Source organism: Patagioenas fasciata, chromosome 2, assembly GCF_037038585.1.
Source record: "Patagioenas fasciata isolate bPatFas1 chromosome 2, bPatFas1.hap1, whole genome shotgun sequence".
In the NCBI taxonomy this organism is placed as follows: Eukaryota; Metazoa; Chordata; class Aves; order Columbiformes; family Columbidae; genus Patagioenas; species Patagioenas fasciata.
In genome coordinates, this window is record NC_092521.1 from 48,398,461 (window position 1) to 48,542,639 (window position 144,179).

The following is a 144,179-nucleotide window of genomic DNA, read 5'->3' on the forward strand; positions in this document are numbered from 1 at the left end:
AGGGCATTCAAATAAAAATAAATTCCACAAAAAAAAAATATTTCCACATATGTAATGAAGGATACAAGGAAAGAGGGTAAACTAATAAGCTTTTAGTATTCTTGCTTGGTACATTTATCCTTCTATCTGGTAAATACTTAGGCATACAAACGCTGGTGTGCCTGTGTGTGGTGTAACTCAGTTTGCTGAGATCACATGTATAAATGTTTGTCAGATCAAGGCCTAAACTGTCAGTAAAGTGCTTAATTTGCATCATTTGAATTGAGGAGAATAGTGGCAGTACCTGGCAGACTAAATGTAAAGACAGACCCACAAGGGAAAAGGCTTTTTTTTTTCCAAAATACTTGAAGCCATGAGCAATCTATAGTCTGTTCCAAATTGAAAACATTCTCTTTTTTACAGAATTTTTATGAACCCTAGGAATGAAAATTAATTTGGACAAGTTGAAAGAGAGAGTCAACTCCATGACTAACATGGGAATTACCCTAATCCTCTCTTCAACTTAATCATGGAATTTTAACAAGGTTTTTCTGGAAGCCCTTGAGATCTCCTAGGTTGAATATTACCTTATGCCCATTATTTTTATACTACTTAAAACACACAAATGCAAACCATGGCTGAGTTAAGAAATAAGCCCTTTCAGTTCTAAATCACTTGATCTTGGCCACCAATTGGTGGCTTTTGCATGATACACATAAAAGAGTTGATGATCTCCAGCTAGTATCAGTTCTAACCCTGAATCTCCAGCTATGCCTATTTAATGCTAGACTATTCCTGGGAGAAAAAAAAAAGGCTGTTATCTTTGGTTTATGCTACAGGTGAACAGCATAAGCCCTAAGAAGTCATCCATGTCTGGAAGCAATGCACAAGTTTCTACTCTGCCCTCTCAAACATATGCCTCTCATCCATAAAGAGATGTGGTGCAGAGACTATACCTGAAAAGGTATAACCCACCTTTGCTCTCGCTAGTTTCTCTTTATCAGAGTACCCAGAACAAGGAAACTCCATGAGCTGGAGGAAACTTTTTGTTACAACTGTGTAAATGAGGGAAGCCAACTGCTTGATAGAAACTTGTTCAAGGCTGAGAGATTCAGGAAAATGGTGGTGTTGAGAGCAATTTTTCTGCCAGTGTTACTGTTTCTGCTAACCAAATTCAGAGGTGGCAGCAGCAGAACCCTAAGAAGCATCAGCCAGAGCTCAGATCTAGTAACATTCAAGATACACTGCAGAGCCTTTCATTTTTTCAGACCTTTGGGGATGGATGGGTTCAAGGATATGAAGTGCCAGGCTCATTCAGATGATAAGTAATTACTCTAATTGGACAGTTGGCTTATGGAGTTGTTTATATTGTGTGCTTTGCATTTTGTAGAACACTTGTAAGAATGAATATATGCTCAAATACAGTCATTAGTAAATGTTAATATTATGTCTACCTACCTGAAAATACAAACAGAAATCTGTTACTCAGTGAAATTCACCGTTTCATAAGCAAATCCAAATGAAGATATTAGAATTGCTAAAGAGAGCTAACACATGCTCCGTCAGGTGCAAACCTTGGAAACTCTTCCTTGTAATAGGATATAAACATCAGCTGTGACCTTCTTGCTTCCTTTCCCCTCAGTCATAGACTAAATTTTAATGCAGAAACTCATTACCAGACGTTGTTTCCCTCATTTATCGTTCTTCACAACTGTTCGCTTCGGTAGGAGTTCATGGGCTACAACTTAAAAGAAGGGGGGAGCTGGGGGAGGAATCTGTTTTTCTAGGTAGGGCTGCCTCCCCTCGGCTGAGCCTCTTTTGGCTTTTAACGTTCGCAGGTGGCTCCTGGCTCGGCCTCTGCCCGGGCCCGGCCTGGCCCTACCCCGGGGGGGGGCGGCGGGCGGCACCGGCGTCTCCCCCGCTGCTGCTCCCGTTTTCTCCCTGTCCTCTGGCTTGAGTGAACAGCTGCATCTCAACTCGCAAGCGACCGGTATTTTCAATTTCGAAGCTAATGGAATCAGCATCGTACAAGCGTACTTACCCCGCCTTTCCCCGACAAAACGTAAAAGCAAAGCCGATGTTTCCTTTCAAAACATGAGTATGACCCTCTGGGTTCTTTTTCAAAGCAGATAAAAAAAAAAATTCTTGCAAGTTCAACTGCAAAATAAGATGCTTTAAAATAAATCATGTACCATTTTGAATCAACACTTCATCACTTCATGGGATTGTCTAGGGGCCAATGTCTACAAATCCTCCCCTTATTATGTCCCAGGATGGGAGCTCTGATGCATGGACACAAAACAACTTTGCTCAGTGACCTGTGGGCTGGAGAAAATCCTTGCCAGCTCTGCAAATGACCCAGCACTGATACTTGCTTTTCTGTAACTGTTCACTCAGCAACACTCCTCCCCAGTTCCGTTATGCACGCTGACGTTTTTGGACTCGCGGACCGCAGCCCTGTCCAAGCTTTTGAAAACAGTTGCTGATAAAATTCAGCAGGTAGTTCGGGGAAAAAAAAAAAAAAAAAGAGAGAAAAAGGAGTGAGAGGAGGAGGGTGGGGGGGTAAAAGACTGAAGAGGGGAAAAAAAGGGGGGAGGGAGGGAAGAAAAAGATAACCCGCAAAGCTGTAACAGTTAAGCAAAACTTGCCGCACCGCCAGCAGTGGCTGGCGGGCAGGGGCGTCCCAGCGCCCCCGCACTGGGCACAGCTGGCGCCCCCGCAGCTTCTGGCTGCATCCACTGTCCCCTACCCAGCACAGCGGGGACGGGTCCTTCCTTCCCCTGCAAGTTCTCCACTCGTCCCTCAAACAATTGCAGCACACCAGGTTAGTGGGCTGGGATTTATTCCTCCCCCCCGCCGCCTTGACTGCTGCCGACTGCCCCACTGCCCTAAACGCCGGCCCTCTGGGGACCGCGGAGGGGCAGCACTATTTGCAGGCGGCAGCGATCTTCGGAGCTTGCCGTGCCGTTCTGTTCCCATTGGCCGTGCGGCCGATAGGGAGCGACGGGAGGTGGGGGGGGAAGCTGCCAACAGCAGGCAGGCAGGCAGGCAGGCACCGGGCGAGCGCATACACACACGCACGGCAGGCAGAGGCTGCTGGGGTATTGTTATCATTGTGCTTCAGCGGAGGGTTTTGCGTGCAGGGGGAGGGGTGGAGGGAGGAGAAGAAAGAAGGAGAGAGAAAGTGCGGGGCGAGCATGCAGCAGGGCTGGGGCCGGCGCAGTGGCGGTGCTGGCGCGCCCGGGCTGAGGCGCTGAGAGGAGCCGCCTGCCCGAGCTCGCTGGGGGGCACCGGCGGGAGGAGCGAGGCGGGCACGATCCAGGCGTGGGGAAAGCAGCTAGCCGAGGGGAGCTTCCGCCGCACCGGCCTCGCAGCAGCGACTACTTCATTCTTATCTCCCAGCCTTTTGTTCGCCCATCCTCCTCCTCTTCCCTGCCCACCCTCTGCACCGCGGAGGGGGCTCGGCAGAGAGAAAAGCAGCCTGACCCAGAGCTGAGTTTCACCCATCCTCCGCCCCTCTCTTTCTCCGGTCTCTTTTCTTCCCCCGCTGCATCGCTGCCCATGAGCTAGAGCGGCAGCCAGCTCCGCGGCAGCCGGCTCCGGCAAGGGGGGCAGACGCCGTCCGCAGCCCCCGGCAGCTGCTGCTGCCCGACCCTCCCCGCTGCTCCCCTCGCCCCGCTCCGCGGGCTCCAGCCGCACTCCGGGACTGCTGGGGGCCGCCCTGCCGCCGCCCCTCCTCGCCTCCATGTGCCGGGTAGCGGGAGCGCCGCCGCGGATCCTGCCGCCGCTGGCGCTGATGCTGCTGGCGGCCCTGCAGCAGGTAAGCACCGCCGGCGGGGAGCGGGGCTGGGCTGCGTCTCTTTGTTCCCCTGCGGGCGGCGGTGCCCGGGGAAGGCGGGAGAACCTGGGCGGGGGGGGGGGGGGGTGGCTCCGCTACCGAGGTTTGGGTCTCGGAGGGGGGCAGTAGGAGAAGGCGGCGGGCGTTGCTGTCCCTACGGCCAGGGTGCCTTGGGGTGGCTTGTGGCCGCTCACGCGGAGCCACCTGCTTGGGGCTGCCCCGCTGCCGGGCGCTGGGTTCTGGGGAGAGGCGAGATGTGCCCGGGGCCAGCCGAGGGGGAGAGAGGGTTCCCCGGGACGTGAGGGGTGGCGGCGCCGTTGATGAGTGAGGCGCGGATTTCCCCCCTCGTTCCTGAGAGAGCAGGTGCCGGCGGACGGGATGTGCGGCGCGGCTGTCCGGGATCCGCTCGGCCAGTAGGACAAAGTACCGGAGTGGAGAGAGGGAGGGAGCGGACACTATCTCCTCCGCCCCGCGTGGGAGTGGGAGGCTGGTGCTGCCAGAGAGGTGCCGGGCACGGGGCATACCCCGCGCCCCTCCTCGAGCGGCGGCAGTAGCCCCTGCGGGCCGCGGCTCGGCCACCCCCGGTTCCCGTGCCCGCTAATCCTTTCCCGGGAAGAATTTAATCAGCCTCCGCCTGGGCGCCGGGCTTCCCCACCCCCTGCCGTTAACGGGAATTTCCACTGGGACGGGCTTGTGCTGCGAAGTGTTTAATTTATTATTATCAAAGTCCTGCCGCTGCCTCCCCCTGGCAGCCTCACCGGGGCGACCCGAGCGGCGGGGTCCCGAGTAGGCAGTCCCGGGCAGCGGGGCAGCGGCGGGCACAGCCGGTGGGAGTGCCCTGGGGAGGGTCTTCGTGGAGAAAGTAGGGGTCTGCGGGCCGGCGCCCCTGCGAGGGGGCGTGTGGGGCGAGATGGGACTAACGGGACGCTGGAGGGAGTGGGGGGGACGGGGACAAAAAAATGGATCCCGGTTGCGGCAGCGCGGGGAGTGTCTGCGGGGCGATGGTTGGGCTGGGCTCCCCTCTGGAGCCGGGGGCTGTCCGGAGCCGCGGGGACCCCGAGCGCCGACCGGGGACAGGTGGGGAGGGTGGTGTTGGGTTCACCCCTCGCTTTGTGCTCGCTGAGCTCGTATCCGGCGCGGCGGCGGCGGGGGTGGCGAGGGCGGTAAGTCTGAGGGGACAGATGGCGCAGATCATCGCCTCTTAATGGTATTTACGGTTGGGGCATTTCTGGCGGGCCGGGGGAGTGGGTTAAGGCGGGGATGGGGTGCCGGGGCGGCCGCGGCGCCCTCCCGCAGCGGCTGGCGCAGGGCAGGGGAGACGGCGGCCACTGTCCATGGTGCAGCGCACCCGCTGCCCCCGCCCGCCCCGCCGCCTCCGCCGCAACGGGGGCAGGAGGAGCCCGCTCGTCCTTCCGTCTCCTCTTCCTCTTGTCTGTGACACCTCCGTCCCCTCACGGGGTCCCCGGGCGGTTGAGCCCTTCCCCGCAGTTTCTAAGGCACTCTGGGGGGCTGATGACTTGCACCAGGAGAGCGAGGTGCTGAAACGCTGCTCCACGGCAGCCGGGGATTTTCACTGAGTCTTTAAGAGGACACGGGGCTGATTGGCGTGACACTGGAGTGTCCGGCTGGGCTTCAGCGTCTTCCATGTGAAAGCAGCCACCCTGTTCAGAAACTTGTGATACGCCACTTCTAGACTGTTACTGTGTGGGGTTGTGTTTTGAGTGTTTGTTGTTGTTGTCGTCGTCTTTTTACTGGTTAATTTTTGGTTGGGTTTGGTTTTTGCTTTTTTTTTTTTTTTTTGGTAAGTCCTTATGTACTCTTTATTCCATGTGCTTTCTGTTCTGTTTAGTCTTCCTGTCTCAATAAATCTTTGAAGCACAAATTCTGCAATAAGCTTTTATTTATTTATTTATTTATTTTTAAACCCAGGACAGGTTTGAAATTAAAGCGCAAGCTGTGAATTAAGGACAGGAACTAGCCATATCGCTTTTATGTATCACTCAGTGTCACTGGCATGTTACGGTTGGGGAATCCAATTTCCCCTTGTTTGGGTATCCATTAAATCAGGTTAGGGTTGATTTTTAATAGTGTGTAACAAAATTGGAACTTCGGTATGAAATCAGATTTATAGACCTGTGTCTGTACAACACTTTGATTTAAAAAGCTTTTTTTTTTTCCCCTGCTTCTTTCGTGCATAATGCAAAGAACCCTCACAAGCTAGATGCAGTGCCAACTTTTTTTTTTTCTCCTGTCATCATGCTCACTAGTTTTGGTTTATAGGTCATCTGTATCAGGTTCTTTTGAAATGCTGAACCTTTCCACTTAGTTTTTCCTCTCTGCAACACAAGAGCTCTCTGCCTTTATTTTCAGGAGTTATTGGTGACTTTGCTATTCATCAGTGGTATAGAAAAGCTGTCATTATGGAACTACTTGAAAGATCATAACTGGAAGCAGGTTTTAAGGCAGGTCTGTGGGTGCTGTTTATATTCAGGAAATAAGGCTTTACATTCTTGGCAATATGTAACATGTATGGGACCTAAGAGAATAAAAAGTGCACTTTATTTTTCTGGTTAACAGATCAGTATGAGCCTGGAAGTATTATATGAAAAAAACCTGTTAGAAGAGAGGAGAAAAGGAGCAAAGCTTCCTTTTCTGACCAACAGTTCCAGTTTTTGGAATTGGGATAACAGCAGCATTGAGGAAGGAATAGGAAAGCTAGCATGAATTTAGAGGAATGAAAGTACTTTTAGTTAGAAATGAACTGGAAAGGGGAGTAGAAATAAAGTGCTTCAAAAGGGAATAATTTTTTTTTTTAACATGTATAAGTTGGTTGGATCGCTCTATGGATGTTGTCCATTTCTAAATCAGGAACAAGTAAACAATAAAGCAGTTTTGGAGCTGTTCGTGCCTAGGTGACTGGTTTGAATTCAAGTTATGATGACAGAGGACGTAAGTTATTACTCTCTGCAGGCAGTTTTGGTCTTATTCCAGGTCTTAGTGAATGCATCCAGGTGATAAAGCTACTACCCTAAATGACACTCCTGTTAAGCTGCCTCTGCTGAGAATCTGGCGATGGCATTTCTTGCCAACTGCACCCCTCTCGTAATCACCCCCAGCAGCAGTCGCTGGCAGAACCGGGGGTGAGGCGAGGCATATTAATGTGGTTTTGTGCAGAAGTGGCTGTGAGATCTCCTGTTGTGGGTTCATCTTCTGTCTCTCATAATACACCTGTGTCTTAGATTATTAATTTTTTTAAAATCAGTCTATTTTTAGTAGTATAATAAAGAAGTGATTATATAAACACGAAACGAGTTTCCGAGTGTCTCTCTTTAAGAAATCAGACTCCAACATCATTGACTCCTTTCAAAGTGAATTGAATGTATTTTATAACACTTTTCATAAGCCCCAGCACAGGATAGGTATGTGAGTGGCTCAGCCTTTTTGGATGTGGATCTTTCTTCTTCTGGTTTTGCTTTGTCTTCAAAGAATCCATCTGAAAAGTTAAATGTGGCAGGATATTGCAGCAAAGAGATCTAATCCTTGTCTGTCTGGTCTAGGTGATAGTTATACCACTGACACATCCTCAAAATTCAGATAATTGCAGAACTGAAGGAAAAAAATACAAGTATCTCTTTGGATGTTAAGCTGGAGATATTTTAAAAATCATTTTATGAAAAGAGTTTTTTACAACTGCTTTTTACATCTATGATAGGACAGATAAAGTTGTGTAAGTCAACAATTTATGAAATTTTAAATAATTGGTTGACAAAACAGGAGACAGTTTTGCATTTTAAACAAGTTCTGACTATCTGAGCAGATACAATAGCAAGCTTAGAGATATATACGCTGCTGATGTAGCAGAAGGTATATGTTCTCTTGTATTGTCAAGTTGTATATTTTTAATAAATGTTACGTGTTTTCTAGAAAGCTTTCTGCTTGCTCTCCTCGTGGATGACGCTGCTACCTAGGCATGCAGTATAATGTGCTAGGAAGATGAATGTATAGTTTTTCTGATGTTGGTTTTGAAAACATTGTCCAAAATGATAATATTTTTGAACTACATCTAGTCAAGAGTGTGTAATTCAAAAGCTTCCCATCTATTGTTTTTCTTTCTGTTCCCAGAAATGTCACTGGAAGAGCCCGTCGTGTCCCATATTAATTTGTTTCAATGACACTTTTATGTCAATTTCATTTATTAGTGGTGTGGGATTTTTTTTGTGTTTTTTTTTTTTTAATAAGTGGACCCTGTAACAGATAAGAAAACTTAGCTGTGACAGAAGGGCATGTGTTTATTTAAAAATAGCTTGAGGAAGTTGTGGGTAAAGTTATTTTTACTCAATCCAGACAGTCTTGCGTAAGGGACTTTTTGTGATGTGGCAAGGAGCAGGAATTGTTGAATGGCTTTTCTTGACTAAGTAAGAGGATGATTTACCAGTTGTACTCTCTTTCTGTGTCTCACTGTTTTTGTAAATGCTTTTTTAGGTCAAAAAATTTGTTCAGAAAGCTTGCAATAGTTTCAGTAGTCCACCAGGCCTCCCATAAGGATGAGAATTTATTTTAAACAATGTACATGTACAAAATGTAAGTCTGGTCCTCAAAGGCTATGCAACCTCTAATGTTTCCAGGCATTTTTCTTTTAAATTGCTTTTTCTTACACAGCATAGGAGGAACCTGTAGTGTCCTCACTGAATATGCTGTATGCTTTCACTAACCCTGTGGCACTAGATGTGCATAAAATGCAACAAGACGTATCGGGGTGGAGGGCAATGAAAGTGGAAGGAATACTTCACGTTTTTTGCAATGGTAATTATAACAGCACTTCTCCTCACCTGTCACTAAACTGAGACTCACTGGTTGGCCAAGTTAATACTGGCATATGTAGAGGTGAGTCTTGAGAGGAAAAAAGGGTTGTATGTTATTGCAGGTTGAGTTTAAGAAGGATTTGTATTTTGCCAAAGCATGTTTGTAGTTTGTGAGTGATCTGAGAGAGACTTTTTTCTCCTGGCTGGTGGGCTGTGCTCCTGTTCACCTTGAGAGGTATATAACCAAATCTGTGTGATTCATCATTTGATATGATCCTGCAGTTCTCACTGAAAGATCATGGGAGCTCTGTCTGAATAAAGAGGGGAAATTAGGCTTTCTATTTTTAAGTGGCTCATGAAAACAGATATGGGATCAGCAGCTTTCAAGATGGAAGGTATATCGCTGCCAAATCTTTTCAACGTTTCACTTAAACTATTTGGTTTTAGTCTGTATTCGTGTATTTAATTAAATATCATGTTTCCAAAAGGCACGTTTATCCTCTCCTCTAGGCACTCCTTGACATATTTAAAAAATATATTTTTACCAACAGACTCCTCTAGGGACTCCTCCATTCCTTATAATTAGCATATAATTATCACCCAGCAGCTGAAGACATAGTTAAAATTTTGTGATCCCCCAAAAGAGTTCTTCCGGATAGGCCTTGCAAGGCCTCCCCTGAAGGCCAGGAAAATGCAGCATCCTCCTGTACGCCTGGGCGGAGATATACCATGTTAGCAATACAATGGTTATTATCAAACATAGGGCTGGATTTATATTTTTTTTAAGTGACTTAGACCTACAGAAATACCTTTTTTTTTTTTTTTTTTTTGGTTTTGTTTTGTTTTACAGTTGAGACTTGAAGACGTCCTTCTCTGGTAGGAACTGTGGCTTGTCTGGAAAACCATGTCTTGGAAGATGCAGCATTTTGTGTTCTCCTAGTTGAGAGAAAGGGAAAGTCCAAACTAGGTTGTGGGTGGCTTTGTGCGATGTCAGATATACCAAAAAACATCTCTCTGTTTAGTAAAGTACATTAACGGAGTCCCTGTTGTCTCAGCTGGGGTTGACAGAAGAGGCTATGAACACGGTTTGTGAGACTACCTAATTTGTAAAGCTACAGTAACCTGTGTTAACCAGTGGTGGTTTAAGGCAACTGAATTTAAACCAGATGGTAACATAAAAGTTGCAGATCCTGTTATTTTGGAAAGTGTTTAAGAGCTTTAAGTGTTGGTTTAAGAAGCTGGATTTTCTAATCTGAAGTCTCCTGGTTTATGAAATAGAGCGCTAATTAGAAGTGAAGATGCTATAATGAAAGCCATTTCTGGCGTAACTGAATGACCTCTGTGAGGACGTAGCCTGGCACCTCCTTTGGAAACTTTTGGCTTCCAGAACAATTTGAATGAAAAGCACTTTTTCTCCAGTTGCAATCTGTGGTTGGAAACAAATTGTACTTGACTTACATTTGCTGGAGTACTGGGTACTGTGAGGGTATGAACTGTTGCAGCTCTTCTTTACAACAAATCAGAGATTAAGGAGGAGTTCCTGGATGTTTTAAAGTTCAGCATCCAAAGCATTTCAGAGATGTGTCTGTCATCCTCCAGAGCATCTTTCTTATGCCTTATGGTAGTAAGTAGAAGCTTATAATAAAATAAGACCCACCTTGTACAGCATATCTCACTGTGTCTGATGATGCATATATGCGAAACTGAAAAGGGATCGAGTGATCCCTAGAGTTGCCTAAGTTGTTACTGAGTATTTGGGACCATCTTGGCCTTTAAATTAATGAGGAAACACCCAGTCTTTAAACACAGTCACAAATGTTTCAGTGATCTGTGTTTAAGTTCAATATTACTGTTGTAATTGCCAATTAATGTTGGTTATTAAGGAGGGAGAGCTCAGATACCGCGTGCCTGCTCTGTCATACATATAATTATGTCAGACGTTGTTTTGAGCTTTGCAAAATAATGCCCTGTGAATTGGCTGGACTTGGTGACTAGCAGCTGTACCATGTCCAATTATAACTGTATAGTATAATATTTTCTCTGCATATCCCTCCATTTCTCCTGATACTACCTAGGCCTATTTTTCCTATGGGAGTAGGCTATATAGAGCATGAAAAAAAGCAGTCTTTCAAAAACAACTTTCTTTGTGTTTTGGTACAATCAATAAGAAATATAATGTTGTAGTAAATGCAGATGCAAACAGTGGAGAAACAGAGACTTTGATATTTCACATTAATAGCTACTAGTGAACTCCAGTGGTGTGTAGTGTATGCAGAGAGAACAAGATCAGCCCTGTTTGAAAACTGTGTTTAAGAGCCAAATTCTGCAAATTTAGGATACGTGTTATGATACAGAATTGCTTCTACAGTCATGTGGTGAGCTTGCATTTTTAAATAGGTGTTTCTTTACAGAATTGGATTCTAAATGTCACTACTTTCTAGAAAGTATGGAAATTGGAAAGAAGTATTAGTCCATAACTGTCAACACTAAATCCTGTCTGGCTTTATTCTTGTTTTAACTTACAATCTTTTCACAGGTGTGAGGTCTGTGGTGTTGGAAGACTCTTACTGGTGGTGTTTAGAAAAAGACATAAACGCGAATACTTTAGAAACTTGAGGTTGAGATTGTCAACAGGTTATTGATTGATTGGTGGTTGTTTTTTAAGCTGAGCTGGAATACAACCTTAAAATTAAACCACACGTTTCTAGATAGCCAGATATCTAGATATGAAATGAAAGTAACTGAGGAGCAGGACATGAAAACTGCAGGCTTAATTGCCATGAGTTTATCAAAACAGCCAGTTCTTTTAATTGATTGAATAACTTTGACAGAGAACTTGTAATTTACACCATGTTGCTTCATAATTGCAGTTTGCCGATTGCATTTAATCTGAGATCTACAGTACTGAGTTTATGTGCATGATCTGACACCACATTTTACTAGGTGTTAGCACTTTAGCATCTGGAGATAGTAATGTTGTTACTCATTTTGCAGTTAAAAATGACTAAGTAAGCCATAAAGGATGAGGAAAGCAGAATAGTTTTTCAGTAGTAACCCTATTTTGCTTTCGCAAAGTCTGTTAGTACTTGAGAATTTTCCCAGTGCTGAGCTTGTTCAAAGCTTTCTAACCCCATTAAGTAGGTTTTATATGGGTACAAGCTAAGGTAATTGCTTTCCATCTCAAAATATAGTTTTTTTTTTTTTGTTTTAAGTACTGTCCTTCTGTAGATGAATGTACAAGTAATATTATCTTATGTTTGAAATAATCTTTGGAATTGTACTAATCACACAAAATCCTGTAAATTACAATAATGTTCCCCATAATCTTCACTAGCTTTCCCCTTTTGTCCCAGATAAGAGAATAGAAACATTTCAACATCCTCTTTTGCTTAGTGTTAAAATGGTTTGAGTCTTGCAGTACTCTTAGGCTGAACTTGATATGACCTAGTGTGTCTGAAGCTACAACTCCTACTTAATTCAAAGTGCTTAACATAGGGTGACTAAGAATTGCTTAAAATTTGAATTCTTCTTTCCCTTGTGTTTTTATTCTCAAACAATCTTTACAAAGGGCTGTTTTTGGAGAGCAGAGTACAATCTTTTGTTTCCAGATAAAATTGATGGCTGCAAATGAAAGAATAAAGAAGGCTCTCTATTCATGTCCCCCAGCCTTTGTTTCAGTGGACATTGTTTCAGTTTATAAGAGCTGTTTAGTACATATAGATTGCTGGAAAGGCTGGAAGATTCCCAGGCGCATCAGTGCAGACTTGTTAAAAATCCTGCTATCTCCTCAGCTGCCCACCCAGGACCTTTTTATTTCAAGGATACCGTGAAAGACATTTTTTTCCTTCTCCATCACATTTGCTTTGAGGTCACCTTTTGTACAGTAGTTTAAACAAGTTTTACTATTATTATTTTGAATTATGGAAACCCCATCCAAGTCTGTTCTTTGAGTTCTAAAGCTTAGGAAACTGGCAGTTGGAGTGGTAATTATTTTTGATCTACCATCCTTTTATCTTAAAAACTCAATGTGTGAATGGACTGTTTGGGCTTAGATACAGATCCAAGTTCCAGCTTTGCAGGTAACGTGGTCCTGCAGTAGCTTAAACTGTTGCTGCGTGTTTGTTTTCTGTTTAGGGTCCCAATATAAACTTTTTAAAGTACATAAGTAATTGTACACAGGTGAGATACCCATATAGTACTTAAGTCACAATTAAATCCACACCGCAGTTTAAGTTAACATGACGCTTGATAATTACAGGTTCTCTTACTGGGTATTTACCTGGATAGTGGATTAACTTGGGAATTAGATAGTAATTTTTTTTTTTTCTGATGGCAGTATTGAGCTGCTTAGTTAGGACTTAGTGTAAGTGCAACACAATGTGTTACAAATGCCTTCTTGTATTAGTGATAGAGTTATTCTAATAGGGGATAGCATGTTGAGCTTGGCTGTGTGTGTCAGTGGAGGGATGACACTTCTGCCTCATCCTTCTTCCCTGAGGAAACCCTTGTAGTTTTAGGTCCTCCTGTCCCATCTCTGCTCCAGTCCTCTCTGTCCCTGAGGTTGCTGTAGTAAATGGGTGTAACACCATCACCTCCTCCTTCTCCATCCTTTTTTAATTCTTTTTCTGTAGCGCTTTCTTTGCCAAGTGTATGCAGACATGCTCACATGGCCTTGAGTAGATCTACTTGATGGAAGCCCATCTGTGAAAGTAAAAAGGAAAATCTAATTTAAGTCTTGACCAGATTTAGGTAGAATATAGCAGCACAGTTGCTCATGCTGTCAAAGACCATATACTACATCTGGGCATGCACATGGGTAAGGCCTTCACTTGGCATGTAGGCGTGTTTGAGATTGTGCAAGGGCTCTTGCGATTTCTCGGGTATGTCTGAGCCCAGGCTGGCTTGGGAGCTGGTCTTGCTGCCTTGTGCGGTGTGAAAGGGGTTTTGCCACCTATGGCCGCTTAGCCACATGTAAGGTGGGCTGTTGTCTTGCGCAGCTCTAAAATGAGACAAAACCAGCCCACTGAAAATTAATCTTAGTTTTTTGCCACATAAAAGTCGATTTTTAGTTGTTTTTGTGTGTGTGTGTGTTTGGGGTTTTTTTTGTTTGTTTGTTTTTGTTTTGTTTTGTTTTGTTTTTTTCAACTAGGCAACTAACTGTCCTGGAAATGAGCTTAGCTGTCAGACGTATCTTCCGAACGAGGAACACCTCGGAACAAGCAAGTTTCCAAATGCTGTGTTATATTTCTTAATAAAAAGGCATTTATGAAACTTAAAGAATGTGATTTGAGAGGAAACTTTCTTAACAAGTGAGAGAACAAACAGTTTCAGTGGCTCTTCTCTTCCCTTGTTGTGCAAATTTAATAATGAGCTGCTCTCCTTTTAACTTAGCCTGCCTTTGAAATAGGAGGAGATTGAATTGGAAACATTTGGCTTTATATAGTATCTGTTTGAATGCTAACGCAAATATAAGTTCTGCTAAGTTACTGCAAATGTAGCATTTTATCTTAGTTTACTTGTTCTGGTTCAGCTTCACATAGAAATACTCTAAATAAAGGATTTTAAACCAGTGGTTGGAGTCATTCCTCTCAAGTAATCTGTCTATGAAAAAGTTGCCGATGGGTTTTGTGCAACATTTATTTCCAGAGAAAGGAATGCTTTTGTTCCCTCTATCATTCCCCTTCAGTCTCGATGGCTGGTTTAGTGGAAATGTTCGGTTGTCAGAAGAATCAAGATTGTGTATTATTTAGATCTTACCAGACAAGTGGGATTTGTTCCTTCCATTCCAGTTATCAGAAAGATTAACCCTTTGCCCTCACGGTCCTAATTGCAGTTGTTCAGAAACAAGGATGCTGCTTGTACAAGACAGCAGCAAAATGGAGTATGTGAATGAAGGTTGCGAGTATTACATAAATTTTGTCTTGCATTTCAGGCACCGATAAAAGCAACCTGTGAAGATATGTCATGCAAGACTGGATTTCCTGAAGATGTTCACAGTGCAGTGGTGTCAAGGAGTGTACACGGAGGACAGCCTCTCCTCAACGGTATGATTAGAAAAGATGTAGCATTGGGGCTTTTTATTTATTTTTTTTTTTTTTAAGTTTATTTCCTCTGTTTGTAACCATAAATCACTCTGAAACATTTTCATCCTTAAATAGGGCACAAACTCTTGCAGAAAAGAATGTCAGCTGCTCTGTTATTTATTTTTTATTGTCATAGGACTTGGAAAATCTGTTGGCATAAGTGGTAGCACATACACCTCTGACTGTAACTTGAAAATACTGAGTGTTGCGAACTGTCCTGTGATTGTCCACTAATTCACTTTCTCAGCACAGCACTGACACTGATGTTCCTTATTACCACTGATGATATGTATGCCATCAGTCTGTACTTAAAGCCCATGTCTGAATGATGAGGAGGTAAAGGAAACTTCCCTTCTGCTTTGCATCTCCCACAGAAGTACTGCACTTAGACTTGGTCTTAGAGTTCACATTAATGCAGAGATAGTTCCCTTAACTGCTTTTCCCTGGCGAGCAAGACCCGAAACAGGCAGGAACACCCTCGGTCAGCGATGGCAGCACTGGGGGCTCTGCGAGGAGCCATGCAGGGAAAGGCAGAATGGTGCCCGTGCTGTCTTGTGGACACCGTGCTGCTCTCTCATCTCACCCTGGCAGCGACCTCCATCTGAATGGCACAGTGCCCAGGCTGGCGATGGCCCCGCTCCCCAGCTCGCGGCATGCTCGGCAAGTACAAGCCCCGGCCTCCACTGGGGATGCACTTAGGTCACTACATCTGCCCACAGGTCATGCAGGTTGGGAATTCAGTTCCTTGCTCTCTTTGTGTCTTTATATTTCAGGGATATGAGTAGTCCTCTGTAGGACACAGAGGCACATGCTCTGAATCTTTCCTGGATTTTCCCAACCAGTTAAGTTTCAGTATATAAGTTTGTGGAAATAGAATATATTTTTTTAAAGTTTTCTGAACTACTAACATTTTTTTTCCATCTAACGTGGAAATTGTGGAACTAAGAATATCAGTTTTAGATGGCTTCAAATACATCTTAAATAAGGACTAATTTAATTTCTTGTTTCCTTTACAAATAAATATGGTTGCACAGATCAAGATATTTAAATGGAAAAAACCTGATGAATCTGCAAAACAAATGAAGCAAAAGCTGTAGTCTTGATTTTACATGGTGTATATAACGGTCTCTGGGTAATTATATTTTACAGACCTGTTTTGTGCCTTTTTAGGAGTATAATGAAAACTTGAATGCAGGGTGAATTGATTAATAACTCAAGTTTAAATACACAAAAGCTAAAGCTTTTTCTGTTCAGTTGCAAAGAAGTATCTTTTACCACCACAGACTTTCCTTTTATTAAAGAATAGCTTAGAAATTCATGTATCAAAGTAAATGTTCTGCCAATTGAGAAAATAAAAAAGGGGAAAGAGAATTTTCCTCACTTTCCTACAGAATGGGAGTCAATAGATGACTCTACTATGGACTCCTGCAGTAGCTGTGCACTCTTAGGACTCTTTTAGATGATGCACAAACTTGGAGAGAAAGACAGAGCACAGCAGGCAAATGCTTTCCAAAGGTTCTGCCTTCAGACCACCAGATGTTTGTTACTGGTAAATTATCATGCCGTCAGTTCATCTTAAAATTGAGATCACAGAGGTTTTGAGATGTACCCTGTCTTGTGAAAGTTCTCTTCGCTCTTCAGGGAATCAAAACCCTTTCTGTAATATCTCCCCCTTTATTACCCACATCAGCTAGAAATCGCAACAGGCTGCCCACTCATTCTCTGTTGGCATTGCTGATGTGAATCTGATGATAATGACAGACCCGCCTTAACTGGGTCTGAAGTACTAACATAGGATGGCAGCTTGGCTTCCTCTTTCGTTACTCATTGCATTCACACAGTCCCTTCCCTTGCTTCTCAGAAATGAGTAAAGCATGACTGTTGATTTGTCCTTGAATGGTATTAAAATGCGTAGCATTTTAGGTAAGTAGGAATTTGAAAAATTGTCTGAGGCATACAGTATGTATCACATCCTATCAGCTGTTTTAAAAATGACCTAGGGGAGGGTGTATTTTTTCCTTCCACTGTTTCCTCAGTTGAATTACTGCAATGGTTAATTCTTTTGAAAATTCAGACATGCTTAAAAGCATATAATTTGCTGGTTACACATAAACATACAGTCCATCATTGCATAGCTTTGACTTAAATTTAATTACACTGTCATTTTGAAATACTATTGTTGTCAAAAGCCTATTTTCTGGTTATTAAACTGGATTCAGATGACGCTGCAAGTTAAGTATAGTTGTGTGACATTTGCTTCTTGGGGATAACCATGGGCCTGATTCTCATATCAGTTGCCTCGCCTGTTTAACTGCTGCTTGTGCTGGTATGAATTCCAAAATGAGGCATACAACTGTAGGTTTTCTGTATGGTGCAGAAGTGAAAGCTTTAATTTTCTTTGGTTTCGTGCATTGATACCATAAGCACAGAGGCTTTATGGTCTTCTCAGCTAGCTGCAGAATAGTGTGAACCTGACTTGATGCTTTCTTGACAAGTTACTTCTTAAAATACTGACCAAGAAAATGACCATATGTTTATTATCTGTCTTGTTCATTTGCTTTTATCTTGCACAGTGGGGGACAAGCCTCTCTCGAGGTCTTCAGTTTCCATCTTACTACCAAAACTTAAATAAAAACAGAGGTATCATATGACTTATTGATCGGTTCCTTTCAGTTTTTACAGTAACATATCTGTTTTTAAAAAATATTATTATAATAAGTATTAGAGTATGGAGCAGGGTTCCACCATGCAGTACATGATAGTGTATTTTTTGTGGAGATATTTCTGTTTATTTCTGTATTCAGGTGGTGCTTGGTTTTGAGGGAAAGTCAGACTTGGTCCTATAGCATTAAAGAAAAAACAAAAGCTTTACAATTCATAATGGTTTTGTTCACTCATATAGCTAGCACAGTATATCAACATCTACTAATTTCTCCTGTGCATGAGGGCATGAGAGGCCACGACATGTTCAGTTGGTATCCATGTGTTGAGTGGTCACAGTATGTGAAAAGTTGGTGGGGCAATGTATTCAGGATAACATAAATTGGAAAAGGGGAAAACCTCCACATTTATTAATGTGTCTAGAGGGGAAGAAAGAGAAAGACAGCTGCCTTTGGTTTCGGGATGAGGAGACAGGGAATCCCCTGTAGGGAAAGGACGCAGTTACTTGGAAAGGCACAGCAAAAGAAGTTGGAAACTACTCCTTTAGTAGGTCATGAGTGAGCTGTGTAGGATGTAGCCTGCAGTAAAGGTTATGTCTTGTTGCCTCCTTCTGGCATGGTGTCACCCATGTCCCATGCTGCCCTCATACAGACTTCACTGGTCACAGCCCCAGAGACTCTTCATGTTGCTTCACTTGGTACCGGTAACTGCAGTGAAATTGGAGTGGTTTTTACCAAGGAACTATGTGAGCTCAGAACTATTACCTTCATTTCTGTAAACAGAGGAAGAAGAAAGCAATAATTTCTGAAACAAAATTAAAAGAAACTTCATGTACCTCTGAAGTGTCTTAACTGATAAAACCACGGATTTATTTTGGCCTCCAGTTCTTTTAGAATTTAATATGCTTTAAAGTATTTTAGGACTTCAATGTTCCAACATAAAAAAAAGAAAATAAATCATATGCAGATAACTCACCAGCTGTCACCTAGTAGAAGAAGTAGATATCTAACCCAAATTTACAGGCATGGTAGTTCAGACTTGTTTCTGTAAATAAAATTTGATTACTGTTTGGAGGACCATTCATAAGATGTAGTATTTGGAGAAGAGGTTAAGTTAAAGAAGGGAGTGTGTTTAATATATTAAATGCCCTTGCTTGTGCTGGGTTTATTGCAGTTTTGTAGTTCATCTAGGAAAAAATACTTGTGCCAGTTTGATATGTGTATCCAGCCTGTTTATTTGATCTTTGTTCTATATCCTGCAAATTTTAAGATACAAGTAATGCGTTTCTGCTAAAATCGTTCACCTGGGAAGGTTACTTGAATGGTTATTTGCAGAATTGTATCTTCAAGTTAGAGATTCTTATTCTGCTGATTTATTTTAGCAGTTTCTTATCTTTCAAAGATTTCATTTTAACGTTTTTCTGTTACTCAATACATGATTTTAGTTTTCTGCTAAGCAAATTAATTGTCTAGACAAGATTCTTAAATGTATCCTTCAAGTGTTGTTTAGCTGTAAAATATTTTGCAGCTCTTTGAGTTGCACAGTGATAAAGAAAAAATGTTTTGGTGTTGATCACTGTGGTAAGTGATGATTATGGATGAGTAATAGCGCAGTTTCATGAGCCATTTCGGCTGGAGGGAGCTGACAGTGTTGCCAAAAGAGGCTCGTTTGCGCCTTCCCGTCTTTGAGCCTGATATCAAGTGCTCATGAAACCATGAAATGAATGGGGTTGGCCACTTTATCTGGGGTAACCTCTCACTTGTACTCTTTTAGGTTTTTGCTGAAAGATCTTGTGTGCTTAAACAGAGCCGTGGTGTCCCTGCTGCCTTTTCTTTTTTCTTAGCAGTGAAATGCTCGCAAAACAATATTTGTTTTGATGCTTTCAAACTGAGTGACAAAACTTGATTTTGGCATTCCCACTGACTCATTTTTGTAGCTTACCATTGAAAACACCAGTCGATCTTGAAACAACCCAGAAACACATTGCTGGGGATGTAGCGCTCGGGCTTTGCCTGGCATTTGAAAGTAATGTTTCTTCTTGATGTCGCAGAGGTTTGGTGGGTCCTGTCTGTCCCAGGTGAGGCCACTCGGCTTTTTTGCTGCTAGTGGTGTTTTATCATTCTTTATATAAAAATGGCCATGATCAGCTAAGAATAAAATTCCTTTTTAAAAAACTCATCATGCTTAAAACTGAAGACAGCAGCACGTCTTTTGAGGCTTATGTCTTGTTCCTTTCTATAAACAAATCTTACAAAATTGTATTCTTACTATGGTAGCATGCACTGGTGGATTTGATATTCCAGTGCACATTAGCAGTAGAGCCAGGGAAAGTATTTTTAGCAGAATTATATTTTCCAAGAGGGAAATTAGTCTTTCCCCACCAAAAAAAAAAAAAAGACTCTTTTTTTTCCCTATATTAAAAAAAAAAAGATGAAAATAGTAACCACTTTGTTTGAAGTCTCCTTGCCTTAAGCAAAAAGACAAGTTGACAAGTTCCTTCCAGGCAGACAGCCAAAGAATCTCAGATGGATGGGGTCTCTCTCTGAGCTGCTGGCAGGCTGGGGAGAAAAAATGTTTCAGTTCTTCCCAAATGTATTGTTTTCTGAAATTCTCTCCCTATACCGTTGCCCCGCTTCTCCCTGCCCTCCCCTGCAAAGGACAGAAGAAGAATTTAAAAAAAAAATAAACCCACAACCATCCTTCTAGTTATTCTTTTAAACCCTAGTGGGAGTGAGAATTGTTTTTGCAGAAGCTTATGTTGGGAATATTGTTATATTATTTTCCCCAGTCCTCCCTAACGTTTAGTAGGTTTAGTTTTGCCCTCTTCCATGTGAGGCACAGTAAATTCTAATGCTGTTATTTGGTGATGCTCGGCCTTGTTGATTTATATTATTTTGTAGTTGCATTCCAGTTTTCAGTCTCTTGCCTTTTTAATCTTTTTCCTTTTATTTTCTCGAACAGTTTTCTTGTTTGTCCTCTTTCCATACCCCGCAGCATCCTAAATTCTCCTGTGTCAGTACTGAGCTTACTAGCCTGGATTGGCAGAGCTGCTTCTATTTGCTTTAACTCCACTAGCACAGTGCCCGTTCTATGATGCCTGTTGTCTATTCACGTTCCAGGCTCTTAATGTATTCTCAGATACTCTTCCCCTGAAAATCAGAGCTTTCTTTTGCTGAAGCAAGAGATTGCTTTTCTTGAGATGTTGTTTCCTTACTCCCTTTTCCCCACTCCTCAGTTAAACATAGAATGTATCCTAGAGCATACATAACAAAGTTCACCTTACTGAAATTAATTTGTGTAGAGTTATACATCTGATTTGTACTTGATACCAGATTTTACTCTTTAGTATTAGCTACTGATTAGTGTTTGCATTTTCTCATCGCAAGCTTGTATGTAGAACATTACATATATACATAAATAAAGAATAAATGTAAATAATGAAATTCAGCAATGTTTTGGATATGCATAAAGGACAAATGTTTCAGAAACATAGTTCCATTATCTTTTGGTGGATCCTAAAGCTGTTGTGGAATTGTAGTATTTGGATCAATTTGTGTATCCAGTATCAAAAAAGTTATCACTTGAGTTCTAGGTAAGTAATAATTCTAAAAGTAACTTATAAACAAGTGCTAAATACAATGTTTTCCTTTTATGGAGTATTTGGATAAGAGGTAAAAATATATTTTTGTAGTTAAAAAAATCCTTAATGCACTATACTGTCTACTTTTTTTGGAGAAGAAACTTGACTCATCCTTATTTTTGCAAAAGGAAGGCTGCTTCTATTTCCAGTGTGGACTTTAACAACTAAATTTTGATAAAGATAAAAAGACACTTATGGAGAAATTATAGAAATCTCGAAGGGTTGCAGCGTTCTGGGATGTGTAAATTACTATCTTAATGATTTCAACTCTGATAGTACTTTCTCTTTGTGGTGCATTTACTTGGAACGCACTGAATCAATTAGTACTTATTCCATTTTCCTATATTCAGGTGGTTACTTATGAGGATCTCAACTGTAGTAACCTTTCTATGTGCAGAAATACAAATTATGAGAGCTGAGTTGTCAGCTGCCCCAGAAAGCTTTGGGCACAGTTCAAGGAAGGGTGGCAAAGGAGGTGTTTGTTTCTGCCTCTGAAGCCAGGTCTAGCTCTATACTGTTTCTAAACACCATTTAGTGTAGCCTTAGCTCAGTTCTAAACTATGCCGTCTGGCCTTGATTCCCACGAGGCCGTTATTTCTGCTGGAATCGCTGTAGTTAGAGCCCTCTCCAAGGCTGACCTGTGCTCTGGGGGAGGCTGGGAGGAGTGATGGTTACAAAGCTGTGCAAAAAGCCTCCCCAGCAGACAAAGGTGCCCTTAGCTATGGGAAATCTATTTAGTGAGAGAAGAAAAGTTGCTGTTGTTTGCAACAGCTGCATTAAAAAAAAAAAAATCTTTATATGGATAGATCAGTATATATAGACCAAAAACTCAGGTAAGGCTATCTGTGAGGTGCATGGTATGTATAATTATGCATTCAAATTTTCGCTTACAGTACATCTTCCATTGACTTGTCATCTTCCTAACAGTTGGGAAGATGAATTTACTAGAGCGTCCTATTGAACCTATATTATAGGAAAATGCCCTTTATTACAGAACAAATTTGCATACTAAGTAGAAATAAATTCCGGTAGTATTTAAACACTTAATAACGACATTAAATCAAATATTACTGTGTTGAAGACTTGGATGTCAGTCAACAAATCCAAGTGCAGTCTGAGCTGCTCTGATTTTGGCTGAATGCAGTGAGGCAGATTAATTGCTTTTGGTTGAACTTGTGACACTCAACATGGGGGCATTTTTTTAATTTGGAAATGATAACTTTTGGAAGAGTTCACTTCCAAACTTCCATGGCATGTCCTAGGCATCGGAGACAGCCCTGCTGAACTGAGACGCAGGAGGGGCTCAAGGAAGGTTCAAGGGAACAGCGTCAGATTTTGGATGGAAGGCAAATGACTAGAGTTGCTATTATCTTCTAATTAGGCTCTAGAAGGAGTAATTGACCATTGATACCCTGTAAATCTTTCCAGTTTAACACAATGCAGATGGTTTTCCACTCTTCTCCATATACCCCAGCTGGGTGATCTGTCTTCCAGAGGTCAAGGAGAATAAAGCTGGGGACAAGTGGGTGAAACTCTGGAGTGGAGAATGGGGCTGAGGCTGGGAAAAGGATGGAAGCAGAAGAATCTAGAAGATGAAAGATGCTTGAATGGGTGGAGGAACAACTAGAGACCCTGGTGTAGTTCAAGGGGGAAAGGAAATCACAAGTCTTCCACAGCTCTAGAAAGAACAGAGAAGCTTGGCATTAGTTGAAAGAAGAGGGCAGAAGCAACCTAATGTACAAAAGTATCTTGGAATACCTCATCACATGCAGTTTGAGCTGGCTATGGGCATCTGATATCCACCGTAAGGGAAATGCCAGGGTCCAAGTGGAGCTCACCAAAGGAAATTAAGCGAGCAGATAGTGCTGAGAAGCGTTTCTAGGAGGAACTGCTTGGCCTTTTTCAGCATCAGAATGACAGTAGGGTGCCCACATCTCCCTTTTTGTTTTTTTTTTTTTTTAATTTGTACTGATATGAAGGAACTTACCTGAGTATTCAGCCAAGATCAGAGCATGCACAAGGAAGAGCCTTTTGAAGATAAATGGATCTTATAGACAGAATATGAGGTTCACTAAAGAAGTACCTATAGCTGCATATGATGGTTTGTCTGGTCTTCTGGAAGAAGTATTGGGTTTGAGCAGAGTCCATCGTGTCTATAGAGTGGTCTCAAAACTCACTGCTGCTTCTTGCTGCAGGTGAATTTTGGTACCAGTAGCATTTTTTTGTTGTTGTTTCTCACCTTGATCATAGATGTGCAATTTAAGTGCATGAGAAAATATCAGCCTTAAGTAAAGCTAGGAGATGGTATACCAAAAATGGAACTTTGTTCCCTTGAGTTATAAATACATCACAGTGATGTGGCTGCAGGATGAATGAGTTAGATCAGCAAGCTGATCTGACACAAAAATATCCCTGAGTTTTGTGGTGGGCCAGTTCTCCCTTGGGTCAGCTTGCTTTGTCAGTTTACTGGGACCTGCTGTGGAAAAGGAGATAAGTTAATGAGAAAAGAGGTCTGGTAGGGCTGATGAGGGGAAAAAGAGGTCACAGCTGAATGAAACTCCACTGTTAGGTTTTTGGTTTTGGCTTTTTTCCCCCCTTTCCTCCCTGCAGTGCAACCAGGAGCCTTCTTCCTGCTGTTTTAATTTATTCCAGGATTGGGCAGCTGAGGATCAGCTCCCTGCCTGCCCCTTGCTTCATCCCAGCCCCATCCAGGCGTAGCGGTGAATTGTTGCCGGGTTGCAGATGACAGCGAGCAATCCCATTAACCCGCCAGCCCGGCTGCGGATTATCCCAGAGAACCAGGGCACCCGGTGCCGCAGCCCCTGCCTGCTGGTGGGCACCGATGCTCTGGGCAGAGGAGCAGCTCAGCACAGCGCGGGTGCATCTCCTCCTCCTCCCAACTGCCTGCACAGCTTTGGAAACTGGCCCGTTTTGAATTTTTCCTCTTTCACTGTCTGCTGCGTTTTGGCAGACCTGTGAGCAGTGGCAAATATTACGATCTTGTCTGCTCGCCTGCAGGAGCAAGCTGTTTTTTTTGTGTGTGCACTGTGCTGCCTTTTAAGAAATAGGTTTTGTTTGGTTTTGAAAGTTAATGGCACATGCCTCTCAGGTTGTAGAGAAGAGGAATTATTTAAGACCCTCTGTGAGTTCCAGTTTAACATTCTCTTAAATAGGAAAGTTACAAATCCCTAAAAGCATAATTTGTAACATAAAAGCTATCAAAATAGCACTACAATCTGTTAAAGCGTTTAAAAATTTGATTCTCTGCAGTTGAAAATGTGAAATAAATGTACACTAATTGTTTTGAATGGAGATGAAGACGATGTTTGAAGCCAGTCTTTAAAGGAATTAGTGAGATAGCACTGCAGTTAATGGTGGAGCACTATTTTTCTGTAATGGGCTCAGCAATGTTCTCTAATTAGCTTGCAAATTGATATTCAAATACAAGTAAACTGGCAATCAAATACAAGCAAAACATCTATGTAAACAGACTTTGGTTTCTGCGTTCAGCATACCTATATCAAAATCATGTGTGGGTGGAGGGTTAGCTCTTAGTTGGTTTTCAGCATGAAGCTTATATTAATGGTGGCTCACTGGCTGTATTAGGTCAATATTTTGGTTCAAGCACGCGAAAAGAGGAAAAAAAAATCCCTTCTCTTCCATGAGTGAGTGGCTTTTAAACATTAGTAACATAATACTGAACATGTACGAGGGTTTATTTCTGTCTTCATTCCTTTCAGGTTTTGTCAGCTAGTCATGCACATAGAATTGGATGTATAGCCGAGTCAGTGGAAGATATTCTGTTGACTTTCCTGGATTTCTATCATGGTCGTTATAAAAATTGTTGCTGTTTGGTACAGCCATTTAACTTTGGTGTCTGTTGTGCAGGATCTTCTTTTATGCTAAAAGTTCTTTGGAATGTACTTTCCTGAATCAAATTCTTATCACTGTGCATTTGTTAAATCCAATTATTGTTTGCACAGATTTAGCCTTCAGTGCTGGTTATCATCTGAGTTCTTCAAGGAAAAAAACCCAAACAAAACTGAAAACCAAAATAGTTGTGTTAAGACTTTTCTGTAAAGCAGCTAGTAGGCTTTTTACATGATAGAAATAATACGTCGGTGAGTCTTTGGCTTTCTAATTTGATATGTGCTTTTCTGTTCAAATAACTGCAATTTTCCCTTTACAGCGCTTTAGTGCATATTTGTGCTTTTATAAAAAATTCATTAGTTTGGTTCTCGGGGGATGGCTAATGGGGGAGTGTGGGTCCCTTCGAGGTCACAGGTTCCGAGCCAGTCTGTCATCAGCATCCAGTACCTGCTAACTGATAGCAGCTTGCTAGATTATGCAAGAAAAGCCTTGGTTGCTTTGGTTTCTTCTGAAGATGTTTATGCTGGAAAGGGTAACCATTGCATAAGAGCAGAAATACTGCTGAAATTAGTGGAAACTGGGGCAGCACATGCGGGCAGGGAATATATGTGTGTATGGAGGTAGCTGGAGAAGGTCAGTATTGCAGTGTTTTCCAGGCGGGAGTAGGGGAGCAATGGAGTGGAACTGTAACCTCTTGGAGTGCATTTATGCAGAGCTGAGATGTATTAAGGCAGGAGCAAAAAGCATATCTAGCATTTCAGGTGTTGGAGGTATTTCTTTCTACCTGTAATTGATTCAACGTGTTTCCCAGAACCGGGATGAAGTCTGTATTTTGTTGAAACTTAAAAAAAAACAAGCAACAACAACAAACCCCTCTAATTCTTATGCTGCATGTCACTATCTGCACTTCTGATTTGGTCAAGTCTCATTTAATTAAAATCTTGTCATTATGGTTGTGTGCAAATGAGATATTTAAGAGTGATACTGTCATTATTTATAGAAATGGATCATTTTCTCTTCAAGAAGGTGATTTTTATCAATTGTTATAACTACAAGTGATCTGTTAGTTATTTCCTCCTCTCGATTTTTGCGGCAAAGGCTCTGTAATTTACAGATGCTGAACAGCGTGAAGAACTAAACAAAACCCCAAACTGAAGTATTCACTAATATGAAAGATTTTGTTAGCCTTCAGTGAGTTTGTTACTTAAAGGAAGCAAAGCCTGGTGAAATCACAGGTGTACCTGGCTTTGGGATCCAGAGAGAAATCTCTGTTTTGATCCCGCAAAGCTTCGCATGGGTTCTCTGGTCTGCCAGGGCAGGTTATAGTACAAGGGTGAAGCCCATCTTAAGGTGGCCACCACCTCTGAATGTGTGATTCAATAACTTCGCTTTTCGTTTGCAGTCATAATAATATTGAGTTGTGTGTTGCCTCTGGGGAAAAAAAATACAGAAAGATGATTCTTGGTTTTTGATGCCAGTTTTATCACGTAGGACATCAACAGTAGACTGAAAGATTGTTCCTGTAGGTGACCATCAACTTTGTGGTACTTAAACTTTTTGTAGGGTAACCATGTAAGATCCTCGAAAAAGCTGTTTTTGAAGACTGCCTGCTGTCTGCTCAGAGGTGGCTGTGTCACTTCCCTTGCATACAATAGCCAAACGCTTTGTCCGGGCCTGACCGGAGAGGAAAACGTGTTGTGTTACTTGTCTCGTTGAGCGATGCCCAGCTGGGCACCACACGGGGCTTCGCTGGAGCCAATCGATGGATGCGGCCCCTTCGTTCAGCGGATCAATACGCTGTAATGAACTCAGTGCCTCAGTTCCCTATGAGGATCACTGTGGGGGATAGGATAGGAAGGTGCCTGTTTTTCTGGAATGAGTCAAAATGAAAATTATGTTTGAAGATTTTTATTTTGTTTTCCCTCACATAGGGATTGAATAAACTCTATCTTTTTTCCCCCCACACACTGAAAATCCTATAATATGAACTAAGTTATCTACAAACTGGATGCTACATGTTTTTCGTGGTGACTTCTTTTTGAAAATACTGTGATATAAATTGATAACCACTTTAGTGTTTAAAAAGAAAGCAAGCTAAAAGAGCTTTGGAATACTTAGTTGTGGATTTGTTTCCTGATATTTGTTGTTGGAGGTGGTCTGTGTTTGTTCTTCTGGGTCAGAGTTGATGTTTGTAATTTGCAAACAATTAAACTGTTATGGATGTGAGCCTAGCACATGAGCAGAGTCTGGTAAGGGTTTTATATAGGTCCCTACATGTATTTTTTTTTTTTTTTAATTGCAATACCTTCTTAGAAAACATAGTTTTGTAGAAGGTCTTGACATAGATAAATTATTTGATAAGCTCTTACACAGATGTTTTAATAATGTCTGTCAGCCACCTGTATTTATGATGCAGAGAATTTTCCAGACTATACATAGTGTCAAAATGTCACTGAAGGTCAAAAAAAGAGTTTGTTTGCTTAGAGGTCTTTGTTTTTATTTGGTACTAGGCTTCTCAAGTCTCTGTTTTTATTATTGCTTTAGTAAGAATCTTGCTGTCTTTCACTTTAAATTTTTTTTGCTAGACATGCACTGATCTGCCACAGGATAAATTGAATTCTGAGACTACTGTGCCATAAACTAAGAGAGGAAAAAGGTCACCTTGGTGGAGTAAATGCTAACTGCATTGATACCATTATTCATTTTATATCACATACTTTGTTGCTGGTAAAACTAGCAAAGTTAACAAAGGGTAAAATGTTTTCATAAAGAAATACTAGTTCTAGACAAGTCTTTAGAAAGAGCTGGAGATGCCCAGAGGACAGTCAGTTCTGGCAAGTGGTTTTGGTTTGTTTAAGAACCTGCTTAGTTCTGATAAAATTTTTGGGGGTCAATACTCATGTATACTCAGTCTCTTCACAGCCTTTCCTAACTCAGGTGCATGCAGACGCATGCGGCATTTCTCATCTTTTGAATTTTCTTCAATATAGTGAATATGAAAATTAAAGTTTGGCTTGTCAAATGTTTTTGCTGCAGGCTGCAGAATTTGTAGCCAGTTCCATGACTTGAATCATAGGTGTCCTGAGGCCCTCCTAGATGGATGTTGAGCTAACTGTCTATGATTGAAAAACTTAAAAGGTGCTGTCATTTGGGGTAACTGACAATGGCCATGAAGATCAGGAAATGCATTTAGGAGACTGATAGCCGCAAGCCCCCTCACAATAAGAGGTTCCCCGATTTAGAACATATAAGTATTGCAGAGCAGCAGCTCCCAAGTAGTGAAGCGTATCTTGCTACTGAGAGACAAACAAAAATAAAATAAATCAGATGTGCAGTAAAATAAGGTTTGCAGCTGCTACTCCTGCTTGTGCCACACTCTCCCAGACCCAAATTCACTGAGAGGTTTGGTGCAGAGGCACTTACGTGGCTGTGGATTAGATGGGTAAATTAAAGCTTGGTCTCTGTTTTGGTACTGTAAAAGGTAGCAGGACCAAAGGATGGGGGACTGGGGGACAGAGGGAAAGACCTGTTTTGACGAGGGACTGCATGGCACTACTCTCCTGATGTGAGTCACACTTCAGAGAAGAAGCCAACCCAGTTCATCTTCACTGGTCATAAGAGGAGATCAGGCAGATTTGCCTTCTTACATCCAGGGCTGAAAATCTGTATTAAAGTGATCTGAGGGTAAAGTGCCATTGGAGAGGGCAGTTCCACATCTTTTCCTAGGCCTGCCTGGAGGTCCTAATGCTTCTTTTGCATGAGGTTAGCGGTTGTGCAGCCTTAGTATGAATCAATACATGGGGCCGATCAAACAGCAGGCTTACGCTGGAGCAAAAGAGGAATGATATTCCCTCGGATTGGATGGATTAATCAACTTCTCCTGCGGCTGCGTCCCTGCAGCTTCTGGGAGAAGAGGGAGGTAGGACCATGGGCCGTAAGACCACCTCGTTTGGCAGCATCTTCTGCCTAAATCATTTTAATTGTCATACCAGAAGTGCATCCTGGCTACGTCTGTAAATATCCATCATGCTTTACTGAGGTCTTCATCCTGCATCTCTCACTGGCCAACAGTATTGCTTTGCTGTCATTTTAGATCTACTAAACTAGAATGGCTGATTTGAGCATCTAGTATGCAAATGAGGTGACCTTTTCGCTGTGATTACATTTTGTTTTTTATGAATGTATAAATCATGGATGTTTCACCATTAACTCAAGCCCTTCTGTGAAATATGAGGACAATGTACCAGCACTTTAATCTTTTCTCCAGTCCGTCCAGTCTCTCTCCCTCTGCGGTAACAATCTAGCAGTAAACCCCTGAACAACTTGCAGTCTCTTCAGGCAATAAGAGCCTCGGTGCAAATCTGCAAGACAAGAAGAATTACTGACAACCGACCCCTTGCAAGCCACTTTTGCATGCACCCCCTTTTGAACTCTTTGTCTAGTCACCTGCGTTCATGTAAAACATGACAGTCTACCTGGAGCTTCAGCAGGATGCTCTTCTATGCAAAGAGCTTTGAGGGACAGCTCTGCTGGAGCCTCCTCACAGAATCACAGAATGTTAGGGATTGGAAGGGACCTCAAAAGATCATCCAGTCCAATCCCCCTGCTGGAGCAGGAGCACCTAGATGAGGTTACACAGGAAGGCGTCCAGGCAGGTTTTGAATGTCTCCAGAGAAGGAGACTCCACAACCTCCCTGGGCAACCTGTTCCAGTGCTCTGTCACCCTCACTGAGAAGAAGTTTCTTCTCAAATTTAAGTGGAACCTTTTGTGTTCCAGTTTGTACCCATTAACCCTTGTCCTACTGCTGGTTGTCACTGAGAAGAGCCTGGCTCCATCCTCATGACACTCACCCTTTATATATCTGTAAACATTAATGAGGTCACCCCTCAGTCTCCTCTTCCCCAAGCTAAAGAACCCCAGCGCCCTCAGCCTTTCCTCATAAGGGAGGTGCTCCACTCCCTTAATCATCTTTGTTGCCCTGCGCTGGACTCTCCAGCAGTTCCCTGTCCTTCTGGAAATGAGGGGCCCAGAAGTGGACACAATATTCCAGATGTGGTCTCACCAGGGCAGAGTAGACTGCCATAGCTGAGGATGCTACTGCCTCCCTGTATCTATGCTGTGCCAATGCTGGAGGCTGCCACCCCGCAGCAAGGCTGATCATGCAGGCTGCCAGCCCAGGCTTTGTCTCTGTGGGTCGAAGCCTCCTGTGAATTATCAATAAAGATGTACTGGCAGCAGCAGAAGAACTGGAGCAGCAAGAGAAGGATGCATGTGCCTTGCTGTCCGGTCTCGTCACACAGTGTCCTCATCAAAGAGGCAAGAAAAGTGGTTGGGGGTGGTAGTGTTTCGTGGGGGAATGGCAGAAGAACCCCAGAGCTCCCCACTGGGTCACAAGGACTTCTGAAAGTGGTCTTCAGAAGTGGTCTACAGGTCTTTTCTGCTGTAATTTCTGATGTTGACAGGCCTTGCTGCTCTCCTGGCACAAAATAGCCAGAGCTACGGTTTGGGTCTTGTTCCAGGTGTTCCTACTGTGGCAACTGGTGTTGGGAAAAAAAAAAAAAAAAACAACCAAACATTCCTTGTGACCTGTAATAATCAATTTGATTATGTTTGGGTTGAAAGCAACAGGAATACTTCCTTTTAAACTAAATGCTGTGATTTGTTGTGAACAGCATTTTTAAAGCTTCCCTTTAAAGGAAAAATTAAAAAAAAAGAAAAAGAACCAACCTTTTAAATTTTCTGTTCCAAAGTTCTTTATATAGCACAGTCTACTTCTCTTCAATTAGTGGTCAGCATAAAAGTAATTCATCAAAACTGCTGGATTTATGTAAGTATAAATGTGGTATAAGCAAGAGGCAAATTAGTTCCAGAGTTTCTGAGAATACTTGAAATTCGAGGCAAATCTGGCTAGTGTCAAATCAACCACAAGCTTAGTAGGTTTCCAGTATTTACATTTTTTGCTTTTTTGGAATATCTGAAATGGAAAAGAGAGGTTCTGTAGAATCTTCTATAGATCTTACGTTCTGGAAAATATTTGAAAGTTATTTTTATGTGTGCTATGTGAATGTTACAGGGAATGACAATGATGCTGGTTTCCTCTTAAAGGACAAATGGGAATAAGCATATCTCTGGCGACTAATAATTAGTGTGATTTTGTGTATGATGAAGAACACAATGTATCTGGTGGCACGGGTGTGTTTCTTCAGATAAAGATTTTTTTGGTATTTGATTTTATTTTAACCTGAACCAGTGGTCAAGAGTTCTGTTGCTTGCTTTTTCTTATGACTTCACTGTTTTCCTAGTATGGATTTTCACTTAAAGCTGGATGTTTGGTAGTACATTTTCTTTTTAATTAGAATACTGATATGCAACTATATAACTGAACATCCAAAGTTACATTAGCGTTTTGCACTGGCTTACATGGATTATTTTTTTTTATTTGCCCTTGACTTGTAATGAGCCTATTAGCTACAAGCTATCTCCGTGCCCATGGGCAGATCCTGATTCTAAAAGTAAAAGCTGACAGCTGTGGCCAGAGGGAGCTTTTCAATGCAATACAGTGTGGCTTTGCCAATAATTTTAATTTACTAAGCAGACTTTAAAAGGAGGGGCGGCTTTCATTGTTGAGTTAAAAAATTAATGAAAGAGACAGTTATTTTTTTAATTATTTTTCCTTTACATTTGACACATTTTGTGCTTTTATGAGAACATAGTGAAAATAAATCTGCACTATTTAGACAGAAGTATTACAGGATTATTTTCTCATCTGAATTCAATGACTGCCTGCTTTGCATGAGTGGATACTTGTAATGGTCCAAAATTTTAGTAGACTGTAAGACTGGAAAAAGTAGACCAATTTCAAGGAGTACTAGAAACGTGATAATGTTCAGGTGTTCTGGAATCCTGTACAAGGTACTGAATGTGAATATTCAAAGATGACAGAAATCAAAGCTTACATTTTGTAAGAAAGAATTTTTATATACTTTTTTCTGTGCACCTATGAAGTGGAGGTCAGTAAATAGTTCATAACAGTTAATGTACATCTCAACCTTATTGCAAGTATTGTGGAAGAAGCAGGAGGAAAGCATAAGGGAAAAAGACTTGGGAGACCAAGTCTCAATGATTTGATTAACTTTACCATGGTAACTCTTTTAAGTCACAAGTTGGGAAATTCACAGTGAGACAAAATACGGAAATACGCAATTTAATGTGTACTTAAAATTACAATTTAAAACTCGTAGTTACAAATTAGTTTTGTAATTTTTTCATATTTCTGTTAAACTGCGATAGATCTGAAAACCAGGGAGTTTTGTTTTTCTCTAACAATAAATGCAGTATGTCAATGACAAGTTATATATTCTCAGCTTTTGTTAAATGCATAGTTTTGGGTTTTTTTCTATTTACATTCTCAAAGCAGTGGAAAATAGTAAAATTTCATCATTTGCAGTCAGCACAGGTGTTGCATTCAAAGTTTCAAATTAATTTTACTTTGTAGGGGTTCATGATTAGCACCAAAAAGGTTGTCAGGCATTGGAACAGGTTGCCCAGGGAAGTGGTTGAGTCACCATCCTTGGAGGAGTTTAAAAGGCACATAGATGAACTTCTTAGGGACATGGTTTAGAGGTGGACTTGATGGTGTTAGGTTGGACTAGATGATCTTAAAATCAATTTGGTTGGAAAAGACCTTTATGATTCTCTGGTTCTCTTATTGGTCAAGGTAGCTTGTGTCCCATCACTGCTTCTGTACCAGATTGGTTTTCTGTCTTACTAGCACTGCACTACTGCAGGTCATAGCAAGATTTATTTCAGCAGCGGTCCCATCTAAGTTCACTATTAGTCTGGTGGGCTGATCTAGAAACCTTTGTGCTGTGCACCTGGGAAGGAAAGCCCTGGGATCAGATGGCTCTGAATGGAGCCACACATGCTAGTGGGGTCTTGCTGCCTACCGACAGGTGCGATTCTGGAGGCAGAGGCACAGGCAACCCCCAGGCACGGTGGCATTTGTGTGCCATGGGAGGGAGGGCAGCAGAGTTTGCTGAGGCACAGCGTGCCACCAGCTCTACCAAGCAAGGCTAATATCTGTCTAAGGAGATTAGACCTGTGCTCCACCCTTGTACTCGGAATGAAGGCTCAGTCGCAGTCTTCAAAGTGTTGGGTGACTTGAGATGTGTTTGTTAAAAGTATGTTTAAAAAAAAAAAAAAGGAATAAAAAGCAAGTCTCAAGGAAGACAATCTTTCTATTTAGGAAGGGTCTAGCTATAGAATAACTTCCAGAGACTATCTTCAGCAGAATAGCCTTTAGAGAGGAAAAATAAGTCTTCTCAAGGAACAACTCCCTCTTTCATGCATTGCAGCATAGGAGACAATGTAAGAAAACCTAACATAGTGCCTTTTTAAATGTTTAGCTGAAATAGTCCTTTGTAAAGAAAAAGAAGTAATAAAAATGGGAGAACCTCCCTCACTTCAACAGAGACTCAGAGTTGAACTTCTCACAGAAGACAGATTTCAGTAACTGCTGACCTTTTGCTGTCATTATTTTTAGCATGGAGAAAGCTGAGGATGATGGTTTAACCTTTTTGGTGTTTTTTTTTTGGTTTTTGTTTTTTTTTTTTTTGGCGCCCCTCCTTTTTCTTTTTTTCCTTCCCTTCTTGTTTTTTAGCCCCTAATCTAGTGTTACACTTTGGAGAAGGAAGTTCTTTGTTGCTACCAGTAAGTGTCTGTTCTTTAATACAATTCTTACTCTTTTTAAGTCATGGAAAATAAAGACCAAAAAAAAAAGGTGTTGAGGGAGTGAATTCAGAATGAGACCAGAAAGTGCACGTGCATCAAACTCCTCTTGGAATGCTACAGATACCGAGGCTATTTGAAGCAAGTGACATAAGAGGTATGGTGGTGAGTTGATGTCTCTTATCTCCAGCCGTCCCCTCAGTGTTGGATATGATGGGACTGTGTGCTGTATGCCCAGCTGCCGTCCTGCCGCAGCTGCACGCAAATCCCACGCTGGAAGCATCTCTGGTCACCTCCAGGCAGCTCACGGGATGGAAAGAGCAGAAAGCAGCAGTCGTTTATTTTGGCCCAGTGACTTTGTCTCTGACCACAGAGCAGAGATACGATATAAAAAGGACTGCGTGCCTCCAGGAGCCTGCAGTGGGTGTGATGTGAGAAGTTATCTGCAGGTGACAAGGTTTTACGTAAGTTTCAGGTTATGGATATTGGCTGTCCTTTTTGCTAGATCTGTTATTAGTTGGTAGTTAAATTTTGACTTTACTTAATGCACAAATATAAAAGTTAAATTTTCAGTGAAAATGGAAGCAAAAATTAAGACCTCAAGGGAAACAAGCAGGGCTGATTTAAATGCTGAATACTTTTAATAGCATAGTGAAGAGCTGAGCATGTTTCTGTGGGCATCCTTTACAGCTAAAAGAGTAAGAAATGGGGTCAAATCCTGCCATGCTGAATGGCAAAGTCATTTGTTTCTCCACTGACACAGTTTGTAAGATAGGACAATCAAACATGCAAAGATGGCACAAAAAACACTGTTAAAAGAAATAACATAACCTCAAAGTGGGAAGAAGAAAAAAAATCATAACAATGTGAGCAAATGTCTTGTGCTTCTCAGGTGTTTGTTTGTTTGGCTATGTAAAATAATGTAGATCAAATAATTCAGAGTTACCAGACAGTAATATGGAGAATCTTTGATCCTTAGGTGGTTAGACCTGACATACAATCCAGTTGTCTGTACTCTTTACCTGCTGAATTAACCCAGCTTTTAAAATGCCCAAAGGAAAGAGTACTCTCCTCCCCTGTGACTGAGGTGCAGCACCCTGGAAATTATTTTTGATGTAGAAAGAACAAAAAACAGAGATTGTGACAGTTCTGGTAGGGAGATCGAACTTTGTAGCAGTTGTTGACAACTGAAGCTTTTGTGGGTGAGTTTTTTTTTTTTTTTGTGTTATTGTTTTTACAGGTACACGTTACTGACAGAATATATTGACTCAGAGATGATGGATCCTGTACACTGCTAATTCTGTAGAACTGACCTTGATGTTCCCTGTCCTAGAAGAAGGCTGAAACCCTTCATTTCCCAGTGTTAGACCTGTGAACCACTGGCAAATGTGGTTCAGAGGTTTGAAACAGAATTAATACATGAGAGAATTAATAAGCCATTGTGTTCAATCAAGGTGGTCTTCTGTCGTCTTTCACACTCCCTGAGGGCAAAGAGACTCAAGTCGGCATGCTTATTTGCCAGCTGAAGTCTAAAGAGGGATGTGGTCAAGAAGAAAAGTTGGGAGAAAGATGTCAAGGGTTTAAAGCTTTCATATTTTTCCAGGCAAGATTTTGTTAGCGAGGATTTTTTGGGTGATGTGTTGTGTTTTTTCTTTTTTTCTTTCTTTTTTTTTCTTTTTTTCCCCCCACAAAGTTCACTGACAATGAAAAGCCTTGTGTAGCGCAGGCTATCATTTTCGCTATTTGTGGTCTAACCATTGCACACTACGCATATTTTGTGATGTCTATAATCTTGTGACAGAACAAGGCTTTTGAAATGCCACGTAAAGTTCATTCCATCCTTTTTACCAGTTAGCTAAATTATCTTCAGAAAGCTGGTTTTGCTTCGTGGCAAACCTTGGAAGACATTCTCTAGGGTTTCCTGTATGTAAGAACTAATGACAGTGTTACAAAAATAGCCCCAAACTTCATGGAGTTGTGTTGCTCTACTGTTGTTGTCAGTGTAGTTGCACAGAGCTGGTGAGGGGCCTGGAGCACAAGCCGAATGAGGAGCGGTTGAGGGAGCTGGGAGTGTTTAGCCTGGAGAAAAGGAGTCTGAGGGGAGACCTTATCGATGTCTACAACTACCTGAAAGGAGGCTGTAGCATGGAGGGGGTTGGACTCTTCTCCCAAGTAGCAAGTGATAGGATGAGAGGAAATGGCCTGAAGTTGCAGCAGGGTAGGTTTAGATTGGATATTAGGAAAAAATTCTTCACAGAAAGGGTTGTCAGGCATTGGAACAGGCTGCTCAGGCAACTAGTGGAGTCACTATCCCTGGAGCTGTTTAAAAGGGGTTTAGGCAAGGTTCTTAGGGACATGGTTTAGTTAGGTTATGTTATGGTTAGACTAGATGATCCTGACGGTCTTTTCCAGCTGAAATGATTCTATGATTGTATGTAGGTTAAACTGACCTTTTTGACTTCAGCTTGCACCATGCAACAAGAGGCTCTGGAGTTACTTGAAGGACCCCCAGATCTGTCTTTCCTGTACTCCCACTATATTCCTACACCCTTTAAAGCAGGACTCAGCCCTGCCCCTCTGCATATTTTCATCCGGCTTTCCTAAATGCAGACCCCAGCATTGGTTTTTACCATTGCCCTCATCTGTATCCCCAACATGGCAAACCAGAAAGGCCATCTTTTCAGTGTGTGCCTCAGGAGCCAAGTATATCTTTGCTTCAGCATTGTCCTATGCGAACAGGTTACTCTTGTCACCTAGCAGCTGGCAACCTCCTTGTGCATATGCTTGAGTTGTGGCACATCCAGAAGGTGGGAAACCGAAAGCTACCATCCATTGCTAGTGTATGCCAAAAACATGGGTAGGTGTAACGTACATATTTCTAGTGCTGTTGGTTCTAACAAGATCACACTGCACATCTACCTCTCCGTACTTGTACAGCCTTCTCATCTCTTGTAGCCAGCCCTGTGAACTGTGTGATGTTGGGAGCTGGGACATCAAGCCCCCTGCCGTGAGGCTTGTGTGCTAAGAACTGATCATCTCATAAGGCTTGCAGCGGAGTAGGGAATGGTTTTTGTTCTTTCTCAAGAGTTGTATGTAAATTATATGTTGAATAGTGGTATTATTCTTAACAGGAGATGACGTGCATTCTTGAGAGTGTAATGAAAGACCAGAAGAGCAGGGGTTACACAGCAAAGAGGCATAAATGGTTCTTCAGGAAAAATGAGAAGTTAGGCTGCAGTTTCTTCCTGCTCTCTCGGGGTGTGGTGCAAGACCATAGTTAACTTATTTTGTCTTAAAACCCATAATCTGTCAAGTTACTTAAATGTTTGTGGTTTTGTTTTGAAGGAAGCTTTTCCACAAGATGCTGTACTCAAAGGACACTGTTCATTCTCCAAGTGAGATTACAGGGTGGGGAGAGGTGGTGTCATCTTAAAAATAGGGAAATTCACTCCCTATTTTAACTTTCTTTGTAACAATGATAAGGTTAACTAGACTTTGAAGTCAGCCTGCATGTTAATTTGGTGATTTGCTGAGGGGAGAAAGTATGACTTGTTGGCTTTTCTACGAAGGTGTCTGAGATGACCAGGATGCTACAAGTTTTGAAAAGCTTTTATATTAACACTGTACCTTTGTAGAGTACAAATGAAGAGCAGAAGTCCAGCCACATTTCTGCTCAGAGCAAACCCGATTTTTAGTGGCTTTGCCTTTGACTTTGCTGCTGAGGTCTTCCCGAATGGGCTGGCAGGAGCTGGGGTGCAGCCTCTTGGTGCAGCCCCAGGCACCTTGGGGTGCACTGGCAGAGCTCCAGGCACGGGTAATGGCATTTCGGCTACTCACTACCACAGCAGCTGGACCTCTTCACCTTGGTACTTCCCCTCTGTCCTTTGGCACTGGCTTAAAAAAAAAAAAGCACTGATTTAGATTGCAATTAGAGGAAAAAGTTAATGAGGGCATATGTTAAGAATGAATAAATGTCCAGAAGTTGTTTATCCTTAGAGATGTTGTGAGTGGTCGGTAGCTTGCAGGGCTTTATTTCCTTGCCTAGAAGGGACCTTTTGGTCAAACGCCAAGACTAAAGTGCTAGAAAATGAGTCTGTTTATCTCTTCAACATTTGTCATGCTCACTGAACATCTAGACTTTTTTTTTTTCTTATTAACTGGCTTGCAAACCCCCTCTCCCCCATATTTTTCACTTTCCAAGCTCCTGGCCCCTCCCCACCCACTGTGCATTATTTTGTTTGTTGACCAAAAGGGCACTAGTGAATTTTTCAACAGTTTCCATTAAAAAAAAAAAAGTCTGGATAATTTTGTTTAATTCATGGAAGAATAATATCTGCATTGTAAACAGAAGTTCTTCCAGGATAAATCTTGCCAGTAGCTCCAGGAAGGATACTAAAGGAAAACCACTCTTTAAGGCCCAACATGGGTAGATTTTCTTCTGGTAGGCAGCAAGGGGTGAGCTACAGAAGATGTTAACAGTTTGTCTTAATCTACTCTCTGGTTTGCAAGCTACCTAATTAAAATCTTCAAAGAAAGTTTTTTTGCTTATCCTTTTCAAGAAAGTGTTGCATTAGAATGAGGCATTTGCAATCAATTTTCTCTTTTTTTTTTTTTCTCTGAGCAACTGGGCTAAAGAAGGAAGTTATAGGTTGAGAGCATTTTTAGGAACATAAATGAATCAATGTACCTATATAATTGTCTATGGCACATTTTTATACTCGCTTGTAAAACATAAAATGACCAGAAGTAAGCATTTTTGAGTTTCTTTTATAAATTATTTTTCATGGGTATATTAACTTGAGAAAAGATAGAAGGTTATAATTTCTTTAATGGCTTGTGTTTACAGAACTGTTCAAGAGGGTTTATTTAAGTCTAAATTTATTTGGATTTGCTGATGGTCTTTTGACACCAAACCATGCTTTCCCCAACATCTCTGTCAGCTCTTCGGGCATAATTTAAAACTTTGTGGTTTCCGTGAAGTTTTGAGAAGTTGATCCTTTTAAGGCAGCAGGTGGCTAAAATGCTGTGTGATGTGGTATTAAAATTAGCTTTTTTGTGTGTGTGTGTGTGTGTTTTGTTTTTGTTGTTGTGTTTTTTTTTTTCCCAAAGAGCAAACTTGACATGCATGATGCCTGCTCAAGAAAGAATGGGTCTGTTTGACCAAGGACCCCCTGTGCTTTCTTCCCTTTTCCATGGTGACTCAGATTATCTCATTTCTGATGCTGCTCAGAGTTCCATAACATAATTCCGAGTAGACTGAATGTTCAGCTTCATTTAATGACTTCCGTGTACTCTTGAACTGACTGCATAAATTATATAGTAGAAGATTCATGCACAAAATATACAAATACTGAGCAGCAGTAAATGGGGCTTGTGGATGAAATCCACTCCATACAGACAACCAATTTGAGATGCTTCTACTTGACAATCTCTGCCAAAGGTATGTTTGCAGGAGGAAGGAGGATAGTAAAAGGATGAAATGTAATCCTGGCACAGTATAAAATGACAAGCTGTGAGTAAGCATCTTACTTGACAGCCTGTCCAAGATTTGGGGATCAGATAACTTGGGTGCATTTCTTAGTTTTGCATTTGTTTTGGAGACTACAAACAAACAGTATTAGAGTAACAGAATGAAAAGTAAAATAATGTGAGTTTTGCTTAAGAACTTGGTTATTAAAGGGGGCAGCAGTTAAATTAAGGAGTGATCACATGGCAGTCTGAGTGTCATCCCTCAGACAACGTAAAATCTAATTGCTATCTGGTGTGCAGAGCCAAGGGACTCTGTATTGAATAAAGACTTAAAATTAGACTCCAAGAAGGAAAATGTAAATTCTGTGAACTGTGCCTAAGTTACAGGGGAAAATCAGAGGGAACAAAGAGTCTGAGCTGGCTGCTGACATGGCTGCGGGGGTGCCCTGTGGGACTGCACCCTCCTGTCAAAGGGGTAGGCAAAAATGATTATGTTGCGTTGTTAAAATAAAATTGACCTTATTGATGGGGGGGGGGTGTGTTTGTGGGGTTGGTTTGTTTGTTTTGTCTGGGTTGGTTTGTTTTGGTTCTTTTTTTTGAAAAACATCATGTAAATCTGACATTACTTGGGGCCCTTATTTATCTTTACAGCTATTGACAGATAGCTATCACATTTAGAGTAAAGTAATGATGCTTTGCTCCTCCTAAAAGAAAATTACTGCAAGAAGCAAACATCAAAGGTCAGTGTTGCCAGAAAACTCTAAAGGATATTTGAACAAACTATTACCAATTAGGAGGCTATATCCTATAACTAAGGGGTGATTTTTTAAAAAATACAACCCCTTAGGGTGGAGGGAAATCTTACAAAAGGTATTGTAATAGCCTTTTATCTAAAATAAGAGGCTCTCACAAGCATAGTAACATTTCATAGAATGGGCCTCACTCTAGAAGTTGAATTGAATGCTCTGGTATGTACACGATTCAGCCAGCCAATTCACAAAAAGTCAGCAGAGGATGCTCTGTTCTGTCCTCACCCTAAAATGTGTGTGTTCTGGAAAGCGTGTCTGTAAAAATGTTTTTGTACTTCCCAGTGTATTGTTCGTCAGTGAGATCTACATCAAATATGCTTACTATACAAGTTTAATTATGTGCCCTCTAATTGCTAGCATTGCGTTTTCAGTCTGGAACGTAAGTTTAAAGTGCATTTTTCTTTGTCATCTTCAATATTAAAAAAATTGTGGATTCAGCTAAGCCTTTAGTTTTGTAGCTCTGGTTCTGGCAAGTTTGCCCAGTGGTGCTGGTGCAGCCGTATTGTTAAGAGAGAGACTGTATGCTTATAAATAAAATAAGGTGCTTTCTTCTGGTGCTTAGACAAACCAACCCATTATGCTCCAAAAATAATTTTACTTACGCTCTCATAGGTATACTGGCTTTTTGTATTTGGCTCACAGTTTATAATCAGTGCATCGCTTGTTCAGGAAGGCATGTTTCTAGAAAGCATGCTGTAATGCCATTCTTTTTTTTTCCCTTTGTGTGTATATATATCTATGTATGTGTGCATCTCCTTCATCCCTATTAAGTATATGTATCCAGTGTTACATTTGTTTGTTCAGTTGTTTAAGGTTGGGATTTTTTTTCCTGGACAATTAGGTAACTTTTTTTATTGCCAGATATTTTTGATAGATTTATTTTTGCATCTCCCTCTTTAGTTTAGTAAAACTGAGAACCACAGAACCTTTCAAAGACTAAATTGTGAATTTGCTCTCCTGGAGTCCCGGTGTTGCTAACCTAGGCCTTAGCAGACATCTTCTTGATCTTGTGGAGTCATGCAGAGGCTTTCTTTAGCAAGACATAACCAAAACCATCGTCTATTTTTTTCCCATCATATTTTTTCTAAAGTGGTCCCAGTTAGAAAGCCCATGTGGGGAAATTACTACATAGAAGTACCTGAACTGCTGGGATTTAGATGCTGCTATCTGCTCTATCTTATGCTGGCTTGACATGTGCAGGAATATGCAGAATCAGCAACCCTACTGTTTTGCCTCTGCCTCGTTCAGTGATGTCTCTGCAAAGTGGTTCATAAAACTGTTTCAGGGATGCTTTTCAGATGTTGATGTAACTGAAAAAAAAAAAAAGTAGGCTGAGATCAGTAGATCGTACTCAACACCTGAAGAAGGAAAAGGGAATGTGCTTCTTGTTTCTCTGACCCCTTTGTGTGATAACGTGTTCATCCCTGGAGCACATCAGTCTTACTTCCAGATTCTTCTGGGGAAGTAGTTGGAGGTTTTTTGCTGTCGTTTTGTGGCTTTGGTGGGGATTTTTTCTTCAGAGTTTATGTATTGTGGTTTTTTTGTTTGTTTGTTTGGATTTTGTTTGTGTGGGTTTTTGGTTTTGTTGGTTTGAGTTTGTCTTTTTTTTTTTTTTTTCATTTGTGAGAAAGATTGTTTAAGGGTTTTCTCACTTCACTATTCCTGTTTATGTTTTTTACTTAGAAAGAAATAGTAATGATTTAATACCTTCCGATATTCATCTGGCCAGTGATAGTGCCTTCCAAATCCATATGTTATAATTGCTGCTATACCAGCAAAGCCCATGTGGGAAAACACCAAAATGGCAGAGAAGAAAATAAATTCTGCAGGTGAATGACCCAGATTGGCCTCTATCACATCGCTTGTGAAGAGCCAAGAGCTGTTTTTGTCTAGTGGTGGTGCAGGGTTTTGGAAGTTAAGGTAGAGTCAAGGGAAGCATCTCTTCTCTAAATGCAACTGTGTGGTAACTGATTCTTATTCAAGACTTCTCCCGATACTCTGCTTCCACTGTCCTTATCTGCACAAGCTGGTGCTCTCCTGGTACCCTCATGCATTATGCAGCCTTACAAAATTCCTCCTCCTCCCTGTTCTGTGTCCTTCAACTACTTTGCAGATAATTATCATGGCTCCCTCATTTGTTGCTTGGCCAAGATGTACAACGCGTTCAGCTCTTTGATCTTGCAATATGATTCGTTCTTGCCCGGCTCCTTTGTTACTTAACTACTTTGGTTTGTCTTTGTTCTGCTCTTTCTTAGAGTTGGACAAACAAAGTGTTTGGAGGACTAGAAAGGGAAGATAGTAGAGTAGATTGAGCCTTTATCACAAGTTATCCTGCCTCTGAGCTTCCTGGATGATGGAGTCACAGTGTGTGCTACGTTCTTTCTCTCCTGTAGGTCATTAGAGGAAAGTTGTCTCTAGTATTACTGCGTTGACTTGGAATGGAGTTTTAGCATCAAGTAGAAAAGATGCAATGAATGCGAGGGTGTTTTTGGTGGAGGGGAGAATGATTTAAAGAAGTGTAGCATCTTATCCATACTCTGGTCATGATGGAGGCTGTAGGGTGTATTTTCTTGACCTTCTAACCCTTAGTTGCTCTGTATGTTTGAATGGTGTTTTTAAAACAAAAATCAAGGAGCAGTTGACAGAGAAGGGGTTGTTGCAAATGTGTAAACGGTGACAACTCTTATTCTAGTGAGAATTAGTAGAATTTTTACGACAAGTTACAGAAAAAATATTTATGTCTTACTGCTAGACATTTTATGTCAGACAATTAAAATTATTTAGGAAAGTTGGGCATCTGAGACGGAATCGGAAAGCAGATCAGTCTGGGGAATTGTCCCATCTGGCAGCTGACTGTGAGAGATCACTGCAAGCAAGAATGATCTTTTATTTCCCTCCAATAATACATAATTTTCCAAATTTAACAGCAGCCTTTTAAGAAACATGTGTTTGCGTTTCATTGTCCTGACTGGGTGCAAGTAAGCAATAGCGAGTAAAGATGGATCTCCAAACTGAAGCAAATAAAAGGATCATTGCCCTCCGGAAGTATTAAATCTCTCAATCTCAGATTTTTCTGCCATAGCAGATTTTTTTAAAAACATCTTGTGGCAGAGTAAAACAATAAATATCATAGGATTTGAAATGCATTGAGCAACCATGACTTCCTTGTCTCTACAGCCAGCTGCCTCTGTTGTTCCAGATCTCACTTTTAATATAGGTACTTAATTGCTATGTTTTCCATCTGTTTTTTGTAGATTTTAAAAGGTCTGCTAGAGAAGTATTAAGAAGTTCTGCTGTCAGTAGGCTTAGGTTTTTTAGATGGAGATGTGCATGCCCAGTGGAAAATGTTTTAGGCTTCCACAAAAGGAAAAAAGTTTCCAACAGCTACTTGCTTCCGTGTGTTCCTAGCTCTTTTTAGATGTCCTGAGGAAAGAGATGACTCTGCCGATATTTCTCTCTCTGGAAACTCACTTTTGAATTGGGGGAGGGAGGTGGAGAAAAAGTAATTGTTCTGGGTATTCTTTGTGAATTTTTAACTTCCTGATATTAGTGCCCATTTCCAAATCCCATGTTTCCTTTCTTGTGACGTGAAAGAGGCATGTAAGAACATATAATCATTGACAGGTAGGCTTCCCTCTGACAAGCTTGAGTGGGTGGTGTAATGCTTTACAACCCTGTTGGTAGTACAGTTTTAAGTGTTGTCTTCATCTTTAAATAATTGTTGGGTGGTTTGTTGGTGTGTGTTTTTTGTTTTGTTTTGTTTTGTTTTGTTTTGTTTTTTTTTTTAATGTAATTTGCTGGATATCATGGTTCTATGTTAAGTATTTTTCCCTATGCTTGGAACAAACTGCCTGAGTGTTAGATGCTGGATATTTATTTGTTACTGAAATAGTCCTTATAGATACTGTATGACAGTATCTATACTGTATAACAGTATCTATAACAAAGAGTATTCAGGATAGCAAAGATCTATATGCAAGCACCCCTATTTTCTTTACATGGGAAATATTTTTCGTACACACATTACTTGCCACATTTTGGCTTTCTCCAGCTTGATTATTTCCTTTTGGAAGTCATCAACAGCCTATTGACTGCCACACATAGAGCAGAACTATCTTTCATAATAAGAAGCTAACTGATCAAATTTAAAATTATTTCCGCCAAAAAACTTGTCTACTGTATGAGTGTATATGTTCATATTCAAAAAGACTCAATACTTAGGGAAATTATATAATAGGTAAAGAACTGTGGGGCAAAGAATTGTGGCGAGTGTTGGGCCACATAAATCAGTACAGTTTCTCTGAAGTTTGTAGTTTAAATTCAGTATTTTCAAGATGACAGTTTTCCTTGCTGTTTTTATAACAGTCGTGAGTGCATTGATTTTTTTCGCTGTGCTCTAACAGCACAGAGGTGGTGTCTTGCGTAGGGAACTGAAGAACTACAAAGACAGAAACCCTCAGCAGAAGTTCAGACTGTTTTCTGCATGTAAAGAACAAATTCTAGTATACGTAACTGGTCACGTAACAGCAAGACAAGCTCACCTAATGAAATCATCACCCTGAGATGCTTTAAAAAAAAAGGACAAAGAATAATGGAAGCTGGAGAAGGATCTTTCTGGAATCATGATATTTTTTTTCCTATAAAACAGTTGTGCAATTTTAGAAGTAGTTTATTGTAGTCTTGTTCTCGTGCTGATGGAAGTTATGCTTAATTTGGGCCAAAATTAAATATTCCTTTTTGGTTTTGTTTGGTGTGTTTTTTTTTTTTTTTTTTGGTCTGTGTGTTTTTGATTCTGAAATGAGCTCCAGAGAGAACCATTTATTACGCTGCAAGTTTCTCTGCCTCAATCACATCCACAGTGTTCCTTCCTACCTCAGACATCCCTTAATCAGACTGGGGTCTGCAGCACTGTGAAAATGTTATTCATTGGAGTCCTATACTCATAAAGAAGTGTGTACTGAGATGCTCTGAAGGGAACAATACATTGCCTTTCAGAAAAGGGGTTTTCTTGTCTCTGTTCATATAATTATTGAGAAATGAAAAAAAAGAACAAAAAGGAAACCCTTCAATTCACCATGTCCCAAAGTGACAAAGTAATGTGCTGTTAAATGCTTTTAGTATTGTATTTCAGGCTTTTTCCAGTTCTAAGTTGAAGTCCCTTCCAAAGTTGAGAAGATTGGATGGCACAGTGGTCATCATTATGTCCTTAATAAAAGCCTAAGATGAGCATCTTTAAAGCAATATTTGGGGTTGATACTGGCAAAAAATTCCTTTTTTTTTTTTTTTTTAATGTAACCATGATGGTAACCTTTTGATTAAAATTTATTAGTGTTTAACTATCCTTGAACTGAGAGATAATGATAATGTTTTAAAGTTAGATCTGGTATCTCTTTGATATTGGCTCTTTATTTATTAGGACTATGTAAACAGCTGCAAGGTATTGTCTTGCTGTGTACAGGAAAAGTGTGCATTTCCTTGTTCCCAGAAATGGAAAAATGCATCATCCACAGTTCTACTCTTCAGAGGATTTGCACTTTTTCTGTTGAAACTGTGCTATGCACAGATAATTACCACAAAAAAAACACCACTGAACAGATAGCCTTTGCGAAACACTTAAGCGAATCTACTTGAAATTATTTGTGTTTTCTAAACAAAACCTTATAAAGACAAAAACTTAAGGGGCTGGGAAACAACACTGATTTTTTTCATTGCAAATCGTGTCCTGTGATGTTTTGGTGATGGGGATGCATACCTTTTGCATTGCTGTAAAAATGTGGCATCCATTATGTTGTGTGAGCTTGACATCAGTGCAGCTGCATTTGGTCTGCGAAAAGAAGAACCTCACAGCAATTAAAAGACCTTCCATAGACATGAGGCCTAAACCTAGTTCTCTCCAACCTGGATTTTTGTTGCTGTTATTGTTCCTGTTGGTCGTTCTCTAAGAATAGAAACAAAGGGCTTTTATATTTGAGTAAAGAATAGAGTTTCTAATAAGGCTGAACCAATAACTGAGAATTAAGAACCTAATAGTTTGAAGAGCCAGAAGAAGAGGGGGGTCTTCCAGTTGGGAGACATCTATTAACAAAGCAAAACACACATGGAGACACACATGAGTTTATTAGCATTGTTCCAACCATCTTTATCCCTGTCTTGAAATCTAATTTCCTGTAGATTTGCAAGTTTTGCTTTGGCAGGCTGTTAAATGCATGACTACATTGCCACATAAATTAAACAAATTTGAGACTTAAATTGCAGAAATGAGTCCTATCTGGCGTCTTTGTCTAGCATTAAAATTTCATTGACCACCACTGCTAAATTTTAGGAGTAAATTCTTATTATACCCACTTAAACTTTTATCTACATGAGGAAGCAGGCTTTCATATTCAGTTTTCATACTGGAGGAGACGGTAAAATGCTCTAGTCTAGTACATCACACGTTTAAGCAATTTGAGTTTAGCACAAAAATGTCATCCATTGATATATTGTGAGTCAACCAAGGTTTTTTCATAATTCAGTTTACTTGCATAAACCATGTTAAAAAAATGGATAAAATGGAAGAGTAGAAAATAATGCGGAGAAAATGAATGCTAAAGAAACAAAATTTGATATTATTAAAGTCCTTTGCAAATACTGAAGTAGAGAATTATGTGTAGCTTTGGTCAGGCTTTTTATTTGTTCTTTCAGGGGAAGATTGATGTAATCAGTGATGCACCTTGCATTTTGTTTTGTGGGTTAGAAACACTGTGTATACTATTTCAGAAATATCTCTTCCAGGCAACTGTGCTCTGGGAACTTCTGAGAAAACGTGGTACACATCAGCCTTATGAACCTTATGCTCGTAGCAAACAAAGTGGTCTCATCAGCTGTGCTTTAGTTGTGTGCTCATCTGGATTACTGGTGGAAAACAATTCTGAAAATAGTTGGGGGGGGAGGTTTATGTTTGGTGAATGTTTTCATTGGCAGTTAACCTCACCCTTGTCTTTTTATCTGCCCCATGTACTCCTCCAGTAAAAATGCATTTTACATGTGAATGATGATAATCAACCTTTGCAAATCCTTTTGACTCAGTTTTAAAGGAGCAGAACTGGATTGACTGAAGAAAGCAGAGGATCCTTGAGAAACTCATATGTAATTCTTGATATGTTGTCTTTTTTTGTATTTTTTAATATAAAAATATATGGGGAAAAATGGAGAATTACATATTATGCTTTCTATGCTTGGGTTTAAAGACACTGCAATAATTTTGCTAAGAATATTCATGTTTGATTAACCAATTCTTTAAATGATTGAGAACTCATTGCTTCTGAAAGCAATTCTGCTTATGAACTTACTGCATTATAAGTATTTTTTTTCAAATGAGGATTAGTTTTAATATAGCGCGATATACTTAAATTGGGTTTTATGTGGTAGATTTGAAAACTACATTTAATAAGCTATTAACATGGAAGACTAGAATAGTACATTAGCAAAATGAATGTTTGACAAGCATGATTTTTAAAACATGTTGGTTTTTTTTCTTTTTATATAATTATAAAATTAAAAGTGCTCTTAGTGTTACAACAAATGGTACTTTTAACCACTTGAAAAATAATCACTTTTTCTTCCTATTAAGCAATTTACTTGTTTTTACCAAGCAACTAGATTATTAGCTTAATGTGTGTCAGTTATTTTGACCAACGTAGGAGGAAAAAAAAGCTGTGTAGTTCTTACTAGATCCAGGCCTTTGTAACTAAAAAACCCAAGAAGTTTATGCAGCAAATCAGACTGCGTTAATTTCATAGTATTAAAAACTATAATTTTGTCTTACTAGCACAAGTTTGCATAAAGAGAATGATGTAGAGAGAGTGTGGGGGGGTAAGTCAGAACAGCTGAAAACTAAACGCTATGTCTGTTTAAGCTGTTTTTGGAGAGGGTGGGTGCAAGGTTAGAGGCATCAATATGTATGGAAATGCAGGTTGCTGCAGGTAAGGTGACCACGCTGACATAGTCTAATCTCAGAATGTTTCCGTACTAACTTGATTTCAATATTAGTAACTTCAGTCTGAGGTATATGTTGCTATCACAACTTTGCACTTTTGCTTAACTACAGATTAAAATGAGCAGGTGGATGTATAATAACTATTTACATGTCACTTGACATCAAGCATGATAATTTAACATTAAAGAAGGTACTCTTCTTAAAATTAGTTTCAGAAGAAGTAGTTTTTAAAGCCAGTGTTACAGTCAACACGTAGAATTATTTGAGTACAAAAAAATTAAAAATTTGCAGTCTATTGAATTTAGTAGCCCACAAAAGAGTCTGTATTTGTAAATCTCTGTCAAACGAAGCAAGGAGGCCCAAGTCTATGAAGCAGCGTAGGGATCTCTTCTTTGTGCATCCATTCAGCATAGTTGAGTGGATGTGTGAGAGATCCACACTGTGCAGGTGGAAGGGTTCACTTCTCTTCCAAAGTTCTGGTACCTTGTGTGGGCGTGGAAAAAGGATGATGTCCCAGGTTGTGGGTTGGTGGTCTCTCTGGTCCTGCTTAGGCTGCTTCCTGCTTATAGTAATATAGTAGTATCTGTGTAACATATGCACCGTTGTTGTTTATGTAACTTAAAACACAATGATGAAAATAGGATACTTCAGAAGAACTTGCCTTGTCTTTTGGAGTGATTGGTTAGTATCTATAAATGTTTTGTTTATTTGTTTAGTATCGGCAATGGTTTCTTCTTTCCTGGAGTGAGATCCCCAGTTTCTCTTTTGTTATATTTCTGTGCATGCTTTTGTTCCTGCTTTAGTTGATTTTTTTGATAGCCTTGATTTACCCCGTGACAATCTTCATGGTTCGTGTCGGATCAGCAGCAGAAGTGCTTTGTCGCACTTTTCTTTGGGCAGATGCACAGCCCTTTGTGCTCCTGCCTTCCAACTTTTCATCCCGCCTTTTGTCTCTTGGGCATGGAAAATGATCCCCCCTAAAGAGTGCTGCCAAATTCAGCCAGTGCTAAAGGGATACCATCAAAGCTGGGGGAGAAAATCGACAGGTCCCAGAGGATGAGCCTTGTCTCAGTGGGGTTGCTTAACTAAAATTCTGAAACTGGTGGTGGGCAGGGAAGCCCCTCCGTACATGCCATCTTAAGAATTTTTCAGTGTGAATAGGCCCCGACCTTCTGACTGTATGCAGAGCAAGGAGGCCTGAATAACAGCTTTGTGCTGCAGAAAGTAACACAGGGAGCAGGACTAAAAGCCGGGTTTCACTGGCTATTTTGGACATTTAGCATTCAAGTCTGGTAAAAGAAAGAAGCTCATTATGACTCAGTTCCGTTAATTAGACGTAAATTACTGTCTTTAATGCCTTAGCATGAAGGTAAGGGGAGTTCTGCAGGACCAGAGGACACAGAAATTGTAATGAGGACATGGGCTGGGAGAGGGTGGCGGAGCACAAGCCCCCATTGAACTCACATTGAAATGCCTGTGTGAGGACTGAAGTAAGAATAACCACTTCTTAACCTCTACCCAAATTTGTTGTGTTTTATTCCAAGATGGCCATTGTGGCTGACTTTAAATGATGTGATAAACAGATGTAGTTCATCTAGTAAAGATTTTATCTACTACAGAAAGCTTTAAGCAGTCTCCCTTTTAAAAACGGGATTAGCCTTTAATTCTTAAAAGTTCAAAGGGAGATCCAAAATATTTCCTGACTTCCCATGATACTGGGGTAGTCCTGGGCTTCTCATAGTATTTAGCATCTCTTTATTATGTATTGGCTAAAAACATTATGCCTGTTACATATTACATAGCTTACCTTGCCCTATAATTCTTTTTAGAAGCAGAAAAGTTAAACCATTAAGGAAATAAATGAATATACCTGTATCTCTATTCAAGAGGAGTTACTAATTTGAGTTGACACTAACAATCCTTACATTACATGCTGGGAATTTTTCCCGTTGTCTGCAAAATTAACCATATATAAAACGTATGCCTTAAAAGATGCTTTAATCCACTAAAAAGGATTCCTGAGAAACATTTTGAAGCTTTGATTTTTGGTTGCTTCAAATTCAGAGCTGAAAGGATTGTTTTCTGTAGTGTTAACGTGGAGATGTTTCTTGTCCACCTTAATAATGAATAACAATAGCCACAAACTTACCTCTTCACTAGGATTTTGTCCAGTGGTAGCACTAACAAGTCTCTGACTTGTACACTAAACAGTCCTCGTAGTTTTGTCCCGCTCTTGAGTTGACTTCAGAAGTAACATATTAGTGTAATGTCTAAAGGATCAGGGGGAAGGCAATGGAGTAGTCATTTTTGAGAGAGTAAAAGAAATAGAAGTACTTAAAGCAGCATTTGCTTTGCTGTCCAATGAGGAAAAGCTAGTCTTAGAGAAATAATACAAAATGATGCGGCAGCTTTATCTCTAGAAGATGGACATGGTGAGCATTTTTTTTTGTTGTTCTTGCCTTGTTTGCTGTCCAGCTGTTCAATGTGTAGTTTTTAGGGCCAAACATTAAATCATTCTGGAGCTTTTAGGCTACTTATTTGAGAATAGTTTTCTGTTAGGATAATAAACTGGGATTTGTGGTCTCACCACCTGATATTTAGACTCTGTTCAGCAAAAAGCTACTGAAGTATTAATAAAGACACCAAACAGCAGGTTGCTCAGCACCATTCAGAAGCCAGTGTAGCAGGCAGGAGGCAAGAAGAGAACACAGAAGGACTTGCAACTAAATATTAATGAAATGTAAAGTTTCAGGCTATCTTTGAAAAAGAAGGGACAGAATTAAAAACCTGTGATGAACTGGTCAGTTTGGGCAACTGACACCCAATGTATTACAGAATACATAAAAAGCGTACAGAAAACACTAATGTTGCATTTCTGTGTAGGCAGCTGTTAAAGCAAAAGTATGATCTGCTCCGCTCATAAGAACTACTTTTGTATTTATTTTTAATTGATACTCATTTTCTAAACCGTAAACTACCTTTGAAACAACAACCTAAAAAGGACAGAAACACTTTCACAAATCAAGCAAATCAGACCCTCAGGCACATACTTCTCTGCAGGCATGTTTGCTACTGGAAGTGCTAAGGGTGACTGAAAGCAGCTGTCTTGTATCTGTGCTGTAGGAGAACTATAAAACCTTAACTTGTTCTGAGGTGTCCTAGAAAAAGCAAACAAAGGAATTTCTTTTGTTCTTATCTCAAACTGCTTGGCTTGTAAATCCCATTGTAGCATCATCAGTTACTTGAGCAAGTTAATAGGGAAATACTATATTCTTCACTATGCAATTTTATTTGTTTAGTGTGGTTGCTGTAAATCCTCAACATAGTGATCATTTGTTAGTGATAGGATGGAAGATACCATGTTTGTTTATGCAGCCGAAAGGGCATAACTGTTACCAATAAAAGTCATTTCTGAATGCAGAAGGACTAATAGATATATATTTTAACAATTTTTGCATGGCCAGTGTCATATGTTCCATATATCCAGATTGTGAGAATGTTTTGTACAGACAGAAAGCATAGTTTTGTTGGTTTTTTTCCTTATTGCAGTGGTGCCAGCTAAGAATAGCCTTATAGATGTTATAGATGTGATTCTTATTTTATGCAGGACAGAATTCTACACCAGTTCTTTCTGGTCAATCAATTTACCATATAGGCCACTTAATAAAATGCTTATTAAATAATAACTCTTATGAACTATATAAAAAATTACATAAATCCTGGATCAGGCCTAGGAGCCTTGCTATAACAGCCTGTGTCCCTCATGTCTCTGCATTATCTGACACTAATTAATATACAGAAGTACATATAACATGAGCCTAAAGTCCATACTTCTCAGGTTTCTGTTTGTGGAAGGACCAGCCTGGTACTTACTCCTGTGTCCTGACACGTGTATCTCTCCCTCCTATTAGTCAGTGGAAGAATGACTTCTGAAGAGGTTGAGTCAAAGCAATTAAAAATGTGAATAGAATAAATGAGGAAATATTCAAACACACAGATTTCTTTCTTAATCTCGAAACACAAATAGCAGGGACGCCTCCCTCATGCATAACTGGCACGGACCCCCTTCCAAGCAATGGATCTTCTGCAGTTAGGTATTTGTTAAGAGTAAGTATGTGATCTCTTCTGCCAGCTTGTCTGAAGGGCTCAGCTTCCAGCTCCTAATTTTGCTCCCTTCTGTCTGTGTGCATTTCGTACCTCAAATCTCAGAAATTTTCAAGGAGAATAAATGCTCCTTCTCTAAAAAAAAAGAAATGTCTTTCTCTAAGGCTGGCTCTTCTAAGACTAGGAGTGCCAGATAGTGGATCTTCATTAGCTAGTATTCTGCAGCTGGTACTGTTTTAAACTTGAGTAGGTCCTGAGTGGGAAGTACCATGTCATAGTTGTCCAAATTTGTGTTTTGCTTGGTTGCTTGGGCATTTTGAGAGAAATGATGCATTTTCAGTGGTTGTATAAAATCTTCCCAACTCAGAGGGAAGAAATATATCCAAAGGTTCTGAAAATTAAGAAAAAAATTACAGCATGTCTTCCGTGTCATAGTTGATTTCCCTCTGTAATCACGTCACTTTTTTTCCATAAATAGTAAATGCATGAATTGGAAAAGTTTGCACTGTCTTCTAAGGGAGCTTTGTTCAATATCCTTTAGGCTTAATAGCTTCCCTGCCACTGTAGCACTGCGAGGTGGTACCAAGAGCCTCTGCCAAGTGCAGACAGTGCTCTTTGGGAAGGTGTTGCTTCCCGGCCTGTCCGCAGCGCTTAGCTGCGTGGTGTCTGATTCTTAAAACTTCAGACTTAGGTTTTAGAGGTATATCGTGCCATCAGCAGTCTGTTTTGTTGTGAACATCCACAAGTTTGAGTGTGGGTTTGGGGGGGAGCTGGTGGCACAGCCTGTTGTTGCTGTCTGCCGAGGATGAGGTGAGAGGAGCAGAGTGGGGCAGCATCCTTAGACATGCAGTGAAGATACATGCATCACAGGCTAAACACAACGGGAACCTGGTATTTTTTATCTGACTCATTGCTCTAAGAATGGCATTGTGATCTCTCCTTTCCAGCATTAGCTCCTTCCTGCTTCCAGCTGGCACATCTCATACATTAGGCCTTATGCCCTTGTTTTGCAATCTTACACTATTATTTCTATTGCTGTTTCATACTTAGCTCATCACAGTTTTCTTCAATGGCCTATTAAAGCATCCCTCCAGATTCTTCCTGCTCAGTTGGGTACAACTCAACAATTTATGGGAAGCTTTTTGTTTGTGCCCGTCAACTGCAACATGAACGAGGGAAGTCATTACTCCTTGTCAAGTGGCCGTGCTAATTGCAACCCACACTGGGTACATGATCAAGGCTATTTCAGATGCGGTGGTAGGAGTGTTTGCCAGGCCAGCTGGTATCCATCCAAGGTCAGGACTCGTATACGAGTCCCCCATGGGCAAGTGCACAGACAGCCAGCTATAGCTCACTGGAAGGGTTCTATCAGATCAGAGACTTTTGAAAGGCTGGTCATCCTCAGACACTAATTCTCATCTAGACTCTTTACCTGTAGGCAGTCTCAGCCTCAGAACTGTAAACAAATTTTTCAATAATTTTTTCCCCTCTGGATATCTGTATGTATAAACCACTTCTGATCTGTACTGACTCACTCCTTTACAGAAACGCTACCTAAAATCAGGCTTTTGTTTCAGTCCAGTTAATCTTGCTAAGAACAGATCTATTACCATTTTTATGAAATAAACAAAAAAAAACCACACACAAAACAACAAACAAGCCCTATTTTGTTTCTTCTTGCAGGTGGCTGCTCTTTGACTTTGTGGAAATACTTGCATAGGTGGATTAGACCATTTTAAAAACATACACAGTATTGGTGGGGCATGAGGTTTTCTTGTGACTTGAACTTGTTTCATTTATCATCATCAGCCAGTGTATTTGTTTGGATGACACCGAAGTACCATCATGATGTGAATGTACCCTGCAAAAACTCGTTTAAGTAATTTTTGTGGCTCTTTGTGCAGAACAAGCACTCCAGAAGTATGAGAGAATTGATGTTAGCTGGGGAAGGAGGTCCCCAAATGTACATCCAGAACCACTTGATCTTTGATCTTAGTTTGCTGGTGGTTTGTGCAGTAGCCCTGGGCAAATCTTTTGACTTTGTATGTCTGCTTTCCCTTAGCTCCAAAATAGGAATACTTGCCCAGTTGAGAATAACACTGTGAGGATTTTAAAACAAAAAAGGGTTTGTGTGCCCCGAGTATTGTGTCATTTTTTGAAACTATGCAAGTTGGCTTAATGAAAGATACTTGTTCATGTAAAACTTGTCCTTCATTGTTGGGCATCTAGTGTATGTTGTCTGGGCTTCTGGCCTCTCCAGTGGAGAGGGAGTTATTTTTAGGCGGCAGTCTGCCCAGCCTGTCTTAACCCTTTAGGAAAGCAGTTCATCTTTCAGTTGAGTAGAGAAAGTGTCCAGATGATGAGATGCTTGGATACACTACAGTGGGTTGAAATGATTTCCAACATCTTCAGCCAGTCATTGCCATCTTTACAATGTTTATATTTATTTGATAAATTGAGTAGAAAATGCAATAAAGAGTGTGCCAAATACTTTCTGGCCATCTGGGTTTTTTTGAGGATCAGCTGAGGACACGAGCCTTGACAGGAATACTACAACATCAACACCATCCCCAGATCAAGGATTTAAATATACCTTTAACTTAGGCCTGGGATAAGTATCACTCAGTGTCCTAACACACAGATGTATATCCATATATATTTATTAGTATGTGTGCTGCATATGGCATGCCTGTGTATACAGACAATGCAAATGACCTAAGATACAGGACAACCTGGTTTACATTCTGAGTATGTTCTGCATTTCTTTTTATCCTCAACTACTAATATTATCAAACTTGTTATGGGTAAGCTGTAATTCTGAAATTATGCTTGTTGATGGTCCTTTTGAATGTTTGTGAAGTTCTCTTATGTATCTAGTACTTGTCTTTGGATAAAGGCCAAAGAGAACATTTTTTTAATGGAAACAATACAAAAAGTTTCAATTCACTGTTGGTCTTTAATTCTTCTGTTATGTTCTCAAAATCGAAATTGATCTTGTAATATCAATTGCAGATAGAGTCTTTGAAAAACCAAATTTTTCAGCGGTGTTAGTAGCAAACTTTGACTCTTTACCAGAGATCTTCTAATGGAGGAATGTGACCACTTTGGAATAAGTGTAGCAATAACCTATATATTTTGAAGTTTTAACTGTTGTAATGATCTTGAAAATAAGATTTCCATCCATCAGAAACTTTAATGATGCTCCTGTGAGAAATGAAGTTGTTCTGAGTCTTTTCAACAACTTCACAGGCAACCAGATCTCTTCTGCGAAGTGTACTTAGCTGTGTCTTTAGCTGAAAAGGAGCTTGTCAGACTCAATGTTATGAATGTTGCTTTAATTGTTAATGTATAGTTTATTTGACATTACTGAGTTTAAGCAGTGATTTACCCCCAACTCCATGAGTTATGCACTATACCTATAATTTGGAAGCAAACTGGAAGACCGTTGATTATAGAACTAGCGTTCCTGTTGCTTCTGCTTAGCAAGCTGTTAGGCACGCAGTCAACATCTGTAATATATATTATACACCAGGATTCCCATTTTGCTTTTCCCCACCCATACATATTTGCTGTATGATAGACCTTTGCATCTCTGTTCCCTCCTGTACAGTAAGACTCTTTGTGAGCATCGGTGGGAGTAGAGCAGAGCTGACAGTATATAATTCTAGTGAACTTCCCTCTGCTTCAGTGACACAATCCCACAGCAGGAACACAGACTAGTTTTGCATTTTTTTGCATCTGCACAATAGAAAAGGTATTTAGCTGGAGAAAATGGGGAAGGGATATAATACACAGATTTTGAAAACTAAGGAGAAAATGAGCTAGAGAAGATAATGTTAAAATACAGTATTAAGAGTCCGCTCGGATGCATTTTATTTTCTACTGTTTTGGAAGCAGATAACTAAGTAAAGCAATCAGTCATAGATAGCTTTTTACTAGCATCTACCAATTTTTTTATCCTGCCAGTTTCCACCACAGGAACAGCATGGATGTAAATACCAGCTAGAGCTATAAAAGTGATCTTAGCAGCAGGAGCATAAAACTTCAGTATTTCAGCTATGTATGAATACGGAGATGTGTTAACAGTCCAGGACTGCATCTCCACAAGAATTGATACTTAAGTCCTGTTTGAAGCATATAAATAGTCCTGTTGACTGAGAGCATTTGGTTTAATAGAAAAATGATTTTGCTGGTTCAGGCTTTGCTTTCCAGTCAATCAGGCAAATCCTACAAATGACCTCATAGTGATGTGTATTAGCTAGATCTGCAAAATATACCTTTTGATTGTGTGATATAATACTGTGTATGTTTACATTACAAATATCATTCCTCTGTGGTCACCCTTTGTTCCTGTGATTCTGACTTTATCTGTTGAGATGGAGGTTTGGCTTTGGAAAATTGGAAACAGACCTGGGTTAGGAATTGTTCCCATAAAACATGCATCCCTTAGTGCTGAAGTCTAAATAAGGAACAGAATTCCCATAAAACAGAGTAATGGAAGCAAGTGGATCCTGCTGTAAAGAATTAGAAGACTTGTTCTGCTTACTAATAAATGTTTCAATATGGTAGTTTGAAAATATTTATTTTGGGCATCAGTCTTGTAAAAATTTAGTACATTGGCTGGTTGCTGCTGATACAGACAACACAGAGGTTTACTGCCTAGATGTTAATAAGTGCACAGTCTCATTCTCTTCTATGAGCAAAGAAAGGAAGAAAATATTCTAGTTTATACAGTTATGCCCCTTTTTGTTGGTTTTAGGTTTAGTTGTGCGAGGACCTAGCAGGTGAGTCAGTGACTAACTTTGAAAGTTGGCAGGGTGTGTACATCAGGCAAGTGGAGCACAGACGCTTACAAAAGGTCTGGGAAACTGGGCTGCAATGATGCTCTAGATATTGAGGTGAGGCAGAAGGGAATGCTCTAAGGAGCTAGCCTCTAATTTGCTGCTTCCCAGCCTTGCTGTGATGAAATAATTTTAATAGATGTCTGATATGGCATAGGCACAATGGAACAATTCAGCTATCAGTAAAAGTATGTTATCTTTTCAACTGCATCTGGCTATAAATAGATGTGGTAGAAGATCTTAATTATAGTTTGTCTTAAAGTAGGATTAGAACTTGCAGAGTTTTTTTGTTGTTTTGTTTGTTTGTTTTTGTTGTGTGGGGGTTTTGGTTTTTTATTTTTGGTTTTTTTTTTTTGTTTGTTTGTTTTTTCTTCTGGAAGTCAAGAGGAGACTTCTGTTTGTGGTTTTGAGGTTTCTGAATTAGATGTAGGGAGAGATTAAAGGGCTTGCTAAAAGTTTCCTTACCATGGATGCACATTACGGTCATTGTATAATTGTTTTACCAAATGCTCATGGATTCAGTGTGTAAAAACATCTCATGCCCCAGTTCCGTTCAGCATTTGAGAGCATCCTCTGAAAAAGAGAGGCTTTGGATGGGTATCAAACCTGAAAAGTGATTGTGATGCAAAAGCCTATGCAGGCATCTAGTTTGTTAATCCTCTGGGTGATCTGCCTGCCTGTTAGCATGTGTCTCGAGTGCAGCATTGAGAAATTCATGCAATTGCTGTCTATACGAATCACCTGTAGTATTTCTTTCATTTATTTATGAAAAGGAAGTGGATGGAGAAAGAACGTTGTCTAGTGTGTTGTGCCTCATGCATCATCATCAAAACATATGCCTGTGTCTTCTGAGCCGGGTCTCTGCTGTTGGGATCAACATGTGAAACGGAGATAGCCCAGCTTGACTATTTAGTTCCTATTAACTTTACAACAGGAATCATGATGAGTGTGAAATTCACCTGTATCTATATCAGAGGACCCCTTTGTGGGAGACAGGATCTTACACTATATCACTGGTGTTCCCTGTTGGATAGCTGGGGTTTTAATTTTACTAACTGAAGGAACAGAGTATTTTTTCCTCATAAATCCTACTGAATTGTACTGCCATGGATGCTTCAGGTACATGAACTAGCTACACCAAGGAATAGGTCATCTGTACATGGAGCATATTGATTTATTTATCATGAAAGAAACTCTAAATGATGCATCAAAAAGGCATTTTTACTCTGCCAGATTTGTTCAGCCTGGGAAACTAATAGAGTTTTCACATTTATACTTGCACTGCTGAATTTTTTTTAAGGCAGTGGTTGCGGATTTGCATTATATGTAGTAGGTATACACTGTATGCACCCTTTCAACTTCTGAATGATTGACAAGTTGAAGACTGCACTTCAGAATGAATGACCAAGCATTGGTCATTAGGATGCTGCAACCATAAGTGGTCTGTCCAAATTCCTTAGATTTTTGGCTTGTACCCAAGAAAATGCTGGGATGATGGGTAGGTCTTGTTTGTTTCAAGAGCCTTGGAAAAGGGTACAGTCAACTGGTGTCTTGAATGTTGTTTGAAGTACACTTTGGAGGAGCAGGATTCCTGGATTTTTTTAACATTGCTAAAATCACAGACTCTACAACTGAGAGGTGTTCTCTTTGATGGCATTTGGCCTGATCTGGATATGCATAGGCTATCTGATGACTGAAGTGAGATTCCAAAATCCATATTGTCATATCTGTAAACAGTTTGATTTTTAGTAGTCCCAAAAAAACCACAGCTGCTGTCAACACTTGAGTTAATACAATATACTGTTTTGCATTTAGTGGCAAGACAAATGAGCCAAAATTAAGAGAGGTGGTTATCTTAATACCGCTTTATTGCTTGGGCAGATATGATTTGGAAATATACCAGCAGCAGTTGATCCTATCAGGTTGAATATCTTTTGCATCATTTGACCCAGGTCTTCTGCTATTGCCAGTCACACTTCTGAGAGGGCAGCAGTCGCCTGCTACGGATGCGTAGTTTTACATAAAGAGGTTGAGTGGTCTTCTAGGCCATGATGGTAGCAGCGCTGATTATTCCAATATCTGTTTGTCAGGTACCTATTATGTGTCCGTTTTATAACCCTTCAGAACAGACTGGAAAGGCAAGGAGTCAACCCCTGTCTTTGTGTAGCCTCAGCCTTTCCTTCCTTTTCAATGCACTGTGCAGACAAAAGAGAGGAGCAGCATGAAAGAAGAGCACGTTATGATGTGGAAAATTATCAAATTTTTCCTGTTCGTCTCATCTTCACCCATCCTACTGTCAGTCAGAACTAAATGTTGATATATCATGCACAATTTCTGGTGTACTCACAGAATTTGAAAGCAGGCATATAAAAGCCAGCAGCCTGTGAAATTAGGACATTTATAAACATTCATGCAAGCAGGAGATCTTTCTTTTTTTTTTTTTTTTTTTGTGAGAAATAGCTACAACCTCTGCACTCTCTTTGCGAGTGAGTATCACACCTGTCCTACAAGAGGTTTAGATGTGGAGACAGGGAGACAGAACCCTTGCAGCATATATAGTTAGGCTTATGTTATCACGCTGTCCAGCTAGACCTAGCTGTTGTTTAATTCAAGGAGTGATAGGTGCATGTGACAGCATGTGTCTAAAGCCAGTAGTTACTACTGTTGTTATGACATCCTCTGATGTAGGTCTGAATTACATTATAAATGAAAAGTACTGCAAATTGAAAAGATCCTTGTACACGATGCACATATTTCAGTGCAGCACAGAAGAGGTCCATTCAAAGTGAGTGCTGCTTCAGGGTGATAGCCTTCCTCTCCAAGCAGGTTAAAGGGGGACAAAAAATTACATGCTCTGTGTATCTCCTCACAAAGCTAGGATCTGACAGAGTCTAGTATGAAAGTTACACATTACAGAGTTACAAGTGTTACTCCATAATTAGAATAGGAAGGATTTACTGTTCATGGCCTCTTTAAGAAATAAATTATAATTGAAATTCTTTTCCATGTATATCTCAATTGCAGTGAGATAGAAGTTGTTGTTTTCATAGTTACAGCCTAATTTCACTAGCCATTTCTCTGCTAGCTGTTGGAAACTCGTGGCTCTGTTACCTCAAAGCACGTTGCTGAATTTTTGCCTGTAGTTTGGAAGAAGCCCAGCAGAAGCCCATTTGGATAAATGGAGAGAGTCCCCAGAGCAGCTCCAGGGCCCTTACACAAACCAGGAGATGCTTCTTGTTTTATTTCTTTTAAAGATCCTTAAGTGGAAGAGTTTAATGATCATGCAGAGCTAAACCCTCAAAGTGAGCAAACCTCAGTCTCATTTGCTGGAGCTGCCATGTTGCACATTCCCGGAGATAAAGGGTGCTCTGGGGCTGCTCGAAAGGCTGTTCGAAGCAAGTGCAGATTTCTACCTCAATGAGCTGGTCCTGCTGCCAGCATTCCCCGCATACCCATCCCAGGGAGGCCCTCCTCTGTAAACTCCACATGAAAGGGAGCAGACTAAAAAGCCTTAGAAAGTGCATCCAGCTTTTTGTTTTCTTTGTCATCAATACAGTGTGTTCTGGTGTCTCCAAGACAACCATGTCTAAAAGGCTGACTGCATCTTTCACTGCTGCTCTATAGCCAGTTTGCTGAGATGGACTGTGAAGGCCAACCTCTAGCTGTTTTTTTTATCCCATGAGTTTTCTCGGTAGTACCTAAGAACTTCACGTGCTTTCTTCGGTTTCAGTTCTATTGCAAAAATTAAGCTTTGGTTTATCAGTTTTAAAAATACTATTTTGCGGTTGTCTCAGCTCATCTTTGAGTAATTGTAATAAGCAGTTAGGATGTTCCCAGAAGCGCTCGCAACAATGCTGGCTTTCTTTGCGTTTCAGGCCCATTCTGCATCTGATAATAGATGCCTTCCTGCCACTGAATAGAGATGTACTGAATCTTTGTTGCCCATGTGTGCCACCTTCTTGAATGATTGCTAGTTTCAAATTTAAGTTAGATAAAGTACTTACAGTTCTAGGATTTCTGTATAGTTGTCAGTTTGCAGATTTGCAAATGTGCAGAACTGGGGGGGGAGGTGTATATTCAAGGTACTTGTTTTCTGAGCAGCAACATCACAATCCTTTACCAGTGCTCATGTGCCCCAGAACTGTGGCCTCTGTGTCCCCTTTTGTGTAAGGTACTTCTCTGCCACATGCTTAAAGAAAACTGGTGATGAAATACGGTTTCAAGGGCAGCACGTGTTGTCTCCCATGAGGTCAGGGGCTTTGGGAATTACAGTTGTTCTGCTTCCTTACAGTTGTCTGGGAAAAGCTGGATTCAAGACTGGTGTCTTTTGACTAAAGTGAAGTCAAAGATAATGTAATTATTTGTGTTTAAAAGCTGTGACAGTAAAGAACACCACCCTATCCCTGTGATGGGCCTTGTCAAGATAGTTAGTATGGGCATCTGTAGGAGTGAAGCAGCTATTTTTCCTGTTGTTACTTTCCGAAATGGCAGAGACCTGTATGCTGAGACAAAATAAAAAGAAATAAAATTATCTTCTGGCATATTCCAACCTGAGTGGTTGCAATTGTGTTCTATTGGCAACCTCAATGTACTGTAAAAATATATAGATAAACATCTAGATAGATAACAGGTTATATATGTTGGGAAATCTTTATTAAGGATCTTCTGTCATTTCTGCTTGTGTTATATATGCCTTCAAATCCAATTGAGATCCTGATGATACTGCATCCTTTTAGTGTTTGTTGTAGACTATTAGTTTATTTGTATGTCAGAACTGAGAATCTTTAGATACAATTGATTTCTGCAAGCATTGTGTTGGTATAGTTGAAAGGATAAGTAAGGATTTGCCTGCAGACAATAAGGAAGGTCTGGGAATATTTTAGTGGAGCTGTAGCCTGCAGTGGAGCTGATCAGAGCCAACCCTGTGTGCTGTGTGTTGAGACCAGTTGTGTATTCCCTTAGCACTGTCTGTTTAGAAATATTTCCTCTGGTTTTCCACCTGTGTCTGCAGAGCAGCCTAATTGAGGGACAAGGGGATATACTATCAAGGAAGGGCCAGACTGGCACATGCTTCATGCTTTGTTAGCCTTGATTTCCCACCCCCTTCTCCCCCCGCCTCCCTTTTTCTGTTGGCCATGAGAAATTTTAGGAAAAGCCACGGGAGCAAAAATCCCCCATTTGATGGAAAGATTCCAGGCATCAGAAGCTGTGTTGTAGCTCCTTTTTGTTTCTCTAGGATGCAGTCTTGCAGTTCTCATCCCTGTCAAACTCCCAAATCGATACCAGTGTGTAGTACAGAGATTTCTGGTATCTGCTTGTTTCCATTTAGTGCTGTCTTTGCAAACACAGTGACTTTACTGTGGAAAAGCTGGTCTTTGATTGTTGATGTTTTACTTATTTGTTAAGTACCAATTTGAGATGCCAGGAAGGTATTTTTCGTTTAACTTTCAGTTGAAATCACAAATGAAAACTTGTGCATTTCTCTTTTCTGTAGCAATCTTTTTTTTTTTTTTTTTAACTATTGCCTCATTTAAAGCAAATACAAATAATACCAAGATTACTTTAACACTTTCAATCATTGAAAGGTTTTTGGGAAACAACGTGAACTCAAATTTCGAGTAAACGCCATGCAACAATTTTAACAGAGCAGTGCAATAAGTAATGCCTAGAAGTTGGGATCTAGGCAGGGGAAGGCTTGTTTAAATTTTTTGGGGGTTTCAGAGTTTTACATAGGCTTGTAAGAACTTAAGATTGATTTGATTTGACTTACTACATTAACAGGCTATGGCTGGTTGGTTTAGGCTTTTCAGATTTTGCTTAAATCCAGCCTAAAATTGTGTCTGCCCTCCTTTAGTTGTTCAGTTGCACCATAAATCATTTGTTTCATGTGTGTGTAATGTTTTTAGTAAATTGACTGATGTGGGCACTGAGTTACGTAATGATGAAGACCTTAAAACTATAATTAGTTTCAAGCTATCAAAAATTAGTTTCAACGCTATCAAAATAATCTAAAAGGCAGAGCACTCTTCTCTGAGTTACTGTTAGTAGTTGCAGTTAATAATCAGAATTTATAATCTGTTAAATTTTTAATCATTTCAGTGTTTCATGTTGAATGAACATTTTTTTTTTGAAAGGTGAATTGCTCCTCTCTGTAAACGGATCAGTACTAGCCAAAGTCACCTTCCTATTCTTCAAAGAACGTGATATTTTACAGTTGACACCAGTTTTGAGATTTTTGGCAAAAATGGCACTTTCTCCTAGATAAGGGTTGGAGGGAAAGATAAAATGATTGTTCAAGCTAATTACTAAAATTCCCTGTTGTCACCAGCTGTGTTGTAATTTCTCATTAAGCATGTGATAGTGGTGCAGCATAAACTACGTAATGGTCCATAAATAAACTTTAAAAATCCATGTTCCTGTTTTTGTCATTCGTAACGCCTGCTAGTGGGTCCTGCCACTTCAGTTCTGCCAAGCTGTAAATAAAATTATTTTTCAACCATTTATTGTGTCCTTCAACTTACCATGCAAATCCTTAGTCTGAGATTTTTCTCACGAGGAATCTGCATGGCATTGTGTTTTCCTGTGAAATTGAAGGCCAATTCTCGCTCAAAATGTAAACGTTTGCAAAAGCAGCTTTCTAAAAACTGAGTGTTGGAGGGATTTGTTTGCCTGCTTTTTGTTTGCTTTTGGATTGGCATGCTTAATATTTTTCTGGACATCTTATGGGGAATAATTAGGATGAGAGGAGAGAGGAAAAAAATAAAAGTGTGCCACACGTAGCGTACCACTTGGCAAACTTGATACAGAAACAGAATCAGACTTCAGCCTGTTTTCCCTAGACACCAGTCAAGTACAAATGCTTTTCTAGCTTTCACTGCCCAAGGCAAGCTGGAAAGAATTATTGCCCCTCCTCGTCAAAAGCCGCTTGCACAGTAAACAAAATAGTCACTAGACAATTTGCTGCCCTTGATATTTTGCTGACCTGCCATCACCCCTTGTCCTGCCTGCCTGGCAGAGCTGCCCCTGCAGCCGCATCGCTGGAAAACTCAGGTTCCTGAGCTGTGTATTTGTGTGTCAGAGCATAAATCCTTGTCTGAGGAGAGGATGAGATGGCTTCTCATGTCTGGAAAGACAGAGATCTGTAGCAATCACAGGAGGGGTGGCGAGGCCGGGATGGGGCTCACTCTCTGCTGTGCAGAGGTGCCCGGCGCAACACTGGATCCTCCTTAACCTGGGCTTACCCAGTAAAGCAGCATTAATAGGGGCAGGGATAGACACTACGCCCCATTCCCTGCCTCCTTTACTCCACAGTTTTTGTTTACCTTAGATCGTGTTCCCTAGTAGGTGCATTTGAAGCCCTTAAGAAGTTTGTTGTTTGTTTTTCTTCGCGTTTATGACCCATGGTCAGGAAAGGAAGTAGTCAGATAATTACTGCATGTGCATGCTGTTTATGAGCAGATGAGAAATGTAGACTTGGCCATAAGTCCAGGAAATGTAATAAAGTACTGTGTCAGGAAACATAAATACACCTTTTGACAACTCGGTAAATTTAATTTTGGAAAGCAGCAATATTTTACGACACAGCATTAAACTATATCAAAACTGCGTTGGGGTTTGATGAGCCAGTCTTCTAATTCAAGGTTATATACATTTGTTGACTAGGCCTTCTGAATGTATTTCAGGCTTGGATGAAAAAAGTAAAGGACAGAGCTGTCTTTTCTATATTAATAAATAGCCCACATCCCATCCTTCTGCAGTTGATGACCACAACCAAGAAAAGTACCAAATATTGTTAATAAATATTTTTAAAATAAAATCTGCTACCTGACTGAAAAGACAATTAAGGAAAGGTGAATGTTTCCATTTTTATCTGGAGAAATGGCACAGCTTTTTTTCTCTTAAACATTCAGTTTTCCCTTCGGGTCAGTGAGCACCAGAGACTCGACTGTGCTTCTGACCTGATGAGGCTACAAGGAGAGAACAGTCCTATTTGACAAGAGACAAAACATTTACATGAACAGTACTCGTTTTTTTTTAAGTAACACAAAGATTTCTTGTACATAGGTTAAGTGGTGACATGTTTTCAGGACAGTGTTTGGAGAGTGGTGTTTTGTTTTTCCTCATTCATTTTTGATTACTCAGTATTACTTTCCAATTTTTCTCTACAGACCATTATGCTGATTTCTGATTCCTGTGTGGATGTCCTCTGAATTTAGATCTTGCCTGCTTGTTACAATGGCTTTAAGAATTGTTTCTGAATCTTGTGTAAAGATAGCATGAGTTACATTAGATCTTCATCATTAGACAAGAGCATCTCTAGTTTTGATGAGGAGAATGTATTTGATGTAATAGTGGAAATGTGATGTGTCCCATGTTTTAATCTCTTAAAATACCGTGTGGTAAGCCATCCCAGGTGAGGAAGATCAGTTTCCTAACGCATTGATGTTTGTCTTGGGTCTGCCACGCTTCATCAACATTTTTGGAAGATCACTGTATCACCTTCAGAGCTGACACTTTTCTTCTCTCCTCATCTTTCCCATTTGGAAGAATAATAGAAGAGATCTTAAATCCCCTAAGAGACAAGGATCTATGCCCTGAATAACATGGACACATTTTATGGGAAACACCTCTTGAAGACATCTAATTGAAAAATGTGAAGGCGGAGGATTGTTAGAGTCCTGTATAGAAGGCAGGTTAAGAAAAAACATGGTAGAAACAGAATGTATTAAAGAAAAGGAGAGTAAATAGTACTAAAACAAGTTAACATTGCAATACTAGGCAAAAGGGCAGAAATCCATCAGATCTGAAAGTAAACCAAACTAAAAACAAAGCTGTGCAGCTGTACATGAGACAGTTGAATGTGATTTGTAAATGGATTGAATGCAGTTACTGATTTTTATCCTGAGGGCTTTTCGTGTACCACAGATATATCACAGTTGCATGACTAAAATATCAGATGTCTTTAAGCTATTCTGTTTCCTTGGTGTTCAAATAAAAAGTTGACTTGTAGTATTTCAGACATCCTGCAACAAAGGAGTTAGGGAAAAAGCGTGTAGAGTGGTGATACCAATTTTTTGAAACAGGTAAGTTATGTCTGTAATGGGCAAAATGCCAAGAGTTGCACATTAAAAGTGACATCTCTGCATTTTTAAGAAAAAAAGCACTGTAGTGAACTTTATCAGAATGTTAACTTCCAATAAAGAACAGCAGCCATGTTGTGTGCTTGTGAGCCAAAAGTCATGTTAATTTTACCCAAATGCTTTTCTCCATACCCAAGTTACTCTACGTAATTCATTTGTGGTATCACTTTTATGTTACTTGGTAATTTTTCTGATATAAGACACTACTAAGCATGAATCTATTAAGACCTTTACAGGAGTATTATTGTTTTATGACATCATAGTCTTGTTGTCTTTTGTAACAGCCTCAAGTTATGTACACAGTATTACAAGGGCTATTGGAAAATGGATGTGACTTCTAAATGGAGTTCAATTTTCAGTGGCTCTTTCCTTTCCCTTGGCAGCATATCAAAGCGAAGTAATAATGTCTCGGTGCCAGTATTTTAAAATGTAGCTCAGATGTTTAGTGTAAGGTCAGAACTGTTCCATTTCACTTGCTGCTTCCTCCTGGTGCTGGCGAGGCTGCTTTTAGTTTGCAGAAATCTCTTTCTCCTGGGAAGGTGAGTTTTAGATATCATGATCTGAGCCCTGAGAGGCAAATCAAAATAATACATCAGTCATTTACTATAGGAGTTGCCCAACTTAATAAGAGTTATTCCGGATTCAGAGCGCTTGGCTGAGACAGCTGCTCAAATTGATTATATTGCTTGCTAACCTGTCTGATTGCTTTGTCAAATTGTTATGCACCAGCCACGTGGACCCTCTGCTGGGCAGGAACATCTGCAGTAGCATCCCTGTGAGCAGCCTGTCCCAACAAAGCTGGGGACGTGTGATGCCGCTTGTTTTGGATAGGATCTTTTGGATAATGACTGAGCCTGTGTGTGCAGGCTCTCTCAGGTTGTGCTCCTTGGGACCCTTCTCCTGAGGGCAACTAATTCCCACCTTCAGTACAAAATGAGGTAGGGTGATGTGGATATGGGTCCATTCTCCAATTACAGTGAGCACATTTTAGTAGAAAGTAGATGGTGGTGGAGAATGCCTGCACTGAAGTTACTTGAATAGAAGACATTAAACCTTGGTTTTCTTTTGCTTTGATTTTCAGGATGTGTGTATGTGTGAGGGACAGGTTGTTTCGTGGCTTGGTTGGGTTGGCTTGGTTTTTTTTTGTTGGTGTTTGCTTTCTGTTGTTGCTTTACATTGTTTGGTTTGTTTGGTGTTTTTTTGTTTTTGTGTGTCTTTTGGGGTTCTATATATATATATAGATACACTTTCTAGAATACAGTCCTAAACCCCGGTGAAATGGATCCTCAACAGCATGGCAAAAGCCAAAGCTCCAGTCCTTGCCCAGAGGATGCAGATTGGCCAGACCAGCATGCACATGGCTGTCAATTCCCTCCGACACAGGTGGGAGGAGATGGTGGTTTTAGCTGCTGCTTATAAACATCAGACTCCCAACATCTGATGACAGGTTGCTATTTCACACTCTACAGTTCTGTTTCAACAGAAATTCAGTATGCTGTCTCACCGAATGACTTAGTCTTCTCTCAGTAGGTGAAAGTATTTAATTTATGGACCGAAAGCATTTTCATTTGCATGCAAAGACATGGCTTGGTGATAGTGAGTGTCTGAGATTTATTGGAGAAGAGCTGCACAACATGCACCAGGAAAGGAAAGAATTTTGCCATGAGTAACTTTCACAATCATTTAGATAGATCATGAATCTGCTGATATTAGCTATCAAAGCACAGCATTTTGGTGATCTTTGTACAGGATGTTTACAATAATGCTTATCCTAAGGAAAAATATCTCTGCATCATTGGTCACTAATGTAGCACACACTGGCTGGTATTTTCTGAAGTACATAGCAAGTATAGCATGGCTTTCTTTATTCCCTTTGCTAACTGGTATTGTTTTGGGGGAGAGGAAGTGAAAAGAGATGTTTGTTCTCATGAGTGAATGCCACAGGTGTCTTATTGGGGAATTCAAACATTTGAGGCAAATAGAGAGGAATACAGATGGCAGTCGAAATAGCCGTTGACATGTTTAAATGTTTATTATGATGGGGCTTTTCTACTCAGATTCCTTTTGGAAGTGAATATTTAGTATTCTGGTAAACAAAGCAAGGAATGCCTTCCTATTGGAATAAGACACTACTGGGGTTTCTAAAGGCAAATTTAGTTTTATTTTTGTGATGTGTTGATTCTGCAAGTTACCACGGAATGTTTCCATTATCCAGGTGCTTGGAATGTGTTTGATTCAAGTAAATGTTATCAGTTATTATTAATATTTTCATCTAGTACCTAGGACTCTCAGTCAAGGATCAGTCTCGTTATACTGATTGCTGTAAGGATAATCCCCAGACACTTTGCAGTCTGGGTGTTTGGAGTGTGATGCTGCATAATCTTTACTAAGAAACTTAGGATGTCGTGACTAATCAATTGAAAAATTCAAGACTACATAGAGTATAATACCTCACTATTTTTAAGCAAAATAGTCTTGACTCAGTGATAGGTTAATTGTCGTATCTAGAAACGAATCGTAATGGTTCCCTTTAGGAGCCATTATCACATGTGGGGTTTTAATTGCGATATTTATAACAGTAATCTCTGGTCTCAAAGCTCATGTAACTTCAAACTAGCAAAAGGGTTCAGAAGGATAATATCCTGCTCCGGTCCTTAGGCTTTGCTGAAAAGGAGAATTTTCAGATATAGTTCAATTAGTCAAGCCCCTGCCATTTTCAGGCATTATTCCAATATAACACAATTTGAATGCCAAGTGTCTGGTCTTTTCTTCTCAGAAGGCCCACAGGAAAGTCTAGACATGCACACACAAAAAGCTGAATTTATCATAGGAATCATGTCTTCAAATGTATCAGAAGATCTTTTTTCCTTTTCTGTTCTTCTGTGGCTGGACTGAATCATGATTTTTAAACGAGAGTCTGTTCAGCCAGGTCTGGCTATGTCTGTTCCCACCTGGAATAAATTGCATAAATTTGCACAGCATTGTCTTGGCATAGGATCCTAAAATATGTCTTAATTTTGTGGTGGTTGTATTGAAAGTTGCCTCTTGAATAAAGTCTGTCTGTGTCCCTCTCATTTGTCTGCATATTGTATCTGGGGATTATTTTTTCTTCCTGTATTAACCCAGGTACCGTGTTGTGCTGCTGTCACCCTTGTCTGCATTTTGTGAAAAAAAAACCAAAAAACCCAGTTTTTATCATCCTTTTTTTTTTTCCTAGCATAACACCTTTTTTTATTCCTGTCAATTGTGGATTATTTGAGCCTTGTAATTTTGTAATCCCTAGACAAGGTATGCAAAGAATGGTAAATATTCTTAAAGCAAAGTAACATCACTTGAATTTTGACTGAAATTGTGTCAGCTGTACACGAGTGCCCTCACGTTGGTCACTGTAAAGAGTTTACACTGCATAGTGCGGTCAGGCATGAAGCAACGATAACTACTGCTTGCAGCTAGTGTTTCTCTAACTTACCTAGAGCAAGGTGGACCTTATATGAAATAAAATATTTGAAAAGACTCAAGTCTGAGGTCCTGAGTCCGTAGCTCAGACCCAAGAAGTCAAATTTCTCTTCTTTGTTTTTTTCCTCTTGTGCTGTTGAGATTTGGTAGCCTTGCAATGATAGATGATTTTCATCTAATTGAGAATATGGTTGAGATAATCAACCAAGGAGATAAAAGTAATTAATAACCATTTAAGAGTATTCACTAAGTGTCACTTAAAAGTATTCCAGCACTGGCTTTTTTTTTTTCTGATCAGGAGGAAAAACATGTAAAATATGTACTAATTACTCTTCGCTATGTGTAGGACTGAATACAACTTCAAGATTTCACTTACGGTGTTGTAATGTTTTGGGTCAACTTCCATGGTCAGCAGTGTCAAATGATTCCCTCTATCTTTCTAATTCATTTAAACAGGATGGCTAGTACTAATGGTCCTTTGTTTATTTGTAAGGTATCTACACACATTTATTGCATCAAGGTGGAATATGAGGTGTGTTTGGAGAGATGCAATAACAAGCTGCTGGATGAACAACACAGGTGATAGAGGTGATACCTTCAGATACATGAAATTAGACATTTTCCTGCCAGTTCTCCTGGTGTTTCCCTTCTTTAATGATCAAATAATTAATGATTTAGCACGTCACCTTTGCCATTTTAAATGGTGACAGATATACATGGAGGGAGAATACCCATGTAGAGGTTACACCCACAGGTACTCTCTTATAACGAGACAGACATGTGGCCCTGGCTTTTTGAGTCCTCTGCTTTGTCATGGGATGTACCACTGAGGCCTGGCTGTGGAATACACTGTGCTAGCCTGCACTAGGCACCAAGTGCTTTTTATGATTTTTAAGGTCAGATATCTGTGTTTAATAATAAAAACCTGAGGTCTGACTAGATAACATTAAGCTGCCATGGCAACTAGTTTTCTGCCTGAGGCCTACTGGACATGATCCAGTGATAGTATAATCCCTGGGATTTATGATTTTTATTGCTATCTAACACATCAGTGTAAATACTGCTAGGCTGTCTCTGCTCTTCTTCCACCTCATTTGGCAACCGCTGGGTTTCTTGCCTACAAAAGCACTACAATAAGCAAATAGGATATTTTTTTCACCATTATCCATTTGCTAAGGTAATGAGCACCCCTGTATGGATCTACTCTGAGATCAGCTGTGCCTGCTGTTTGCCATGGGGGCGCCGGTGCAGTTGTGTTTGAGTGTCCATGTCCAGCTGCACTGCCTAGGAGGTTCTCCAGGTTCCTTCCAGACGTAGCAGAAATCATCCTTTAGGAAAGAAGTGGCACGCAGAGGTGCCACAGTAACCAGATGATGACTAAGAACCTTTTAAAAACCATTAAAAATAATTGCAGCTTTGGAAAATTTGACTGTAGTGTGCCCAGAGAAATGACCCGTAAGGGAGTGACAAGCCACCAAGAGCATTGGATAGAGAAGAGAGGCGAAAAGCAGTGTTGATGTTTGTGGAGGGTCTTCACACTCAAATATGCGCTGGCTTGTGAAGCCGAAGAGCAACTTCAGGGAAAACTGTCCCCTTTCCCCTTGCTGTATCCATATCCACCTGGGAGGGACTACAAAATGGTTCCCAAATGATGGGTGGTAGGTATCCTGTGGTATGCAGCAGAACACAAGATATTAAAATTGTCCTGTCTCTGTTTCAGGACACTTTTTGGTTTTTTTTAATGGGAAGCAGAGATGTTGACAGGACCACTACCTTTTTGTCAGAGCTTGGAATTCTTATGTGTTGCAATGCAATACAAATAAAACACTTCTTCCTGAGCAGTCCTGTAATTTAATGACAAAAATACCTCTTTATTTATTTATTTTCATGCTAAGAAGTGACATATAGTCTAAATGTGAAAAATGCATGCTTCTCCCCTGTGTTCTGTTGTTCCTAAACCTCTCTTAGTTTGGGGGCTTAAGGCACTGTGGAAAACTGCTGACCGGTTGGATTGCTGAAACAGATCATCTGCTCATTTGAAAGTACGTGGCCGGTTGATATTTCAGCAAGTCCTGGCTCTTTACAGAAACTCCAGGAGCCTGCATTTTTATTTATTTAGTTAGTTAGTTTTATTTTTGTTTTAAACAGCCCTCCAGTGAGAGGCTCATTCGGTCTAGGTGTGCTTGAAGCCTCGGTTGTCAACCTGAAATTCGTAATGCTCTGACACCTCTGCACCTCTGTCGGGAGCAAGGTTGAAAGCGGGGGGCAGGAAAAATGGGAGCATCAAGGAATAAAGTAAGTTTAAAAAAAAAAGTCTAGAAAACAGAATACCTAGGGGGAGGAGGAGCAATACAGAAGAAATAAAGAAGAGCTAGAAAAAAAACATGAAACCTGAAGCCTAGAAGGACTTTGGGCCAGGAACAGTTCACAAAGAGAACATCTAAAAGCATCTATTCTCTGTTTTCACTCCTTATTTCGGGGGGGGGGGGTGGAAATAAGCTACTTTTTTTTTTTTTCTTAATTTTCTAAAGATAGACTAAAAGGCAAAGCTGCTTATCTAGTTTTTACTAGATATTTAAATCATTTACTGTAGCAATAAAACTGCCCTTTAATTGCTGCACCATAATTGTAGGTATTTGTTTCTTACGCTGCTTAAGGTCACGTAAAAATGAATAGGTTTGTGTTAACTGCCTGGATTTTGAAACTGTTTTCTGCTAGCTATCTGCAGAGACAGGACTTTTCCTTTAGTCTCTTGGTTTGACTGTTCAATAGATATAATTTTTTTTAATTGCCAAATTGGATTTTACAGGTATAGTCAGTTGATGCATTATGGGTATAAGAGATTAGTGTTTAATCCTTCTTTTTATTACTGTGTAGACTGGTATACTTGGGAAAGTATTAAAGGTGCATTGCATACTCCCAAGTACAAAAATGACATTTATTACCAAATTCTCTTTCAGCTAGCATCATTTAGAAAAAAAGCTGGTGCAGAACTCTGCAGGGGCCTATGGGCTCATCTATAGTGAAATTGCCTTTAACAATAAAGAGTAGAGGAAAAGGGAAAGAAAGCTTTTTGTGTTTTAAAACAAAAGCAGTTGTCGAAATGTAAGTACTTCCCCTTCTCGAAGATGCTTATTCTCTTTTACTGCATTTTTTTTTTCTAAAATAAAGACAAAAGGGGTGTCAAAGCGCAGAATATCTTTGTGTCAGTGAGTGGTAGAGGCCAGGACTGAAAAGGGTCAGTGAATCAGATATAATTTGGACTCTGTTTGAGATACCAGTCCTGTGTTTTGCTGACGGCTGGTATTCCCATTTTGAAAAGCTGCAGAGGCATGTCTATCGAATAGAAAGAGCATTATCCCCATTTTCATTCTGGCATGCCTGTTACGACTTTGTTCTGTAAACAAAGAGGATTATGGGAACTGGAAACTAGATGGCATTTTATTAAAGAACTGTGGGAGTCTTTCACTGTGAATGCAAGAATCGGACAGTCTGGTGATAGCTACCTGTGAAAGAAAATACTTCAAAAATAGACCTTGGCATGTGTGTTTGAGTTTGGTTTATGAGGAGGCTGTCCTCTAATGTAGAATGGAGTATGCCCTGGGTTTTAATATTTCCTAATTGCGTTAGATGAATGTTAGTTGCGCTAACCAGCACAAATGATGTTTACCAGCATGTCATACAACTTTATAGCTTTTCTCCAGTAGATCACTCACTTAGCATCTTAATTCTGTAGGGTAAAGTCATATATTAGTACTAGGTTTTACCTAATGCTTGCTGTAGATCACTCCAGAACTGCTTTCAATTAATGAAATAAGTGTAAAGTATGAATTAAACCGTAACTCTTGCAAATCACTTTTCCTTTTAATTATTGTTTTCCTAACCGAATAGACAAATGATTAAGCAAACAGCACGGCATGGAAATATGGGAAGTTAAGCTGCTGTGAGTCAGATTGTGAAGCACCTGAAGTTGCTAAATAGTGTGAATACAGCCCCAGTTTTCTCTCAGTTGAAACGTTCTGGTGTAACTGTTTTTCTCGCCTCTTGCGAGCTTCATAGCTTGGCTTTCACGTGGCATGAGTTTGCAAAGCTTCTGAAGTCAAGTGAAAACAGGATTTAGAAGCAAATGGCCATATTTGGCCCTTGGTAAGTGGCAAAGCTCCAGTTGATTTTGTGTGACCCACTGAAGTAGCCTTCTACTCGGCATGGGCTGAGGGGGTTCAGAATGCTCGGCACAAAGGCGGAAGTTTTCGAAAGCAATTACTGAATTAGCAGGCTTGCCTTTTACAAAGTGGTAGGCAGCTGCCTTTTGACAGCCAGGCTTTCTTTTAAAGTGTCGCAGGTTTGTTACTCCAAGAAGGCTCAGATTGAGTGGCGCTTTGAGATTTTTTTTCTAGATGGTCTAGAGTATGGGATAAACTTCGGTGCATGAACATAAACACAGAAAAGAAAAGGGGATTAGAAAAAAAGACTAGAAGAACCCATTAGGGACAACACTGGTGTACTGAAGTATCTCTAAAGGATATAATGACAAATTGAATAGTACAGGTAAGTAAATGTCGTTGTATAAAATAACTTAGTTACATTCCATATTTATTTTGCATCAGCAATTTCTGTAGCTAATTTTTCAACTTAGAGGTGAGAAGAAGACATTTTCCTGGCTGCTGTAGATCCACCCATGTATCAAAAAATCAAAAATTAAATAATGTTTTTAAGCTGGTCTCAGGAAGTTCTAAAATCAGACCCACTTTAAAAGTGCTGCTGGTGATAGAAAAGGCAAGTTAGAATGTAGTTCACTTTGTGATTGTAACAGTCCACCATGATGTCAAAACCCTACTTTTCTTGAAGGTTATCTATAATTGTAATAAAGGATGTCTCATGGGCATTTCACATGCCACTCTAACAAGCCATGAGCTGAAATATGAGGATGTGCACTGTGTTAGCAGGACTAGCAGATCACCTTACAGATAGAGAAGTAATCAGTCTGAATAAATGACTAATTTATAAAGTAGTTAGTTTTTTTTAGTGTATTTTAGTGCAGTTTTCTACAGTTTCTCTCTCTGAAAAGTAGGAAGACTTGTTAAATACAGAGTGTTCTTGGAGGAGGTAGTGTTCAGATATTAAGTATGCAGATAGCTAGACAGTTCAACCAGAATGTTTCCATATAATTTCTCATTCTGTCAAAGGTAGAAGTGGTATCTGGCAGGTAGTTGTAAGCAATCTACTTTCTTATTCTGTTTATTTTATCTGCTGCAGAGTGATCCTGAGTGGATTAAATAGACCTGGGTTTTTCATTTTATGATGCATACTCTTAACTGTATTGCTGGAGTGCAGATGTTGCTAGCACTTGGAATTTGTTGTGATTTCCATAATGTCCTCTAAGTGAGTCTTAGCCTTGAGGTTGACGCTTAGGCATTGAGAATAACATTCAAAGGGAGTGATCCTGTTCCAGCAAATTCACAGAAGGAAATACACTTTCCTGTTTGTATGCATGTGGATGTTATCTAGAAGTGAAGTGGGTATTTTCAAAGTGCAGAAACCCAGATGGCAAACTCAATGCAACTGTCTTGGGAGCAAAGCGAGCAATGAAAATGCAGTATTAATAGTCCATATAGTACATTAATATTTTTACCAAAAATGACGTTAATAATATAACCCATTATATCATTCTATGTCCAGTCCTTGGGTCAAGTAATTCTGCTGTTATTTGCCTACGATAAAAAGAGGAGAAACAGATTGTCAGAGAGTGCAAACCAGCATGAGTAGCTGAAAAACGCTTTTTATTGTCTGAGAAATGATTCTAGGTAATTGAAGATTACTAGTAAGGTACATGAAGTTAAACGTGTTTTATAGGCATTAAGAATCATTCATCTCGTTAAACCTGAGTGTGATTGGTGTAGCTCTCTAGTGCACTTTAAATTGATTTCCATGTTTAGTTCTTAATGTTTTGTACATCACACATGCATACATACGTTGTAATTACTTCCATACAAGAGTGTTAACTTGAAAGCTTGTTTTAATAGCACAGAGCTGTAGATTTTCATTTTAGAATGTTGTATTCACAGAGGTTCTTTTTCTTTTTTAATAGATTACACTTGTCTTGGTTTTAGGACAAGAAAAGACTCCTACAGTAGGACACTAATGGTCTTTTTTCTAGGCTCTAATCATAGAATCATGTGATGGTTTTTTTTGGTAGGGACCTTAAAAGATGATCTAGTTCCAACTGCTGTGCCATGGGCAGGGACACCTTCCACTAAACCAGGTTGCTCCAAGCCCCATCCAGCCTGGCCTGGAACACTCCCAGGGATGAGGCATTCACAACTTCTCTGGGCAACCTGATGTCTCACCACCCTCATGGTGAAGAATATCTTCCTTATCTGAATCTACCCTCTTTCAGTTTAAAGCCATTAGCCCTTGTCGTATCACTACATGCCCGTGTAAGAAGTCCCTCTCCAGCTTTCTTTTATCCCCCCTATAGGTACTGAAAGGCTGCTATAAGGTCTCCCCAGTGCCTTGTCTTCTCTGGGCTGAACAACCCCAGCTGTCTCAGCCTGTCTTCATAGGAGAGGTGCTTCAGCCCTCTGACCATCTTCGTGGCCCTTCTCTAGACTCTCTCTGACAGGTCCTTGTCCCTCTTATGTTGGGACCCCAGGGCTGAACACAGCACTCCAGGTGAGGTCTCACAAGAGGGGAGTAGAGGGGAAGAATCTCCCCACCCAACCTGCTGGTCACAGTTTGATGCAGCCCAGGATATGGTTGGCTTTCTGGGCTGCAAGCACACATTGCTGGGTTATGTTGAGTTTCTCATCAGCCAACACCTTCAGGGTCATTCTCCTCAGGGCTGATGTCAATCCATTCTCTGCCCAGCCTGTATTTGTGCTTGGGACTGCCCTGACCCATGTGCAGGACCTTGCACTTGGCCTTGTTGAACTTCATGAGGTTCACATGGGCCCACCTTTCAAGGCCCTCATCCCTCTGGCGTGTCAGCTGCACCACACAGCTTGGTGTTATTGGCAAACTTGCCAAGGGTGTGCTCGATCCCACTGTCTGTGTCACCAATAATGATGTTAAATAGCACCGGTCCCAATACTGACCCCTAAGGAACACCACTTGTCACTGATTGCTACTTGGACATCGAGCTGTTGGCCACAACTCTTTGAGCGTGACCATCCAGCCAATTTCTTATCCACTGAGTGGTCCATTCATCATATCCCTGTTTCTCCAATTTAGAGACAAGGATGTCATGCAAGACAGTGTCAAATGCTTTGCACAGTCTGGGTAGATGACATTTAATAATAATCATACGCTAATACGAAATACAATTTTTCTTCTGTTCAGAGATCTGGTTTTGTAAATCCATGTGCCTGGTCTTGTTTTAAGCATGTGAACTAATTAAACTTACTCCCATGTGTCAAAGCTGGTGTACATATTATTGTTCTGATAGGACAAAATAGTTATATTTCAGATCATGACTGAATATATCATAATGCTTTCAAATAATATGCTTAAAAATCTTTTTAAAAAGCAAATACTTTTCAGAAGGTGCAGAATATACTCAGAAATACTTAAAAAGCTGGTTTTACTGATCATGCAATACTCATATCTGGTAATTTATGTGGAGAATGTTATTAAAAAGAAAAATAAGATACTTGCTGATAAAGTGACCAGATGCTCTGTAGTATATTTGGTTAACCCTTTTTAAAATTAAAAGAATCTCTACTATTGATGTGTCAACAGAAATTGACTTTTCAAAAGCATGCCTTCCTTCCTTGTGGTTGTTAGAAACAACACGGTTGGTGTAAATAGTCATTATTCTCTAGTGAAAAAAAAATCATGTCACATTTTTGCAAATAATTCTGCCTAAAAAACCTGTAGTCAGAAATTGCTCCTTGTTTATACCAGTTGAACACTGAAAAATGAAGCAAAGTGATTTAAATCAAATTTACAAGACTGATAACCATGCAGTTGGGGAGAGACTAGCTACTGCACAACCTGTACTCTGTCAAGGTAATTTAATTATGGATGGTTATACTTGAATATAATTTGTTAATGTGTGCTCCTTGCAAAGGGAAAACAAATCTCACAAAGCATTGGCAATTTTATACATTTTTACCAGGATACTGTCAAAGGAAAGGGATTTTCATTGAATTTCATGATATACAGTTGCCTGGAGGAGGAATATCAATGCAGTGGCTAGCAGGGTGTTTTTTTCTTGTGGTTTTTTTTTTGGGTAGTGGAATCCATATGTAAGAAGATGGGAGGAAAGAAATGTTCTTCTTTATGGATTTGAATATATAAAAAATGAATATATTATGTTACTGTGCAATAGTTGCAAAATATTTTTTTAGAAAATATTGTTGTGATATATTTGAGTTTTGGGGACTAATGACTGTAATATTCATTTTAAATTTCACTTTTTCGAAAAACAGTAATGATCAAAGTCTAGATTAATATTCATTCTCTTCCCCACTCCCTGCTTTTCATAAGTAAGTCTGAGAAGAGCCAGAGGTGAATCTGTCTGGTTCTTTGTCCTTTCGGTCAAGACACTCTTTTGAAGAGCAGATTTGGAGAGCAGCTGTAGCTGAGAGGTCAGCAGAGGCACAGAGCTATGGGATATATTGCTGGCTGATTTTTTCTTCCTTTAGTCTCTTAACAAGAACTGTTGAGAGTTTTGTTTGTGAACAGAGTTGATGCTTGGAGGAGGCCCAGCGTTCTCCATTCCTGGGGTATGGGAGGTCTGTGCCTTTGAACCCAGGTATGAGCAGAACTGTTTGGTAGTCCAGTCATTAAGTTATTAAATCATTACATGTAGGACTTTTGAGTAAACTCTCCTTGGTCATTAGACAATATAGAATATCCAGCTAAACACTACAGAATTGTTAAACAATATAGAATATCCAGCTCTCAAGGTGGGCTAATCAGAATTACAGAATTAGGACTGTGGTAATGATTTCTGGGTACTGGTATAGTTGCTTTAACTGGTAGTTCTATATCCTTGGCTTAGGATAATGTGTTTTCTGAGTTGGCTGTTGTTTTTCAGCATACCATTGTGGTAAACTGAGTGAAGCCACGAGGCTCTGTATTGAAAAGAGTGGGAGATCATTGGATTGTCAATGTCTGGGAGGTGGACCTTCTCCCTGTCAATTTTCTCCTCCCATGTGAACAGCAAGCCAGAGGTTCTGTTACCTTCTCCAAATTGTGCAGATGTGCAGTCTGTAAATCAATAGGAAAGGAAGTCAGTTGTACTTTATGGAGCAGGTGGGATGGACTTGAGGAGCAATATGGATTGCCTAGAGAATAATATATATGTGAAGCAGTCTCACGGCTAATGAGGAAGACCTGAGGCAACATCTACCAGGAGAGCCACCAGAGAAGCCCTAGCAGTGAGGCTTCAGCCTTTTACCCAGGCACATCTGTTCATCCTGGGTTCAGTGCTTTGTGGGACATGGCCAGCTCTTCTTGAGGTGAGGCTGGTGTTTCACACGTGGAGAACTTCGAACTCTGTGAGCCATCTCCAAAGAGCATTATCCCTGCCCAACCCAGGAAGATCACTTTTGAGAAGGTTGACGTCTTATCATTTATTTTGATGCATGCTGTGCTTTGTTTCATTCTTGTACATGGTGAACCCTTTCAAAGAAGTATTTTGTACAGTCTTTTCTGTCAGAGGGGGGACGAGGGGGATTCTGGATAGCTAAAAGGCTGCAATAAGGAAACAAATTTCATATGCCATCTGAACATTAGCTCAGTCCTTGGAGTTCAAATACAAAAAGGTATGATTCTTCTTCTCAGTACCTTCCTGGAAACAGTGCATTACAGAAAAAAGCATATGATCCATGACATTTAGTAGTGATTTTTCTTGAGAGGGACCTTTAGGTTTGGAAGCTAAATAGTTTGTGCGTGGTTTAGCACAATGTAAAAAGTTGAATAACTGATACGAGGAATAAGGCCTCATTTCATCTTCACTATGGGCTTTTCAACACAGCCTTCATAAGGATATTTTGCACTTCTATTGCCCACACAATCAAAATATTTCATAATGCTTAAAGAACAATCATTGGTTATAAAAGCACACTTTCGTTTTTTACCTACTATTATTTAAAGTAACCCTGAAGATAAGTGGTAATGAAAGCAACTGCGTAAAGAAAGCAACAACCTGTTATCAGTTCTGGTTTGCGCACTTCATATCATTATCTATACAATTGGTTTTACTGACTTCTTGTTCCAATGTATGTCTTTCAGACAGGACAAAAGGAAGGAGGGGGGAATTAAGCAAGAATGAGTGACTCCTGAGTAGATGAATGGATGTGTGTGGTACATGAAATAGCATTAAAAAAAAAAAAAAAGAGTGAAGCGTTCAACTTTTTTTCTCCATGAGGTATTTACTACTGCCTCCATCTTGTAGATGAAGAATGAGTAAGCTCAGGGCCAGAGCTCGTAAGTGACCTATCTGAGATGATACAGCGGAATTGCATGCTGAGCTGGGCACAGAAGTTAATCTCTTAAAGGACTTCTGGGTTTCTGCCTTTCCCCTGTTGGCAGAGAAGGAGCTGGAAGCACAGTTATGTTTGTGATTATAGTTGCAGTGTAATCAAATTTGTTGAGTGTTTTTAATGAATTGACTTGCCTGGATCTTTGTGAGGCCTGGAGGTACAAATCCCTGCAGCTGTTGCGCTGGAAACTGGCTGAAATGTAGTGTAGGATGTAGAGGGAAGTGGTTTTCTTGCTGAGGGGACAGGCCTTTGGGAGCGAGGCAGTCTGTGTAGGGTAAAAAGTCTGCCCAGCACTCCACAGGATATCGCTTTTATGTGGACTGACCATTGAAGTACAACTCTTAACTCATAATTGCATGTGATAATAGCAGCAACAAGTTAAGTCTTTCTGCTGTTGAATATTTCCTCTTAATGCATTTTATGTCAGGCTGAGGTCAAGTGGCCTGCTTTTTCATATTTTTTTTTTGTTCTTCATTTTGTGTCTGTTTTACAGTGAGGTTTCGAAGCTGTGATGGAAACAAAAAAATACACTTTGGAAGCAGCGAGCCAGAAGATTTCAGAGTAGGCGAAGATGGCGTGGTCTATGCAGAGCGAAGCTTCCAACTTTCAGCAGAGCCCACAGAGTTCGTCGTGTCTGCTCAAGACAAGGAAACCCAGGAAGAATGGCAAATGAGAGTGAAGCTAACCCCTGAACCAACCTTCACAGGGGCTTCAGAAAAGGTAAAACAACAACTAAATGCAGCCTGGATAAATGTATCTCTGCAACAGGCCTAAAAATAGGGACTTTATTCTGTCATGTACCTCTCCATGAGGTATCTTGTTAATGAACAACTAGTGCATGCAAAGCTGGAGCCTCAGGAAGGATGTTTTTATAGCCTGTTGTTCAGTACCTTTGCTAAGGCATGGAAAAGCATGCCTGTATAAGTATACAGGTTTCATTTATGTTAAAGCTATTTGTTTGTGTAGTACGAGATTTATACCTGAATTTAAGTCGGACATGGTCATTTCTTTATTTTAAATTGCTTAAAAGTGTTACAGTAGTTACTCAAGCGGTTAAATATAACCACAAAATAAACAAATTTGTGCTAGAATGCATCAGTCATGTTTATTAGATGGGAGCTGTGGATTTACAGCAGTAGTAAGAAAGCATTTCTGGCAGGGAATATTGGCTTTGTCTTGTCCCTTCATAATCAAATGGAGATTGTAAATTATTCATGATTCCAGCACTACTTGGTAAGGAAGATAGTCTCCCTCTGCTGGAAGCTGGCATAGGATAAACCATGTACTATAACAAAAATCAAACCTAGCAATATACAAATAACGATGTGTTTACTTTAGGAAAACAGTATTAGGTCTACTACCTTTTTCTGTTATATTGCTGCCTGCTCTTTCTTACTTTCTCGTATAAAGTGCTGAGTTTACAAATACAGAACCAAATTTATTCATAGATTAACATACCTGTGATAGGTAAGTATTAAAGATTTAAGCATAATGTCAGAATAGGCAGTGTGGTTATGCAAGACACACTGGAGACCAAAGTCGCGTAACCCTCAGTTTTTTGTCCGCTTACTTGATGATTGTTGTAAATCTTTTAAGGCATGTTTTTAACAAAGGAAATGTCATTTTGTCTGTAGAGGTCTAGTAAAAGAGAAGATGCTTAGGTATGCCAGGGCATGCCCTGTTCTTGCCAGAGGTCCAGTTCAGGCATCCTTGCCATTAACAGAATGTAGAGTCATGGAACCTGAGCATCTGTTTTTACTCTGTGGCACACTTAATTAGAGCTTTTTAAGAAGTTTTATCTTAAAAGAATTGGAAAGCGTTTTTGTCACCCTGTCTCCCCGCTTAAGCCAAGCTAGCATGTCTATATGTGTGCTGGCATCCAAAGGCTGAAATGAGTGCAGATATAGAAGTGAATAGAAAGGGAATGTTGACACCCAGCAGGGATTAATGCCCAGTGTGTAAAGTGGGTCATCTACTGCATCCATCATGGCTGACATAGGTTTAAAATAATTACAGCATTAATTCTATGGGATTTAATGGGGTCATAAATATTTGAGACATTCCTTACCAGTATGTATTAGACTTCTCTTGGAACTCAAATTATATTTTAGTACACCCAGATCTAAATTTAATGTACAGTAGCACATTACCTGAACTGAAGTTCTAGCTAATGAGAAATACATAAAGGCATACTATTAAATTCTGCAAAATATTAACTACTTTTCAGAAAGTGCAGAATAGTTTACACAGTAGTACCATGTTATAAATGGTTTGTAATTCCATTTCTCCTCCAACTTGAATAAGGAAAACAGGAAAAGTATGCAGTGCAGTAGTAAATAATAATGGTTATTTTCATACTGTGCTGTGAATGCAAATAAAACAGTTCTATGAGCACAGAGGAAAGACAACCTTTCAGTCAGTTATGTAATCATATCTGAGTTATTTTATAATGTCTACTAGTAATTCTTTTTCTAATATGTACTTAATTTTATCTTGTACATGGGAAAGGACCAAAAGAAAATTGAAGACATTGTATTTCCATGGCAACAATCCAAGCAGGGCAGCCCTCTGAAGAGGCAGAAGAGAGACTGGGTTATTCCTCCAATCAACCTACCAGAAAATTCCAGAGGACCTTTTCCTCAGGAATTAGTTAGGGTAAGTGAGTTAATAGAAGTGTGGTTTCAGTATCCCTTGGAGAGGTCTTGAAGAGGTTTTGTGTATAATAAATGACGCCTTGTTCATTGTCCAAGCAAGGCTGGGTTGCACTTACTAAGGTTTTTTTTAAGTTGTCCCTATGGTCCTGTACTGGTGGAAGGTGACCTTGGTTCAGGTGGTGAGTGCTGTGATGACTTCCTTAAGTGGTTAAGGAGGATCTCGGCTGGTTCAGGAGTTCTCCGGTCTTCTGTGCTGGACTTTTCTGCCTGGGAAAAGGTGTGGGGGTGAGCAGGAGGAATGCACCAGGAGGCAGGAGGAAGCGGGATGTGGAGGGATGAAAACACCATAGAATCATAGAATGTCCTGAGTTGGAAGGGACCCACAAGGATCATCAAGTCCAGCTCTTGTCCCTGCATATGACAACCCCACAGTTCACACCATGTGTCTGAGGAGGTTGTCCAATTTCTTCTTGAACACTGTCAAGCTTGGGGCTGTGATACCTCCCTGGGCAGCCTGTTCCAGTGCTCCTCCAACAGCTGCTCCACAGGAGAGACTTTCCAGCTGTGTTACTGGTTGGCGATGATCAACATCTACAAGGATTTGTTGGAACTTGGCAGAGCATTAGTCCAAGTTGATAGTCCAGTTTTGCTCTGCTTTGTTGATGTGCATGCTGGTGATTCACTTGATCCTCATAGATGCAGTGCCCTTCTATTTTTCCCTTGGAAAATGAGACCAAAGTTCATTCTTGGGGACAAAAAAAGAAAAAAAAAAAAAAAAGGTGAATTTCTAAAGGGCTACTGTCAGTAATGGAATGGAGTCTGCGGCTGGTCTGGGAAGTTATAGGAGGTGGAGGGGAACCAAAACAGATTTTTAAATTTTATTTTATTATTTTATTTAGTGTATGCTTTCTCTATGCTCTAAACAATTCTGCTTAAGGTAAGAATGGTTATTTATTTTGGTTTCATACAATTTATCCTATTGTGAGAAACAAGCAGGGACATTTTTATGTTCCTGAAAATGTATTGACGAGCCTTGTGACAATGAGTGCAATTGACAACTTCAGGCTTTATGTTAAGTTTTTACTATTTCCAGAATAATTACTTTTACAAGTTTAGAAGAAGGAGCTGCTGATTGTTTCAGCTGCAGTCCCATCTGCTGGTTGTTTGTAGCTAATGTAAATATTATCTTTTTTGACACATAGATTAGGTCCGATCGTGATAAAAGCCTCTCGCTACGATACAGTGTGACTGGCCCAGGAGCTGACCAACCTCCAACAGGCATCTTCATCATCAACCCCATCTCAGGACAGCTGTCTGTGACAAAGCCTTTAGACCGGGAGCAGATTGCTTCTTTTCATGTAAGAGTTTAATTTACCATAAATCAGATTATCAAATTGAAGATTAACATCTGCTTCAAACATGACTTGAGCAGCCAGCATTTAGTTTTCTATGAGATATGATTTGAAGAGTTTGTAGCAGATTTGTATTTATTGTACTTAAAAAGGCTAACTCTTACTGTGTTTAAGCAGCTTAAATACATTAACATACGTAAACAGTGATTAAATGTATTTAGATAAAGTAATGTTGAAAGATTGAAATATGGATACTGTAGCTTATATTTCAAATACAGACCATTGATCATAGTCCCCACTGTATTGTATGTTGTTCAAAAGTTTACTTTTAATTCAGCAACTTAAATTAGGACATGACTGCTGTTAGAATTGCAGCAGCTGCGATTTGAGAAATGGATGGGAAGAATAACCTACCAATTTTCATTTTCAGGGGCAAATCTAAGCATTTTAATGGAATTGCAAATTAGCTCTGTCAACCTATGAAAATGATATCCTTTGCTCTAAAGAAATTGCCAGAGTAGACCACTGATTCCAGTATTAGTGGAAAAGAAAGGTTTGAAGGAACGGGGGAGACCAGGCTGTAACCAAAACTTGCCTCTGCTTTTGAGAGACCATACTGAAATAGTTACAGAAGTCTCTCAGCTCCTAGTGAGGGTTCCCAGCACATCATGGATTAAGACATTCCTTGCCTGGTGCTCCAGGAAGCCCTTCGAGTGCTGCTCCAGAACAGAGGAGGCAGCAGGAACATCTGGGGGAAAGTGAGGGGAATGACTCTTACGGGAGCACAACATCTCTGACATCCATAAGATTTTTACAGAGAATTTGGCATTGGCATTCAAGATCAACTGACTTAGGAATTTACATTTAAATGAGTCATTTCCAGAGTGGTGAGTTAATAATGCCCTCTTGCTCCATTCTAGTAGGTTTGTAGCCAGAAGATATATGCGTATAGATATAATGGGTTTCAGCAAGGCTGCTATGGGAGAAACTTGCTCTTTTGCTTAGCAGTTACCAGGCTCTGTCCTGGATACAGAGGTTTATGTTTTCAGAAAGTTCTGTGTTCCTTTTTTTTGGCTGTCCAATTTAAGATGATTTAGGTAAACCTTACTGTCAAAGGTAGTTACTCAGTCCTTTTTGACAATCGGGGCATTAAATTTAAGTGTCTCAGTATCTTTGAGACTCAGTCCATAAACTTTAGCTTAATTTCAGCCTGGAATTTCAGTGTGTTTACTGGCAGTCTGGCAGTGATTTATCACAAGCTTTACCTTTGTGTGCCAGTAACATAAATCTATACTGTATGCTTTTCCTATGCATTCATGTCTATTCAATATCCATGCTATCAGTAAAGAATATTTGGAAGGGGTGCCAGTGTTCATTCCATATGGATTGTTAATAAGTTGCTGTCTGTTTGATATAAATCTGCATATTCTAGAGTCTGTTTTCTAACAGTCATTATTAAAGAGTTTTGTATATCACAGCAGGCATTGGTATTAATTGAAATTACATGACTCAAAATCATTTTCAGCAAATCAAAGAAGTAAATTTGCAACTTAGAATAGTTTAGAAGCCTGAACAGCGGTTCCATCAGCAACCTGAAGACTCAAATGGTCAATATGAGGGAGCAATGGCAGATAACAAAATGCACTGAGCTAAAAATGTCTGTCCTGAAACTTCCTGTCACCATTATTGTATCTATTTGTGCCTGTATTTTGTGCAAATTTTAATACTTTAATGATTTTTTTGTAGCTGAGAGCACACGCAGTGGATGTAAACGGAAACCAGGTGGAAAATCCTATTGACATTGTTATTAATGTCATTGATATGAATGACAATAGACCTGAATTCTTACATCAGGTTTGGAATGGGACAGTCCCTGAAGGATCCAAGCCAGGTAATACATGGGCTATCAAAATGTATGTGTGGGGGAAGGTATGCAGTAACATTTTGAAGGTGATGAAGGGGGTGCCTTCAGACCTTGTAACACTTTCAGAGGTGTCTTTAATAATGTGATGAGCAAAATCTCAGATAGTCTTATTATTTCACCCTATTTTTAATTCACTTTTTAACATGGTAGAATTACTTCCAAAAGAAGAAAGTATTATGTACATAAACTGAAACAGAGAAGTCTTTCAGAATATGACTTTTAGGTTCCTGGTTTTGAAAATTCTATTTATAGTGTCACAGTACTTACAGTTATGTTCATGATAGCCACTGATGTTCATTTAATTGACAGCTCAGGGTATAAGAAACTTCCAAAATATCAGCAGGTCCAGTTCTAGTTCTGATCTCAGAAGCTTTGGAAACACTGGGATTTGAAATGAAACAGTTTCATTCGAATTCACAAGAAAACGCTAAATGCTGTTAACATCTCATTAAAATTTTAATCAGCTCAAACTAAAGTTTGCAGTATGGCTGAAACCACTTCTTTAATTTGTCAGTAGTGCGAAATGAATTTTTGAGAAAGGTTAGCACAAGAAATATTTTTTTCTCACTTTGCAGTGTTGACTTGGCATTTGAGATGGAAAGAACGTGTGTCTAAAAGACCTTTGAAAAACGCTATTATTTACATTGATTTTCAATCACTATCAGTATGTGCATTCTGAAAATCAAGTATATTTCCTTTGGCCCAATTAATAATGTTTTTATCTAAATGCGAGGAGCTCTGTTGTTACAGAAATGTTATTTATGGCAGAATTGTAGGATTTCATTGTTTATGGAGCTTCTTCAGTTAAAAGCAGATCTAATATTTTATAAACACAAAGTATTTTTATCTCCTCTTATGTATTTTAATTACTCTGTTGGTGACTCTTAGGTTTAACCAGTTTGTTTTAAGTAAGAAGGAATGTGCAGAGTTTACCAAAAGAAATATTAATACATGCTTTGACCAATGCTTGTAAGTGATCTTGTGTAATCTGAGTAAACTGTTTATATAAACTTCAATTATTTATCCTGCTGCTAGGAACCTACGTGATGACTGTTACTGCCATCGATGCTGACGATCCCAATACACAGAATGGGATGCTGAGATACAGGATCTTGTCACAGGCTCCGAGCAGCCCCTCTCCAAACATGTTTACAATCAACAATGAGACTGGTGACATTATCACCGTAGCAGCTGGGCTTGACAGAGAGGTACAGCAAGTCTTAATTCCATTGATTGGGTTGTACTTAATATTGTGAAGAAGTGCATTTTTGCTAGTAACTTGCAAATACTTCTCTTGCTTCGTGGTCTGAAGTTTCTCCTTGGAGAAGAGGAAACAAATATGGGGGTGAAAATTGGAGCCACATGTTCCGTACATGTAGTCGTTCCTGGTTCCATGTGCTCGTGGAAAGGATCTTGGTTCCTAAGTCTGTTTGCTTTTGAGGAACAGGTACACGCTAAAGGAGAGTGATGCAGATGATAACCTCAGGTGTTCGGCCTGGGTGCTGAAATGGGAGGCTGTCCTCAGCTCCAGCACTTTCCTCTTGCTGAGCCTTGTGGGAAAAGACTAAATGGAAAATAGAATTGACTGTACATTTTATTTCTATTGGAAGCTCCAGGAGAGCTTCTGTTCTCCCTCTGTCCTCTTTCTTGCTGTTCACAGCAAGGTGGTAAATATTTGAAAGCTTCTGGATGCTGTGTGCTAAATTTACAATAATTCCTGACCCATGAATTTTGCTTATTAAAATAAACCAGGAAAAATATTACACATTTTAAACTTTGAAAAGCACATTTCTAAGAAATAAAACAGTCAGTATTGGAAGCTATAGATAGGTCTCAAGGCCTGGACACACATTAAAAAACTTAAAAAAAATAATAAAGTGACTGTCAGTAATTCTGTGCAAGTCCCATTCCATCTAGGCAGTTCTTCACTGTACCCATCACCAGAGAAGGAGGCTGCCAGATCCTGTGCTCTGGTTCACCCATCTGTGAGGTGGGAATAAAAATATTTCCCTCGCAGCTGCATATCTGTCACATGGACTAACTGTGCTTTTGAACCACTTCAAAACTTCGCAAGAGATAAGCATTATTTTATAAACAAACTGTAAAATCCAAACAAATCTTATTTAAACACATCTTGTTTCAACTTCTGTTTTACTAACCTCATTTTTAGCTCATTAAATCTGAAGAGGTTTTTTTTTTTTTTAAATTGGATTTGCTGTTCAGCTTTTAGCTGTTTGCTTATACTTATTTAAAACGGAGAAGAAAAATACATTCTGATGCTCTGGGTTGGCTATTAATATTCTGGTACATTTCAGTTTGAAAGTGGCTAAACAGACTGTTAGATATTGCAATTAATTTTTAAAGTTTTATTAACATTCGTTCTATTTAAGTTGGTTTTGAAGAGAATGTATTTGAGAAGAGGAAAACACTGAACTTTACAGTATTGCCCTATTAAATTAAAAGAATGATGAGCAGCTTTGCCCTTGTTTTTAAAATCCCTTGGTCATCTTTGACAGGTGAGCTTTTCAGAAGGACATAGTGATAACTCTTGAGTTTTATTACTTAGTGACTAGCTGTGCCGGAGTGATTTAACTTGGAAGAAACCAGCTGTCTGTGGAGCTTAGAGCCTTGTATTAACAGCTGGAAAAGGCCTGTCATTTGCCATCAGTTTTCCTGATGGATCACTGTACTGATACCCAAATGAGTATTTATAAACATTTCTTGCACATGTTGAATATTAATGATGAATGTTAAATCATTCAAATATTAAATTAGACTAATATGAGATAAAATGGTTTCCTTCCCAGGCCGTTCCTCTGCTTCCTTCATTTCCTGAGTCATTTTGTGAAAGTCAATTAAAGTAAACCAACCAGGAATCTAGAAAGCCAGATCTAAATCTGGCAGGTCTTCTGACACTGGGCTGGGGAGTGCCTGGTTGCACAAGGTTCATTGTTGCCCAGGAACCTCAGCTGGTCTACCTGCTTCTGCCATTCCACCCTTTTATCTAAGTCTTGACTCTCTTTGTAAAGCTCTAATTAGACTTACAAAATACTAGGCACAATTTTCAGTTCTTAAACTATATGGCACATTATTTATGGAAGTGTAAGTTTTGTAGGCATTCAAAAAAATGTGGTTCCTCTGATAGTATTCCTCATCTGCTAGTATTTTATGTTAACATGCAGAGTGCATTATCTATGCTAACATGGGAGGAGAGTTGCTTAGATAGGGCACTCAGCTAAAGGCAGAAGAAGTCTTTCACTTGCAGTTTCATGAGATCCAGCTGTTCTTATTTCTTCTGCTACCACTGGGGAATTCACGTCAGTGTTAAAACATCTGCCTTACTGCTGGAGGTGCCAAAGATGTCAGGCAGTTTACTTAAATTTACACACTGACATTCCTACCTCACGTGAGACTAATTCAGTGAAGTGTTCTTTTATTTGGCTTGTGTTGAAGTGGAAAGATGTGACCTGATGAGGTCTGCATTCTTTCTTGAAACTGCCAGTTCATTTTTGGGTGTGTTACTGCAAAGTCTCTGTGCAGGCTGCTGACACATGCTCTACAACTTATTCCTGGCTGCTTCTCAGCCTGCAGTAAAAAGAAGAGAACCACCTCCCCCAATTTGTATGCTTGTTGATTTCTGAAATTTAATTCCCAGCAGTTGATCTTTGGTATGAAAAACAAACAAAACCACATATATGTTTATCTTTTGCGGCACTTTCTTGAGGAAGTTTGTAGTACACTTCTGCTGTTGGAATTAAATAACAAGATTGTACAGAAGTTGAGTGTCCATGTAATAATAATGGAGTTTACTTAATGAAATTTGCTTCTTGAGATCAGTGTGTTAAGACCAGGATGAATCAGAAGCACCTGCTGTTTTACTAGCGTAGAATCATCTGGCTGCAGGATTTGCTTCAATACTGCTCTAGGTTTTATCGCTTCACAATAAGTAATGTATATTTTTTTTCCTGCATGAAGATGGTAGAAGTATTTCTTTGATTCCCTTGGCACTGCTTCTCTTGTTGGTGTTGTGAGGGAAACATTTAGGGTATTTATTTAAGCCTTTTGAAGGTCACTTTGCAAGTATGTTTTCCAAGCCAGAATGTGTATACATAATTATGCATTATTAAGCATATATATTGCATTTCTGCAGAAATAGTATTAGTCTTGCTTTTTTAAAGATCCGTGGGATGCAAATGGAGTAGTACGTATTTGGTGCGTTGTAAGGGTTCCTTTGTGAAAAAGGACATGAGCATCTTCAGTGGGAGATAAAGATTCATACAGCTTATTTCAAATACTTCTTTTTTATTCAATGGGTAATATTTGCTGCTTGGAAGTGTGCACAACCATTAGATCTCTAATGTCTGTCATAGAGTCTGGCCAAAACTTGAAAGAAAGTTTCACATTTCAAGTGGAATTCTCCTTGCATATTTTGTGTATCAATACCCATTTTTTTGTGTATCAATACCCATTTTGTAAACACTTTCCATGAGAAGTCATCTGTCATATACCCCAGTCTTTAAGCAGTGGGAGAAAATAAGGTGCTGAGTGGAAAAAAATGTGCTTTTCTTTAAGCATTTTTATTTCGCCAGAAGATTTTTTTGCCAGTGTTAGTAAACCATTCATGAAAGTGATATTTCAAAGTAATAGCAGCTTCTTATGTTTGTGCGTTTTCTTTTGGAAAGAACTGAATGATAACACCTAACATTTCCCAGCTCAGAGAGACCTAAATTTGAAACCAAACTGGTAAATGAAAAATCATGCACAATATTTGCCTTTCACGGTAGAAAGTGTTGATGAGTTAAAATCAACTTCTCAGCAATTCAACACAGAAAACATCTTTCTAGGTGATTTTTTTTTTTAACATAACCTTGTCGACTTTGTTTTTTAAACACCTCACCAGTCTGAGGTCAGGTGTCCGTTGGGAATTTTTTGTGCCTGAGGGAGTCCTGGCCTCGCACCAGCCCTGAGGAGAGAGCAGAGCATTGGTGCAGAGGAGGCCTTTAGGACAGGAGAGGGCGGCCATTTTCTGCTGGGGTGTTTAATGTTTCTGGAAATAGCCCTTGTGGTTATTCCGGCCTCCTTTCTACCAGTGCCTTACTAGTCTCTGTTAGCCTCGACATCTTTGGTTTCCATAGAGATCGTAAGAAGTTGCAACAGTGGTTTTATACTTGGGCTCAGCTGAAACAAAACCTTGGCAGTTGTGGCTGTTTGGCCAACAAACCTCCCTTGGCCCAGTTCTCTTAAATGCTTTTGAGGACTTACCAGGTTTCAGGATAAACTGCACTCTTGATTTTTATTTTTTTTTTTTCTCTGTTTGAAAAGCATTGTTACATCTGTTGTAAAAGCATTAACTGTATAAAGTGATTTTGATTTTGAAAGTAGGAAGCAGGCAGGCTGTCCTCAGTGATATTTGAAGAAAACAAAGCAGTAGGTCAGTATAGCTGGATGCAACCTGGTGCTGTATTCCTGTGACTCAAACTTTGCTCCTGTCATTTCGGGTGATGCTAACAAGAATAAACAGTACGACAGGCTCCATTGCTTAGCGAAGTGCAATTTCGGAAGCACCTGCTGTCCTGCGGTAATGTTAGTGTTGTCTAAAACTTATGTTGATGTCATTTTGTGTTTTAGAAAGTACAACAATATACATTAATAATTCAAGCTACGGACATGGAAGGAAACCCAACATATGGTCTTTCAAACACAGCAACTGCTGTCATCACTGTGACAGATGTCAATGACAATCCTCCAGAGTTCACTGCCATGACTGTAAGTACACGGTGGGAGTAACTGAAGAATGTGCATATTTATAACTGTTCAACACTTTTCTCATTATATTCACAGATGGTAAATATTTATTACTTATTAAATAGTGTAATGGCAGGCAGGATTGATATACATGCAGAACAAATATCCCTTAGGTGCGGTGTTCTGCTTAGGCCAAAAGGCAAAAGCTGACAAGGGAATAAAACCATCAGTTTTCTGGGTGACCTGAGGTAAACTTCGTTAGATAAATTGTCAGAGCTCCAGTGAAGAGAGATGCGCTCCCTAATGTTGATGAAATGTTCAGTATGGCATGGCTCTTCCATGCCTCTGCAGCTGAGGTGAAATGTTTTCTCCTTTTTTACCCAGTTCTACGGGGAAGTACCAGAAAATAGGGTGGATGTGATCGTAGCAAATCTGACGGTAACGGATAAAGACCAGCCCCACACGCCTGCATGGAATGCGATGTATCGAATGACCGGAGGAGACCCAACAGGTCGATTTACCATCCTGACCGATCCCAATAGCAATGATGGGCTGGTGACTGTTGTGAAGGTAAGAGATGCTTGTGCTTCAGAGAATTAAGCAGAGATGGATCAAGTGGGAGACCACTGAGGGAGGAAAAACGTGACCTCCTGAGGCCAGCAGGAGCCTGGAGGGCAAAATGGATGGGCACCGTCTGTCTTGTAGAAGTAAGCCATCCATCTCTTGGAGCATTTTCTTGCTTATACTATCAATAGTATTCCAGCTGATCCGTTTTTTAAATCAGGCGAGGTTGTTGAAAATGACAGATTTTGAATCTTTATTTGCCGAAAGATAGAAATTAATCTGTGAAAAAGCACTTGTTTAGTATTTGTTGCTAGTATAAAGGAACAGCTTCCTACCTCCTGGCCTCCTTTGGTAGTCACGCTTGTTGTCTGCGGTTTTTATGTCAACATGTTTCCATTAAGGAACAGATACAGGCAGTCAAGGCACAATCAGAGAGGATAAAGTGATAGATGGGAGGCTACTTCTACAAGGTGCTTTTAAAGACTGGCTATTTTTAAAACTGCATTTAAATACCATTTATAGAATAACCAGTCTGTCTTCATTCTCTAGCCAACACAGCTCTGTGTTGAGGGGTGACTTAGTTCAAGTGATAATAACAGTGTTGTTCTATAATTAAACCGGCCTAGACAGTAGCCATCTTTCCTCATGGCCCTCTGATAAGTGTCTTGTGTCTGAGTTGGCCTGTTCTGGTTTTGGCTGATCCACTTACAAAGTCAAGTGTGAGATGCCAGTGTTCCCATATGGAAATTAAAAATCACTTTTTTTATTTTCTTAGTTCTTTTTTTTTTTTTGTCTTCTCAATATCTAGGTGATAAAAAATAGGTGATAAAAAAGTACAATTTTTGTACAGCTGCAGTGGTAATTCACACTAGATTTTTTTTTTTTTTAAGAACTGTGTCTGTTCTATAACTGCATTTCCCCAGAGGTACCAATTGTTCTATTGCAGTCTTCCAGCAAGAATTATGAGTGTCTGTGCTTTGTAATTAGGCACATAAGCATCTTTTTCAGACCTAGGAATGGTATCAAACTAGAAAAGTCTGGAAAAGTGAACTGTAAAAATGTACAAGTTTAAACTAAAGTATTATAAAGGGAAACAAGCCTGACAGTCCAGATATCTAACTCATTTGAAATAGCTTAGCTCACTTAAAAATTTATTTTTAACAAATTCTATGCCCTCTTCTGCCAGAGTGTTTGAGTGCTTTACTACATCTGACCTGGTTTAACAACAGGGTAGCAGCATGTGAGTGCCTCATTGGAAAGGAACTTTTTCCTACAAATGCAAGGGAATGATGGGGCTCCTCAGAGCAGGGCCAGCTATACTATCTGAAATCAGAGGCTCTTAAACAGCACAGGAGAACCAGCCTGAGGTGGTAAATGGCATTTCTGCAGCCTAGCCAGCAGCACTCCTTTAAGCAGCCAGACATGGGAAGAGTTGGAAGCCTGCCTGCAGTTTTTATTGGCAGTGCAATGAGTTGATCTCTCAAGCTGTAATGAACATTGGATTGTCTCTTGTCACTGACTTCATACTATCAGGTGCCAACTGCCCCTGTAAGGTACAGGATTCCTTCAAGTCTGAAATCAGTGCGCGGAGTACAGTGCATAGTGCTAAGGCAAATCAGGTCTTGGGAAATGCTTCACCCCTGTGCAGCATGACAGAGGAACCCTCACTTCAGAATGGTTTTACTTCTCCTTAAATTGGACTTGTGGCTTGGTGAAGAAGTCCCCAAACTGAAGGTTGCCTGGACTGTGAAGTTGGGAGCTGTCAGTATACCAGCAGTGGAATTAGCTGAGATTACAAAGTCTTTCTAATGAAGCATGAAGAGCATGGGAATCTCTGATCTATGGGGCTAGATACGGTCATAATCTTGTTTGAAGGAAACCTTCGTCTGCATAATAGAGATAGACAGGTTTCTCTCCTCAGGAGGCACATCTGCTCATGTGAGTGCCTGGCACAAAGCTGGGAGTTTCTACATCATTTTCTGATGAAACTACTTGTTTCCTCAGTTACTGCTAATGGCAGTACTGGAGTAAGTTAAATCCAAGAATTACAAAGTTTCTAGCTGTTCTGACTTGAAAACTGCTGCAGCTGTTAAGCAAAACCTAAAGTCAGTCTTGTGTTGAGCTGTTACATTAAGTTCTCTTTAGGATCTGTGCTCATTTTTGAGAAAAGCACTACAAATGGTGTTTGAAAATGTGCTTTAAAGTGCTTTATTCTGAAATAATGTTAACACTTCCTGCTCTCTGCTTTTCCCAGCCTATTGACTTCGAGACCAACAGGATGTTTGTGCTTACTGTAGCTGCGGAAAACCAAGTGCCTTTGGCTAAGGGGATTCAGCATCCTCCTCAGTCAACAGCAACCGTGTCTATTACAGTCATCGATGTGAATGAGAGCCCATATTTTGTTCCAAACCCTAAGCTTATACGTCAAGAGGAAGGGCTACTACCTGGTAGCATGTTGACAACTTTCACTGCTCAGGACCCAGATCGTTACATGCAGCAAACCTCTCTGAGGTCTGTATAAACATTTTGCAGTTATTTAATAATTAAAATGCAATAATTGTGTTATAGAATGGGTAAAGGAGCAAAGAGACTGTATATGAGATGACTGCATTTACCATAGCACACAGCTATACCAATACCTCCCATGTGGCTCTCTTTAAAGGGATTTTTGGCTGTAGGGAAGGTGACCTGACCAGCATTCATACATACGTGAACTGGGTTATCTTCTACTGCGAAGTCCCACTTCATCGAGGTAGAATGAAGTTAGTTATTCACCTGTGTTACATGGCATCGCAGCAAATTCAGTCAGAGCAGGCACGTGCTTGTGTGAACTAAGATGGTTTGCAATTTAAATTAACCAATAATTTTGATATGGCAGCAAAACCACATCAGGTTGTTGACCAAATTTTAAGGGTTTTATTCTCATTTATTCTCCAGCAATACAAAGTGCTGTTGTTGGCCATCTGTGAACTCTTGTACTGATAGCTATGATTGTAATTTGATCATAATTTGTCTAATGTGTAAAACTATGCTAAATGAGAAGAGTGAAGAGGATACAATATGGAAATCTTGAAGCACATTTTCACGTACCTCGTTTAACACATGGTCATTGACCACAAAGCTAAACCACAGTGAATAGCCTTGGGCCAGAACTCGGGTTCCTAGCCTATCCAACAGCTTTTTTAGGTCATGCAGAGGAAACTCCAGAACTAACTTTCTGTCTTTCCTTTCAATATCAAGGTTCTTACAATTATATTTTCTCTTAATTTTGGCTAACTCTTGCTAGTAGTTTGCTCATTTCTGGACATAACCATAATAGACATGATAGCGTAAGGGCTTCAGGATAGATATATTTTTAATGACTTAAGATAGTTTGCACTTGGTTAATGTCAAAGGGCAAACTGGTCAGACAAAAGGATGATTTTGAAAGACACTTCTCTTTCAAATTAAGATGAGAAGCATGCAGTAAAAGCGGGGCCTCTAAAAAATTAAATAATATTGCAAGTGCCAGAATAATGTGAATTAGTGCTACTCTAACACTCTTGATCCATTGTTACTCTGATAAGATAAAAGTTGGTATGAACAGCTCTGTAGGTAGAGAAGAAGCAAGAGGGGTCCTTAATGAAGTACTTTAATTGACTCTGAATATGAAAGTTATATAGCTTATGGTAGCTGAATGATTAACTTACATGACAGGACTCTTCAAGAATCTAAATGTAGGACTGTTTTTAATGTGTTCTCAAGAATTCTAGCAAGAAGGATAAAGACATGGAATTCTGTGAAATATTGTCTCGGAATTCCAAATATAATTAAAAAAAACTCATTAAAATACTAATACTGTCTTTGTTGTCAGTGTTTATGTCGGCAGATAAATAACACATCTTGTGATCAAATACACAGGTACTCAAAACTTTCAGATCCTGCAAACTGGCTGAAAATTGACCCTGTTAATGGGCAAATAACTACTACAGCTGTTTTGGACAGAGAGTCAATATATGTGCAAAACAATATGTACAATGCAACATTTCTTGCTTCTGATAATGGTATGTATCAACATTGTATATGTTTTCAAAATGTTTTCTTCTTTGTAGGTGTATGGTATTCAGTTTTACTGGCGCAGTAAAGAAAATGCTATTAGAATACATCCACTTGGAAGTCTTTGTTAGTGTCAGACTTTATATTTCAGAGCTACTTGGGAAATGGACTGAAAAATAATTCTATGTGATTGAAGAAAGGCACTGGTTTAGTTATAATACATTAGTGCTACAGCACTGGAGAGGGAAAAGTGTCTTTTCATTGTCAGTTGGTTAACGACAGCAGTCTCTGCTCAGAAACATGTCCTTTGAGTTTGGCTGGAGTGCTGTCCCATTGATAGCTGATACCAGCAAGATACGTGCAGTTAGGAATGTTCTCGCATTAGAGGGGAAAACTGAAGCACTGGGGTTATTTACTTCGGAGACAAGACAAATGGTAAAATTTTGTGAACTGATACATTATAACAAACCTAGATCAACTACTTCTTTCCTTCTGGCTCTGTTCTGGAGAACAAAATTAAATGGAACTGGAAGATTATGGGGGGTGATGGAATGAAAACTGTTGCTAATTATACTGAGAAATTCAGTGCCACATGTTCGCATAAATGTGTGACTTTAGCAAGGTTTATGGAAGCATCACACATTCAATATGGATAACAAGAATGTCTAGAAGTAGCATGCTGAAAGTCAGCATTAGAAAGAATTTAAATAGTGCACTGTAGTAAAGGATGATTATAAGTCTTCAAAGTTATAAAATAATTTATTCAGAGCATGAAATGTCCCAATTTTGCACCTTTTTCTCTGAAAAATTCAATGTGGACTGTGTCTGGAGAGGAACTGGTGGTCTAGTCAATAAAGTCACTGAGTCCCTGTTCTGGGGATCTGCAGTTATTTGCTGATTCTTGTTAAGTAGGGCAGTTTTTCTGAGCACAGACGATATAAGAATTTGTGTGTTAGCAAGAGCAGTGACAGTGTTAGATTGGCTTGGTAAAGACAGAATCCCAAAACTGGGTGAACACATTTACATGGTAATTGAAAAGCGTTGGTACGATTTCAGTTAAGTAACTTCCCAACTGAAAACAGGCTCAATACCATTTTCTTTTCTTTAAGGAATCCCCCCGATGAGTGGAACTGGCACACTTCAGATACACCTGCTGGACATCAATGATAATGCTCCCCAAGTGAACCCGAAAGAAGCCACGACTTGTGAAACACTACAGCCTAATGCTATTAACATCACTGCTGTAGACCCCGACATAGATCCAAATGCAGGCCCCTTTGCCTTTGAGCTGCCTGACACACCTGCTAGCATTAAGAGGAATTGGACTATTGTGCGAATTAGTGGTAATTAACATTCTAGAAGTCTTAATCATTTTAAAGCAACTCTTACTTATGTTTTTCTGTATTTTACTTTGGTGTTATTTTCCAACATACATCAATTTGGTCAATGTGAATAGGAAGGCACCTTACTGTAAGTAAGAACAAGAAATTTTAAGAAACTAAAGATCTTCATAGTAATGAAGAAGTCAGTTATCCTGGGTGTCATGTAGTGGGTTGAACAATTAAGTTTAATGCAGAGCTCAAGGATGAGCCATTTTTGCCAGTACTGTTTTAAACCCACATGAGCAGTACGTTACTTTTTAACCGGTGCCTTATTTTCACACACAGGTGATCATGCCCAGCTCTCTTTAAGGATCAGGTTCCTGGAGGCTGGTATCTACGATGTGCCCATAGTAATTACAGATTCTGGAAATCCACATGCATCCAGCACTTCCGTGCTGAAAGTGAAAGTTTGCCAATGTGACATAAACGGAGACTGCACTGACGTTGACCGGATTGTTGGCACAGGGCTAGGCACTGGTGCCATCATCGCAATTCTGCTTTGTATCATCATCCTGCTCAGTAAGTAGATAGATATCTTAATCCTAACTTTTTTCTTTTGCAAGTATGATCTTAAGTTTTAGTCCCATGTACTTTGACAAAGACGGGGCAGTGATTAAAGGCTAAAGTCCAAGAGTTGTTGCTGCTTAGCTTAATGTCTTGGACAAGTATGAAAGCTTTCTGATGGTCAAGGATTGGGAGTCTGTGACACAGATCATAACTAGCACTTGCATGGCAGTTAGACCCCACAGTGGATTTGCGAAAGAGGTTTTCCATCTATGCCCATGGGCACTTGTTATGCTGCCTCACCGAGTGACCAAGTTGAAGATGTGAGTATCCCCCAGACCATCCGGTCTCTCTTGTGGTTCTGGTAACATGTGATTTGGTGCCTTTAGGGAGTGCTCGGGTGTTACTACTGTTGTGCTTCAGATTAATGTAAGTAGGCTACTTGATGATTTTGGAAAGTAATATATCATAGCCCTTCATCTAAGGCCTGACAAGCAGGCACCCATGCAGGAACAGAGATGTGTGTGTGTTTAAGTATTACATAAAGCTGTGCTAGTATTTTATTTTTGTGTCAAGTTCATTCAATAGGGGCAATGACTAAACATCATGACTAAGTGTTTGTTGAGTGTAGTAAATTAGATGCTAGCTCTCCTACGCATTATGGTTAACTGATTTCTGATTGTGGTGAAACACAAGAAGGGGATTAATCTGTTCAGAGTATGCTGAGCACCAGTCTAGAACATACAAAATGATGGAAAGGGGTAATTGAAAAAAAAAAAAAAAAGAGTATTTGAGCCTTATTTGAGCCTATCTAAACCCATGGCTGTACACAAGTGCAGTACAATTATTTTCCTGATACAAAATACTCTTAAAATGTTAGATATTGAGTTAACAGAGCCTTATTGAAACTATCAAATCATATAAGATATTCTTCATGTATTGACATTCTAGATACATTGGAACTTCTTTCCATTAAGATGATTGTAATTGGAAACATGCCTATTGTATTGGAAATTCATTTACTCGTGTTTATTCTATTTCGTTTCTCTTTTGGTTTTCTTTAACAAGCTCTAGTTTGTAAACAGTATAAATTGTTACGATTAAAGATTAACAATATATAGTTCTAAATGCCACTGTATTTTCCTCAATCTAGATTCATCTTCCTTCTAAACATGAATCTAGACTTAGACAACAATATGGTGTGTTCTCCTGGACTGCTGAGTTGCATGCCAAAATGGCCTAAGCTTGGTGATGTTCAAACATCAAAGCTATTTAAACTGTATAAATTGCTATACATTCTTGGGTCATAGCAGAAAAAAATATAAGTAATATAGTTTTTCAGATTTCTTGCCACTACTGGAGAAGATTCCCTTCTGAATCCACTGGTTTATGAAGCTTGACCTTTCTTTCTTCTTTTCATGACAAGTGTATTTTGCAGATGTGGGACAGATTTGTGACTTACAACCTTGAATATGTGATTGATTTCCAAATCAAATTGCCTCTAGTAGCCTGAGTTTAAACTTCTTTGGCTTAAGCTGCCTCCTATGATTTTTTTTTTTTTCCTTTAAAAGAACCAAGCACATCCAGAACAGTTAAAGCCAACTTGGGGTTTTTTTCTTTTTTTTTTTTCCCCCCCCTTGTTTTCTTCTTTTTCTTTTTCTCTTTTTTCCTTTTTTTCTTTTCATCTTTTTTCTTCTATTTTTTTCTTTTTTCTGTTTTTTCTTTTCTCTTTTTATTTCCTTTTTTCTTTCTTTTATTTTCCTTTTTTTTCGTCTTGGTGTTAAATATGTACAATTTTCCATGGCTTTACTTCAGAATCAAAATGTGGTTTTGTCTTCTCTTTTTGCAATGTAGTTTTAGTTCTAATGTTTGTGGTATGGATGAAACGCCGTGATAAAGAACGTCAAGCAAAGCAGCTCTTGATTGATCCAGAAGATGATGTGAGGGACAACATTCTGAAATACGATGAAGAAGGTGGTGGAGAAGAAGATCAGGTGAGGAATGAATAATGGCTTGCACTTTACTCTGCACTTTATTTTTTTTCCAATGACACGTTATGATAGGTAGCTAATTATTGCATTAACTACTGAGGGTGCTGAGTAATATTTAAAAAAACCTGAAAGCTAACATGGCTTCCTCCTGGTGTTTTTTGCAGTTCCAGAAATACCAGTTGCTTGCCTTTTGGATGAGATATAAAACCAGTATCTTGTCCACTTGCGGTGTCAGCATTCTGCCCATATTCCAACTAAGGCTGTTGTATTTAAATGAAAATTAATTTCCACTCTCATTGCAGTTTGTAAACCTTCTTCACTCCGTGTCTGAGATCCTGTTGTACATAATCACCAGTGCAGAGTGCCTAATATAGTCTATTCCAAATATGACCTTTTTTTAGTGGTGGGTGAATGCCTTTCTAGATATACAGTAATGTTGGCTATTGACAGATTGGCCACTACAGGGATTTCAGCTTGGAAAGTATTTATGTTACAAATAGCTGTCAGGGCACATCTGTGTTCATTCAAATACCTTCCCAGGCAGGTGCCATATGCATTTACTCTCATGTCACCTCTGGTTGAACCAGTGCTGATAAGTCAGAGGACTAGGAGTGATGTGTATATGCTAAGAATAGCTTGTGTTTCCCTCTCTCTCCAAGTCAGTGAATTTCCAAGCAGTGCGATTTCCTTCCTTCAGAGGAGGTTTATTAAGTGCTTTATGGACATGACAAACACTAGACTTATGCACATTATTAGTGGTAGAATTGTAATAATTATGAAGGGAACAGTGCATATAATAGAGCCTAGGAAATTTTCCAGTAAAAAAGCCTTGAAAAATTTAGTGTAATTCTTCCACATTTCCCCAGTCACAGTCATCTGGCACTTGAGTTATCTGAAAAGTGTCTCCCTTCACTGGTACAGACATTTATAGCTTCCCTCTGCTTGTTTGTTTGTTTGAAATTTGTGTTCCCGTTAGTAATTTCCATGCTTCCTACATTTCCCCAAGTACTGTTCTACTTCCTGGCTTTTCTGTGTAACTCTTCTTAAGCAATTTACAAAGGAAACTTCAGTTTATGCAGTTATGGAAAATTGCTGATGTTACTGAATAAATTGATGACAACCCTTTGAGTCTATGTATGTATTCCAGTTGTTTGTACACAGATAGTTTGAATACAAGAATTGCATCCTGTTTGTACATCTGTTATTGCATCAAAAGTTACATGCTTAAAAAATACCAATAAAACTCAATCCTGTGAGAACTAATTTTCCAGTTCACATATCCCCAGCTCTTCTTCACCCACAATTCTCTGGAGTATCTGTTTAGCAATTTTCATGTGGTTTTTTTAAAAATTATTTTTAATTGTTGTCCACACAACCCTCAGGACAGAGTCAGTAAAGTTCTCAGAGCATGTACTGTTCATTGGGAAGTTGTAGGTGATGCTAGAGTAGTGTTGGGAGAGGTTGAGCTGCAGATCAGAAACTGTAAGCATGGTTGTAATGGTACAATGAGAGTAAAATACTAAATAGTTTATAAATGGTGCTGAAGTCACTTCTGTCCAGTTTGTACTGTGCTCCTCTCCTGTGAAAGTGCTGTCTTTGTGAGAGGTGTAGTCAGGGTAGTACAGCAGGAGGTAACATTGTGTGAATGCTGTGAAGATTAGCAGGATGTAAACCGTCCATAAGTGCAGCCTTTCACCAGCAGTGAATGAGTGTAGCGTATGCAGTGAAAGGGCAAACTCTCAGTGGGTGGAGTAGCAGTAAAATAGTAAGAAATGTGAAATTAGGGTCATTTACTCTCACAGTGAGCAGAGGAAGCACGTAGACATGGTGAGGTTTAAGGGCTTTATAGAATCTTGAATGATTTTTAGCCACAAATCCCTGGCTTGATTTCTTAACACAAATTGTAAGGCTGCTATTGCAAATTAATTATCTGAGCTGCCAGCAACATAGTGCAGGTACTCTGATCCCTTTCCTGATCCAGTCAGCAGTAGACCATAGTGTCTGAGGATCTAAAGGGTCTTCATACATTCCAAACGTAACAAACATTGCAGGAAGAGAAAATAAAAGCTCATACAAAGTATAGCAAGTTTTTATAACCGCTTCTGTGGCGAAAGTTTTAGACCACTGTGTAGGCAAAAAGGGGGTAGATTCTCCCACAGCTCCAAAGTTGTTGCTGTCCAGAATGGCTGAAAAGAGAGCAGAAACCTTACATGTAGGCACTTAATTTTCTATCTACAATGGATAATGGAAATAAGTTCTGTCTTGCTTTTCAGGGAGATGATTTTACTTTATGTTGGTTTGACGTTTTGTAAAATCTAGTTTCCACTGATGCTTAACTAGATCATAATAGTTCCTGGGTTCATTTCTTCTTGGTTTCTTCCTTGCCCCCTCACCTCCTATGCCCAGGGGAAAGAGGGAAAATTGTATTTGCTTGGGTTTTATTTGGTTTTGCACACATTTTATGTGAGGTTTAAGAATTTGGAATTCTAAGCTTCTGAAATGTCCCAACAAGTTCTTTACAAGTAGTAATCTCATTTTTGCAAACCGTAGCTTAGCAAAGTCCTGTATGGGCAAAGCTGTGTGTAGAACATTGTGGGCAAAAGGCATTGGCCATAAAGGTCTTTGGATTTTTGTCAAAGTTAAAGCAAGCATTAAAGTGTCGAAGTTGAAGTGTTCTAAAAAAGCATGAGACTGCTATCATAAATCTGTTTTCAGAGTGAGGCCTCGTAGGATAAAACTGACACTGTTCTATTAAAATCAAGAAAAATTATTTCATGTCAACCTTGCATGCACAAGTCATCAGCAAATGACAGAGGAAAATACATCAATATTAACTTTTTATGGTGCATTCTCCACAAAACCACCAGGATTGATTGAACAAGCAGTTTCAGTAGAAGGCAGTGCACAAGGTGACTCAGAAACACAGAACCATCCATCCCAAGGTGCATCTCATGCAGCAAAACAGAAGAGAATGCTCAAAGCTTTGTGTGAATCTCAGTGAAAACAGTATTTTAGAAGCTTCAGATATTTTCATAATCTGTATCTTTTAAAATTACTTACTTCTGTTTATAGCAAGCAAATTACTTAGACCTTTTTACAATCATCTGCTTTTTGGGGTGAGTGCTTGGAAGGTTTACCCTGTTTGGCCTCATATATGTCTTCTTTATCCCAGATGTTTAGGTGACTTGAAGACATGGCTGGCAGGGTTTGAAGGACTAGAACTTAGGATTCTTTACATCCTGAACCAAACTACTTTTAGACTTGTGGTTTTGCTTTTGGAGTAGTTTATTTATTTAAGAGGGTTTGTTTATTTATTTATTTGGAAGCTATGCAGTTGCATTTCCTAGCTGTCACAGCAGACCCAGAAACTCCTAAAGCATGCTCAGCGTGTTCCTTTCAAACTCTTTGTACATGCTATCAGAGTAATGTCTCCTGCAACAAATTTGGTGAGTTCCGAATTCCAGCTAGTTCCTCTGAGTCATAGCAGCTGTCAGCAACGAGGTGGGATTCCTGCTTGGTGCTTAGCGGGGTTTTTTGCTTGTTTGTTTGTTGGTTTTGGTTGGTTGGTTGGTTGGTTGGTTTTTTGTGGGTTTTTTTTGTTGTTGTTGTTTGTTTGTTTTGTTTTTGTTTTTTTTCCTCCTGTGCTAGCATTTCCAAGGAATTATGACTTGAAGTCTTAAAATAACAGTTTAGTCCATTGTGAAGGTCTCCTGTTAATCCCATCTGAGACCATCTTGGCCTGCTTTGTTCACTCTGCTAGACTGGATGCTTGTAAAGAAAATTAAGGGTTTTGAATGATTCATAGTCTTCCTCTAGCCTGACAGGAGGTACACAGGCTCATGTGATCTCCACAGCAGCTGAGAAAAACGCTTTTAATTCCCTAAACCAGAAAAGCTCTTGAGTTGTGGGTCATAACTGAAGTCAATCTGCTCCCCACTGAAGAGCATTGTGAACACCAGATATGTTCTGGGCTCTTTTCACCTGAACTTTTGTTTTTCAGAAATTGGGCTGAAATACTGGCTCTGAAAGCTGTATAGCACTCCGGTTGTCCAGGCAGAAACACTTTTTCCAGGTATCAGGAAAGATCACTGTACTAACAGAAGCTGGGGACAGGAGAGGAAGGAGAGAGGGCAGAGGTATTCCAGATAGCAAATCTGTGGTTCTTTTCAGGATTTTGTTTAAGAATTTGGCTATCTGACTTACAGGGGCTGCGCCATGAGAGGTTTTAAGTCAGCATCATTCCACAGAAGTCAGTGGGACTGGTTTAGTTACTGGTTTGGGGAAGGGGTAGGTGTTGTGGAATTTTTTTGTTTGCTTTGGGACTTCTTAAAATTCCACTTGAATGTTTAACTCAGCAGTTTTGGGGGGATGACACACTACAGTTTGCTATATTCTGAAATAGATGTACCTAGTTTAATTACAAATGATGAAGCTGGTGGCGACTGTCTTGATTATTAATGGACCGCATGATCTAGAGTTTGTAGTTCTTTAGTGGACGGGAGGTACGAGATGCAAATGATGGATACTCTTCCCTGACATGATGTGCTCCTAGCTTGTAACACTATTCTCAGTTCAAAACACTAAAACCTCATGTTGTCTGAGTGTTAAAACATTTAGCACATGTTTGCAGCACGGTTCACACGCATAGCAGATCACAGCCCATAAGCATCACTAATTCGTTTTTATCGCATATCTTGGGCCATTCGTGTGATTTACAACAAGGCAGTGAGTGCTCAACTGGGATACATGCAGCATATGTCAACCTGATAACTGTGATACATTTTTTTTTTTCCATCGAACTGCTTTTGTATACATCTCATTGCAGAAGATGATCTTCTCATCTCTTTTGAGCCCAATTCTGTAGTGTATTCTGAGTTTTAGTAGTACTTGCTCACTCCGGTGGTCCAGTTGAAGCAAGTTGCCCAAGGAAGTGGGTGGTACTCTTCAAACGTATTGCACATCAGCTCTTTTGAACCTGTATTTTAATATTGCTCTCAGATTTCTTCAGCACCGGAGTTTCTAATGCAATTATTTTATTCCTATTCAAAGTATTATTCTTTGTAGCGATTCTACTCATTCCTTTCTACATCACCTTTTCTTACAAACGTATTCATACATTAGTCAATAGCTTGCTTTTGTCATGTTTTTATTACTCATTTATATATAGAAAAAAAAAGTAGAATTTATTTTAATGATAATAGCATTAAAAATAAAAGCATAATGATTTATTTTTTATGTGTACAGGATCTAAATTTGAATTCTAAGCAGAAATTGTTCCTTTATAGAAGAGGTAGCTTTGTTCCACCATTTGTGTGTCATTGATAAAAATTAATTGCGTAATCCTTTGAAATTTTTTTATTATTATCATAACTTTCTGTGTGCCTACATCTTGACATTGCATCAGTCTTGTGTGCTGTTCATAACCTCGGTTGTAAACATGACAGTGGTCCTTACCTACTTGATGATCTTTATAAATTCACTTGATGATTTTCACCAGCCTATCTGAATGTTATTCTGATCACTTACTCTCACTCTCTGTTATTTTGCATTGCATTAGTGAATGAAATAATGAATGAAATAATTATTGCTAAGATATTCCTAGGAATATACAATACGATAATTAGAACATAGTTATTTTGGATATTGTGTTTGTTTACTAAGACATTAACTTCATTTTTTTGAATGAGTGACTCATGCAGTGCTCCTGTGGAGGAATTACTGTCATTCCATGGTGAATCTTTATCTTATCTTCCAAAAAGTAATATTTCCATAATTCCATTACAAAATTGTGTTGTGTTTTATTTTATCCTATCTAGAACTGACGCATGTTACTGTGTTTTATCTGCAGCTGGAGTTTAACCTTTTTATTATTAAAAAAGATAAGCTAGCTTCTTGGTTATCTTTAAAATTATTAACTTGTAATACTCCAGATGCATCAATCATAAAAAAATGGGAAAAGTAATATGGCAGAAAGTAATCAAAAAGTGAGTGGCAAAGAAAGAGCAACTGTTAGCGCAGGCATTTTAACTGGCCTCTCGCCTGCAGCCTACATCTAGTCGGTCCTCTGTGCTTTGCCTTTTTTGGAGTCTCGTTATTTCAGCAGATACAGGATTTAGCGCAGGTTGGAACGTTTTGCAGAACTCGAGCAATATTTTATGTGCAAATTTGTCATAGTTTTTAGGGTGATGTTTTAGTGGGTTTGGGGGTAGAATGGTAAGATGTAGCAGGATTGTTTTTCACTTAAGTTTTCTGTGTTTTTAAAAGGCTTTGGCAGATGGGAACATTCAGCTGTGTAAAATATTTCTTCCCTTGCTTCCCCATCCCATTTCTCTATTGAAGTCGACATTAATTGTCTTTGGAACACAAAGGCAAAGCAGAACATGTGTTTTATCCATAGGTACATCGTCATAGTTTGCTCTGTTCTCTTAAGCTAACAATAAAATGGAGCACCATCCTGTAAAAGGGGAGGGTGAAATGCAGACTCCTGCCAACGCTGCTTTCAGTGCAGCTGATTTTGTTCAGTGAATGACACCTCCAGCTCTCACCATCAAATTAAGTGATCTTGTGACAATTAAATTGATTATTTCTTGCATGGGGATAGATTCAGACTTTCATATTCCCTTGCAAAGGCTACATCCTTTGAAAATGAGAAACAATTATAGTGCTTTTGTTATATTGCTCATCTGGCCAGGCCTGTATTCATGCACAGCCAAAGCTTCAGTTCTGTACAAAGTAAAAAAAAAAGGAAGGCATTCCAAAAAGTGTATGACACAGTCTAATGAATGGCCAGGAAATGTGATGAGAGCTTTGAGATAACAGAGAAACCTGATTCATAAATCGTTAATGAATACGTCAGATCACGTGTACTGAGATGTGTCAGTGTTAGTGAAAACACTAGTGGAAAACTCAATTGAGATATAATTCCAATATTTTCAGAGTTTTCCTATCTGGAGCAGTCAGTCCTGTATATGTGTAGCAAATTATACTTTTACTGAGCTGTGGTTTGATGCTGCTGTTCACAGTTGTGTTTTATAATACTCCAGTATGTGTTCATATAAAGCAGGTCCAGTTACTCTGATTTTTTTTTACTTTGTTCAGCTTTTGCCAAGAACTTAAGTAAATCTTCTAAAATGCAAACACAACCAGAACAGCTAATCCAGTGGGGGGTAATGGGGGGTATTAGCTTTATAAAACTAGAAGCTTCTTAGAAACTCTTATTTCCTGGCCTGTTGCCTCAGGTTTGGTGGTTGTTTTTAGGCCTTCTTTTTTCAGTGATTGTAGAATCTGGTAACTGTCAGTCAGAAAGCAAGGTAGTTTTTTAAAGAAATCTCTCCTACTGCTGTAACTGCTGACTGCTGTATGAGAGATTATTACTTAAGTGCTGCTAAATGAATAGCTGCCTTGCACAAGAGGAAGTTGTTTAAGGGAAGAGATTTTGAAGGCTGCATTATCTTGTTTCTCTGTAAATCAACAATTACTGGGAAACATAAAATGGCAGCTTCTTCTCTTCTGGATGTTTCTTCTATTCAAGTTGAGATACTTGCACTATGCTTCCAGCACTCTGTCGATGTTCTTAAAGAAGGGCTTTTTGGGATTTTGGACCCTTCTACCTCCACATCTGTTAAGGTGATTAATTGGTAGGGCTTGGGTAGCTGTTTCTGACATTTAGCACTGTCTCACTGGGATCTCACGTTTCAGGAATGTGAGGTGGGAGCTAGTAATGGTCTCAGTCTTTGCTTAAAGCTGTCTAGAACTAAGCAAATAGCTAATAAAGTCAGTATAATCAGCTTGGAGGAGGTTGGTGCGGTTTTGCAGGGATTTTTTTAGATTATTTAATTTCGCAAGATGTAACTTCTGATAAAATGCCCTTATAGTACATCATGACTTTATTTTCTTTCTTAAAAGCAAATCAAAAGCAGAACTTTTTCTGCTTCAATGCAGATGTCAGGGCTTTATTCAGCAAGACCAAATAGTGATGCCAGAACCAGAGACAGAAGTACTGGTGGTTACCTGAAGAAAAGTATAGAATAAAACATTAAAGTTGTCATCTCTTCAGCCACCAGTTATCTAAAAAGTAGCTGTATGGTCTCATCCAGTGAAATCAGATCCTTTTATAAACCAGGGGAAAGACAGGAGATCATTCAGCTCGCTTCACTTAGATCCCTGTAGTAGAATAGGGCATTTCTGTCTCCCTGTTGACTGCAGGCTTGGACAATCAGACTAATTTAAATTTTTTGTTTCTAAAGGCCTGAGTTTTTGTTAGATGCAAAATGGGGGTAAACTAAAATGTTTTAGCAACCTACCAGTAGAGAAGAACTAATGCTAAGTTCTCCTTTCCATCAGCAATCTAAACTTGTCCAGAAACCCTTTGGATTTGCGTAAATCCAAATTGAAGGAAGGGAAAGAGGTATTTGTTCTAAAATTGCTGGAGTTGGGGGTAAACAGTGTAAATAAATAAATCTGTCAAAAAATGGCAGCCATGTGAATTAGATGCTCACAGCTTTTGTTCAGGTACATTTCAAATTGAGGGCTTAATCTTGTTCCTTGTTAGTCCCTCAGCAGGTTGTAATTATGAACAGATTAAATGGAAAACGACTGGAGCGAAGGTAAAAACTTGTTGACTTGTGGTCCTGAAACAAGAGAGTAAAAATAATTACCCAGAATGTTGCTCCAAGCTGGCTATCCTAACCTACCCCAGCATGTCTTGTTCTCTCTCTGGTATGCCATAGTTTTCCATTTAGTTGTCACTTTTGCAGTTAACTATCATAATGTACTCTGTTTAGACTAACCGTAAAGTCTGTTCAGGAACTTCAGGTAATACATTAAAAGTTTTCCCATTTTTCTAGCTGTGAATGCAGTATTGAGCAAAGAGACAGAATTTCAGCAGCACTGAACAGCTTATACCCTGACTCTTTAGAACATTTTTCTTTCTTCTACTTTACATTAGTTGAGTAGACTTGACTTTAGACAGAACGTTGGAACAGGTGGCGTTGTTGCATGATGCTGTGTTTGTACGGCACTGAGCCAGTTTGGGGAGATGTTGGATGACTTGCCATACCTGACTGATGTACAGTTACTATTGATTTTAATGATAAGAGAGATTTGAGAGTCTGCTCTAATAAGCACAATGTATCTTCTCTTCTGTCCAGACACTAATAGACCTGCAAAATAAATTTTGCCTGATAGAAGGCTAGATAGCAGTGTCATAAATTATCCTAGAAAAGAAAACCAAAGTGGGGATCCACATCAGGACACATTCTGCACTGCTGTTACCTTGCAGATGGTAATCTTCGCTGTCTGTGTTCCTGTAGAGCTTGGAGGTGACTCAAACTGTACATACTCACAAGAGGATGGCCTTAGATGAGAAGACATTAGGGTGACTGACTTGATTCATATTGCATTTCTGTATGACCACTAATCAGAAACAAGTGTATGCATATGCGAGTGGGTGGAAAAAACATTTATCTTTATAAAAATTAAATGACCAGAGAGGCTTTCCTGGATTTAATACCTTGTTATTTAATTAACCCATACCTATTTGAATTCCTCTATAACGAAATGCTTAGTACAAAAGAAAAAAGGTATTTTTTATTTCTGCCTGTTGGTGGTTTTTACCTTCATCTTTTGGTTGGGTATGAAAAGCACTCTTGTGTTACATATTTATAAAATCTAAAAAGTACATCCTTATCTGTTTAATAGGATTTTCTGATAGCACTTCTCTAAACTACCTTGATTTATTTTATGTAATATAAAGGGAAAGGATAAAAAGTTCTGTTCTGTTTACTTTTCTCCAATGCATACTGCTTCATGGAGATCACTTATTTTTCTGTTTGGTACATGAAGAACCAAAGGGTAGAAGTTACAGCTCTGCCCCAAGGAACTTGTAATCTAATTAAAGCATATGAAACTGCATTCTCAGATCTCAGTGGAGCTGTTCCACCTTTTTTGACTGTATGTTTGTGTGCAGTCAGCTGTGGACCCAAGTAACAAATTAGAAGGTGGAGTGGATTTTGACAATCAGTTACAGTTCTTCCAACAAACTACCTTCACTGCTGTCAGGCCCCCTCTTGCTGTTGAAAAGTCTGGTTTGGGGGTCACAGGAGGTAATACTCTCAAAAAGGACCTACCTCCTGTGACAGCAGAAGTGAACGCTTGCTTTCCTTCCTTTAGCAGACAGTTAGGAATCAAAGAAAAAGTAATTGTCTGCACAGCCAGCTTTCAGCAAGTTGAGATTATAAGTAAGATTTTTACCAGAGCAGCACTGTTGAAAAAAGGAGACTGATGATAAAGGACCTTATTTAGGATGTTCGTCAACTGCTTGGATTATTTGTGGGGCAGGGTATCTGGCATATAGTAGAGCAGACGTGAGCCCCAGTCTACTGATAGTTCATGAATGGCTTTATTTTAAGCCTTTAAGCCCAGTTCTTTATTCTGCATTTCTACCAGTGCCTTGTGCGAAGGAATCCTAGAGTACGAGTGCTTTCTAGACATGACAACAGTGAGGTGAATGACAATGCTGAAATGCATCGCACTGTTCAAATAGTATTCAGGCATATCTGTCTAAAGTACATAAACATTCATCTAATTAAAATTTTTCTATACATACGTATTGCTTATTGGAATTCATAGTGCTATGCTAGCTTCATCAGTCTGCCAGAGTTTGAAAATGCGGCATCAAGTACTTAATGCACAGATACACAAGTAATCTTGAGAAAGTGCTTAGAATTAAGGCTAAATCTGATAAGCTTTGTACTTCTTATGACATTTTTCCCCCTTTGGCTTGCATGTTAGGGAAGCCACAAGAAATCCGCAAGGAGTCTTAAATTCATTCTTTGAAGGTATTATAAAACACTGCAGAGCAGTGCACTTGCCTCTTTCTCAGGATGAGAATTTCTGGCATTTATTTGCTTAGAAAAAGAAGAGTTGGATTTGGCATCTTTGCTTCATGCAGTAAATCATCATTACTAGGCAAAGTGTTTAGTCTCTTAATAGTACTACTCAAATCCTTGCTTCTCAATGGAAAACATGAGAAGGTCTACAAATCTGATGGAATAGAATCAAAATGGTAGATTCAGGGAGTATAAATCAAATAACATCCTGTTGGTATGCAAATAACAGTGTTATTGACTTACTGTCAGTAAGCATTACAATCCTGAAAATAGGACTTCTGGTGATATGATACTTTACATCTTCCCTTTCTTCCTCCTCGCGTTTCACCCGACACATATTGTTTGAAGTTCTCCTGACGTACTGTTTTTGTTTCATATTTTGCAGGATTATGACTTGAGCCAGCTCCAGCAGCCTGACACTGTGGAACCAGATGCCATCAAACCTGTTGGAATCAGACGTCTTGATGAAAGGCCAATCCATGCAGAACCTCAGTATCCAGTCAGATCAGCTGCTCCTCATCCTGGGGACATTGGGGACTTCATTAATGAGGTAAAGGAGAGAAAAAGTTTCCTCCTAAGATCTGATAAGCTTTTATATTTTGCCAATTGTAGTCTGCATGAGTAGCTGTTATGTTTGAACATAATAACTTCTAAAAACTTACTTAGACAATTAAAATTGTCTTGCTAGATAGAAGTAAATATGTTCTTTTAAAGTACAGACAAATCTAATTAACCCATTCAAACAGAAAGGGAAGATGTATCAATTAACTTCTGTATGTTTGTATTAATTGCATTCATAATACATTATCAGCTGCAACCACAGTATCTCCAAGCAGGATTGTTCTATGGGTTCCAAGTAATAAATAGACTAACAAAATTATAGTGCAGCCTAAATTCATTTATTAATTCACAGTAATTTAATAGTGGGAGAAGTTCATTTTCATTTTCCTCATACATTACCCTTTGAATCCAGATAATAGTGGGAATTGAGTACCTTCAATAAGACTGAAAGAATTCCATCAAATACGATTAGTGAGCAGGGCAGCTAAATTAAATGTTATGTAAGTGCTTTTAATACTTGTCATAGAGCTTTAAAAGTCTTTGCATGATCTTTGATTCTTCAGTCTAATAAAGATAAATGTAAGTAAGATTCATATTACAGTTCTGGAAGAAATGCTCCAACAAATATTTGTTTCATTATTTCTATCCCTGGTCAGTCGTATATCGTTGGTTTTGTGGAACTTAAGATAGAATGTGTTTCTTGTGCTTCCTGGTTATAGGAAAACAAATACTAAACTAAAATTTACCACTTAAAAATAAGCTGTATTCTGTAGATGAATAGTGGTAGTTAATTATTTTCTCTAATTTTCTCATATCTTCCTTGGCAATTACAGCTGGACAAATATTGTAGAACTGTTTTTACAAATGTGTTTGTTCTTGTTTGCTTTAAAGAAAAGTCAGGCTAGTATACTGGAGGCTTTTGTGTTAGCAAGCTGTAGAAAATTAAATTTGCTCCTGTTAAGGTACAGAGCGATACAATTATAAGAAAACCTACAGGGAGGTGACTAGCAGGAGACATTAAAATATTGTCATAACACATTGTATTTTAAGAGACTCCAGGTTTGGGAAAGAGCTATATTAGAAACAGATGTCTCAACGAAGAGGATTTTTAATGCCTTGTACTTCTAAATACTACAATTAAAATCAGCTTCTGGAAAATAGACATGGGACAATACAAGGCCCGCATTGCCAGCCGAGGCAACATGCACAAGAACTTCCTTGTGCTCCCTCACCTTCTTCCAGAGTTTCCCATGCTGTTCTCACACAGCTGTCACCAGACACTCCCCACCTGTCAGGCGGTCAGGAAGAACCCATGATCCTCAACACCCTGATTTTATTTTTTTTTTTGTCCTTAAAGCAGCTATCAAGCTCTTCTACAGAGCCAACAAAAGGAAGAAGTGTGGTTCTCCTGGAAAGCCAGAAAGGGAATGGAGTTTGTCTAGCTTCCTACAATTTTTAGATTACTTAGCAAGCTATTCTTGCAATACTATTTTTCAGTAGGTTATCACTCTTGAAGATTATAGCATCAATGTGTACACATGGAGCTGTTAGAAACAGTACATGCTGTCCTGATTTAACCCAATGTGTTTATATCCCAGTACAGACGAGCATGGAGTTCATTGCATTAAATCAGTACTTCCCTTTATGATTCCCCTTGCCATCCCCCAAAAGATAGAGCTTTTCCCAGCTATTCTTACACAGTAAAATATTGTCAATAATATTGACTCTGTAATAAAATTAACCTTAGAGGTATATATGAAACTAAACAAAACATGGCAATTTTCTTGTCTGCAAGGTAGCTCAGAATTAATTATATGCTGTGACTGAAAGGAAATATATGAAATTGTTTCTAGGTTTCAGGTATTTATATATTTAGCTTCTTTTTCTTTGAAAGGTATTTCTTCCTTAGGATTTCACAGCAATGTATCATTTTACTACAGGGGACTCCACCTAACCCTGTCTCTAACAGACAGCCACCCAAAAGTTGGCCATGCTCTGTCTGTTTTTGCCAGAAGACTGAGCAAAATGGAAATTTTTTTTCTTCAAAACAGTTTCATCTTAGTTCATGTTTTATGTTAAAATTTCCCATGGCAAATGTGATTCTAGAAAGTCTTACTGAGGAAAAATAAAGTCAGTCTTTCACAGTAGTACTCACTATTATAGTTAAATTTCCAAATTATCATCATCTAGAACACAAGTATTCAGGCTGCACAAGTTTTCCGACTCTCTTCAGAGAATTCTACCTGCAGTCCTGGCAAGGTTATACCCAGACAAATTGTTTAGTTCCTTTCAGTTTGACCTGGAGTAAATGGAAGAAATACCTTGGGTAAAACCCATACCAGACGTTCTTAGGGTAGTTCATACAGAAGATGTGCAGAGCTGTGAAAACAACATAGCAAGATAAGAAAGGGCTGAGTTTATATCTGTTTGCATCCAGCTTCAACATCATTGAGCAAAGAACTTTTCCCTTGGGCAGCCCTAACCCAAACTGCCTGCAAAACTAGCGCAGTCACTAGGTAAGCAGGGAGCTCGGTACCGAAGTCTGCATACCCCATTGGTTTGAAAAGATGCAGCACTCCTGGAGATCAGTCTGGTCTTTTGCAGGACTTGGCCCTATTCCCAGAGATGCTGATCAGCATGATCCTTTGGGATGCTGGCCCATGTGTGGGAATTAATTTAGTCTGTTGAATGCTCACCAGCACTTCAGACACACGGCTGACATAGTTCAGATTAGCCTCTGAATTATTCCCAACTTTTGACAAAAAGGAACAATAGGTCATTGACTTCAGATATCGGAGGATATAGGTACCATCATTGAGCAAGCATGGGGTGGTGTTTGGTTTTTTTTTCTTTCTTTTTTTTTTCCTTTTTTATTACAGAGCTGTAGAAACAAAAAATGAAAAACACCTAGTGGGTCACTGTGTCTCTTTCCTTTTGGCAGTACTCTGTTTCTTCTGGTATGTTATTTTCTAACTGTTATCAGTTGTGTTATATCTACTTAATTCAATAAGAAATACATAAGTGTGAGTGGTTTATAGTGTTCTAATGACTTCTCAGTTGAAAAACAAGTTACGAGTACGATAAAAACTTCAAATACTTTTATAACATATATAAAGTTAACACTGAGCTATGAACTTTCTAAAATAAGAAGGTTCCAGAGGTGCCTTATAATCAAAATACGTTTTGCAGGCATAAGCTAAGTGACCTTGGGGATTTTCTTGTTTTGTCTGTTTCAATGGATAGATGAATCTCTTATTTAAGGAGGGAAGGGAAAAAGCCTCCTTTTCTTCCAGTCCAGTGTACAAACAAGTCAGTGAAATAAGTCATGTGTTATTAAGAATCCTCTGTAGACCTTGTTTTCCATTTTGAGCCTTTTAAAACACAGCGTGCAGAGTGTGGAGCGTAATTAACACTTAGAATAGTCAGGATTTGCAAGACAGTATACATTAGGCCTGTTTGAAGTAGCTTTGTTAATCTTGTTTTCAGGAACCACCTATGCTGTCCCTAGAAACCTTAAACAAATTATATTGTGGTGGAGAGTTTGTGGCTAAGAATATATTTCTAATCAATAGAGGACATAGCCTGAGGTAAATTAAATTTAAATTACAAACTACAGGTCTCATCCCATGAGGACATGGAGGACCCTCAATTCATTCTTAGTAAATGGTTATCGATACAGTGCCACCTCCAAGCAGAACAGAGTCTCTTGATGTTTTCTCTTTTTCTCTTGCGAAGTAAAAAAGCAGTTCCAGATTTAAACAATTTTCATATTTCCCTGTAGGGCTCTGTTCTTCCTTTCCTTCTCATCAAAAGTCAGCTGAGTCTGATTAAGTAGTAGGATTAATGAAAATAAAAGCATTAGATTTTGTGATGTTTCGTGCTAGTTCAAGATTTTGAGGGGTTTTCTTTCCCTTGATTTGAGACAAATTGAGAATGCTACACATCCTGAGGAAAGTATAACTTCAGGTTACCATTGTTCCTCAGTCAAGGCACTGTAGTTTCTCCTCTTCTGCCCCTTATCTCCTTAGTTGCCATGACATATATAAAAGAGGAAGAAGAAAAAAAATGAGATTGCTACTCAGTCTGTGCTACGTCTCAAGGTGACCTTTGTATTGTCATGGTTCTTCTGCGACTACTGGTTGTGCGTTGGTGATATGGCAAATGCAAGATGTGACTTCATTCACTGTCTCCCAGCAGGATCACCTGATTCCAAGTGTGTGCCTCAGCAATTCTGGCATTGAATATGCTTTTCTATATAGTAAAAAATTTGAACTTTCAGATCAGGAAACTGTAAACCAAATAACTATAACAACTCTGCTGCTCTGAGATTCTTGAACGCATCTGGGAAAAACTGAGAGATCTCTTCAGAAGCGGTTGACAATAACCATGGCAGTAAAAGCAGTTCTTGGCAGCCAGTTGTTGCCATTTTACTTGTGCCAATACAGCAGGTTGTGGTACCACCCACTGAAAGGGATGGCATAAAAAGCGAAAAAGGTGTCAATACTGAAACCAGAGGGAACTTCATAAGCCAGTTTCACTGCCAAAGCTGACATCCAGTAACTCCAGTTTAGGCCATGCTGGAGAACCCAACAGCAAAGTGGAGCAGTGCACTGGGTAGGTTCGGATAACATGCTTAGCAGAGGGAAAGGGAAAAACTGATGGTAGTTCTTTGTCGTTTTAGTATGTAACTTGCCACACAAATATAGCAGAAAACTTGGTAGCCGTTTGAAGAGTTAGAAACCAAGTTAAGTCATTATACTGTGAATCTGAGGAATTCTTAAATAGAAGATAGGTGGATAGGTGCAAATGTCAGTGTAGCTTGGGCTGTGCAGTTGAGTCAATACCTATATAACATGGCCCATAGCTACCTTCTCTGAATTAAATGGATTACACAGTAAGCACAACCTTTGAAACAGTGAATTTGTTAGTGAGATGCTATCTTCTAAGTCTGTAGCTCAAAACCAGTTCTCTTTCTAAATGCTATTGTGATACCAGCAGCAAATCACAAAAAAAAAAACCAACCTTCCCCTTTGGAAAAAAAGATGGAAGGAGGCTCCCTTCTGCCTTGCCATGGGTGGTATCAGAATTTCTGCAGTGATTAAGTCAATTGTTCTATTCACCGATTTTTAATAAATCAGTATCTCCTTTGGCTGGCCGTTACTAGGCAGAATTGCAGGGAAATAGCATTTCTTCTCCAAGCTGACTTTGTAAATGACTCTTACACACTGATACCTGGGATTCCTACCTCAGCACTCCTTAAGCTCAAATGGTATTTATTCTTCTGCCCTGTCACCTGTTTTTGAAAAGCATGGGTGTCTGTCACCCCAAGCAGTCTTAAGGGAAGATGTAAATACTGAAAGGCTGGTTACTGCCTGAGAAGCAAAGTTGTATTTCTGCTTCAGAATCAGAAATTGAGAAAAAGCCTTAGAACTGTTCCCAGCTTTGAAGCTGGATAAGGGAAGTCTTCCAACACTTGCTGTTGCCTTTTTGGAATCTTAAATCTTTTGTCCTTAATATGGCCATCAGGATGGAAAACTCCAAAGAGAGAGATAACAAGCATCACCAGTTATTCTTATCAGATAATACAAAATAGCGCTTCTAATGCAGGCTATTAATAACCTGCTTGATGTTGTACTACATGAAACGATCATTTTAAGTCCAAAATGTGTTCTTGATTAGAGATCATTAGTTTGATAAATGTACTGGCCCTTTCCACCACTGATTAGCAAAATTATTTGAGGTTCATTTTGCACATTTCTGAATGATTTTGGATAGGCAATAAAATTTTCTTCTACCTTATCATTGCCATGTGCTTTAATTAATGGGGTTAGCTACTTATGCATTTCTAGAAGAAAAATCAACATACGTTTCCATTATGTCACATTTAGACTAAACACACTTGAGAGTAAAACGTACTTTTCTAAAAACAGAATATGTTAAATAATTTGAACGAGGCACACTCAATCCTTCAAATAATTTGGAGTATAATAAAGCCATTCTTTAAATAAACACTAAAAATGAAAAGTAAAACTGATTTAAAAAAAAACCACCAGACTGGTTAGAATTAACAGTGAGCAATTTAAAATCTCAGCCTTACAGAATTCTGGAAGATATATTATCCCTTGTCAGTGGCTGCCAGGGTAGATCCTATTCAAAGTGGAAGATCTTGAAAAGGCATCGCTAATCCTGTGCAAGAAACTGTGAGGCTGAAAAAATCCAAAACACAAGAGGGCTTTTAACTTCAGGCTTCAGCCTTTTATATTCAACTTGTAAATCTTCCCAGGAAAGCACAGAGCAAACATCTCATATTCTAAAATTAAACCTACTGTTTAGGTTTGAACCTGTGTAAGAAAACAAGGAGGGAAGAGACTTTTCTCTGAAGGAAGTGTGGTTCTTTTCCTACTTCGCTCTTGTTCAGTTTCTTTTGGTTTTATTTTGGGTTATTCAGCTCTGGAGATCAGGAATTGAAAATTACTGAAGACCCAATATTTATGTGTTCATAACTTGAATAATACTTCAAAATAAGGAAACAAAAATAGCTGTAATTATGCGTTTAGTTTTGATGTCATTGTTTGTGTGTGTTTTCTGAAGAGCAGGTGGAATCTTATGGGTGGTTATGACAAAGCACATAAGGCTTAAGCCGACATACTGTATCTTTTTGTCCCAGCAGCCAACAGAGGTACAGGCATTTTAGAGAACTAAATATGGCTTTTGGCACACGCAGATGGACTGCAGGCCAGCAATGTCAGTGGATATGTTATTGGCCATGCGAGATGGCTGCTGAAGGGAATCTTTGCAAACATGCCTCTTTCTCTCTCCCCATCTGTCTGTTTAACCAGTCCCATATTGCTCATGCCCCAGGTTGTGAGCTGCGTAGCTCTTAAACTGTACGTTTATTAGCATTGGTCCTAGTGCCACAATATTCTCGTAAGGTTTTGTTAGAACTGTATTTGCAGCTACATTCAAAATGACCAGTGCTGTAGTGCTGAAAACCTGGCCATTCTAAAGGGAATTTAAATTAGTTCTTGCTGGAGTTACAGAAACATTAATTCTGTTTTGAATTGAGTTGCAGAAGAACTGGAATGTGGTTTCCCAACATGGCAATGGATACATAACTGCACTGTGATATTCCAGTTATGTTTTGCCTCTCAGATACAGAACTCAATTTTTCTGTTTTTTTTTCTCCCTCTCCTTCTTGCAGGGACTTAAAGCAGCTGACAATGACCCCACAGCCCCGCCATACGATTCCCTCTTAGTCTTTGACTATGAAGGAAGTGGCTCCACTGCTGGATCCTTGAGCTCCCTTAACTCCTCAAGTAGTGGTGGTGAGCAAGACTATGACTACCTAAATGACTGGGGCCCGCGTTTCAAGAAACTTGCTGATATGTACGGCGGAGGTGATGACTGAACTTCAAAGTGGACTTTGTTTTTGGACAAGTACAAACATTTCAACTGATATTCCCCAAAAGCATACAGAAGCTAGGCTTTAACTTTGTAGTCTACTAGCACAAGTGCTTGCTGAAGGCTTTGGCTTAGGCTGCAAACCAATTTGGGCTCCGTGGAATATCAGTGATCCAATGCTGTTTGGAAAAAAATATTGAGCTCAGTTACACTTGAATTTTACAGTACAGAAGCACTGGGATTTTATGTGCCTTTTTGTACCTTTTTCAGATCGGAATTAGTTTTATGTTTAAGGCTTTAATGGTACTGATTTATGAAATGATGCATTAAAGAGACAAAATATGTTGGGGTGGGGAGGAGTAAGGTGAAACACAATATGCTTCAACATGCTTTTGTTACATCGCATTGCTTTTATTAAAATAAGGAGATTAAAAATAAACAAAAAAATCCTCATGGAACAATTTTATTATCTGGGAGAGAAGACCATGAGGTGGAACAATGTACATTACTTCTAGTTTTAGATGTTAGGGTTTTTTTTCACTAAAATTCTAAAATTTATGCAGCTGGTTGCAAATAAAGGGAGTTTTCATATCACCAGTTTGTAGCAGAATTGATTTTTTTTCTTATGCTAGAATGTTAGACACATTTTGGTCTTAATCCATGTACACTTTTTTTTAATTTCTAGTATATTTTTTTCCCACTTCACTGTAAAAAAAAAATTGTATGTGTACATAATGTTTTATTGGCATAGTCTGTGGAGAAGTGCAGAAACTTCAGAACACGTGTATGTATTATTTGGACTATGGATTCAGGTTTTTGCATGTTTATATCTTTCGTTATGGATAAAGTATTTACAAAACAGGTTGCAAACAAGTGACATTGATTCAATTGTTGAACTGTAGTTAGAGTACTCAATATTTTTTTTATTTTTATTTTTATTATTTTTTTTGTTTGGGGAGGGAGAAAAGTTCTTAGCACAAAAGTTTTACATAATTTGTACCAAAAAAAGGGCGGGGGGGCAGTTGGCCTGATACTGGTGGCACGAGTAAATATACAGTATGTTTTGGGGGTGGGGAGGGAAAGGGGGAGAAGCTTTCAAACTGGAGAGACTTCTGAGAACAGCTTTGCCTCTGTATTGTGTACCAGAATATGAATGATACACCTCTGACCCCAACGTTCTGAATAAAATGCTAATTTTGGATCTGGTGCTTGGTTTGGCTCTTTTTTTGTCCTACCTGAGCAGCCCTGACTGTAGTAAAGAAAAACACAGAAACTTTTGTGAGAAGCTACGTGCACTGCTTTAGCATTCGATACTGTTGGACTGAAAATAAGCTGCATATAGAATTTGGCACAAATTTGGAAGGGAAGTTCCCAGGCAAAAGTGAAATGGTCTGTACCATTTCTGGGAATTCAACATCTTCAATTCCACATCAATGGCTAACTCTTTGGTTTAATGTAGATTATCTAAATAACAGAGCTTGCATCATTTTTGCCTCTTTTCTAGACTGACAGTTCAATGATTGTGTGATTATGCTGTGGGTTGCATAAATAAAACAAATTGAAGATCCTGGCAGTCATCTACTGCCTGGACTTTCTTACGCTGAAGACAAGCCCCTGTTAACTTCAGTGAACATGGAGTCCTGTCCTTCAGGGAGGTGCTCATGATCATGGAGCTTCACCAAAAAGTTCCATTAGGAGATCAGTTATCACTAAACGTGTTTCTAAGTTGTTACAATGGTTTATTTGCAAACATAGGAGGCACAGTAGTTTTGCCTTCTTTCACTTGCAGCAATCTGCTCAGGTTTCATGTCTACATTTACACTCATTAAGGACCTAATTGTGAACAGTGTGAAGCTTAAACTCAGCAGAAGCGCCCCAGTTTCACAGTCTGTTGGAGCACTGGAGTGGGAGGGGACGTGGATCCTGGGACTGGCACAGCTGCTTTCTGCACTGGGAGTTGGTCTGTGGGGATGCTCCTCAGCCTGGTGCCACTTCAGCACTTCGTCAGCACTCAAACCGTCATTAACATAATTTGACTCTGACTTTCAGGGTTGAATCCTGAAATCTGAGCTGGTGAGGTGTCTCCTCTTGACTGTGCTTTTCATGGGCATGTCTCCTGTCTTCATGTTCTGATGATGCTTGTGAAAGCTGAGAGGTAGCAATCCTCTTGGGCTGGGATACGTCATTCCTGTGGCTGCATATCTGGCTGTTACTTATTTCCTGCGTTTTCACCTGTAGCCTGACACTGTAGCAAAGCCTTGATTTTTCAGTAACGTGTCAAAATCATCAGTGACCCTCCTTAAGCTATTTCCATGTTAGCATGGGGAAAAAAGATACAGAGCAGGACATGAAAATCTGCCTATGCGTAGTTAAGTAAGGTAAACATCTGTAAAGGGCATTTATAATTTATTTGAACTGTAAACGCCTGTTAAATAAGCAAAAGGCCACTTTTAGCACATTGATTTTCCTGTCTTCTGTAATTTATGCAAAAACGTATTTTAACCATAATAATTCTATTGCTGGAACAAACATACTGGAAATGCTAGATGAATTTTATTTACTTGACGTTCTATCCTAAAAGATACGGAGGTGGGGAAAGATTTGTGAAAGATTTCCCATTTTGGCTATAGCACATTTTTTTGTTAGAATGAAGCAGAGGTCATCTTTTATGAGCACTCAGCTCTTTTGCTCAGCAATAGGAGCTTTATCTTGATCAGACAATCTTCCAGCTCTATCTGCAGCTGCTTTGAAATGGCAGCAACAGTTCTCAAACCTAGTGCTAGGTCAGCATTAGGTCTACTGAACAGAACAAAGGGTCAATCATTTTTGCACATCTCAAATGCTTTCACAAGAAAAAAGGTGTTTGAACTGGTCCTCTTTCATCAAGCTTCAGGTTGGTTCGTATTCTAGAAATGTGCAACCGGGTTTTGTACCCTTCATATGTGCTTAAATCCCTGCCAGCGGACTGAACTGAGAGGAAGAGGATGGCTGACCTTTAGACCCTACAGTTGCCTTGGGGAATTCTGGCAGCCTGTTTTGGAAATGGGACTTGGCAGTGAAATACATTATCTCTGCCTTGCAGACACTGTATCCAAGAAAAGTCACTGGCAAGAAGTACAGCCTTAGGAACTTTCCCATCTCAGTCTTTCTACAATTTGTATTTCTTTTCAGTGATAGTCCTTCATATAGCCTGTGTCCTTCTGAACCTCAGGGGCTAAACAGATGAGGAGAAGGGTGTTTTTGAGGAATAAACATCCTAATCGATGCACAAGGCCTTGCACATGGATGGATGTAGGTTCCTGTGTTTCCTCTGGGATTGCAAAATATTGGTGGAGGATGTTAATACGACACTCTAAAACACACTTTTCATGCTCCCTCTAAGCAGCTGAATGAAGCGATGTCTGAGTTCTCACCTGATGATTCTACTGGTGGTGATGTTGTCTCAGCTGTGCTGTAGCATTTTTACAAGCTTAGTGATCTTTCTCAATACAAAACCTCCTATCAGTTTAATAGGGCAGAGAATGAACACTGACTTCTTCCCCTTACTCCGAGTTAGATTGTCTTGCTTGACTCACTTTTATAAATTGTTTATAAATCTGTGTATATTTTAAATGGAAGGTGTTTGTCTACTGCACTGGTTTGCAGGCAGAATATATTTCTCAGTTGTGAACAAAAAAATATTTTAAATAGCCACTTATTTTCTTCTGGTGCCTAAGCAGCCACATCCCTCTGATGCTAAAAGGCATATGAAGTCTGCTTCTTCGTAGTTCTTTTTCTTTGTACACAGTATTTCTGGAATCCTACCAAATTCCTTACCCTGAAGAAAGTTTGTTTCTACTCTGCCATGGTCCTATTCACCTTAACATACATGGGAAAATGTCTTCTGACAGGTGATGGGACACACATCGCCAGCAGGGTCCCTCAAACCTTGTCTGTAGTAATTCCAGATGCTTCAGGGAAGCCACTGCCAATTCTTACCTTACACAACTACTCCCACCTTCCTAAGGAGCCTTCCTTCTAGCAAGAGTAGCATGGTTTTGGCAGATTTACCTTTCTGGATTAGGAAGATGAAAGCAAAGTCCCTGCTTTTACCTCAGCCAACATTAATTATTTGGATAAAACTCAGAAAAGTCACTCAACTACCTTGAATACCTGATCTACAATGGTATATTTTATTCACAGTTTTCCTTGTTCAGCCGAAGATGATCCATATTTGTATGACATCCTTACTTTTTCTGTTTCCTTGACGTTTCTTTACATAAGCTTTACTTTTATTCTAGGCAAGGATCTTTCCTAAGAGTTTTTCTAAAGCATAGGATAGTTGCCCTTTATTTAATATATGTCACAGAAATAATGAGGACTTCTCAGGAATAATGAGAATTTTTCCCCTTAGCAACAAAGCCCAGGTGGGAAATAGAAGAACAATGGTTAAGGAAAAAAGGCTAAGTGCTTCCCACAGAGACTGAAGGTGCCTTCCACCATATAGATAGGGAAAGATAGGTTCCCATTTCCTAGGGAACCTTTGATCAATGTATGCAAGGCACTCTCCAGCCAACCTCCTGTTTCTATACTGGCCAAAAAGCTTTTTTTTGGTGTAACGGAGAACTTGGAGATGCTTCTTCTCTGGAGCTTCTGGTGCCATGCTGCTTCCTTTCCTGCTGAGGTACCTTCCACCAACGAGCCTTACCAATTTTCCCCCTCAGTTCACTGAGAGAATTAAAGAGTGCCCAATATCAAACCAAACTGTACTTATTCTTCAATTTACAGTATCAAAGAATCAAGGTCTCAGTCTTGGTTTGGTTTGATTGCTTTGCTGTGCGCTTGAGGCTGGGTTCTCAACATAGTAATAGCTGGGAAGACTCCACTTCCTTTTCAAAATTTAGTGTCCCAAACAGTATTTTTGCCCTGCAACCTCTGTGGATTTCTAGAACATCTAAAAATGCAGCAATTGCCAGAGATACAGTAGCTACTTATAATCAGGTTTTGTATTTGTATGCTCTTTTGATTTTTATGTCACAGAAGGGCATACACTAATGTGGTGACAATGTGAAGTTGCAACCCTCATAGAGCTCTTTGGAAAGATCAGTCAGGGTGAGGCGGTCGGCATGTGCTCTCTGAACCACTCTCCATGTAGCTCTGGCTGTAGGGAATCCATCCATTTGTGTGTAATGAACTGTTGGCACTCAGAGGATTTCAGCGTAATCACATATATCTTGCCCTTCTTCCCTGAGCACACAAAAGCCACCCATATATGACCCCTGGAATGCAAAAGCTGGAGCTCACGAGCACCCACATCTCATTCTTCTCCACTGTTTCCTTATAGCCTTTGCTATCAGCCACTGCCTGGACAAGGTGGTCCTTATTTTCTCATTGCATCCATCTTTCTTCTCCTCACCCTACCTTGCAAGAAACTAATTTTTAGGAAGTACTTAGGACCCTTTGTCTCTTATTAGCAAAGGGAATGCTCTCTGGTTTATGAATTGCTGTGGTTGCTTGCTTCATTTCCCACTCCTAGTATATGTTTTTAAAACCTGTTTGGGTTTGGTTTGCGTTAACAAATTCTGTTTTCCTAGTTCTCTTGGCAAGCCTGAGAGGATGTTTCTGGTTTCCCCTTCCGCGTTTTCAGTTTGCGTAACCAGCTCTTTTGCTGTTGTTTTCAGACCTTTGATCAGTCTCCTGTAGATGAACTAAATGGTCAACTTCCTCTTCCCTGAAGTGGCTGATGGTTTTCTTTTCCTTCTAGTGGGGAGCATTCTTGTTGACTTCATATTTTCTTGTGTGGTACCCAGAAAAAAAAAAAAAAAAAAAAGGATTTTGCATCTTTCACCATGGTTTATATTTATTACTATTTCTTAAAATACATTTCTTATGAGAGGCTTTTCTTTTTTTTTTTTTTTTTTTGACACTAATGGTTTTGTAAATCTCATGGTGGTAAGCATTTATGTAATTTCATGAAACCACCTTCAGGTGGTTCACCTGCCAAAGAGCCTAAATACTGGTTCTGAAAGCAACATATTTCGCTCTGGGTATGAATAATGAATAGTGGCATTGTGCAAATTACATTTATGCTCCTGCTTCTGAAGATAAAATTTGTTGATGTGGTATATACAGATAGACAGATCTCTGGGCCCACCCTTTCTGTGTTCCATGTTACAGAAGTTTGATTATTACACCACCTTTGTTATCTGCAGTGCTGCAGGGCAAGCTTATAAAAACCCAGCTGTCTCTGTGTTCCATAAATCAAAAGTAATGGCCAGATAATCAAAATTATGTTCCAATTCTCGAACATTCATTACTGGTGGCATTGTATAAAGCAGATACAAAAACAAGCAGAGTTTCTGTGCGAGGATGATTAGAGAGAATTACGCTAAAAATGTAGAATTGTTACTGGTATGTTTTGACTTGAAGTTAATAAAAAGCGGTTTGCTCAGAAAGGTTGTTTTAAGATAAACTGAGAAATAAACAAAAATGAATCTTTCAGCCTGACCTAGTCAGGAAGCAATATCCAGTTATCCAGTACACTATCTTTCTCAAAAGTGATTTTTCCTCATTTGGGCAGAGTGAAGGCAACGGAGAAAAACAACCAAAAAAAGTGAACCCAACCCTTAAAATCTCCTCATGAACTGGGAGAGGCACCTTCAAAGACCTACTCTGATCTTGTGTCTCATAACAGAAGAATTCTGGGCTATTGCTGAGTTTTTCCATCTTCCCATTTTTCTGTGCAGCAAGAATTCACACTGACTAGAGCCTGAATGATCTAACTGCAGAACGTCTACGACCAAGCTCTAATTTTGAGTTAGTTGCTTTGTTGTTTCCTGTTACTCCCTCTTGGTGTGGCTAATTAAATATTTGCTGTTCTGAGAACAGACTTCAAAGCCTAAACTACAGTTTGGGGTGTAAAAAGTTCTAGTTCATGTTCAGGAACAGGGAATTGTGCCTTGGTATTTTATATGCTGAGTGAATGCCCCAACCATTATTGTGGAAACAGTCTGTTGAGTTTTGCCACAAAAATCTCTAGAAAGCTCTAAATTTTGTCCTGAAGGAAACAGATCTCAAACCCTTTGCATTTGTTCACAAAACAAATTGTTTTCTGAACGTTTGCCCTCGGTGTGCAGCTCTTTGAAGGCAAGACTCAAGTGGTGATAGAGTTTTCATATGGGTTGAGGACCACAAATGAACATTTTGGGCACAAGCTTTCAGGCTTGTCCTTCAGAGACTGGAAGATAATTCTTTGCTGAACAGCAGTCCATCAGGTCAAGTCCTCTTGAAAAATTTTGCTGCTTTGGAACTCAGTAGTGTCAACATGTCTACTGGAGCGATGAATTGCAGAACGTAAGCAAGAGTGGTGGAATACAGCACTTCAGAAGTGGATTCAGGCACAAAGCTCCTGAGTCAACAGAGATGCTCCCCTTGTGGATGCCCTCAAAGCAGCATCTGTAAATTCACATCTGCAGCCGTATATGGTAGTGTATGAAGCTAAACAACCTTGGATAACAATACAAGCGTGAATACACTTGTTTCAGAAAATAGATACTGTCATAACAATTCCATGTAGTTATGAATTGTCAGTTGACTTATTTTTGAAAAATGTCGTCTAATGACTTTGTGTTTATTACAGCTCATTGTGTTCACTAAGGCACTATGTTTGCTGAACTTCAGACCATGCTGTGATGACAGGTGACCCTGTTTAAATGATCTTCTACAGAAATCTATTTCAGAATGGAGTATTTAGAAGATAATTTTGATGGCAATTTTGCTGGTCGATGGTCTTAAAGACCACTAGACACTCAGGCCTCTAGTAGCTGTCACAGAAATATCAGATCAGCTGCCATTCTACAGGAGAGGAAAAAGATCACTCCGTGAAATTAGATTTCAGTACTGCTCCACTCACACATACAGTAGTAAAAAAGCATAAAGTGCTGGGTCATGAGCTATATGCTCGATATGTATTTATTGTAGGTCTGTGGGCCACAGTCCCTGATAATTCAATACAACTGCACAGTCATGGTGATTTTACAAGGACAGTATTCATAATCAGTGTCAAATAAAACATCAGTCTTCTCTGAAGATCATCACAAAGTAATTTGTCCCTCTCAGCTCACATGAATGTGCCGTACTTGTGCATATTTGTGCATCTTATAGCAGGGGAGATTTTCCTCCACCACTGAAAATCTTTACAAGTCTTAGGAGTGCTGATTTTTGTTACTTCAATATAACACTGTGTGGGATCCCACACACAAACAGAAAGCAGTTGTGAATGTCCATTTACTAGAGAGCATAATGAAATTAGAGTAGAAAAGGGTAAATTATAATAGTACCTTATTGACAACAGTATGTACATTTGCCCATTGCAGGCAATTAAAGAGGTGTTTCATGATGGCAACATCTTGATGTGACCTGTTTTTTCAGTTCTAAAACAGAGGAGCATCATTTCAGAACTAGAGAAGCAGGGAAAGAATGGGCACTTATTCTGCAGTCATGAAGAAGTGGGACTTGTGACCCCTCTCAGTGAAAATTAAATTGCTAATGTCAACCCATCTCTGGCAGACAGCACCTCACATTGATTTTATACATAATTCAGCACAAATGACAGCCTTTTTCAGGACAAGCTGGAGACTGATATGTTATGGAGGCTAAATTGCTTCTCCCTTCTGGTAAAGAGGGTCCCTTGAGGCCACAATTTATGTTTACTGGTGTGACAGTGGGGACTGGGAAGAAGCAGGACTACGTTGTAGCTGATCTGAAGATACTCACAGTGCAGTAGTGGCACAGTAAAAAACTGACATCATGGTAATTGTTACCATCATAAGATGTCCAAACGCCCCTTTTTCTACATCTGTCTTGCCCCCAACTGTAGTAAAAAAAAAAAAAAGGAATATTAGAGCACCTTACCCATGTTTAGTTTTGCATGCAGAGTACCAGATGTAATGTCCGTGCAATCAGCTGGCAGGCCAGCCACAGTAACCGTCAGCAGCAGAAAATAAAAACTGATGGGAAAACCATGCAGCTGCCTTGTTGTTGCTCTTCTACTTTGTCACTGGTTGTATTGCTCAGACAAATGACCAGCTGTGGGATAAACCTGGGTGTGAAACCGGAATGTGTCCATTTTCTTTATCTGTCCTAGTCTGAGCTTCCAGTGTGGGTCCTGGATGGTTGTGGTGGGATCAGCCCAGGGTAAGAGCAAATGCACAAGCACTTCTCATGAAGCAGCTGTGATGCTTCACACCACACAAATTTGTGTATTGGCCTCACAGTGCCAGCGGCAGGCAAATGTGAAATAATAAGCCTAAGGATGCATGTTTTTTTTTCTTTGCCATCTCATAGCAAATATTTTTACTCCAAGAAGCACCACCTCTGCCAAACGGCCGGTGTGCAGCTCTCACCATGGTGCCCTGGTTTTGGCCAGGCAGATGGCCGATCTGTGGCCTCCGCACACCTCAAGCGGGGTCAGAACTGGAACTGAGCAAACTTCTGTTCCTGAGCTGTACATCCCTAGAATTCCCACTTTGCTGGAGAAGTGTGTTGTTTCAAAGTGCTAGCAAAAATATCTCTGCTCTTTGGGAACAATAGTAGATGAAACACATTGTTCTATTTTGTTTTCTGGTTTTGTTGTTGTTTTGGTTTTGTTTTTGTGAGTCAGTGATGAACACAGTCTGTATTTGTTGATGGTATGCAAAATTCAGTACATGTAAGAAACTATTCTTACAGCATAATCAGACAATTAGATGTTTTGTCACTGTCTTGCATTGTTTAGTATAAAGCACTTTGAACAACAATATGGCACCTCTTTCCAGCAAACTTTATAGGCTGTTTGTTGCAAGCTGTGAGTTAAATTGGGTGTCCTGGGATTTACTAGAAGGAAGGTAATAACAGTACAATAGCAAGAAACTACATCTTTTCACTGTTGTCAGTGTTGTAAATAAAGACTAATCTTCCAACAGACTCACTCTTTCTCCAGTGATCAGTTTTACCAAAAGAGGTATAACCTGATCCCATAATTTCTGCAGACTTTGTAATATGCAAACACATCAGTGGCACTGTGTATGAATGAGTACAGAGGGGTGGGGGCTGACAAAGGAGAACTACATTTTGAAATAACAACATGAATTTTATTTAAACAGCAATGAGTTGTTTGCCCTTTTATTTAGCCTTTATGACAGCAAATAGAAATGATTTGGCTTGCCAGTCAGACCTAGAAATTGGGAAGGGAAAAAAACAGCTCAAAACCTCAGTGTAATTTTGAGTCAAATAATGTTTGGATCAAACTCAATGCAATTTATTTTTATATACTGTCCTCCATACAGAGTATTACAAAGCTGTTTACAGGGAGAGTCAATCATCAGAAGCTAAAGGGAAAAGGAAGGTTTTAAAAGCAAGAATAATTCGGTAGCTGTGAGGATTTTTGTGAGGATTTTTTTTTTTTTAATGGAGTTCTGAGAGAAATGAGAAAAGGTCTAGGTAAAACATTATTTTTTCTGTCTTTTGGTATGCAAAGTACTATATTCAACTGTGTTAGAAAATGGCACATTCTTTTTAATGACACTACCTCTGAATGGCTTATCTTGTCAGAGGCATGTCAGTGTCACCCAACCTCAGATCTGTTCCAGTTCAGCTCTGAATAATAGCCACATGGACTTCTTGCCATGGTTAGGAAACAGTAATGCTGAGGTAGATCTTCATGCATTACAAGCCTTTTTTGCCTTTTTTTTTTTTTTTTTTTAATAAAACCTGGTATCCTCAAAATGTGATCAGCTTGGTCCCTTTTGAGGTTGAGTTTAAAAAAGTTTAGAACAGAATACTGTGATAGTATTCTGGTTATATGGATGTGAACACACACACACATATGTAATATATTCTACTGTTTAATATTTGGTATATTGGGGCAGATTCCCCTATCTCTTGTTTTGGTTTTCCGTAGCTTCTGAAACCCTTCAGGCTGGGCTAATTTACACTAGCTGAGAATTTTATCAATTAAACTTGCATTTTATTTACAGGTATCAATCAAATAGTAGTTCTGAGTATGTGGTTTTAGTGATGCTAAAGGGCCATCATGGTAACCAAGTCCAGCACTAAAATGACGGGTACCCATGAAGTCAGCATTCCAAGGGTGGATTGCCCCTCCAGACTCTCATGGGCAGCCCACCAGACAAAGTGCTTTCCGAACCTTCAAAACACTCCAGGTGAAACAGAATTTCACCTGATGGCTCTTCTTCTTCAGCTGAGACAGCCCTTCCCTCAGAAAGCAAAGTAATCCCTACTGCACTGTGTTATATTCACTGTGGGGGTCTTTGCCTTAATGTCTTACACTGACAGCTCAGCCTGGAATATAGCTCAAGAAACAAGAGGGAAAAACATGTGATTTTTTGTTGTTGTTCAGCTTGCACTGGGCATGGAATAGTCCCAAAACTCCCAAGCAGCACCTCAGTGGACCATAACTCCCAGCTTAAAAGCTTAACCAAGCCAATCATTTGCTGCTGGTCAAATTCTTCAAATTCTTCCAGCAGTTGTGTGTATGAAGCGTTCTGTCAAAGAATTTGATGCATGAGTGTCAGCCTGGTGGGGAGACAGACAGGGTCCTACCATAGCCTGGAGGTTGTTCAGCCACTTTCAGGAAGAGAAAGGAGGTGTGAATTAGTAGGGGTCAATTACTACCCCACTGCAAAAAGAGAAAAGGAAAGTGTGTAAAGCTGTATACACTGGTGGGTGTATAACGAGGCAGGGTGCTGCCTCTTAGCAGCTGTGAGGGGTCAGCCCTCCACGCTGCACCTGGTGAGCTGCTTTATTTCAACATGTGAGTCGGAATGTACTTTATTCTCACCAACTAGAAGTATGTCGAAGGATATTGCAACAGAAAACTATTAGTCTAGCTCACTGAAGAGGCAAGAAAATGAAAAAAGCTTTTTCTTTTATGTGGGTGATATGGAATGCTTTTGTCATGCATTAATTAACAGTACCATTTTAGGAAGCACTGACTCTAGGAGATGCTATGCCTCAAGCTCCCTTCAAGAATACTTCTAAAGATTATTGTGATTCCACTCGTTGCTTTACTAAATGATAACTTCTAACCACACAGTTTTTACACAAGTATAACTTCACAGACCTTGTTATTCATTTTCATTACTGCAAGGCAAAAATTGAGCCCATGACTGTCCATGTACAAGAATGATGGTGACCCAGGGCTTAGATAGTATGTGATATTGTGTTGCAACACTCACGGGTCCAAACACTTTGTAGTTCAAACACTTCTTTCTGCTAAAAGCAATGCTTGCTTCACCCTCCAAATTGCCATTCCCCCTGAAGGTGGTAAGCTTTTTTTTCCATTCAGACATTTTTACTTAAAAATATGGCTATCTATTGCAGAAGTTTGCAGTGCCTGGGAAATACAAATATTTGACTGTAAAAAATCAAATAAGAGTGTGCTTACAACAAACTTTCTAGTTCAGAAACTTCAGAAATTTATCGCTGCCTCATATGCGTTCTGTGGCTACCCAGTTCTTCTTGTAAGGCCAAAGATGCACAAATAAACATTTCTGCTGCCTGTTTACTGCTCTGAGGTTTCAGTCTTCACTTCTCTGTGTCCTATGACTTTTTTGTTTTTCATACTTGTGAACTTTCAGCTTCATCTGATGCATCCAGTACAAACAGGTCTTTAGGAAGCTGGTAGGGCTATGAATTACTTATTCAGGAGTCCAATCCTTTTCTTTAACAACAAAACAAGACATTAGTGAACTGGCTCTTGTTCTCAGCCTGCTACTTTTCTCTTAAGATTCAGCTCACAGTATTTTTATACCAATGACAAAAAAAAATCACATTTCTAAGATTTTTGAAGGTGTCCTTGATGGCTGCTACATTCGAAGCTAAATACTCTTTTGAAAAACAAACAAAAAATGTATTTTATTTGTGTGGCATGGTTTTGATAGCAGGGAGGCTACAAGGGTGGCCTCTGTGAGAAGACACCAGGAGTTTCCTCTATGTCAGACAGAGATGTTTCCAGCTGGTTCCAAAACAGACCCACTGCTGCCAAAAGCTGAGCCCCTCAGCAGCGCTGTTGGCACCTCTGTGATAACACATTTAAGAACAGAAAAAAAACACTGTGCAGCAGCTGTGAGAGACAGAAGAGTGCGAAAAATGTGAAAGAAACAGCCCTGCAGACACCAAGGTGAGAGAGGAAGGAAAGGGAGGAGGCGAAGAGTGGCGATTGCCCTGAGCCCCTGGAGAAGACCATGCTGAAGCAGATTGTTCCCCCTGCAGCCCATGGAGGACCACAGCAGAGCAGCTGAACATGCCCTGAAGGAAGCTGCGGTCTAGTGGAGAGGATCCCTTGCAGGAGCATGTGTTCTGGCAGGAGCTGTGGCCCACGGGGCACCCATGCTGGAGCAGTTCTTGAAGAACTGCAGCCCATGGCTGGGAGCCCCCACCAGAGAAGGGGAAGGCTGCAGAGGAAGAAGCAGCAGAGATCAAATGTTACAAACTGATCACAACCCTCACTCCCCATTCCTCCCTCCCCACCTCCTCCAGTAGAAGAGTTAGGAGCAAAGGAGTGAAATTGAGCCTGGGAAGAAGAGGGGATGGGGGAAAGTGTTTTAGTTTTGTCTTTGTTTCTTACTATTCTACTCTATTTTTAATTGGCAACAAATTAAATTCATTTTCCCCAAGCTGAGTCTGTTTTGCCCATGACAGTGACTGCTGAGTGATCTCCCTGTTTGTGTCTCAACCTGGTCCTATTTTCTCCCCCATCTGTTGAGAGGGGAGAGTGAAAGAGCAGCTGGGTGGGCACCTGGTGAGCAATCAAGGTCAACCCCCCACAAAAGCCTATAACCAGCAATATTTTAATGGCAGTATCACTGCATCACTAAGTTTTCAAAGCAAATACAGAAACACACACACTCATCCCTTCGTTTTCTCAGGTTTGTGCAGCACAAATAATGAAATGCCATAGGAATTTTGCAACTTGAAAGATTTGAGAGAGGAGAGGCCAAAAAAAAAAAAACCCAAACCAACCCTGAAGGAAAGCTGATGAAACAGAACCAGAGGATTGAATAGGTTTGAAAAACAGCTAGTGGTTTAGAGCTGTAATGAGGAAAACAAGCCTCTGGTTCAAAAGCAACTGCTTTCTTGTCCATTTACAGGATAATCAATATCTCATCCTATAACATCTGTGAATGATATTAAAAAAAGAAAGAATGCTTTATTCTAGAAAAGACTTGCTGACCAAGCCCAAGCTCCATCAGAAATGGAAGCATAAATAACTACAGAATATTGATAATGATTCTTTGGGAAAAGAGCTGAATAAACAGCACTGAATAAAATGTAAAATTGCATTTTATCTTTCTGTTTTCTTGTAAACCTCTGTGCTAGCAGACATGAACAGTGTTTGCCTCTAGCATTTGATCAGAATTCTTTCTCAGTCAGCCTTTTTTAGTTTCCATCCCTTATTTTAAGCATAATTATCAGATTGATAAATATGTCCATCAAGCATAACATTAGCAGAGCCTTCATTCTGAATTACTGTGGGACTGGTGCTTTTAGGGAACAGAAACAATTTAGGACCAGAAAATGAACATGTTTCACTGAACAGATTACCTTTTTCAGCTAATAATAGTTCATATCAAATACCATTTTGTGAAAGATAGAGACCAACTTGCACACTCTCTGTAAAAAGAGTCGAAAATGTTCCCTACAGTACATGCACATTATGAAATCAATTTTGCCTTAAAGGGCATTTTTCAGAGGAGTTACAATCTTTAAATAGGTCCGCATGTTGCTGTGCTCCTTATATATTGATATCGCAGTGAGCAATACAAGGACCCATCAGTGCTCCCATTTCAGGCCCTGTGTAAAATTGGGCTTAAACTCACAGTAATGATAATGGACAGAGAATTGTTCAGATCTGGAGAATTTTTGTCTCGAAAGTTCCAGTTAAACCCTGTGATACATACAAGGGCTTAAGCCGAGCATCTAACTCTTTCAGAAGGTCAAGGTGCTCTCTCTCTTTGCAGCTCCACTACAGAGTGCTGGTCAATCTACTTTTCTGCTCCACAATCCAAGGCTCACTTTCCATACCAACACACTTCAAAAATACCTTCTCCTCCCTAGTACAGACTTTCCTGAAGGCAAGCTTACCTTTGGCACCTTTAGGAAAAGTTCAGCCTCTCAGAGAGTGACAACTTCATTGTCAAGAGAAAAAGGTGAGCTGTCTGAAACAACATGTTTCATTCAATGAGCTCAAATCCTGTACACAGCCTGAGGCTGGACACCACGGTGGGATAGCAGGGTGGCAATCAGCCAAGCAGCAGCTAGCTCTGTGTTTCTCATGTAGTAGTGCTCCTTCCCTCTGTGTTTTCATCCCATCAGCCTGTCAGTGACACCAGCTGCTCAGTAGTGCCTCCCAGCCCCCTTGGTGCCTGCAGCATGGAGCTGGCTGAGCACTGGTGAGGGATGCTGAGGCTGAGGAGCTCTTAGGTGGTGAAAGCGCTGAACTGAAGACTACCTAGTACACATGAGGACAATGAGTTTCTGAAAGGGACTTGTGTTGGCTACTCACAGGTCCCCTTTGGGTCTCAAAAACCAGTGGTCTTAAGCTGCTTGCTCTAAGGAGTACAGCATTTTCAGCCTAAGTCTTTCACAAGGCTATTACGCTCATATATTACACAAAGAATCACAGAAAGGTTGGGATTGGAAGGGATCTCTGGAGATCATCTGGTCCACCCCCCTGCTAGAGCAGGTTCATCCAAAGCAGGCTGCATAGAAATGTGTCCAGATGGGTTTTGAATGTCTCCAGAGAAGGAGACTCTACCTCTATGGGCAGCCTGTCCCAGTGCTCTGTCACCTTCAAAGTAAAGAAGTTTCTCCTCACGTTTAGATGGCACCTTGTATGCTTCAGTCTGTGCCTGTTGCTCCTCATCCTGTCACTGGACACCACTGAGAAGAGTCTGGTCCCATCCTCTTGACACCCACCCTTGAGATATTTATAAGTATAAACAAGATTCCCCTCTCAGCCTTCTCTTCCCCAGGCTGAACAGACCCAGCTCTATCAGCCTTTCCTCATAAGATGCTCCAGACCCCTGATCATCTTTGTGGTTCTCTGCTGGACAGTCTCTAGTAATTCCTTGTCCTTCTTAAACTGAGGAGCCCAGAACTGGACACAATACTCCAGATGCTGCCTCACCAGGGCAGAATAGAGGAGGAGTAGTCAAAAAAACACCACATACAATAGGTGATCATTCTATTCAAATAAATCTTTCTCTCTGTTGAGAGCCAGGACTGCAAGACAACATCAGCCTGCAAAAATGTTATTCATGATGCCTTGTGCCATTTCTCATCCAGGGCTGAGGTTCATCCGCACAATGCAGAAAATCCTAACAGTGCTGGAACCACTGCACATTTTGAAGATTAATAAATAATCCAGAAGAGATGATAAAGAGATTGAAGTTTTTATTGTGTCTAGAGGATTTAAATGGTTCAAATACAAAGCCTTGGACAGGTCCGAGTTGCAAGACTAAAAAAAAAAAAAAAAATGTATTTTGTATCTACTCAAGTCATATACAGGACTGTCTTTTGGAAGGTTTTGGTTTCTCCTTTGGATAGGTAAGGACATGAGGTATTTTAGCAAAGAAAGACCGTGCGTTCTCAGCCACCAGAAAACTGTCCACAAGCTTGTATACTTAATTTAAAGCACTGTAGTGTGTTACAGAAAAGAGGAAAATATACAGCAATGCTGTCCCTGCTCCGAAAGTTTTTTTTCAATCTATGTAGGTTATATTCAGAAGCCGTACATACTTCTATTGCTGGTGCAACCATACAGACTATGTTACTGGACATTTTCCAGTTATCCAGTTTCTGTGGGAACAGAAGGTCAGCAGACCATTCTAGATAAATATTTTTGTCACCTCGTGCTTGATAACCAAGCTTGCCAAAGGGTAAACAGCCATGATTTCATCATCAATCTTGGAATGACAAGGTTCTCAAGTGCATGGAGCTCATGGCGTGCTGCTTCAGGGATAGGGGCAGAAGACGAGCATTGACAGACGTAGTGGAGGGTGATATTTTGATGGATTGCTTGCATAGGAGCTTATTGGTGCGGCCTGGGACATTTGATAAGATGGAAAGATGAAAATACAGAATTTCAACTCAAAAATTAATGTTTCTGTTGCAGCTCTGGGGAAATGTGTGGATGGCAGAGTGTTTTGAACAGCACAAAAACTTTAAAGTGTCTAAGAAAAGGGTAGTTCCAAATGCAATAATAAACTAATTAAGCACTATTAGAAATACAATGAAACTAGCACTGTGCACTGCCTCCCACAGGCAACCCACTGTCTTAAATAAGCACTTAAATAATGCTCAAATGGATTTCAGTACAATTTTGTATGACCTTTTTTTGAAGACCACCAACAGGGCAATTGATTATGGATGTGAGCTGGCTCTAACCTAGAGTCAGTTCTCCTTATTTCTTTGCCTATGTTATTACTCCTTATTTTTAAACACAGTCATCCTTTTAGGGATTTTGTTTCTTCATAAAAATCTGCTGTGTTTTTCTATCCCCCTGTGGCTATTGGTCTCTTGTTTTGTTCTCCTCAAAGATTTTGTACCCAGCTCTTGATATTTAGAGTTTTTTTCTTTGTGTGAATCAGCTTTTAAATCCAAAACCTTTGCTAGCTCTCCTAAAAATCAGTCTAATACCTCTTCAAAAAATTCAGGATGGGATTCATTCCCTGTATGGCTGCAATAACATTCAATGTATTCTTGGGGTAGAATTTTTTTAATATATTCTGTCTTACCGTGGCACTGTTGCCGTATCTGGGCCAAGAGTTGATTATCTGTACAGAGATCGATTGAGATAAGGGATTTCATCCTTGAATGCACAGCTCTTCCTTTTAAAGCCTGCAAGATCTGTGCTGTTGAATAAGGACTGCAAGATCAGATTAGTGAAACTGAAAACATAGGCATGGCCAGGGAAGTCATTCTCTTCCTGGATTTCCCCCTTCTTTAAAAAAATAAAACAAGATGTTCCTTTCCTCCAATATCAAACATTCTTACAAACTTAACAAACTGCTGCTGACAACCATAGCCACCACATGGAAAAAAGACCTGTCAAAAGGTAAGAGATTTTGGAATAGTAGTTTTTCAGTTCTAATTCATACCTTTAAAGAAGAGAGATATATACAGCTGCTTTGCTGTCAAAGACACAAAGATTTGGAAGGTTCTTTTTTTTTCCTCCCACATTTAGCATATGCTTTAACTATGCAAAAGACTTTTCCAGAGTGGAGGGAACAAGAGAGGAGGAGGAGGGGCAGGGAGGAGGCAAAATTGTCTTCCTTTCTAAGCTGCAATCTGAAGTGATTATAGAAATACTCATGTTCGCTATACATATTTTTGAAGATAAGACTTGTTCATATCAATCAAAACAGAGTGGCAGCAGCAGAGTGAATTTGCTTCGAGTAGCTCTGCTTTGCAGAGTCTGATGCAGCCCTTTGATAACGTTTGTTTGATTGTAGAGGGGCCCTAATGTCACGGGCACAGCTGGTTTCCCACTCGGCTGTCACACGCAACAGTGGGGGGCTCTCCTCCACTGCAGGTGCCTCTAACATCGGTACTACAGGTCTTCCAAAGGCCACCGCTTTCCTGGGGCACATGGCCTCTCCCATTTTACCTCTGTCTTACTGAGCTGATAAATAAACTGTTCTTAAGGTTTATTTTTTAAACCTAGGTATTAACTTCCAGCAGCTGGTGATTCCAAACAAATAACACATTGGGAACTAGCCCTTTTGAAGGAAGATGGTGCAAACCTACTAATGGTTGGTGTAAGTAAAGAGTAGTGGTGGAACCAGGAGAGAACTGGCCAAAGAGGTGAAGGCACTATATGATGACCAGGTGGAAAGTGCTGCAGAGTTAGTTATCTGCAGAAGCAGAGTGGTGGGAGAGGCATCAGAAAATCAAATCTTCTGCTTTCTGAGCTGATCTTATTCTGTTATACCCAGTGTTAGACATACTAAAACATTTCAGCTGATACCAATGCTAACCATTGCATTGCCTCCAGTGAGAATACAGCTGGGCTGATACTGAACACGTTTGAAAATCTTGCCTCAGAAAGTAATATTTTGAAGCACTTCATTTAGATTTTTAAAAGTGTGTTTTATGGCTGAGCAGTCTTTATTTGCAGCTCTTTGGGTTGCAGCTGTCTAAAACTGAAGCATTGCTGGTTTTCCAATAAGAGATTTGTGACTACCTTCTTCTTGGGTTAACTGTAAAACATCAGGAGAATTTTGGTATCATTTTTCTTCCTTGAGTAAAAACAGAAAACATAGAAATGAGTATATTAAAAATTGCCTTTTTTATTTAAAAATTATGCTTATTGCAGGTTTGAGGACATTTTTGACAAGTTCTGACTGTACATGAATTTTTTTGCACCTCCTTGTGTAGTATAAGGCAAATGAAGAGATGGCTGTATATACTTTTTATCTATAGATGCTGATGGTCAATAGTTGCCATTGAAAATAGTTTGTTTATATGTATGTGACAAATGTTAAATGTTCTCTGTACCCACCAGAAGCAGTGCTGGTCATTGTCCAATGTTTGAATATTTAACAGCTTAGTAATGGGACTGGTGCAGAGCCAAACTATCCTAGATTGGCTCTGTCTTGGCTTGGAGATAATGTGACTTCAGCCTTCCAATGCAGGATCCACTCTCTCTTGAGCACTGCTAAAATTCCATAAGGAGGGAGCTAGGGACCACTACACTTGTGATATAGAGTGGCAACCTCAGGTGGCCAAGTTAAGTGCAGCATACAGAAATAGCAGTGTGGAGAGTCTGTCAGTTGATAAAGAGCTCTGAAGCACCATCAGATACCATGTGCAAATTAGCCCGTAAGCATATCAAGGACTAACCTAGAAGAGAGCCTGGGACATGCTCAAAGCAGGACTTTCAGACTCAAGAAGTACAATAGGGTCTATTTTCTGAAAAGTATTGTAGATTCTCTAAATATAGTGTGGCATCGTTGTCAACTAGGTACATCAAAGAGTGTGTTCAACACCACATTTAGCAAGAGAAGCTTCTGCATGCCATGTAGCCACACTCTCACAGACTGCTCATACCTTCCCACCTGAAAGCTGCTCTTTGGAGTGTTGTTTTATCACTTTCTCCCAGCAGCTGTGTAAATCCCACAGTCTGGTGTTCCAGCATAGGAGAGAGGACTTGAAGAAGAGGTGGTGTGGAGCACACTAGTCATTCAGTAGATAAATGTGTCAGCAGTGGAGTGCATTGAAAATTATCTGTCTGGGAAGAGCCCTAAGAAAAATAGAGATGCTCAGGTGGTCTGCAGCTCCTCACAAAGCTCTTCAGTCCTCTCCTAAAGGATGCTGCAAGACAAAGAAGTCTCATCCTTGGAATACGAACTTGGGAATGAAGTATGCTCAGGACAAAAGGTTACAGAAGCCCACGCTGTTGTTTCCAGCCTCAACATGAAATACGTCACATGGTTTTAGCAAGCAACCAGAGCGAGCTCGTTTGTATTCCACCTTTCTTGACACTCAGAGGCAGGCCCCGGATTGTGACTGCCATTCTAAAATGCTGCAACACATAATAATAAATCTTAAGCACTGAAAAACTGCAGTAATCCGTATTCCTTGTGTCACTCATATAATGGCCACTCACAAGACCAGAGAAATTGTAGTAAAGATAACACGTTTGACAAGCTGTTCAGAATTGAAATCCACATTTTCTTAACTCTCAGACACAGAAAAAACATCATATATGGCAAAAAGTATAAATAGATACATTGCACTGAAAAATTGTCATCAGCTTCTCTAGGAGCAGTTCAGGCTAAATTCAAGATGCAGATGGTATCATTTTCACTAAGGCCAATAGGGAAATTCACATGTAGGACTTAAGCTGGGTATAGCAAACTTTTCTGTGTGCTCCTAATGTTTATAGGTGTTATTAATACAGTGGATCAAAAGAGATGTGGGGTTTTTTTAACTTAAAAATCACCTGTGATTTATAGTGATATCCTAGCTAATGACCTGACAGTCAGGATGGGAATATCTGTGAAAAAGATAATTTGTTTGAACCAGACAGCTAGAAAGGTTTAGCAGAGGGGGAAGGTACTCTGCTGACTGTCCTTGCTTTTGTTAAGTTCAAATCAAGAGAGATGCATCAGGTGATAGAGCTGATTGTGTGCTGTTAAGATCATTGTAACAGAAGTGGATCAGACAGAAAGGCGGGCTTCACATGACTTTCTCAGCCACCTACCCAATTAAAACTGGGCTAGTTAAAAAATAATCAGATGCTCACCCCAACAGCTATAGACACTTGGAAAAAATTCAGAGTGGTCCTAGTACTTTAATCATACTATTTCTCTCCCTTTATCTATATCATTTTTGTATTTTGGATTCACTTTTTTTTTTTTTTCCCCACGACTTGCTAAGTGATTACATTCAGCCTTTGCATGAAATACAGAGGGCCAACTCTATGCCCTTTTGTACAGCTACAGACAGCCCACGCAGCATTAAAATGACCGTCATTTTGCTGGTCAAGTCATGTGTGGGTAGCAAGATGTAGAAATATCCCTTAAAGGGCATTCTTCTTAAGTCAACACAGGATGGAACAGGAAACCAAAATAAATAGATAAGTTCTATCTAACATTTCTGAGAAAACAAAAAAACCAAACCAAAACAAAAAAGGCAAAAAAACCCAACTACAATAAATTACAGAAATGACATCGCAAGAATGAAGATAGCGAGTGAATAACTGAAATAAATTGTTTTAGTGCAACTGATTTCTATTTCTAAAGAAGAACTATTTCACTATTTCACCTTTTTGGCACAAAGAAGTCTCTTTTAAACACCCAGATCACCTGTTTCTTCAATTAAGATCTGAGATCTAGCAGTACATATTTTGTGGCATTTTTAATTAATCCTTTAACAGACCACAAAAGATCAAAACCAACAAGTAAGATAGTTTTACATGGAGACCGTTCTGGCATTTATATCTTATGTAGAAGACATCAGAAAACAAAGTCAATTTAAGAACAGTTCTCCTAGTCTTAATGCACCAAACAGGGCCTGAAATTATTCACTTTAAATTCCGTAAAAAAGCCTCATTACCTTTAATGAGTTGCGTCAAGTTCCCACTGTGGTAGTCACTAAAATGTCAATATTTACAGTTGCCACCAAGAAACATGAAACTGTCACAGCAATCCCCTTTTGATAACGCAAAACTAGCTCTCCTTGGTTAACACCACATGGTAAGTACAGGGAATAGCAGTCACAGTAGGAGTAACAAAACGTTTGATGAAATCCAGGCACTGAAATCCACAGTGCTTTTCTCTTCAGAGGCACTCAAAAACGCAATGAGTCTACAGTGGCGCAGTAAGTAACTCCCACATCAACCTCCATTAGATAAAATAATTAAGTCTACATCAATGATTTGGAATAACAGACCATTGTCACAGGATCAGTGTTGTGCGCTTTGAAGAAGAAAGGATCTGAGATGCACCATGCAATTTATTTTCCATAAATGCTTTGGCTTTGCTGTGCTATTCTTGCATCTGCAGGAGCCCATTATCCTGGAGAATATTCTGTTCCATTCACAATTATCTCCTAATTATTTTTGTCCTTTAAGTAGCCACTACTTTGAGGATTTTTCATTATGTGATGCAATTTTCATCACTGAAGCTCCTTGAACTTTCGCTGGCAGGAGTGCATTTTTACATTAACCCTTGCAAGTACCCAGCAATACCAACCAGGAGCCAACAATCTGGTAGAGTTTTGATGGCTGCAATGAGATGATCCCTGTACCCGGCCGGTGCTTGGGAACCAAGTGATTCGTATTTAAGCAGTCAAGAGGGACAATAGAAATCCCAGGACTAAGAAGAAATTAGTAGATTGAGGCTTTTCCCACATGCTGTGCTCTGAATAAGACGAGCTTTCACTGAAAGAAAACAAAACAAAACAAAAACTTCTAGCCCTTCCAATTGCAAAAAATAGTCTTCGCTATGTAAATCCCATCACTGTTGTTTTGTGGAGTCTGCAGCCAGCCAGACTGAAACAATGGCACCCAAAGAGCCCACAAACTCCCCAGGTGCATCTTAATGGGCTGTTTGTTAACTTCAAAGCTGACCATTTAAATTCTAACATTATTAGGCAAGTAATCCAAAACATAAGCACCCAGCATGAATCATTAGCATTTAATTACCTAACATTTTCTCTTGTTTAATCTACAGTGCTGTGCAAACTGGTCTTAATTTTTGTTTTGAACAGTGGAGCACTCACGTTTATGTCTCCCTATGTGGAGAGCCATAGACTTGTGAAGAAAAAGAAATATTTAAGCTTGCAAGTACATGGGTCTTTCAATGCCACGAACAATGCAGTTTTACTCTGAGGTTTTCTCCAAATTTATTTGATTTATTTAGGTTGTTTCTATTGACTGGGGTCCTTGTTACCTGCTCTGGACAAGGGCTGTTGTTAAGAGGTAAGTGAAGATTTAGCTGCTAATGAAAGATTTCAGAGTCGTTTCCCCTCTTCTTTCTTTGACCAAATGGGAAAAAAAAGTTGTTTCCATTGCTTTTTCATGGTAGTGTAAAGGTCACTGACAATAGCTCCCCTATAGATGCCAATGTGTGACATTTCGCCTGAATACAACAGAAACGTGATAAGCTACAAAAAAATTCAAATTCCTTTCTAGATAAAGCTGTTTCTCAAATGTGACTTGTTCCTTAAAATAAAGTACAGCAATTTAACTCTTATCTTACGAATCTTACCCGAAGCTTAGAGCATGTCTCCTGAATGTGAAAGACTATAAAAAGATGAACACTATTCATGTAAAATACATACAACAAGACCTGGACAAAAACAACGCGATGTGTATGAACTGATGATTAAACTAAACACATGATTCAAAGTTGCGGTTTTTATCAGCTAAATTCAAGCCCGGAGCACGAGGCTGGATATTCCATCCAAATCCACAGAGAGTTGCCCCCTCACCAAAGAATAATCCCTAAATTCCTTTTTTATTACTGAGAGGCTCCTTGTTGTGCATTTCCAGATGGCTGTGACCCCCAGCAGCGCTGGAAGGGCCAACACTAACCTCAGGCACAGCAGCTTCACCACTCGCCCCAAAGAATTATTCTGTTTTTCCTAGACAAAGATTCACATTTGCAGCACTACTACTCAAAAGTGTTCTTATTTATGTTGTTGTCAGAAACACAGAAGCTGTGGCTCTTTAATTCAGTTATACTTCAGAGACCCTAACCCGAGTAAGTTTTGCCAGGAACCTAAGCAATTACCAGTTTTGTGGAAAAAGAGATGGTGGTGATAGCAGAAGATGAGGAATGTGACAAAACCAATTGTGGTGTATTTTTGACATTTTGTCCTCTGAAATTTCTGTTCTGCTATTCAATTCCTTTCTTTTTTTTTTTTTCTTTCTTTTTCTTTTAATCTCTGAGGTCTGGTCTAAACAAGCAGTGTTTTTTACCTTGGTCTAAGAGGTATTGTCTGTCTCGAAGAAAAAGCATAATGAAAACAACATACTGAAGTTTCATTTCAAGGTAAATTCACCTGAACCAACCTCATTCCCCATTTGAAGTTAAGCTTGGAGTAAGTTTAACTGAAAGGAAATGTAACAGAATTTGTCCTCACTGTATTTTTTACCTCAGGGTGGCCCATTTTTATTCATTTGACTGCAATTAGACATGCAACTTTTTGGCTGTGAAGAGAAGACCTGAAATAGATGGACATATCAAACCTATGTATGCAGGAGAACAGAGCTGCCATGAGGCATTTTTACATAATTTTTTTCACATTATATTTTTATACAGAGATTCATTTCTGGAAGATTATTTTATATAGAGCCTGTTAAAACTCCCTGGATTCACCATTATACAATGTTCGCCTGTGAGCACTGAACTGATCCATGTTGAAGAGTTAGATAAAAGACTGGTCTCATGTCTGGATGAAGAAAACATTACTAGGCAGATTCACCATCCAAAAGAGTTACAAAGTCGAGCTGCCAACTGTTCTTCAAGATTGCCCCCCCAAAAGCTGAAAAAGATCACTTTTTAAAAAAAAAGGATAAAAAAGACATTGAAATTAGTGGCTGCAGGACTGGAGTTTGGACACGAGCTCAAGCGGAAGTAAAGCAAAAAGGATGGAAAGAAACAAGTTAGGGTCCTAAAGACTGGATAGGAAGCTGATTGAAGTGCTGCTTTATCCCTGACTACCTGTAGACCTTTTCCTTTCTCTTATCCATAACAAGCAATCAAAAAATGCCTCTGTCGTTCTGTAGGAAGTTACTC

At 39.7% G+C, this 144,179-nt stretch overlaps 1 protein-coding gene across 2 annotated transcripts; it reads left to right on the forward strand.

Moving 5' to 3' along the window:
* Positions 1-2,722: 2,722 nt before the first annotated feature.
* CDH2 (cadherin 2) lies at positions 2,723-120,091 on the forward strand. Of its 2 annotated transcripts, none has more exons than XM_071804166.1 (16): positions 2,723-2,803; positions 14,552-14,663; positions 80,382-80,608; positions 82,397-82,543; positions 83,745-83,900; positions 85,641-85,785; positions 86,854-87,026; positions 91,447-91,584; positions 91,948-92,133; positions 94,382-94,638; positions 96,028-96,170; positions 97,272-97,505; positions 97,830-98,063; positions 99,903-100,042; positions 111,314-111,478; positions 118,691-120,091. In XM_071804166.1, the coding sequence occupies exons 2-16, from the start codon at positions 14,579-14,581 to the stop codon at positions 118,895-118,897; spliced, it is 2,637 nt and encodes an 878-aa protein (XP_071660267.1). In that variant the 5' UTR covers positions 2,723-2,803; positions 14,552-14,578; the 3' UTR covers positions 118,898-120,091. The 2 variants fall into 2 exon arrangements, with proteins under 2 accessions (XP_071660267.1, XP_065686434.1); XM_065830362.2 differs by lacking the exon at positions 2,723-2,803 and adding an exon at positions 3,668-3,799.
* The last annotated feature ends 24,088 nt before the right edge of the window (positions 120,092-144,179 follow it).

Bases quoted from the DNA above. Each gene is read 5' to 3' on its own strand.
- CDH2 (XM_065830362.2), top strand. From the start codon at position 3,725: ATGTGCCGGGTAGCGGGAGCGCCGCCGCGGATCCTGCCGCCGCTGGCG. The intron at 14,664-80,381 runs GTATGATTAGAA...TCTGTTTTACAG, and splicing joins AGGACAGCCTCTCCTCAACG to TGAGGTTTCGAAGCTGTGAT. The intron at 111,479-118,690 runs GTAAAGGAGAGA...TCCTTCTTGCAG, and splicing joins TTGGGGACTTCATTAATGAG to GGACTTAAAGCAGCTGACAA.